The sequence below is a fragment of the Aethalodelphis obliquidens genome, unplaced genomic scaffold (assembly GCF_003676395.1).
Source record: "Aethalodelphis obliquidens isolate GAN/ISIS:26980383/991018 unplaced genomic scaffold, ASM367639v1 scaffold43, whole genome shotgun sequence".
NCBI classification, from domain to species: domain Eukaryota; kingdom Metazoa; phylum Chordata; class Mammalia; order Artiodactyla; family Delphinidae; genus Aethalodelphis; species Aethalodelphis obliquidens.
Genome location: NW_020837987.1, coordinates 11,517,832 through 11,655,137, shown reverse-complemented (window position 1 = coordinate 11,655,137; position 137,306 = coordinate 11,517,832). Strand labels below are relative to the sequence as shown.

At 51.8% G+C, this 137,306-nt stretch overlaps 9 protein-coding genes and 1 long non-coding RNA gene across 23 annotated transcripts in view; 5 read left to right on the top strand and 5 right to left on the bottom strand.

Moving 5' to 3' along the window:
• LOC113606028 (optic atrophy 3 protein) overlaps window positions 1-13,117 on the top strand; it is a 37,711-nt gene extending 24,594 nt beyond the window's left edge. For both annotated transcript variants that reach the window (XM_027079879.1, XM_027079880.1), the window contains exon 2: window positions 9,627-13,117. In XM_027079879.1, coding sequence (XP_026935680.1) covers window positions 9,627-10,063 — 437 coding nt within the window. In that variant the 3' untranslated portion in view covers window positions 10,064-13,117. The remainder of the gene's footprint in view (window positions 1-9,626) is intronic.
• A 6,128-nt stretch (window positions 13,118-19,245) lies between these two features.
• Window positions 19,246-41,292, top strand: LOC113606030 (optic atrophy 3 protein homolog). 2 transcript variants are annotated; one of them, XM_027079881.1, is made up of 2 exons: window positions 19,246-19,626; window positions 40,197-41,292. In XM_027079881.1, the coding sequence occupies exon 2, from the start codon at window positions 40,214-40,216 to the stop codon at window positions 40,595-40,597; it is 384 nt and encodes a 127-aa protein (XP_026935682.1). In that variant the 5' UTR covers window positions 19,246-19,626; window positions 40,197-40,213; the 3' UTR covers window positions 40,598-41,292. The 2 variants fall into 2 exon arrangements, with proteins under 2 accessions (XP_026935682.1, XP_026935683.1); XM_027079882.1 differs by lacking the exon at window positions 19,246-19,626 and adding an exon at window positions 39,695-39,831.
• Window positions 41,293-42,018: 726 nt separating this feature from the next.
• VASP (vasodilator stimulated phosphoprotein) lies at window positions 42,019-55,286 on the bottom strand. 5 transcript variants are annotated; one of them, XM_027079874.1, is made up of 14 exons: window positions 54,972-55,284; window positions 51,378-51,464; window positions 47,761-47,932; window positions 47,522-47,687; window positions 46,406-46,502; window positions 45,860-45,909; window positions 45,499-45,740; window positions 45,253-45,353; window positions 44,676-44,727; window positions 44,092-44,128; window positions 43,830-43,875; window positions 43,586-43,676; window positions 42,993-43,050; window positions 42,019-42,868 (listed from the first exon to the last, which is right to left on the bottom strand). In XM_027079874.1, the coding sequence occupies exons 3-14, from the start codon at window positions 47,896-47,898 to the stop codon at window positions 42,831-42,833; spliced, it is 1,116 nt and encodes a 371-aa protein (XP_026935675.1). In that variant the 5' UTR covers window positions 47,899-47,932; window positions 51,378-51,464; window positions 54,972-55,284; the 3' UTR covers window positions 42,019-42,830. The 5 variants fall into 5 exon arrangements, with proteins under 5 accessions (XP_026935675.1, XP_026935674.1, XP_026935672.1 ...); XM_027079873.1 differs by lacking the exon at window positions 51,378-51,464 and having other exon boundaries at window positions 42,019-42,879; window positions 54,972-55,286; XM_027079871.1 differs by lacking the exon at window positions 51,378-51,464 and having other exon boundaries at window positions 45,253-45,350.
• A 1,912-nt stretch (window positions 55,287-57,198) lies between these two features.
• On the bottom strand, window positions 57,199-61,431 carry PPM1N (protein phosphatase, Mg2+/Mn2+ dependent 1N (putative)). Of its 3 annotated transcripts, XM_027079868.1 has the most exons (5): window positions 60,698-61,431; window positions 59,979-60,096; window positions 59,795-59,900; window positions 59,650-59,710; window positions 57,985-58,474 (listed from the first exon to the last, which is right to left on the bottom strand). In XM_027079868.1, exons 1-5 carry the CDS (start codon window positions 61,400-61,402, stop codon window positions 58,406-58,408), a joined length of 1,059 nt encoding a protein of 352 aa, XP_026935669.1. In that variant the 5' UTR covers window positions 61,403-61,431; the 3' UTR covers window positions 57,985-58,405. The 3 variants fall into 3 exon arrangements, with proteins under 3 accessions (XP_026935667.1, XP_026935669.1, XP_026935668.1); XM_027079866.1 differs by lacking the exon at window positions 59,650-59,710 and having other exon boundaries at window positions 57,199-58,474; window positions 60,698-61,426; XM_027079867.1 differs by lacking the exon at window positions 59,650-59,710 and having other exon boundaries at window positions 58,174-58,388; window positions 60,698-61,426.
• Window positions 61,432-62,712: 1,281 nt separating this feature from the next.
• Window positions 62,713-79,924, top strand: RTN2 (reticulon 2). 2 transcript variants are annotated; one of them, XM_027079869.1, is made up of 10 exons: window positions 62,713-62,980; window positions 64,646-64,690; window positions 64,814-65,284; window positions 65,390-65,650; window positions 67,856-68,063; window positions 68,435-68,573; window positions 68,720-68,789; window positions 68,916-68,962; window positions 70,118-70,176; window positions 70,449-70,947. In XM_027079869.1, exons 1-10 carry the CDS (start codon window positions 62,947-62,949, stop codon window positions 70,528-70,530), a joined length of 1,416 nt encoding a protein of 471 aa, XP_026935670.1. In that variant the 5' UTR covers window positions 62,713-62,946; the 3' UTR covers window positions 70,531-70,947. The 2 variants fall into 2 exon arrangements, 1 of the variants encoding a protein (XP_026935670.1); XR_003427430.1 differs by lacking the exons at window positions 62,713-62,980; window positions 64,646-64,690; window positions 64,814-65,284; window positions 65,390-65,650 and adding exons at window positions 65,776-66,353; window positions 79,838-79,924 and having other exon boundaries at window positions 70,449-71,007.
• On the bottom strand, window positions 77,233-84,682 carry FOSB (FosB proto-oncogene, AP-1 transcription factor subunit). 2 transcript variants are annotated; one of them, XM_027079878.1, is made up of 5 exons: window positions 83,480-84,682; window positions 81,229-81,558; window positions 80,850-80,957; window positions 79,694-79,849; window positions 77,233-79,553 (listed from the first exon to the last, which is right to left on the bottom strand). In XM_027079878.1, exons 1-5 carry the CDS (start codon window positions 83,603-83,605, stop codon window positions 79,551-79,553), a joined length of 723 nt encoding a protein of 240 aa, XP_026935679.1. In that variant the 5' UTR covers window positions 83,606-84,682; the 3' UTR covers window positions 77,233-79,550. The 2 variants fall into 2 exon arrangements, with proteins under 2 accessions (XP_026935679.1, XP_026935678.1); XM_027079877.1 differs by having other exon boundaries at window positions 77,233-79,849; window positions 83,480-84,680.
• A 10,417-nt stretch (window positions 84,683-95,099) lies between these two features.
• LOC113606033 (uncharacterized) lies at window positions 95,100-99,638 on the bottom strand. Its single transcript, XR_003427432.1, has 3 exons — window positions 96,267-99,638; window positions 95,831-95,901; window positions 95,100-95,254 (listed from the first exon to the last, which is right to left on the bottom strand). It is a non-coding gene; the product is annotated as an uncharacterized LOC113606033 (long non-coding RNA).
• A 12,878-nt stretch (window positions 99,639-112,516) lies between these two features.
• On the top strand, window positions 112,517-128,830 carry ERCC1 (ERCC excision repair 1, endonuclease non-catalytic subunit). Its single transcript, XM_027079876.1, has 10 exons — window positions 112,517-113,572; window positions 114,065-114,177; window positions 115,182-115,397; window positions 118,801-118,904; window positions 119,887-119,986; window positions 120,975-121,051; window positions 126,547-126,646; window positions 128,031-128,102; window positions 128,330-128,398; window positions 128,721-128,830. The coding sequence occupies exons 1-10, from the start codon at window positions 113,425-113,427 to the stop codon at window positions 128,772-128,774; spliced, it is 1,053 nt and encodes a 350-aa protein (XP_026935677.1). The 5' UTR covers window positions 112,517-113,424; the 3' UTR covers window positions 128,775-128,830.
• POLR1G (RNA polymerase I subunit G) lies at window positions 128,664-131,435 on the bottom strand. Of its 2 annotated transcripts, XM_027079864.1 has the most exons (4): window positions 131,326-131,435; window positions 131,038-131,201; window positions 130,510-130,651; window positions 128,664-130,339 (listed from the first exon to the last, which is right to left on the bottom strand). In XM_027079864.1, the coding sequence occupies exons 2-4, from the start codon at window positions 131,069-131,071 to the stop codon at window positions 128,953-128,955; spliced, it is 1,563 nt and encodes a 520-aa protein (XP_026935665.1). In that variant the 5' UTR covers window positions 131,072-131,201; window positions 131,326-131,435; the 3' UTR covers window positions 128,664-128,952. The 2 variants fall into 2 exon arrangements, with proteins under 2 accessions (XP_026935665.1, XP_026935666.1); XM_027079865.1 differs by lacking the exon at window positions 130,510-130,651.
• PPP1R13L (protein phosphatase 1 regulatory subunit 13 like) overlaps window positions 131,417-137,306 on the top strand; it is a 16,386-nt gene continuing 10,496 nt past the window's right edge. Inside the window, exons 1-2 of one of the 3 annotated variants that reach the window (XM_027079862.1) lie at window positions 131,417-131,455; window positions 137,157-137,237. In XM_027079862.1, coding sequence (XP_026935663.1) covers window positions 137,183-137,237 — 55 coding nt within the window. In that variant the 5' untranslated portion in view covers window positions 131,417-131,455; window positions 137,157-137,182. The other 2 variants (XM_027079861.1, XM_027079863.1) reach the window with 2 other exon arrangements.

Below are 137,306 nucleotides of genomic sequence, written 5' to 3'. Positions count from 1 at the left end.
GCTATCATTTTTTTATATATAAATTTATTTTATTTATTTATTTTTGGCTGCATTGGTCTTTCGTTGCTGTGCACGGGCTTTCTCTAGTTGCTGCGAGCAAGGGCTGCTCTTTGTTGCAGTGCACGTGCTTCTCATTGCTGTGGCTTCTCTTGTTGCAAAGCACGAGCTCTAGGTGCGCGGGCTTCCGTAGTTGTAGCACACGGGCTCAGGAGTTGTGGCTCTTGGGCTCTAGAGCGCAGGCTCAGTAGTTGTGCCGCACAGGCTTAGTTGCTCCACAGCATGTGAGATCTTCACAGACCAGGGATCGAACCCATGTCCCCTGCATTGGCAGGCGGGTTCTTAACCACTGCGCCACCAGGGAAGTCCCCAGAATGGCTATCATTAAAAAATCTATAAACAACAAGTATTGGAGATGATGTGGAGAAAAGGGAACCCTTTTACACTGTTGTGGGAATAAAATAGTATGAAAGTTTCTTAAAAAATTAAAAATAGAGCTATAAATGATCCAGCAATTCTACTCCTAGGCACATATCTGGAAAAAACGAAAACAACGAAAACACTAATTTGGAAAGATACATGCACTCCAGTGTTCATAGCAACACTATTTACAATAGCCAAGACAAGTGGAAGCAACCCAAGTGCCCATCAACAGACGGTTGTGATTCTTCTGGGAAGAAGAGGGACCTCAGTCCTTGTCTTCTTTGAAGAAGGAATTCAGCAAAGAGACCAAGATTATGAAACAGATAAAGCATTTAATACAAGCAAAGTACGTGTGGAAGAACACACGGGCGAACTTGGAGTGAGTTGCGTGCCAATAGGAAGGATTTAAGTTGCTTAAGTATCGGGGCAGTCTTCCGGGTTGCCTCTGGCCAATCATCTCGCCTGTGTCCATATTTGGTCTGACTCAGGGTCCTTCCCGGTGTGCATGCGCATCTCTCAGTGAAGGTAGATTCCAGTGTGAAGGTTTCTGGGAGGTTGGCAGGACAAATCCTGAGCTGGTGCCTCCTCCCTCCCTTTTTCCCTCCCCTAGACTGAGGACCTTCTCTGTGCACGTGTCAGGCCGGGAAATCCCCTTCACCACAAGCATGAGAAGAATGTAGTTGCTTTGGCGGTTACCCAGGCAAGGCCCAATACTCATGATGGTATCTTATCTCGAAGTATCAGCAGGAGATGCTTGGAACTGTTCAGCCTGGGGCCTCATCTATCTCCTACCTCAGCTGGATTAAAAAGATGTGAGATATATATGTATGTGTGTGTATGTATATATAATGGAATATTACCTGGCCATAAAAAATAATGAAGTAGTGCCATTTGCAGCTCCATGGATGAACCTAGAGAATATTATCCTTACTGAAATAAGTCAGAAAGATAAATACAATATGATATCACCTATATGCAGAATCTAAAAAATAATACAAATGAATGTATATGCAAAGCAGAAACAGACACACAGATATAGAAAACAAACCGTGGTTACCAAAGGGGAGAGGGAAGTGGGAAGGGACAAATTAGGGGTATGGAATTAACAGATACAAACTATATATAAAATAGGTAAGCAACAAGGATGTACTGTATAGCACAGGGAATTATACACATTATCATGTAATAAACTATAATGGAGTATAATCTATCACTATGCTGTTCACCTGAAACTAACACAAAATTGTAAATCAACGTACTTCAAAAAAAAGTAGAAGTGAAGGTAGCAGTACGCCACGTGGTATGATGTTAGAGTTTCAGCAGGGTGGCTCAGGGCAGATAAACAGGTTAGGTGAGCCCTGCCTTTTCCTTGGCTAAAGCAACCTGTTAAATTCTCTCCCCCTTGGGAGGAGCAGCATTCTCCACTCCTCAGAGATAGAGTAAACATCAAACTTAAGATGTAAACTTCGAAACAGACGACGTTTTGACAAAATGTGGGCACTTATCGTGACTAAATACAGTAAATTTGAGGAAACCTGAAGGAAAGATGAGCCGTTCGTCCACTCATTAAACATTCCCTGAGTGCCTTCTCGATGCCAGGTGCTGGGCTGGGCATTTCTGGGAACCTGCCCTTAAGGAGCTACAGTCTAGCCTCCAGGCAATGATGAAAGAGTTCCCTTGAAGCAGGGAGAGGCCAGAGGCCTCAGGATATTAAAAACAGTGAAACCAGCCTTTTTGGTGAAAGGTCAAACAAGGCTGGGCGAAACATATTTCTATATCCATTTTAGAAGCAAGGAGTTCTGCCTCCATATTCTTTTTTTTTAAATTCAACCTAGAATAAACAGCATCATGATGAGGGAAGCCCAGGGAGCTTTGGGAACCTAGAGGACATGTCTGATGCAGCCTAGGTATCAGAGAGGGCTTCCTAGAGGAAGGGACACTCCAGGTGAGACCTAAAAGATGAATTGGGGCACAGTGGGAAAAGAGGAGTGGGGGAATGGTATCCCAGGCAGAGGTGGATTTAGGTGTGAGATGGAAGGGAGAGCAGAACGGGCCTGGGCCCAACCCTTGCAGAGCGCATGATCCAGTGGGGGAGACAGATCTGTCACCAGTGACACCCAAGATTGATCAGAGTTGGGATGTCAGAGCCCAGGGAGCTGAGGATGCCCAGAGTGGTCGTCTGACCTAGTCCTGAAGAAGGAAATCTCTGAGACGCACCTTGAAGAACAACTAGGAGTTAGCAGGCATTTAGTAGAGGAAATCAACAAAGTCAAAAGATGGTTCTTTGAAAAGATTAATACTACTCAAGGGGAAAAACACAAATTTCCATTAAAAGGGATGAGAACTGACACATTAATTCATTAATTCGTCCTAATTCTAGGATGACAAGAGGCTATTATGATCAATTTCAGCCAAAAAATTTGGCAATGTAGAGGAAATGGACAATTTCCTTGAAAAACACAATTAACAATATTGACACAAGAAAAAATAGAGAATCTGAATAGCCCTATATCTGTTAGAGACATTGAATCTATAATTTAAAACCTTCCCATAAAGAAAACCACAAGCTCAGACGGCTTCACTGGTAAATTCTTCCAAACATTTAAGAAAGAAATAATGTCATTACCCAAATTCTTCTAAATAATAGAGGAAGTGGAACACTTCCTTATTCATTTTATGAGTCCAGTAGAACACTGATACAACAACCTAACAAAGTCATTACAAGAAAGGAAAATTTTAGGCCAAGATCTCTTCTGAACATGGATTCAGATATCCTAAACAAAAATATTAGCAAATAGAATCCAACATTACATAAGAAAGATAATAAATTATGACCTAGTGGGATTTATTCCAAGACTACAAGGTTGGTCTAGCATTTGAAAAGCAATCAGATATGTGTGGGTCTAGTTTTGGACCGTCTGTTCTTTCCCAGTCTTCTATTTGTCCATCCTCGTACCAATACGATCTTAATTACTTTAGCTTTGCAGTTAGTCTTGAAATCTGATAGTGTAAATCTTCAAACTTTGTTCTTCTTTAAATTTTTCTATTCTTAGGACCTCTGCATTTCCTGTGAATTTTAGGATCAACTTGTTCCCAACAACAGAAAAACTCGTTAAGATGTTTATTGCGATTGTCTGGGTGATGCAATGCCCTGTGATTCAGCAGTTTCACTCCTGGGAAACCTTTCTACTCTAGGTTCCCTAAATGTCCCTCAGTGGGGTATGGATGAATGAACTGGTCCATCTTGTACAGTGGATGAACTGAAACACATGGCAACACAGTGGATCTCACAGACATATTGCTGAACAAAAGAAGTCAGACCAGAAAGAGAACGAATGATCTATCACGAAGAAGCAGAATAGGATTTAAAGAGAACATATCATCTATCATAAGAGGTCAGAATAGTGACATTAGGGGTACTGACTGGAAGAGAGCTTGAAAGTGGGAGGCATTTGGAGTGTGGGAATGTTCTAGATCTTGATCTAGGTGATGCCTACATATTAAAAAATTATCCAGCTCTACAATTAACATTTGTGTACTTTGTATACGTTATATTTCACTAAAAAGGAGAAAAAAGAATGGATTTAGGGAGGTCACTGGAAAGAAAGTCATTTACATAACTCAATTGTATTTCTATATACCAGCCCCAACTAAATTGAAAATGAAATTTAAAATACCATGACAGGGAATTCCCTGGCGGTCCAGTGGTTAGGACTCTGCACTTTGCAGGAGGCACGGGTTCAATCCCTGGTGGGGGAACTAAGATCCTGCAAGCTGGCGGCACAGCCAAAAATATATATATATACCATGAAGAATAACGGCAAAAAATATCATTACCTAGTAATAAGTAAAACCAAAGAGGTGTAAGACTTGCAGAGAAAATGAGAGGCTAAGTGGGGAGAGATACCACATTCGTGGATTGAAAGACTCAATGTTGGGAAGATGTCGCTGTCCTGAAAATGATCTGTAGACTCAGCGGAATTCCAACCAAAACTTAGGACAGTGGCTTTCAACCTTTTGACTATGTTCCAGTCACACACACGTATTCGTACAGTCACATAAAAAACAAGACCAAAAGTTTTGTGAAACGGTACTTTCCTTGAGTGCTTAAGATTGGCTTTGATGTTTTATTTGTTGTTGTTGTTGTTGTATCTGTGAGCTTGGCTTGTTGTTGTTGTTTTTATAAATTTATTTATTTACTTATTTATTTTTGGCTGCGTTGGGTCTTCGTTGCTGCGTGCGGGCTTTCTCTAGTTGTGGCGAGCAGGGGCTACTCTTTGTTGCAGTGCGCGGGCTTCTCATTGCGGTGGCTTCTCTTGTTGCGGAGCACGGGCTCTAGACACGGGAGCTTCAGTAGTTGTGGCTCACGGGCTCAGTAGTTGTGGCGCACGGGCTTAGTTGCTCCGCGGCATGTGGGATCTTCCTGGATCAGGGCTCGAGCCCTGCATTGGCAGGCGGATTCTTAACCACAGAGCCACCAGGGAAGTCCCTGTTGTTTTTTTAATTCCACATATAAGTGAGATCATATGGTAATTGTCTTTCTCTGACTTACTTCACTTAGTGTAATGCCCTCAAAGTCCATCGAATATTTTCTGTTAGGTTGCAGGAAGGGGGACCCCTTCCAGGGCCTGAGAGTGGGCTCTTGTCTAACATTTGGAAATGAATTGTCCGAGGAGACACACGTGCTGACAAAGCAAAAGGCTTTAGTGGGAAGGGGCGCCTGGGCGGAGAGCAGCAGGGTAAGGGAACCCCGGAGAAACCGCTCCGCCACATGGCTCGCAGTCGCAGGTTATATGGTGATGGGGTTAGTTTCCGGGTTGTCTCTGGCTAATCACTCGGAGTCCTTCCTGGTGGCACGCATCTCTCAGCCAAGATGGATTTCAGTGAGGAGGATTCTGGGAGGTTGGCGGGACATATTGTGTCCTCCCTCTTCCTTTTGACCCCTCCTGGGCTAGTGTAGAAGACATACTGTGGGCTGGCGTGTCCTCCCTCCTTTCAGCCCCTCCTGAATTCTCCCAGTTAGTTTCCGGTGGCAGCACCTCATTCTTTTTTTTTTTTTGCGGTACGCGGGCCTCTCACTGCTGTGGCCTCTCCCGTTGCGGAGCACAGGCTCCGGACGCGCAGGCTCAGCGGCCACGGCTCTCGGGCCCAGCCGCCCCGCGGCATGTGGGATCTTCCCGGACCGGGGCACGAACCCGCGTCCCCTGCATCGGCAGGCGGACTCTCAACCATCGCGCCACCAGGGAAGCCCAGCACCTCATTCTTTATCAGAACCTCCTGTTGCGAGACAGCTCATGCAAGTGGTTATCATCGTGCCTGGCCGGGGCTGGCGGTTTCAGTCAGCGGTTCCCTAACAATTATATACTTGATTATATTTTTAACGCTGGTTTGTGCCACCACGTTGATCTCATTAGATAGGGACTCACGGGACAGGATCTGCAGTTTGAGAACTGTCATGCGAGGGAAGATCACATCATCCTAGAAAATCACCGTCCAGCTGAGAGCAAACCGTCGTGTGCTCTGTGGGGTAAGGGTAGAGAAGCTGTCTGACCTTGATCCTGAGGACGCCTCGAGGCGTCCAGGTGCTTCCTCCAGGCGGCGCCGCCCTAACACAGCCCATCACAGGGGCTCCTTTCTAGCTTAGTCACACCCCACTGAACAGTGTTTCCACGACTGTCACCGTGTATGTGCCATTGATTTTCATTTTTCTGACTTCGCTGACGCACAGAGGACAAGGGGCCGTATTATAGCCACCGAACAGCCTGTATGTTAAATCCTGATCATGTGAAAGGACGGTCTGGCCTAGGGAGATGTGGAGGGTGGGGAGGGGAAAAGGGGCTGCTCGTTTCCTCCCTGACCATGTTGGGAGCTGAGGGAGATGGTGAAAAGAGTGTAAATACAAGAATAAGAAATATACAAACCACTTGTAGGAATGGTGGGCGGAGGGTCCAGGGAAAGACAGGCTGCATGGGGAAGAAGTGCTCATCTTTTATGGTGGGGCCGGGGGACCAACAGGAAATAGTTGTATAAATACAAGCAAATTTCCAACTGGAAAACTCAGAAATAGAGATGAGCAACGTATGCTTATTATCAGATGTCAAGGAGAGGACGCTAGGAGACAAAGAGGCCTATTAGGGCAAGATTTAGTGGTATGTTTGAGGGATCAGGACCAGGTGGCATGTGGGATCTTAGCTCCCCGACCAGGGATTGAACCCACGCCCTCAGCACTGAAAGTGCGGAGTCCTAACCACTGGACCGCCAGGGAATTCCTGGCTTTTAATTTTATAGTTTGAGTACTTGATTTTCATGCAGTGCGTTACTTTTGTTAGTGAAAAGAATGGTAGTTTTTTTGGGTTTTGTTGTCTTTTAACCAGCTCCTGATTACTCCATGGAGAACAGTTGCAGGGGGTGAGGCCGGGGCTGGCAGATGGGGAGGAAGCTGGCGCGGGGACCCATTGACGCAGTCAACGAGATGTACTGAGCATCATCTGTGTGCCTGGCCTGGTTCTGGACAGTGCTAGGGACACAGCCATGACTGTGACAGCCCTGGGCTCACCGTCGTGGGGCTCACAGCCCAGTGCGGAGATGGAGTGCCAATAACTGGCTGGATGACAGGATCATTCCCAGTTGTGATAGGCGCTTTGAAAGGAATACACAGACTGATGGGAGGGATGGAGGGTCCCTGAACAGGGAGGTCAAGAAGGGGACATTGGTCAGAGCTGGGACAGAGCCTGGACCAGAACAGTGGAAGGGAGTGTGGTGTTAAGAGGCAGCAGGGCTGGTGTATGGTCATCATCTCCCCTTTACAGAGGAGCCTCAAAATGAACTGTCATTACCCACACAGTAGGTGGCAGAGCCCCACGTGGACCTCAGGATGACCTGATGCTGGGACCTCAGTGTGGGAGGGTTCTTTGCAGCCTGGACTCCAGGAACCGCACAGCACCAGGGCCTATGTAACAATTAGTAGTAATGGTGACCGCAGCAGCTGGCATACTGAGAGGGCCCTGGGTACACTCCTCGGATCTTACCGCCGGCTCCAGGCAGAGCTTCTCAAACATTTTTCTACTTAAAAAAAAAATTTTTTTCATGAAAACAAACAAAAAAGTTTTTTTAAGTTTACTCCTTTAAAAAATTGAAAAGTTATATACCCTCTAGTGCATTTTCAACTTGACAGCTAAAACTTCTGTTCATAAGTTCAAGTACCTGCAAAGGATATATTGGATTGGCCAAAAAGTTCTGTAACATCTTATGGAAGGGCTTCCCTGGTGGCTCAGTGGTTAAGAATCCGCCTGCCAGTGTAGAGGACACGGGTTTGAGCCCTGGTCCAGGAAGATCCCACATGCTGCGGAGCAACTAAGCCCGTGCGCCACAACTACTGAGCCTGAGCTCTAGAGCCTGCAAGCTACAACTACTGAGCCCACGTGCCACAACTACTGAAGCCCGCGCACCCAGAGCCCGTGCTCCGCAACAAGAGAAGCCACCGCAGTGAGAAGCCTGCGCACCACAACTTAGAGTAGCCCCCGCTCGCCGCAACTAGAGACAGCCCACGCACAGCAATGCAGACCCAACGCAGCCAAAAATTAATTACTTAAAAACAAAAAACATTTTATGGAAAAACCCAAACGAACTTTTTGGCCAGCCCAGTAATTTCTGGTGTGTTAGGAATACTGAAATTTTTAAGCACCTGGAGCATCCTTTCTTTGAAGTATCTAATGCAATCCACATACTCTTGTGATGTGGTACCTGCCGATGTCCAGTTTATAAGAAAAAAAAATGAGCAAAGCTCTTCTTTTACAGTCGGAAATTTTACATTGTTCCTTTTCGTCCTTGAACTTATATTTACAGTTCCGTTTCCCACCGAATTCTATCTAATAAATGATGTGTCCGCAATGAAGACATGTACAGAAATTCAGTTTTTAATTTGTTTAATTTCCTGAGACCATAAGATTCTAAATGTTAAAATATTTTCTCCTGGATTGAATTACCTTTAAGATTATTAGTCCACAATTAATTGAAAACATTTTCTATTTTGTGCATTTTCACGGATAATTATTAAACGTTCAAAGTAAAATGATACGTAGGAAATGAATCTCCAAATGAGCTAGAAAACAGGGCCTCCCCAATAATCCCATGTGTCCTTAGATGAATGTTAACTATTACAGGAGTGAGTCATGATTCAGCATCAATTCGGCCTTGGTTTCTAAGACTCAAATGCTGAGAATCTTCCTTCATAAAGGAACAGCTGGGCAAGCAGGTTTTTGTTCCAGCAGCATCAGTCGCCTCTGAGCTTCCTCCGAGGCATGTGCCCAAAACCTCACCGGGAAGAGCTCACAGCTCTTATCAGCTCCATCTTCAGGGCCGGTGAAGATCTCGGATGGGAGGCACCAGACTTGCGAAGAGGGTTGGTCACCCTGTGCTCACAGTCGCCTAGCATCGATTCCTACATTTCTGCTGCCCTTTCTTTGGATCCAGGAGGTCCCTCTCCGTTGCAGCCCTGATTTTGCATTTGGGGAAGATCTGGAAAGAAAGGGGGTCTGCCTTCTTGGCAGTGGGTGGGGCGACGGTGCCAGGGGCGGTGGCTCGAGGGGCAAGCAGAAGGAGCTAAGCTTCCAGCAGTTGACCCTTTCTTTACACCTTCCTGGGAGTTTGCAGCCTGGCAGCTCCTAGTGACCTTCCAGGGGCTTGGTCCCCAGTCTCAGACTGGTCCCCAGTCTCTGTGGCAGAGTTTCTCATTCCTGGCTCCTTGCCATAATTTTCTGGGAGACAAAAAGATGCTCTGAAGTTCACCCCAGGTGGGGTGACTGGCATTCCTGGGACCAGGCCAGGTGCAGGGTTTTATTTAAAGTGCCCCCTGGGGCTTCCCTGGTGGCGCAGTGGTTGAGAGTCCGCCTGCTGATGCAGGGGACACGGGTTCGTGCCCTGGTCCGGGAGGATCCCACATACCGCGGAGCGGCTGAGCCCGTGAGCCATGGCCGCTGAGCCTGCGCGTCCGGAGCCTGTGCTCCGCAACGGGAGAGGCCACAACAGTGAGAGGCCCGTGTACCGCAAAAAAAATAATAATAATAAATAAATAAAATAAAATAAAGTGCCCCCTGGTGATTTTGGCTGCTGTGTCCCCATTTCTCCCACCTGGACACCAAGGCGTGGAGGGGCGGGGTTGGCAGGGGGCTCCCAGTGCATGACCTGACCCCTCTCTTCCCCCGCAGTGTACCACTGGGTGGAGATGCGGACCAAGATGCGCATCATGGGCTTCCGGGGCACGGTCATCAAGCCGCTGAACGAGGAGGCGGCCGCCGAGCTGGGCGCCGAGCTGCTGGGCGAGGCCACCATCTTCATCGTGGGCGGCGGCTGCCTGGTGCTGGAGTACTGGCGCCACCAGGCGCACCAGCGTCACAAGGAAGAGGAGCAGAGCGCCGCCTGGGACGCGATGCGGGACGAGGTGGGCCGCGTGGCGCTGGCGCTGGAGGCCCTGCAGGCGCAGGTGCAGGCGGCGCCACCGCCGGGCGCCCTGGAGGAGCTGCAGGCGCAGATGCAAGAGGTGCGCGCCCAGCTCTGCGCCGCAGGCCCGCCGCCCGCGCCCCAGGCAACATCCACGTCCCAGAAAGTGTCCTCATCCGAGGAAAAGGAGCCTGCCGAAGCCTGAACTTAGACGTGGCCCTGTGTGTCCTGATGTGGCCTGCCTGCGTTACCCCTACCTGTGCTGGCCCAGTGGAAACCACCGGGATGTGGATGGAACTTGGATTAGGTCACCCCATACCGACCCGTGGTACCTTCCCCTGCGGCCAGCCCCCAGCAGGTGAAGCGTTCCAACATAGCCCCCTCCAACCTCCAGCTCATTTGGTACAGTCTGCAGTGCTGTCTCTCCAGCCCACTCCAAACCACAAAGACCTATGGGGTCCCAGCCAGCAGGACAACGTGCTCACTCCTCCGGCAGAAGAAAAAATGGAACCGGACTTGAGCCAGATCAATCTATCAGCCCTCCATCTACTTGATCAGTGTTAACTTTTCCCGGGGACTCTTACATCGGAATACCTCCGTCCCTTTGTCAGTTGGTACAGGCTGTCGTAAGGAAGCGCAGTGTCTTTCAGTGAGCGTCTGCCTCTCCCACCTTCTAAGGTGGGCTTTCTCTGGGCATCACTCCTCTTATGAGGGAAAAAAAAGGGGGATCTTGGCTTGCAGTTGATCCATCAAATATTACACCTTTCACCTTAACCTGATCCGTGGTACCTTCCCCTGAGACACTCAAATGGAATATTCCAACAGAACCCCCCTCATCCTTCAGTCTGCGGCACAACCCACTGGAATGGCTATGCAGGGTCTTCTGGTAATGCCCTACCAACCCTGCTTCTGGTGGAAAATTTGATCCTGTCTGTGGCTAGTCCGACCCGTCTTTCAGCCTCAGCCCCCTGTCAACCTGTCCTCAGAGTCCCTGGGCCTTTCCTGACGTGTCCTTTCCTACCCTCCCCACTGTTTCTTCAGTGGCCTCTCTCAGGGGACTGCCGGCCATGATCACAGCCCCCATGTTCCGTCCGATCTCTAGATCTCTGTGCTGTTGCCTTCCTTCCCTGCAGCTCTGGACTGGTCCAGCTGTCCCCCTCCTGCCTCCGTAACCCCCTCTATCCCACCGGGCTAGGCCACCAGTTGGTCTTAGCTTTGTTACTTAGTTTCCAGGGCTGCCATAACAAATGACCACAAACTCGGTGGCTTAACACAACAGGAGTTTATTCTTTCACAGTTCTGGAGGCCAGAGATCTGAAATCAAGGTGTTCGCAGGGTCACGCTCCCTCCACAGGCTCTAGGGGAGGATCCTTCCTTACCTCTTCAGCTTCTCTTGGCCTCAGGCATTCCTTGGCTTGGGGCCCCCTATCTCCAGTCTCTGCTTCCATCTTCACCTGGCCTTCTTTTGCTCTCTGTCTCTTGGAAAGACTCCTGTCGTTGGATTCAGGGCTTACCCTACATCTAGGATGATTTCACTTCGAAATCCTTAACTGAATTACATCTACAAAGACCCTTTTTCCACAGAAGCTCCCATAACTTTCCCTGGGTTAGGATGTGGACACATCTTTTGGTGGGCCGCCATTCAACCCACTACACCTCCCCACCCCAGGAGTACGCTGGGACTCCTGCCAACCCCATGGGGCATTCAGGGAACCACAAGGGTGAGAGGAACAGTCCAGGAACCACCATTCATTACCTGGAGTCTCTTCCAGGACTCACCTCTGAAGCGGGAGGGGTCTGGGCCCCACCAGTCTGCATCCTGTCTTTCAGACTGTAGATGTTTTCCAATTAAAAGAGCCCTGGAGAGAGGAAGTCATCTGAAGGGTGTGTCAGAGAATCATGATCTGATCTCCAAAATGAGTACAAGCCTCATTAAAATTAGGAGAGAAGCTGGGAGAGTTCTGATGGGGGTGAATGGTAGAGCATCGTCCAAGATGGGGAAACTGAGGCCCAGCGGAAGCAAAGGGACTTGCCTGAGGCCAGCAAGCCAGTGAGGTGATGAAGCAGTAAGAGCAGAGGCAGGGAGGGAGATGGAGAAGGGATGCAGGGTGCTTGAGGGTGCTGGTACAGGGCAAGGAGGAAGATGAGAGGGAGGTGGATTGCTGGGAGAGGGGCAGAGATCTCTACACAGAGGCCAAAGGCACCCGAGGGGCAGCATTGAGAGTGTCAGAACAGCCCCAGATTACACCCAAGATCTTAGCATTTAATGAATGAGGTTAGATCCATTCCACCTGGGCCCGTTTCCCAGCAGCTCTAGGTGAAGTGGGAGGGGCCAGCTTTCTCTCCCTCCCTCCCTCCCTCACCTCACTTCCCCAGAGGAGTGAAAATACTCTGGACACAAGACCTCCCCAGAGAGAAAACCAAGAAACCAGGGTTCTGAAACAGCATCTTAATTCCTTCTAGAAGAGCCCCCTCTGATGTAGAGGGAGCTGAGGGAGGTGGACCCCAGGTAGGGGTGTCTTTAAAATTGGAAATGACTTGAGTGGGTTAAATGACGAGGGGAAGAAGGCAAGAGACAGAGCTACCACTGGATGATGGGGTGATTGATGGAGCCAGGTGAGCAGGCTTAGTGCCTGTTGCCATGGTTACCCCAGGGAAGTCCACTCTGGCACTGACACATCCCTGGAGCACGGGTTGCCACAGGCCAGGGACTGTTTTACTGCCCTCCCCACATCATGTCAATGTCAGTGACCCATCTTGTCAGTAAGGTGTGGTCATCATCAAAATAGGTGGAGTTTATTGAGCTCTGGTTAGGTGCGGGGCACTGTTCTAGGTGCTTTACATAGTCCCCATAACATTTTCTTTGTTGCCTTGATGAGGAAACCGAGGCGCAGTGAGGGAAAATCACCTACCCAAGGTCACACAGGCAGGGAAGAAGCAGAGGTGGGGTGTGAAGACGGGCAGTCTGAGTCAGAACCCGTAACCCCTGCGCCATCCTGACCCTGACGTAGTGCTGCGCTCACATCTCCGAGACTCAAAACTCAGCCCTGACGTGTACTTACGTGTGGCGATACCTCGTGGGATGCATCCGCTTCACCCACTGGGTGGGGGTGGGATCAGCATGTGTGGAAGTGGAAAGAGTCCCCTCTCAAAATGCACAAGGCCAGAGGATGCTTCATCGCTCTGGTTTCCTGCTAGCTAAAATTTTGTATACATTTGTGACTTGGGGAGAGGGGTTAGAATAAATTTGTAATCCAAATTGGTTGTCTTCAAGTTGATGCATTTTTTCCCCATATTTAAAAAAAAGCCCCGTTAACCTGAGAAAAAATATCCTTCGTTTATTCTTTCATTCAAGAAACTGTCACCGATGGGACTTCCCTGGTGGCGCGGTGGTTAGGACTCCACGCTCCCAATGCAGGGGGCCCGGGTTTGATCCCTGGTTGGGGAACTAGATCCCCCATGCATGCCACAGCTATAGAGCTGACGAGCCTCAACTAAGGAGCCCACCTGCTGCAACTAAGACCCGGCGCAACCGAATAAATAAATATTTTAAAAAAAAAAAAAACTGTCTGAGGTGCCCACCATGTTCCTCACCATGTTCTGTGCAGTGCTGGGGTCCCAGCCGTGACCGAGATAGCCCCAACCCTGCCCTCATGGGGGCTCACAGTCCAGTGGGGGGACGGATGCACATACAGACATTTCTTTTCCAATGTTACCTGCCCTGTGGTTATTTGGGAAGAAGGGACCAAGCTGAATCCCAGCTCCTCCCCTCCTGAGGGACTCAGTGCTTTAGGGCATTAAAAAACAGAAACGCTTATTTAAACACTGGCTCTCAAAAGCCTCATAGGATGTCCCAAGGGCTCTGCTTCTCCTGTCCCTTGTCAGGCCCCATTGTCCCCTGTGCTGGTTTCCCTGTTGGGAAGGCCCTTGCCTGGGGAGAGCCACCCCAGGAGAAGATGGATTTTGTAAAGCCCCGTCTGATCCATTGGCCCATATGGTCATCTCTGAGCTGGCCACTGGTGCTGTGACTGCAGGCCGGGGTCCCCCAGCCCCAGTAGACAGAGGGAGAGGAGAAGCATGTCCAGAGGAGAATCCACCCGCTCGCTAGACAAATGTTGACTGAGCATCTGCTGTGTGCCTGGCCCCATTCTGGTAGCTGGGGGTCAGCCAGGAACGAGGCAAGGTCACCGCCACCACGAGCCAACATCTAGTGCAGGGAAGCAGACAATAAAGAAAAATGATCCAGCGTCGGGGTGATGAGGGCTGAGAAGAAAGAGTTCGGGAGTAATAGGGGTGGCTGATTTCGATCAGATGCTCAAGGAGGAGGTGACATGAGAGGAGCTGCCAGAGAGTGTTGTTAGTATCTACAGAGGCCCTGAGGCAGGTGTGGGGATCAGCCTTTCCCTGGAACAGCGGGAGGACCTGCTATCAGAATTGAGCCCGGGCTAGCGGACCAAGGGCCTGGCGCTGCCTGTCTTTGGGAACAAAGATTTATTGGGACGTAGCCACACCCATGTGTTTATGTATATTTTTTATGGTTGCTTTTGCACGGCAATGACAGATTTGAGTCATTTGCGATAAATACCACATGGCCTTCGAAGATGCAAATATTTACTGTCAAGGCCTTTCCGTAAAGAGCTTACGGGCCAGAGAACAGAGTAAGCAAGGGGAGGAGGATGGGCGAGGGGCTCAGGAGCACAAAGGCTGGCCCCCTTTTGCCTCAGTTGGCACAGCTCTGGAGGGTCTTACCAGCTCCGATGCCCCATCGGGTGTCCTCTTGGGCCTCCCTGTCCGCTCCCGCTTCCGTCACTCCCCACCCACAGGAGCTACTCCCTGGAGACGCCGCGATAACCCCGCTGTTCGAAGATCTCAGAGTCTCCCCCTCAGTCTACGGCAGCAAGGCACAATGAGACGTGTAGTTTATATAGTCCACCATGTTCATATTTATATAATAATTCACAATTCACCCTATATACGTAGGATAAACGCTGTGTAATTCATGCATTATGTGACATAATGGAATATAATGCCACATAGAATGGAATATAAAAATCTTTTTTGTGTAATATGTCACATGACGTTATATATTCCATGTTGTGTGTGTTGTGCGTGTATATATTTACCATTGGAAGGAAAATTTCGCTAAAAACTACCTTTAATATGTGCCGTGCAGTTTGATATTTCCTGTTGTATTGCATTTCATGAAGAAAAACTACAGCTGTATATAGATATGATCATATATACCTAATATGTATCCTAACCATATAAAATCTATTGTATTATATAACACAGAATAATATATATTATATATCACATATTACATATCTTGTTAGAACAAAAGTTTCGCTAAACAATAATCGCCCTTACCGTGTGCAACGCACTCTGTTACTTTCTATTCACTTTTATTCTCTTTCATAAAGAAAAGCATACACACATGTATGGATTATACAAACCTACGTAAAGCGGGCTGCCTTGGGCTACGGCGAAGACTTTGGCGTTTCCTGTGGGGTAAGCAGGAGCCACGGGAGGTGCTCTGAGCAGAAGAGGGATGTGAGCTGGCTTAGTTTTAACAGGATCCCCAGACGCACTATTGTGGGCAAAGGTGGAAGCCGCCAGCCCAGCGAAGAGGCAGCTGTGATTGTCCAGGCGGGAGGCGATGGTGGCTGGACCAGGCGGAGACAGTGGAGGTAGACAGAAGTGGGATTCTGGGCATATTAATACATCAGAGATGGAGCAGACAGGATTTACTGAGTGATGGGAGGTGGGGAGTCATTGATGGCTTCAAGGTTTTTGCTCTGTGTATGGACAAGGGACATACTGGTGCTGAGATGGTGAGGCTGCAGCAGAAGCAGTGTGAGGAGATATGGATAGCCTTGCCCTTCCCTTGCCCCTGGTCGCCTCAGATCTGGGAGCCCTCTGGCAGGCTTTGGTTATTTGTTCTGAATGGCAGCCGGCGGGGGCTGGAAAGACAGTCCTGGTCTCTCTCCTCGCGCTGTGAAACTGACATTCTTTATCTCACAGGCGCCTCCAGCAGGGCATGCTACTGGAGTCCATTTGGGACGTCCTGGAGGAAGGAGGCAACTGGAGGTGGTGGGCTGGGGCTTGGGACTCCGGTCTTAGGGCTCCCCTCACCCCTGGAATGGCAGCACCCAGACCAGGCTTCCCAGAGGCACCTCCACCAAGTAAGGGCTGATATGGACCTGGGGGCAGGGGTACCGCGGGGTCCGTCACGTCCAAGATGCCTGCCTCACTCGGAGGCCACATCCTTGTGCCTTGATATTTACTATATTTTGATAGTCTCTTCCTAGAGTTCAGCCATTCCAGGGAAACCAAAGTCCCCTCCCTGAAAGGAATCCTGTCTCTGGTTTGGGGGCAATGTTGGCAGAACCCTTTTGGGAGTGATCTGGCCATGCCACCTTTGTGGGCATGGACGCTGTCCCCCTCTTCCCTCTCGTGAGCGACCTGCACACACCTCTCTGGCCAGCATGAGCGTTTCCTCAGGGAGATGCCAAGTGCTAAAGAACTGCATAGGTTACAAACATTTATAGTTAATATAAAAACGCCCCCTAAAAGCTCTGCGAAGTGTCAGAGGAACTGTCAACACTTGCAGTTATCACACTTAAAAATTCTTCAACCCAAACAGTGCACAGTAGAATTTCATTATTCTTTTAATTTGTATTTTCTTGTTTTACCTGTAGGCTGAGCGTCTTTTCGGCCATTTATCGGATGTTTGTTCTGCTTTTGAAAAATGCCCGTTTTCATTGTCTGAAATTAATGTTCGTTTCTGGTGTGTTTTGTCCTACTGAAAGTTTTTTCATTGTTAAGTAACTGAATCTATGAGTCTTTTTTCTTTCAGGCACTTGTTTTTTCTGTCTTTATTTGAGAAGGGCTTCTCAACCCCAAGAATTTGTATCTCCCACTCTCCCTTCTTCTAATATTTGTATCGACGTTCTCTTTGTGCTTGTCATTCACTGAGCTTGTGTTGCATTGTGTTTTGGTTCCTAATGTGTACAACGTTGGGATCTGCGTTCTTCAGTTTCTAAATGTATGGCTGGCTGACATCTCGAAGTGCATGGAATGGCCCATCCTTTCCCTCCTCACCTGGGACTGGACAGCCGCGTTCGCTGTGTTCCCCGGTCACAAGTACCTTTTTCTCAATCCTGTTCTGTCAACCGTTTGTCCATCCTGCATCAACACCAGGTCTTTTGAATGCCAAGAGCTTGAAAATAGTTTTTGGTCTCTTCAAGGCAACCTGCCAGTCTCGTTCTTATTTTCAAACTTATCTGAGTTATTCCTGTGCCTTTGCTCCTTGATATGCATTTTTGAAGGTTAATGGACTTTACTTTTTGAGCAGTTTTAGGCTTAGAGAAAAATGGAGCAGAACGTACAGAGAATTCCCACATATCCCCTCCCCACAGAGGCACACGTAGTTGCCCCTATTACTAACATCTTGCGTTAGTGTGTACATTTGTTACAATTGAGAAGCAAATATATGTATATTTTTAACATCTTTATTGGGGTATAATTGCTTTACAATGGTGTGTTAGTGTCTGCTTTATAACAAAGTGAATCAGTTATACAGAGAAGCAAATATTGATATATTACTAAAGTCAGTAGTTTACATTAAGGTTCACTCTTGGTGTTGTATATTCCGTGGGTTTGGACAAATGTATACTGACGTGTATCCACCATTATAATGTCACACAGAATGGTTTTGCTGCCCTAAAAATCCACCTGTTCATTGCTCCCTCCCCGACCCTGAGTCCCTGGCAACACTGATCTCTTTACTCTCTCCATAGTTTGGCATGGTATGAACCCTCTGCACCTCTGTCTGTCACTTACTGACACTCCTGCATTTGCTGAGTCACTGAATCCATGAGTGTCAAAAGATACCTGGCCAAATCCCAGCCAGATAGCCTCCAGGCCCTCCCATCCTATAGTGTGAACTGAATGGTGGCCCCCTAAGGAGCCTAGGTCCCAATCCCTGGAACCTGTGAATGTGACCTTATCAGATAAAAATTTTTGCAGATGTGATTGAGTTAAAGATATTGAGGGGCTTCCCTGGTGGCGCAGTGGTGGAGAGTCCACCTGCCGATGCAGGGGACGGGGGTTCGTGCTCCGGTCCGGGAAGATCCCACATGCCGCGGAGCGGCTGCGCCCGTGAGCTATGGCCGCTGAGCCTGCGTGTCCGGAGCCTGTGCTCCGCAACGGGAGAGGCCACAACAGTGAGAGGCCCGCGTACCGCAAAAAAAAAAGAAAAGCAGATGGGCTCTGAATCTCTAGGGAGAAGATATTTAGGATTGCTGTCACTTTTTGGGGAACAGAAGATCCCCCCTGCAAAATATCCCTCTCAAGAAACTTTTGAAATATTTAGAAGCTTATTTTTACTTATTTTGAGGCATTGGCTAAAAGGCATTAAGTTACAACCCAATTTTCAGCCAGTAAATTAGTATCTGCGAATTAACCAACAAGCTTTGTGACTTAGTCTGTTTTCTTCACTGCTGTACTACTCAGATATTTTGGGCAGCCGAGTCTACAAGTCTGCTGAAAACTTACCCTCATCTAGCTGAGTATTCTCCTATACATGTCACAAAATATGTATTATATAAACCCTTTCTACTTAAATTCAGCATCTCTCTAATGTAGAATAAAAATTTGATTATAGGGAATTCCCTGGTGGCCCAGCGGTTAGGACTCCGCGCTTCCACTGCAGGGGGCACGGGTTCGATCCCTGGTCGGGCAACTAAGATCCTGCAAGCTGCGGGGCGTGGCCAATAAAAATAAATAAATAAAATTAAAAGGCTCTTACTGAACCAGTTAAAAAACTTAATTATCATAATTTTCATAAGGTCGACAATGCACCTGAAAAACCTTTTTGTATTTATCAAGTATCATACAGAAGAACGTTTTTGGTTTGATCTTCCGTGAACAGGTGTCGTGGTCTTTGAGCTGAAAATACATAAAGGCGATATATTCAACAAAGTTTTGAAAAACAGTCGGGGTTTTACTATTTATTAACACTGGGCTATTTTAATATTTATTTATTTGGCTGCGCCAAGTCTTAGTTGTGGCACGTGGGATCTTTAGGTTGCGGCATTCATGCGGGATCTAGTTCCCTGACCAGGGATCGAACCGGGGCACCCCGCATTGGGAGCGTGAAGTCTTAACCACTGGACCACCAGGGAAGTCTCAACACTGGGATGTTTTATAATTAACATCTGCAGGGCTGATCTCAAAGCATGGTGTGGGGGCTTCCCTGGTGGCGCAGTGGTTGAGAGTCCGCCTGCCGATGCAGGGGCACAGGTTCGTGCCCCGGTCCGGGAAGATCCCACATGCCTAGGAGCGGCTGGGCCCGTGAACCATGGCCGCTGAGCCTGCGCATCCGGAGCCTGTGCTCCGCAACGGGAGAGGCCACAACAGTGAGAGGCCCGTGAAACGCCCCCCCGAAAAAAAAAAAGCATAGTGTGGCAGTAGTAACATGAACATTGCTCTATAAGGCAAGAGAAAACAGTCCCGGCCCTTTTCCTGTGTGGCCCAGAGATAGTTATTCTCTGAACCCCAGTTTCCTCATTTACTTAAATAGAGATGCAAAGACTTGATGAACAGGTGATAGGTCACGAGGACGTTGAACAAGCATGACTCAGAGTATGATCAGAACAAACAAAAAAGGAAGAGATTCTCCCCTCAGGCTTTGGGAGGGAGCGCAGCCCGGCTGACACCTGATTTTGCCTCAGTGATGCTGATTTTGAACTTCTGTCCCTCGGAACTGTGAGAGAATAAATTTCTGTTGTTTTAAGCCGTCCAGTTCATAGTAATGTGTCATAGTAGCCACAGGAAACTAATCTGCTCCCACGATCTGATGGCTCATCCCGAGTAGCTCTGGCCTTTCAGTTAAAGAAAGGACAAGCCTAGGAGTTCCCTGGTGGTCTAGTGGTTAGGATCCGGCGCTTTCACTGCTGTGACCTGGGTTCAATCCCTGGTCAGGGAACTGGGGTCCTGCATACCGAGCGGTGTGGCCGAAAGAAAGAAAGAAAGAAGGAAAGAACAAGCCTACTCCACTTTGCTGGAGGTGTGGAGGACCTGGATTTTCCAGAGACTTCTCATGGCTTTCCCCTATGTTGCCTGGGAGAGAAAATTATTCCTCAACTCTGGACATGGGTATTTTGACAGCACGTTTAGTAGTCTATGTCAGAAGACTAGTCAGACCTTTATTTACTAGCTCACATTTTTTTTAATGTTTTTTATTCTTTCATATATATTTTTTTAATTTTTACTTCTGGCTGCATTGGGTCTTTGTTGCTGCACACAGGCTTTCTCTAGTTGCGGCGAGTGGGGGCTGCTCTTCGTTGCGGTGCGTGGGCTTCTCATTGCAGTGGCTTCTCTTGTTGCGGAGCACGGGCTCTAGGCGCACAGGCTTCAGTAGTTGTGGCACACGGGCTCAGTAGTTGTGGCTCGCAGACTCTAGAGCGCAGCCTCAGTAGTTGTGGCGCACGCACTTAGTTGCTCCGTGGCGTGTGGGATCTTCCCGGACCAGAGCTCGAACCCATGTCCCCTGCGTTGGCAGGCGGATTCTTAACCACTGCGCCACCAGGGAAGTCCCAACTAGCCCACACTTTATTGAGCAGTTTATTTTTTCCAGGTTGTAGAAGCTCTGTTTCTATCCTTGGGTCAATTTTCTCATTGCATGTTTCCCTTTTCGTCTGATTTTTTTTTTTTAGTTGGAATAAAACAAACACACAGTAACGTGTGCACTGGTATAGGGAGGGCTCAATGAATGCTTATAAATGGGGATCCATTGGGAACCAGCACCCAGATGGAGACAGAGGACATTCCAGGACCCCAGAAGGCCCCCTCCTGCTACTTCCCAGGCAGCACCCCCTCCCCCTCCCAGCTGTAACCACTGTGCTGAAATCTGTCACTGTAGATTAGATTTGCCTGTTCCTGAACTTCATATCCATGGACTCATAGGGAATGTTCTTCTCTGGATCTGGCTTCTTCAACATAGTATCTGGGAGATGCATCTGTGTTGTTCTGTGTAGCAATCGTTTGTCCTTTTTTGGTGCTGTGTAGTATTCCACTGTCAACTAGAACACACTTCGTTTACCAGCCAACTGACTGACGAGCACGCAAATTGTCTCCAGGCTCCTGCTTGTTCTGAGTGAGGCCGCTAGGGCCACTTTGACACCAGGCTTTGGTGGGCATCACGCTCGTTTCCCTAGGGAATATCTAGGAGGGGGATCGCTGGGTCATAGGGCGAGCCTATGTTTACCCTTAGGAGAAAATGCCAATTAAAAAAAAAAAAAGTGGGACTTCCCTGGTGGCGCAGTGGTTAAGACTCTGTGCTCCCAATGCAGGGGGGGCCCAGATTCAATCCCTGGTCAGGGAACTAGATCCCACACACATGACGCAACTAAGAGTTCACATGCCACAACTAAGGAGCCCACGTGCCACAACTAAGACCCGGCACAAACAGATAAATAAAATAAAATAAAATATTTAAATAAGTGACTGTAGGGGAGTTCCCTGGTGGTCCAGTCGTTAAGACTCGGTGCTTTCACTGCTGTGGCACTGGGCTCCATCCCTGGTTGGGGAACTAAGATTCCCACAACCCATGCAGTGCAGCCAAAAAAAAAGAGTGACTTTACCATAATAAATTCTCCTGCTCTTCACAATGTTCCATATCGACAGTCTTTGTTTTCTCTCTCTTTTTAATTTTAACCATCCTGTTAAGTATGTAGTGGTATCTGATTGTGGTTTTAATTTGTCTTTCTCTGATGAGTAATGATGTTGAGCATCTTTATCTGCTCTTATTGGCCATTCTCATCATCTTCTTTGGAGAAGATAATAATTGCATCTGTTAATACAATTATTCGATAATAATTAGATCTGTTCAAGTCTTTTGTCCATCGTATTAGCTTCCTGTGACTGCTGTAACAAATTACCCCAAACCTGGTGGCTTAAAACGATACACATTTATTCTCTTACAGTTCCTGAGGCCAGAAAACTGAAATCAGTATCCCTGGGCTGAAATCAAGATGTTGGCAGGGCTGTGCTGCCTCCAAAGGTTTGAGGGGAGAATCTGTTCCCTGCCTCTTCCAGCTCCTGGTGGCTCCAGGCTTTCCTTGGCTTGTGGCTGCATCAATCCAGTCTCTCCCTCCATCTTCCCGTGGCCTTCTCCTCTATATGCCTGTATCTTTTCCTCTTCTCTCTCATATAAGGACACTTGTCACTGGATTTAGGGCCCAGCGGGGTAATCCAGGATGATCTCATCTCACTATCCTTAACATTAATCACATCTGCAAAGACCCTTTTGCCAAATAAGGCAACATTCACCTGTTTTAGAGATTTGGGTGTGTTCATCCCTTCAACCTGTTACAGTGAGCAGATCTCCCCCTGCCGCCCTTTCATCAGGACACTTTGGGTTGCATTTAGGGCCCACCTAGATACTCCAGGAACATTCCGCATCTCAAGGTCCTTAACTCCATCACATCTGTAAAGTCCTTTTTGCCACATAAAGTAAGATTCACGAGATCCGGGGATTGGGAACCACCATTTAATATACCGCATCCACTTTTTCTAGGCTATTCCGTCGTCCTTCTCTAGTGATTTGTTGGTGCACTTCACAGAATTTGCATACTACCCCTTCTGTTGAGATGGGGATACTCTTGGTAAACCTCTCGTTAGAGCCTTGGGGTGAGAAGGCTGGCATGGAGGGTGTGGTCTGTGCTTCCCAGATGATCCCTAGTGGGCTCAGCACATTTTCAGCTGTTTATTGGACCTTTGAATTCTGTGAGAGATGCCTGCTTTGGGGAATTCCCTCGTGGTCCAGTGCTTAGGACTCCGTGCTCTCACTGCTGAGGGACTGGGTTCGATCCCTGGTCAGGGAACTAAAATCCCATAAACCGGGTTTCCCTGGTGGTGCAGTGGTTAAGAATCCACCTGTCAATGCAGGGGACACGGGTTCGAGCCCTGGTCCAGGAAGATCCCACATGCCGCGGAGCAACTAAGCCTGTGCGCCACAACTACTGAGTCTTCACTCTAGAGCCCGCGAGCCACAACTACTGAGCCCACGTGCCACAACTACTGAAACCTGCACGCCTAGAGCCTGTGCTCTGCAACAAGAGAAGCCACCGCAATGAGAAGCCTGTGCGCCACAACAAAGAGCAGCCCCCGCTCGCCACAACTAGAGAAAGCCTGCGTGCAGCAATGAAGACCAAATGCAGCTAAAAATAAATTTAAAAAAAATCCCATAAGCCACGTGGCATGGCCAAAAAAAAAAAAAAGAAATGCCTACTTTGCTTATCCTTAATGCTTTTTTGTGAGGTCTTCTGTACTTTTACAAAAGTTTTTCAATTTTTAAAATTTATTTTATTTATTCTTTTATTTTTGGCTGCGTCGGGTCTTAGTTGTGGCATGTGGGATCTTTAGTGGCAATGCACGGGCTTCTCTCTACTTGCGGTGTGTGGGTTCTATAGTTTGCGGCACTCAGCCTCTCTAGTTGAGGTGCGCAGGCCCAGTAGTTGGGGCGCGCGGGTTTAGTTGCCCCGCGGCGTGTGGGACCTTAGTTCCCCGACCAAGGATCAAACCCGCATCCCCAACATTGGAAGGTGGACTCCCAACCACTGGACCACCAGGGAAAGTCCCCAAGTTTTTCAATTTAATAAGCCAGATTTCCATCTTTTACTTTATGGCTTTTACTTTTCCTCCCTTGTCTGGGAAGACCTTCTTTGCCTCAAGTTATAAGCATCCCCACCCTAAGAGTGCAGGATGATGATAACCGTCATTTTACAGAGGAGGAAACTGAGGCCCAGAGGAAACTAATCTCTTTTAGTTCACATTTCTTAGGCTCCAGGCACTGTGAGAAGGATTTTACGAGAGTCATATCTTTGAATCCTTGAATCTCCTTGTGCTGGGGTTCCTCCAAACCACCCTCAGACCCGATGATTTGCTAAGTAGGACTCAGAAAAGCTGATATATAATTTATTGCAGTGGAAGGATACAGATTACATTCAACAAAGGAAAGGATACATGGGGTGAAGTCCAGGTGCAGAGGGGACAGCTTGTGCAAAGGCCCAGAGATGTGAGTGAGGAGGGATGTGCAAAAAAAAAAAAAAAGATTTCATGGCTTAGTCCTACAGCTAGTGGGCAGGACGAGGGGCTGGTGACCAGATCATACAGGGCCTGGGGCCATGGAAAGGAAGGTATGGCTCCAGGCCTTTCTTGACTTGGGAGCTGAGGGCACTGGATGGCCTGGAGTTCAAGGAGTCAGTGTCAAAAGGAATCCCATTCCGATCACTTCGTTTCCCAATCATATTTTCTACAGAGTTCAAGAGACAGCAGGCTCACTATAGAAACCGCAGCAAACACTGAGAAACAAAAACACTGAGAAATGAAAAAAATCATCTGTAATTCCACTACCCAGAGATGATCGTTGTTAACTTTTAGCTCTGTTTCATGATCCTAATGGCACACGCGTGTGTATAGAGAAAAAAGTGAGGCATCGTATATATATTGGTAGATACACACATACGTACAAAGTGGGCATCATTCTATAAAATGCTCTAGATCTGTATTTCAAGTGACCGATAAGGAGTCTTGGAGGAGAAGGTGTCAGACCCCCTTGGCCAGGTGAGGGTGGATTTAGGAGCCCTTCTCATTTATGAGCAGCAGTTTCCGAGGGAAGGGTGTTCTCGTAAAGGGCACGGCATGTGCAAAGACCCGGTGGCCACAGGGAACGGTCGGAATGGCTGGAGCAGGGCAGGGGTGGGGCAAGATGAGCTGGCGATGGCAGATTTGTGCAGGACCTCAGGACCCCTGAGAGCCCTGAGCAGCTGTGTGAGTTTTTCCCGTGTGTTTGCTTTGTTCGTTTTGTTTACTGAAGCGCGTGCAGGACAGCAGTGTGGGCAGGAGTGGTGAAGGATCCAGGGAGGAGCTAAGGCTCCCAGGGACTGGACACCACCCAGAGATGGTCAGAAAGGCACCAGGACCAGCACCAGGATGGGCAGATGTAAGAGCTGCAGCCCAGCCACGGAGGGGACAGGGGAGACATGCCCACCTCCACCTTCTCCTTTCCCCCCCGCCTTTTTTTTTTTTTAATTTATTTTATTTATTTATTTTTGGCTATGCTGGATCTTTGTTGCTGCGAGCGGGCTTTCTTTCGTTGCGGCGAGCGGGGGCTACTCTTCGTTGCGGTGCGCGGGTTTCTCATTGCAGTGGCTTCTCTTTTTGTGGAGCACGGGCTCTAGGTGCGTGGGCTTCAGTAGCTGTGGCTCGCGGGCTTCAGTAGTTGTGGCTCGCAGGCTCTAGAGCACAGGCTTAGTAGTTGTGGCGCACAGGCTTAGTTGCTCCGCGGCACGTGGGATCTTCCCGGACCAGGGCTCGAACCCGTGTTCCTTGCATTGGCAGGCGGATTCTTAACCACTGCGCCACCAGGGAAGTCCACCTGTCCCCTCCTCTCTTGAGGGCACTGCCCAAAGTCGTGCCCACCAGAAACAGAGGATAGGCACTCAGCTTCCTGGGAGCAGAGAAGGGCAGGCAAGAGTAGAGAGGGGGTCTGGGAGCAGAGGGAAGTATCACAGCCCCAGCGTTCCCCAGCTTTCCAGGGGAGCATGAGACCAGGACACCCAACACCAACCAGTCACGTGCAGTTACCTCGTGTGATCTTGCAGTTCGGGAGCTAAGGTCCTGGGCTTGGTGAGTCACACTCAAAGCATCGGGTTGGTTCCAAGGCTTCTCTCTCCCTTCCCAAGTGTGACTCAGATAGCAACAACCCCCGGGACGGCAGGTGGATGGGCTTCCCTGCAACGTGGAATACTGCACATGACTGCGAGTTAGTGCATGCTTCCCACGGGGTGGGGGGGACGCATGCTCCTGGGAGAAGTTTGGATCCATAGAGGTTCCAATTCCTAGAAAGGAGATTGCTCTTGTTCTTTCCTGTTCTGTAACATCTGTTCATAAAATGTAATCAGCCAGTAGGAAAAGAGGAAAGTCCCACATTTCTAACCAGTTAATAGTACGATTTGCTTTTCATCAAAACCAGATGAGAGTGTGTGCCCATCAATACCAGGCTTGTTCCATCAGGGACGTCTTCGCATGAGAACATACACAAATCTCATCACCAGTCTTCACTTTATTCTGTAAAATACAGAGAAGAGAAAACTAAACACCCGGGTCACCACCAGCCCAGCTTCAGAGACAGGGCTTCCCCTGATCTTGGAAGTGTCTGTGGGACCCTTGAGGGGGGCAGCAGGCCTCAGTGCGGTGCAGTGGCCCTCCAGTGATTTCCACCTGGTTGTGACTTCCAACAACCAGGAGCTGAGCCTCTTTTCCACCCCCGTGCCTGCCTACGTTTGGAGTCGGCCACTCTTGTGAGACACCCAGGAGATTTCCCATTACACACATGTGGGCATCTGGGACGTGGAGCGGGGGAGGGGCTCAGAGGAGGGCAGAACACAGGAGGGGCTGCCCCCGATGTCACTTCTGGAACTGTGGGAAGGGACTTTGAAAGCCCCAGCCCCCCTCTGTGTGGATGAGAAGTTCTTGTGCATACCTTAACCTGGTGACAGGGAGACTGGGCCCAGAGAGGGCAGGACCCTTGTTTGAGGTCACACAGTGGGAAGCTGGAACGCAGCTAAGTTAATGGCACAGACGCCCTGTCCAGTAGCAGACAAGCCCCTCCGCGGAGGGCAGAGCTCCCGGGAAGGAAGGAGAGAGAAAAGGGTCTCTGTGACCCCCAGAGCAGAAAGGGAAGACGCTGGCGGGGCCAGGACCTACCTAGAGTTTTCTGGGGTGTATGTCCTGCAGTCTTCAGCCTCTAACTTTTCCGGGTTCATGGGGATGACCATGAACTTCCCCAGGTTGGCAGCACCTCTGCGTGAGGTGGTGGAAACGGTAGACGTCTCTGCAGCAGCTCCACTTCCAGTGCTTGGGGTCCAGCGTCACACTGCCACAGAGCCGCCACGGCTCCTTTCTCACCACCAGCTCTTCACCTGGGGCCAGACACGGCTCAGAGGGAGGGCCTGGGCGGAGGGCCTCTGCCTGCGCCCTGCTCCCATCCCTTATCCCCCTCGCATCCGTTCATTTTGTTTCTTTTCGACTTGCGGGATGTTAGTTCCCCGACCAGGGACTGAACCCGGGACCTTGGCAGTGAAAGCATGGAGTCCTAACCACCGGACCGCCAAGGAATTCCCTTTTCCCTTGTTTTTGTTTTTGTTTTTTTTCTTAAATACCTTTATTAAGGTAGAATTCACATATCATACAATTCACCCATTTAAAGCCTACAATTCAGTGGGTTTTAGTATATTTGCGGGGTTGTGCAGTCAGCACCACAATCAATTTTAGAACATGTCCATCACCCTAAAAGGAAACCCTGTGTCCATTAGCACTCGCTCCCCATTCCCTCCGACCTCCCCAGCCCCCTCAGCCCTGGGCAGCCACCAGTCTACTTACTGTCTCTATAGATTTGCCTATTCTGGACATTGACCTCCCCATTTTCCATTTCCACCAGCAGTGTATAAGAGTTCTCATTTCCCCACATCCTTACCAACCCATGTTATCTGACTCTCTGATTATCCCATCCCCTAGTGAGTGGGAAGTCGTATCTCCTTGTGGTTCTGATTTGCATTTCCCTGCATCCGTTCATCCTTTACCCAGCACTGATGTCCAACGTCCCATCCGCCTCTGTCCCCAGAGCAGTCGTGACCCCTCTCCTCTGGCTGCCTCCTCCTCATCTGCCTTCTGCCTGGCCCAGGGGCGTGGGTTCTGTGCTGAGCTCTCCAGCCCTCAGTGGGCTCCTGCCCTTGTGCGCAGGGTTACCAACCGCTCACCTTGGGCGCCCCGGTCACAACCAAAGAAGTACACTTACCTGGTTCTAGGGCTGCAACTAATGTCACTGAAGTTGCTTAGGCAAGTAGCGCCCGGTCAGGGTTTAAGCTCCGTTCTCCCCCTCAGGCAGTTAAGTCACCCCTCTGAGCCACACTTTTCCCATCTCTAAAATGGGGTTGTCTGCTTCACGGGGGTGTCGCCCAGAGTGAAAGTGGCTGTCAGGTAGTGGGGTTGAAATAAGGGATAATAGAAATGCTTCGCCAGCTGGGCCTGTGGTAAGATGGGACTCTTTATTTATTTATTTATTTTTGGCCGCGCCGCCTGGCTTGCGGGATCTTAATTCCCCAACCAGGGATCGAACCCCGACCCTCAGCAGTGAAAGCACCGAGTCCTAACCTCCAGGGACCTCCAGGGAATTGCTGGGACCGGACTCTCGACTTTGGCTCTTGTCTCGGCCGATCACGCCCCTTCTCCCTCCCAGCCCAGCAGATGCCCCATTTCTCCTCCCTCCCGGGAAGCACTCCCTACCCCCCTGCACCCATATTCAGCGCAAGGCGCTGGCATGGGAGATCCACACAGACGACCCCAGGACCCGGGGGTGGGAAGTGGGTCAGAATTCCACACTCAGGTTGGCATTTCAGCTGGTGCGGAGCACGGAGGTGGAGGTTGAGCCCCTCGCTGCTGCCCAGCCACCCCAGAGGGGTCAGACTTCCCTGTTCCCCGCACCCATGGTCACCTTTAGAGAGATGGGGCCATCCGTGCAGGAATGGGAACAGCGCGAGGAAGAGAGCTGCAGGGGAGAGAGACGTGAGGGTCGGGGAGCTGGGCCGGAGGAGGAGGGTGGTGGGGACAGGCCTGTACCTGAGAAGATAAGGAGTCCGGATCCGCCGCTGACACTGGTCCTGGGCCCTGGCCTGCGTCTGGAGGCCCCTGGTTGGCACATGTTACGGAGGCCAGCAGCACCTGGGGAAGACAGCTTCTGTCTTCTGCCCTCTGTCCTGCAAAGTCAATCACCAATGAGCTCCAGATGCAAGTAACTCACTTGGTAATAAAGAATATATGTAAGCGTTACCACAATTCCTAACACAACCCTTCAAAGTCATTCATAAATTCCTAAAGGATGGGTGTATCTTTGTTATGCTAATGGCATGACTCAGACCGAGCCAGTCACCAGAAAGATCTAGACATAAGGTATAGATATAAGATATAGAGGGTTGTGATTTTGTTTTTATTTTATTGAAGTATTGTTAATTTACAATGTTGCGTTAGTTTCAGGTGTACAGCAAAGTGATTCAGTTATATATATATATATTTTTTTCAGATTCTTTTCCATTATAGGTTATTACAAGATATTGAGTAGAGTTCCCTGTGCTATACAGTAGGTCCTTGTTGCTTACCTATTTTATATATATTAGTGTGTATGTGTGAATCCCAAACTCCTAATTTATCTCTGCCCCCTGCCCCCAGAGGGTTGTGATTTGATTTGATTTGATTTAAATAAATAAATGTATTAGTTGCGGTGTGTGGGGTTTTTAGTTGCAGCATGTGGACTTCTTAGTTGCAGCAGACATGCGGGATCTAGTTCCCCGACCAGGGATCGAACCCGGGCCCCCCTGTATTGGGAGTGCAGAGCCCTAGCCACTGGACCACCAGGGAAGTCCCAGGTTGTGATTTTAAACTAGCTATATTGGGAGCTCTGGAGATTGTGTTCAGTCACTTGGCCGAAGATTTCATCACTCTTGATGAAACTGAGTGCTTCCTGGGTGGCAGCCTGAGTCCTGTTCTGATTGCTGTTCTGATACAGGGAGAGAGCAAAGGAAGCTCTGTGTTCCCTCCTAGACCTCACCCTCTGTACCTCTTTTATAATAAAACTGTAATTGTAAGTATAACATTTTCAGGGGGTTCTGTGAGCCATTCTAGCCAGTTATTGCATCTGAGAGAATTGTGGGAGCCCTGAATCTGCAGCCAGTGAGTCAGGAGTGAACATGGCCTGGGAAGCCCACTTGTGGCTGACGTCTGGAGTGTGGGCAGTCTCGTGGGACTGAGCCCTTACCTTGTGGGGTGTGCGCTAACTCTGGACCGCATTGCAGTACACCCAGTAGGTGTTGACCAGTTGGAGGTGAAATAGGCCAGTACCTAAACCAATTTCTCATTACCAAGTTACCTTTTCTTTGTAAACTGTGGCAAGATATACATAACATAAAATTCATCATTTTAACCATTTTTAAGTGTACAGTTCAGTGGCATTAAGTACATTAAGTGTATTCACAGTGCTATTCAACCATCACCATCTATTTCCAGAACTCTTTCATCATTCCAGACGGAAACTCTTTGACTCTTAAATAACCAAGTTAGCTGCCAATAGGGGCCCTTATTCCCCTCTTCAGAAAGTAATTACAGGGATAATAAATTACTGCTATTCTTTGACTCTTTGAAGGGGAGGAACAAGGGGCTCTTCCGGAGGGAAGTGAGACAGAAAAGGAAGGAAGTCTTTACAGGGTATGTTAGTAAGCAGATTACTTCTGTGAGTACCTGGGGCTCAGTCTTGCAGGGACCCTCCAAGAGACAGTGAATAAGGTACCCCAGAGTTTGCCCCCTCACCCCTCCAGGTTTCCTATGAGTTTTGAGTTTTAAGCTTAGAAGATGGACATATCACACCAAACAGCGGCCCCACTTCTACTTGACTTGAAAGGCAACATTAGGATGCCTTGGTGATTGGAAGGAAAGGACCTTCCCAAACAGCCATGCTAGGCAGAGGGGTGTCCTCAGGGACCATGGGCTAAATCTTTGTGCATTCCATCCTTAGCTTCTTAAGAATAATTCCTGGAAATGACGCCGCTGGATCTGATCATGCATAGGTTTTGAATTTTCCTCTTTGATTTAACAAACAAGTCATCAGTGTTCATAGGAGAAAATTTAAAAATCATAGACCACCACCAAACCCATCTCGCAGAAATAATCAGCTCCTACATTTTGGAGTATTTTCCATAAATACTATTTATTTGTTTGTTATTTATATTTCAGTTTTCTCCAATATTTTATTTGGAAAATTTTTCAAACCTACAGAGCAATGGAAGGAAATACACAATCAACACCCAAGTGCCCTTACTGGATCCATCCCTTGTTCACACTGTGTCCTGTTTATGTCCTTCAAATACCTAGGTCTCCATCTATACCCATGTTTGTGTCTTCTATCATGCTGCTATAACCAAATACCATAGGCTGGGTGGCTTAGACGACAGATATATATTTTCTTACATTCTGGAGACTGGGAAGTCCAAGATCAAGGCGCTGGCAGATTCAGTTCCTGACGAGGACCCTTTTCCTGGCTTGCAGACGGCCGCCTTCTCACTGTGTCCTCACAAGGCAAAGAGAGAGAGCGAGCCCTGGTGTCTCTTCCTCTTCTTATAAGGACTCTAATCCCATCATGGAGTCCCTGTCCCCAAGACCTCATCTAAACCTAATTACCTCCCAAAGACCCCACTTTCAAACACCATCACATTGGGGGTAAGGCCTTCAACATACGGATTTGGGGGCACACAAACATTTTAGTCCATAACAGTTTACATCTATATCTTTGTCTCTATATATACACAGATTTTCTTGCTGAATCATTTGAAAGTAATTTGCAGATGCCACGGCACTTTGTCCTTAAAGTTTTTTTTTTTTTTTTTGGCCATGCTGTGCGGCTTGCGGGATCTTAGTTCCCCGACCAGGGATCGAACCTGAGCCCTCGGCAGTGAAAACGCCAAGTCCTAACCACTGGAATGCCAGGGAAGTCCCCATCCTTAAAAACTGAAGCAAGTGTCTTCTAAGAATAAGGACCTTCTCCCACATAATCCACAAACCACTATACACTAAGAAAATGATTAATAATTTCATAATGTCATTTAAGAAACTGCTTCTTTTCAAATTTCTCCAACAATGTCAAAATGTCTTTTGTAGAGTTTTCTTCCACCTCCAATCCAGGATCCAATCATGATCCACAAATTATATTTCATAGTCACATCTCTTTAATCTTGAAAAAGCTAAGACAGTTCCTTAGCTCTTTTGGATTTTTATAACTTTGGGTTTTTGGAACTTCCAGCTCAGTTGCCCTGTAGCAACTGACCCACACTCTGGACCATAATTAGATTCAGAGTGAACATTTTCAGCGGGAAAACGATGTGTGTGGTGCTGCATCTTTCCCTTGGCAACTCCATCAGGACACGATGTCGGTGTGTCCCGTTTCTGATGATGGTGAGTTTGATCACTTGGTTCAGGTGATGACCACCAGGTCTGCCTCTGGAAAAGTGCCCTTTGCCCTTTTGTAATTGGTCAGTAGTTTATTTATTCATTGATTGATTCATTCATTCATTCGTTTATGTTTTTAGCAAATATTCCATGAATATCATCTCTGTGCCCAGTCCTGTGCTAGGCAGGGCTGTGCTGGGAACACAGTGGTGACCAAGACACTCTGGATCCTGCCTTCTCGGGACTCCCAGGTCACGAGGGAGACAGTCCAGCCACAGATAGTGATGACCCACAGTGCGTGGACCTGGGATGGGGGAACCCGCATGACTCGTGATGGACCCAGCCTGGGGGGTCACGAAGGACTCCCAACAGGAGGAGGCATCTGAAAATTCAGGGTGGGTGTGGAGAGGAGTGAGTGTTGCAGGCAGAGGGAATAGCATATGCAAAGGCCCAGGGGTGGGAGAGAGCAGAGGGGTCTGGGCACTGAATGAACAGTTGGAAACTCCCCATCAACCGTGGGGTAGATCCCATTGGGCCTTGTGGCCATTTTAAGGAGTCAGGACGTTTTCTGTGAGCTAGTAGAGGCCACTGCAGTAGGGTTTTCGTCAGGAGGGCTGTGGCTTCGGTGCATTTTTATTTTCTGGGACCATCACTCCGTGGGGAGCGTGGATTGAGAGGACGGGGCTGAACTAGTGCCGGCTGGGGAGCTGCAGGGGGCGCTGAGGGGCAGAGACTGGGATTCATCAGATCCGGTGACTAATCAGGTGAGGGGGCAAGGCTCCAAGATAACAGTGCTCAGGTCCCACGAGTATTGTGTCTGTGCGTGTGCACGTGTGTAATTACACTAAATGTTTATTTTTATTCTCAGTTTAAAGCACAAAACATTCTCTAAGGCTTATGAAAAGCAGCAATTCCCAGCCCCACGCTACCCACTCTGTACCCTTTCTCCTGCCACAAACTCTTTCAGTCCTTTTCTCTGTTTCTCTGCCTTATCTCGAATTTTTTTGTCAAAGCAGCTTTAAGTGAGGTCTAAGCTTTACGTGAGAGGTATAAGTGACACACAATACAATGCATGTATATAAAGTGTATCATTTGATGGTTTAAATTTTTTTTAAATTTTATTCAAGTGCAGTTGATTTACAATATTTAAATATCTCTTTTTTCTACCTATAAAATACCTCTTTTATGTAAAGTAGTGTGTATTAATTGATGTTTTGACATACGTATGCACCCGTGAAACCACCACCACATTGAAGGTAGTAGACACATCTCATCGCTCCCCAGTCTCCTCAAGCCCCTCCCCCTGCCCCCTCCCCTCTCCCCTCCCCCAAGGAACCCCTGAGCAGCCTCGTCTGGCTGCAGATCACAAACGTCAGGTTGCACTCACAGAAAACAAACTGTGGTTACCAAAGGGGAAAGGGGGAGAGGGATACATTTGGAGTTTGGGATTAACAGATACACACTACTGTATATAAAATAGATAAACAGCAAGGTCCCACTGTATAGCACAGGGAACTGCATTCAATATCTTGTAATAAACTATAATGGAAAAGAATCTGAAAAAGATACACATGTATGACTGAATCCCTTTGCTGGACACCTGAAACTATCACAACATTGTAAATCAACTATACTTCAATTAAAAAAATTAAAACATGTCAAGTTACAGGGCCCATGGAGGAAGCAGGATCCTTCCTCCACAGCTGCTTTTCTTTGGCTTCTTGCAGTGAGGGTAGCTCAGGCAGTGGTAGGAGCCGAAACTGTGGCCGAGGGTGCCCCTTGTGTGGTGTTTTGCAGTTTTGTTTTTTTGTTTTTTAATTGGTGTAAAATTCACATAACATAGAATTAACCATTTTATAGTGAATAAGTGGCATGTGTACATTCACCACACTGTACCACCATCACCTCTATCTAATTCCAAAACATTTTCACGACCCCCCAAATAAGAGTTGGTACCCATTAAGTGGCTACTCTCCACCCCCTCCCCCTCCAACTCCTGGCCACCAGCAATCTGATTTCTATCTCTAGGGATTTGCCTGTTCTGGACATTTCTTATCAGTGGAATCATACAATCAGAACTTTTGTGTCTGGCTTCTTTCAACTTAGCATCATGTTTTCAAGGTTCATCCATGTTGCAGCAGGTATTAGTACTCCATTTCTTTTTATGGCTGGATAATATCCATTGTACAGATAGACCACAGTTTATCTGTACATCTGTCAATGAACATTTGGGTTGTTTCTCCTTTTGGCTGTTGTGAATAGTGCTGTGTGAAAATGGATGTAACTGGCAGTCATTTCTAGGCTTAGAGCATCTGTCTGGAGGGCAGTGGAGCATCGTGGAGGAGAGTGTGAGCTCTTACACTGAAATTCCTGGACTCAAGCCCTAGATCCACCTCATACTATTTGGATGAGCTGGCGTTCACCGGATGTCTTTGTGCTTGACAACAGAACTTCCTCTGTGGGATTATTACAACATGGAAACAGTTAATACATGTAAAACACTTAGGGAGGTGCCTAGCTCAGAGGAAATACTAGCAAAGCATTGAATTTTTGTCATCATCAGTGAACACTCTGCATTGCCAGCAACAGAAACCATCCTGGGCCAACGGAAGCAGAAAAAGAATATATTGGAAGGATATATTGGAGACCAAGGCTAGGAAAATCAGCAGGAATCTTGGAGGTCTATAGTTCAGGACACCAGTGTTGTCACCAAGAGACCCAAAATGTGTAATGGCACCTAGAACAGGGGTTTATTCCTTGCTTGTATAGCAGTTCTTGCAGGGGAGTCATGTGGCAGGACAGCCCTCTTCCTCTGCTCAGTCATTCAAGGACCCAGGCTGATGCAGTCCCACCATCTTCAGCTTGCGCCTTTCAAGGTCACCCTGGGGGTCATGTCCACTCCAGCCAGAGGTCAGTAAAGAGCATGAAGGAAGAGAGCACAGGTTTTATGGACCAGGACTGGAAGTGGCACTCTATTCACTTCACCTCAATTCCCCTTGCCGGGACTTAATGCCCTGGCCACACCTAACCCCCAGGGGCACTGGGAAATGTAGTCCCTGGCTGGACCAACACCTGGCAGCAAGGCATCTACCCCAGGTTGCCATGAGCACGAGACACTGGTGGACTCCTGAGGTCAGAGGACTGACAGCGCCGTGGGTACCACCCCACATCCGCCCTTCACCTGCCATCCTCCCTCCTGCATGACTCCTAGGCACTTCTGGCATCCTTGATACCTTGCTCAAGATTTCAGGTCCAGGGACTTCCCTGGTGGTTAAGAAGCCGCCTGCCAATTCAGGAGACACGGGTTCGAGCCCTGGTCTGGGAAGATCCCGCAGGCCGTGGAGCAACTAAGCCCTTGCGCCACAGCTACTGAGCAGGTGCTCTAGGGCCCATGTGCCACAACTACTGAAGCCCACATGCCTAGAGCCTGTGCTCTGCAACAAGAGAAGCCACCGCAATGAGAAGCCCGCGCATCTGCACGGCAGCATTTGCTAATTTCAGCGGGAGAGACTCTACTTTTTGCTTGTTTGTTTGTTTAAACAGCTTTATTGAGGTATAATCTACATGCCATAAAATTCACCTGTCTTGAGTGGACAGTTTATTTTTAGTAAATTTACATAGTCGTGCAATTGTTACCACAGTCACTTTAGAACATTTCCATCACTGAAAAGATCCCTCAAGTCCATTAGCAGTTCTCTCCCCATCCTCCCCTCCCCCAGCCCCTGGCAAACACTAACCTGCTTTCTGTCTCTGTGAATTTACCTATTCTGGACATTTCATAGAAAAGAATCATACACTACGTGGCCTTCTGTGTCTGGCTTCCTTCACTGCGCATAACGTTTTCAAGATTCGTCCCTGTCGTAACATGTATCAGTACTTGATTCCTTTTTATGTATTAATAATACTCCACTGTATAAATATACCAGATTTTGTTATCCATTCACAAATTGATGGACTTTGGGGTTGTTTCCCCTTTTTGGCTGTTGTGTGCTACTGGCCGTTGTTTTTTTTTTTTTTTTTTTTTGGCCGTTGTTTTGAATACAATTATTCTAGTGGGTGTGAAATGGAATCTCATTGTGGTTTTGATCGGTATTTCTCTGCTGACTTTTTTTTTTTTTTTTGGCTACGCCATGTGGCTTGTGGGAATCTTAGTTCCCCGACCAAGGATTGAACCGGGTCCCCCTGCAGTGGAAGCACCGAGTCCTAACTACTGGACTGCCAGGGAATTCCCAGCTATTGTTGAGGGTTTTTTTGTTGTTGTTTGTTTTTGCGATACGCTGGCCTCTCACTGTTGTGGCCTCTCCCGTTGCAGAGCACAGCCTCCGGACGCACAGGCTCAGCGGCCATGGCTCACGGACCCAGCCGCTCCGCGGCATGTGGGATCTTCCCAGACCGGGGCACAAACCCGTGTCCCCTGCATCGGCAGGCGGACTCTCAACCACTGCACCACGAGGGAAGCCCCTATTGTTGAGTTTTAAGAGCTCTTTATATGTTCTGCAACAAGTCCTTTATCAGATATATGATTTGCAAATATTTTCTCCTAGTCTGTGGCTTCTCACTTTCTTAATCTTATAAAATTCCTTTTTATTTAACAACTTTTTTTGAGGTATGACTTACATGCAATAAACTGTACTTATTTTAAGGGTTCACTTTGATGGGTTTTATCACAGGTATTTGCCATGAAACCACCACCATAGTTAAAAATATTTCCTTCACCCCCCAAATTTCCTTGTGTTCCCTTGCAGTCCATCTCTCCCGCCATACCTGACCTCAGGGAAGCACTGACCTGATTTCTATCACTGTGCATTCATCAAAATCCTTTTTTCTCCAAATGACCAAAAAATATAATTGTTATTCTTTTTGAACTAATTTTTTCCTTTTAATTGTGAAATATTGCAGACATAGAGGAAATACTATAACAAACACCCATGGACCTACCCCTTAGAATTAATAGATATTAACACTTTGCCCTATTTGCTTTGAGTTTTATTCCCTTGTTTAGGGACTAAAGCTAAAAAGCCTCACCCCGTTCTCACTCCTTCCTCCTTCATCTGTCCTGAAGTTGCTGAGTATTAGTCCCTGTGAGACTTTATACTTTTCCTGAATATATATGTGTGTCCATAGCGCACGTTCTTGTTTTTATCACGCTGTTTGTATCTTTTGGACCTAGTATTCCTTCTCGTTATGTTTGGGAGATTTTTCTGTGTTGAAGTATATAAAACTCATTCGTTCTTTTAATTTTTTCCTTTGCAAATCGTGAGATTGATTAGTAGCGAAATATTTCAGAAGTGTTGGTAAGCTGGCAAAAGCATGCCTGGGGATGTAAGACACTGCTAGGGAAGCAAACGAGTAATTTCACCATTTTTGCTTTGTTTTGTTTTAACCACTGTGCTCGGCAAGCATAGCTTCATTTCTAGGTTGTGACATAAAATCCTCCTCAATTTCAGGCTGAGCTTCCCTTTTGAGCCTTTACCTTTAAGACACTGTCTAGATTTACGGAGGTCATTGACAGATGGATTCAAATTTTGGTTTTTAAACAAAAAGGAATGTGAGGAATTCCCTGACCGTCCATTGGTTTAGACTCCACGCTTCCACTGCAGGTGGCGTGGGTTCAATCCCTGGTTGGGGAACCAAGATCTCGCAGGCCCCCCAGCGCAGCCAAAAAATATATATACATTTTTAAAAAATTAAAAAAAGAAAGGAATGGGCTGTCATCATGTCTTTGAGTCCCTTTAACACAGGCCATAATCGTGCCCGTCCCCCTCCCATTTTGAGTGGGGGCCTGGACTTTCTCAGTCCTGGATTCTGAATCCATTTTGCCTTTTAACAGACCCTCAGGGAGAATAGAGAGTTCAAGGTTCCATCACGACCCTGCTTCCTGCACCCAGGCAGGAGCCTGGGGAACATCATAAGACTGGGGCTCCTTTTGGGAGGGGCCAGTGTACTTTCCCAACAGGAAGAGTGTTAAATAGGCAGTCAGGACACCTTGAAGTTAGATGTCTCAGGCTCATCTGACAGGTGGCCAAGGCCAAGTCTGGCTGCCCATGGGCAACAGGGAGGAAACAGACTGACCAAGGGCGTGGCACCAGACAGTGGCATTTCTCTGGGCCTCACCAGAGGCTGCAAGTGAAAGTCACTTGGAAGAGATCAGGAAGGTGGCTGGACAACTCTCGTTCATTTGGGTCATGAAAACTTTTTTTTTTTGGCTGTGTTGGGTCTTTGTTGCTGCGTGCGGGCTTTCTCTAGTTGCGGCGAGCAGGGGGTATTCTTCGTTGCGGTGCGCGGGCTTCTCATTGTGGTGGCTTCTTTTGTTGCAGAGCATGTGCTCTAGGGCACAGGCTCAGTAGTTGTGACGCTCGGGCTTAGTTGCTGCGCGGCATGTGGGATCTTCCCGGACCAGGGCTCGAACCCGTGTCCACTGCGTTGGCAGGCGGATGCTTAACCACTGCACCACCAGGGAAGCCCTGGGTTATGAAAACTTTTAACTGCATTACAGTATACCTAAAGCAAAGTGTACAAATCCTAAGTGTATAGTTTGATAAACTCATATAGTTTGATAAACTCACAGAAAGAACAGGAAACAGAATATAACCAGCCCCCCAGAAACCCTACCATGCCCCCCTTCTAGTCACTATGCCTCCCAAGGGTAACCACCATCCTGACTTGTAACCCTGTGGATTGAATTTGCCTCTTTGGGGACTTTATATAAATGGAATCACACAGCATGTATGCTTGTGTGGCCTCTTTCACTCAACATTGTCTGTGAGATTTATTCAGCTTTTTGTATGTCGCTGTGGTTCATTTGTTCTCATTGCTGTTGAGTGTTTCACTGTGTGCATCCTTTTTTACCAATCCTTCTATGGTGGGCATTTGGGTGGTCTAGAGTCTTTTTTTTCATAGCACTGAGGTGAACATGCAGGGACATGTCTTTCAGAGAACATGTGACAGGTTTCTGTGGGTGTCCACCCAGGAGCGGAATTGCTGGCTCATAGAGCACTGAATGCTAAATTTAGGAGTCACTGCCAACCAGCTGCCAGAGTGGGTGTCCTCAATTACCTCCTCCGAGTCTGAGTGTGATACATCTTTGGCAGCACTTAGGATGTGTGGGTGTTTCATTTCAGCCATTCTGGTGTGTGTAGAGTGCTTTCTCTTTGTGATTTTAATTAATATTTTCCTGACATGTAATGAAAAGACCGCATCTTTTCACATGTCTAGTGGCCATTTAGATTTTATCCTCTTAGGTGATTCAAGTCCTTCTCTATTGGCTGGTCTGCCAATAGAAGTGGTTAACCTCTTAGTGGTTAGGATTCCAGGCTTTCCATGCTGTGGCCGGGGTTCAATCCCTGGTGTGGGAATTGAGATCCCACAAGCCACGCTGTGCAGCCCCCAAAAAATAGTCCTCCTATTCCTTTGAGGAATAGGAGAACTAAAGCTGGAGGTGGAAAGATGGACTTCTGTCTTGCAATTTACCCCCTTCTATGTAGTCTAAATGATTCCCCCCATGTGCATGTTATTCTTCTAACTTAAAGGAAGAAAACCTAATTAGGTCAGCCTGGTTGCTGTGGAGGATGGTTGGAAGGGGTCAAGTATAAATGTTTTCAGAAATTCATCCCTTAATGAGCCCAAGGAACCTTATTTTTCCCATCAATTCATGTATCAGTGGATGAATATTAATGATTACTGCAGTGAATCAGGTTTCAACATCAACTCTAGGCTTATGTTGCATTTACAAGTGACCACAACGCTGATAATCCTTGTTCACACGAGTAAGTGATTAGAGAAGGAAGGAGTTGGCGTTGGAGCAGGCGCTGCAGCCCTGAGCTCCGTCCAAAGCCCCACACCCCACAGTGAACACACGTCAGGACGGAGCGCAGCACCGTCGGCCCCACCTTTGGGGAGAGGGAAGGAGCCTGGCAGGTGGGCTGTGGGAGGGGCAGAAGGAGCAAGCTTTACACCCGCCCTGGACTTCTGACCGCTCCCACCCCCTCCTAGAGATTGCGGCCTCCACTCTGGACCTCCCCTCCAGGGCAGCAATTCTCAGCCGATCACCAGAATCTTCTGGACGTTTCCAAAAGATGCCGTCAGGGCCACCCCTGGCCAGATAACTAACTGGGCATTCCGCGTGCGAGGCCCGGCGCGGGTCTTGGTTAAGGGGCCCATTCCCCGCTGGCGCCCGCGATTCTGGCTGCCGTGTCGCCATTGCTCCGACCCGGACACCGAGGCGTCGAGGGGCGGGGCTTGCATTCCCAGCAAAGATCCCTGACCCCTGTCTTCCCCCGCAGTGTACCACTGGGCCGAGATGCGAGCCAAGATGAGCCTCATGGGCTTCAATGCTGAAGCCGTCAAGCCGCTGAACGAGGCGGCGGCCGCCGAGCTGGGCGCCGAGCTGCTGGGCGAGGCCACCGTCTTCATCGTGGGCGGCGGCTGCCTGGTGCTGGAGTACTGGCGCCACCAGGCGTATCAGCGTCGCAAGGAGGGGGAGCAGCGCGCCGCCTGGGACGCGATGCGGGACGAGGGGGGCCGCCTGGCGCTGGCGTTGGAGGCCCTGCAGGCGCAGGTACAGGCGGCGCCGCCGCGGGGCGCCCTGGAGGAGCTGCAGGCACAGATGCAAGAGTTGCGCGCCCAGCTCTGCGCCCTGGACCCGCCGCCCGCGCCCCAGGCAGAGCCCACGCCCGAGGAGTAGGGGGCCGCAGGGCCCTGGTCTCAGACGTGACTGATGCCTGGGCTGCCATGTCTGTCCCCACTGTCCCTTCCTGAACCGGCCCAGCTAATAGCACCAGGTCCCTTTAGAGTCAGAAGGGATCTTGGACTGGGGCTGATCCAACCAGGCTTCTGGTCACCTCCCTACTAACCTGCCCAGTGAGGAGTACCTTCCACTGGGACACCCCCATCCACCGGTGGAACGTTCCAGCCCGACCCCCATCGCCCCACCGCATCCACTGGTTTAGCACTTTGGAATGGAAAAGCAGTGTCTTCCACTGGACCCCACCCACGCACCAACAGGAGGGCCAGCAGGGCACATGGACCATTTAATTTTGTCACTCATACCTCCAACTTACCTGAGGAGTGGTCCTTTCCCTGGGACCCTCATCCATTACACCAGGACACCTCATCCCACTTCTTCACTGGTACCGACCATTGTAGTGAAAATATAGAAACCTCTGATGGACTTCCCTACCCCTTGACCTTCCATCTACCTCACTCTTCCGGGGGGGCAGGGAGTAGGATGGATCTTGGTGGGCATTAGCTCCAGTGGGTCTCCCTGTGGCTCTTCTAGTCCACCACTGGTGCCTTGACTGGGGTCCTCCCCTCTTTAAGTGGATCATTCCAACAGATCCCTCCACCCTTTCCTCCATCCAAATCTCCTCTTCAGAGTACTCAGGGATTCCCCCTTACTTCTTGCCTTTGAACTGGACACCCAGTGTCCACCCCCGTCCTTCATGCAAAGGCTTCCTCCACCTGCCCCCTCAGCCCTGAAGTTCACCACCTCCAACCAAATGGAATAATTCCACCAGGTAGTGTTAAGTGTTACCTACCTCACCTATCCCCTGCCAACCCATTGAACCATTAAAGGGGATGTGTTATGAGCTCTGTTATTTCTGAATTCTATTTTTTTTTAGACTGTAAATGTTGTATAATTTAAGGAGCTCTGGGGGAAAGTCATCTTGAGAATGTGTCTGAGAACCACGATGTACCTCTGCAAAATGGGTGGCAGGCTCACTAAAATTAGAGGCTGGGAGGGATCTGGTGGGAAGGGGCCAGTGTCATCCTTTGAGCCCTTTCCCAGATGGGGAAACTGAGGCCCAGGGGAAGCAAAGGGTCTTGTCCAAGGGCACGCGGTCAATGAGGGACTGCCCCTGGCTTTCTCTAGGGTGGTGAAGCGGTTGGGGCAGGGTGGGAAGGAGTGAGGAAGCTGCCTGGTGAGGGGCACAGAGAGGAAGGGAGGCAGGAAGGCCGAGAGGGGCCAGAGGCCACCCTAGCTGCAGGAGTCTGAGGGCAGGTTCGGGTGGGAAGAAGGAAGGTGAGGGGAAGGCAGATTACTGGGGGAGGAAGGGACACGCCCCCATCCTCATGAGAGCAGCCCTTCAAATCACTCCAGAAATCTTAGCATTTATAAAAACTGGCAGATTTATTCCACAGGGGCCCATTTTCAAGAAGCTAAAGGTGAAGGTGGGAGAGGGGAGGTTTCCTCCCCTTTTCCTTTCCCCCTCATCTTTTTTTCCCCAGGGGGTAAAAATGGCCTGGACCCCAAAACCTACCGAAATAAAAAACCAAAAAACTGAGGTTCTAAAAAGTTACAGCATCTTAATTCCTCATAGAAAAGGGGAAGGAGCCAGAGGGAAGGGAGGTCCCTGGGGTGGGGGGAGCTGCCCCCAGCCTGATGGGACAACCCCCCTTAAATAGCTGTCCCAAGTGGGACAAGCCAGGGGCACAGCATTTAAAAACTCCCCACATCCCATTTTATCAAAACCAAAGAGAAAAAACATTTCCTCCCCCCCAAACCTAAATATATATATATACTTTTTTTTCTTAAAAAACAAAACTTCAAAGGCATTAAGCGTTAAAGTGAATCTAGAACAAGGGAATGTGAGATTCCCTCCTTCCTTCCCCCTTACTGTGGGGTTAATTGGTACATCCCCAGCAGAGGAACCAGCCCCAAGAGGATGGCAGAGGGGAAGGACCAAAGGGAGCAAAGGGTGGGGGCCTCCCCAGCCAATCAGCAGCCAGTATGGGTGTGGGCATGGTGCCAGGGAAGCCACACCCCCTTGGAATTTTCCAAGTGAGATAGGGAGTAGGGAAGACGCATTCCTGTGTAGTCTTCAGCCAATTCCAAGTCAAGTTGAGGCAGGGAAAGCAGGGTGACAGGCGGAGGGCGTGTGCGGAAAGGAGAAACTGGATCTTCTGGGGCCCTGTGGTCAGGGAGAGCCCCGCTTCCTCAGCTCCTGGACAAAGGCTGGAAGGAAACTGGGCAGAGGTCAGGGGCACAGCTTCTTCCCCCTTCCCTTCCAAAACAGGGCTTTCCAAGGGACATGATGCCTCCAAAATAAATAAATGTTTAAAATAAAAAACCACCTCACCTTCAATTATTTCCTCTTTCATTTTCTGCAGTTCCTTCCTCACCTCTTCCAGAAGCTCCTGAAAATGATGGGGTACCAATCAGGAAGGGTACTTGGACTTGCAAAAGTGAATCCCCCCTTTCTTAATGACTGAGGGGCCAGAAGGAGGAGGTTCAAGACCCCTATTACACACACACCACGACATCACTGGCAAGGCCACAAAGTGAGAATTCTAGGGGAGAATTCTGGATCCTTGGAGCCAGAAGGAAAGTACTGGAGAACATCCAGTACCAAGGCTGGCAAATACATTGCAGTCTCCTGCCACCTCCAATTGGTGATAAATGTCTGGGGCCAGTGTACTGAAAAGGATTCTGGGTACTCAACAGAAGTGAGTCCAGTGATAAGATTAGTAAGGTTTGTCATGGGCACTGGGTAAGGTGGTTATGGTGTCTGTGTCATCCCTGACATGATCCAATCTCTCTCCATTTCTCAGACTGGAAAACTGAGGTTCCCAAGGCCTTTTCTAGAATCACATGGCAGGTCAGTGGCAGAGTCTGGACCCAGATCTCCTTTCTATCCCCCGGACCTCACTCCCAGTCCTTTCCCCAAGCTACCTGTTTCACCCTTTCCAGGTCTGACTCATCACTGGAGCTGGGCGTAGAGGGTTGGGCCTCGGAAGTGGTCACTGAAGAAGATGACTTCATCCTGGGAGAGTTGGTGTGGTTTGGGGTGGAAATGAGGTTAGAGAGAGGGTCTGCCTCCCCTGCCTCCCATTCCAGGGGTCACACAGTGTTCCTCCCTACAAATTTGGCAAATTCAACTATTTTGCGGGGTGGGGCCCCAGTATTGATGGCCCACCTTGGCAAGGTTGTGCTGTTCTTCTCCCAGGGTCTCCGCACAGATTCTAGGGGACAGGCAATAAATCAAAAAGATCAGGGACAAGGAATGCCCTGCCTCAATCTTTCTCCCCAGCCTCATCAGCCCCTGTTCAAAGAACCATCTCAGGAGACTACAATCCCCAGCACTGTTTGTACAGACTCTCCCATCGACGTGTGTTATATGTGAGAAGCGGGCATCCTGGGACTTGTAGTTCCTGTGACTAGACTGGGCTCTCACTCACCACTGTGGGCTGGGACTCTGGCCTCTGGCTCCTCCTGCTGGTGGGAAATAAAACTGTCATGAGCCAAGGGCTTCCCTGGTGGCGCAGTGGTTAAGAATCCACCTGCCAATGCAGGGGACACGGGTTTGAGCCCTGGTCCGGGAAGATCCCACGTGCCACGGAGCAACTAGGCCAGTGTGCCCCAACTACTGAGCCTGCACTCTAGAGCCCGCGAGCCACAGCTACTGAGCCCATGACCCACAACTACTGAAGCCCGCGCGCCTAGAGCCCGTTCTCCACAACAAGAGAAGCCACGGCAATGAGAAGCCTGCACACCGCAACCAAGAGTAGCCCCCGCTCAGCACAACTAGAGAAAGCCCGCGCGCAGCAACGAAGACCCAATGCAGCCAAACATAAATAAATTTAATAAATTAAAAAAAAAAAGAAACTGTCATGAGCCAGCCCCCCACCCCGACGCCGCACCTCTGCTCATTTTCCTCCTCCACCTTCAAACCTAGCCCATTCCTGTCACAGCCCCCTCCCCGATATTCCTACACAAACGGTACATCCTAAGGGGTATATGGCAGGAAGAGCCCCTGACCCACATTGGCAGATTCATCCTTGGCGGTTTTCTCCCCAACTTGTGTGGCTTTCCTTCTGTAAGAGAGAAGGGCAAAAACAGATGGCTTCAGCCCTCCCTCAGCCACTCAACAATTCCCTTCCCCGGAGCTCTAGGAAGGTGGATTCTAGCGTGCAGACTTCTGGAATTTGTCAGGGCTAAGAAAATTTTAGTTTTAGAAGTTAAAGAGAGTACTGCTCTCGAACTGGGGTGGGGCTCTCCGATTCCCAGGTTTGGGAGTAACACAATTCTAAGGGCGGAGTTCCCAGGTTCTGAGGCAGGATCTCCTAAGGTCCTGGAATTCTGGGGTTTAGAACATTCCAGAGGCTACCTGGGTGGTTGCAAACCTCAGCCATCTCAGGAGAATGCAATCCCCATCATTATATCCCAAACCTGGCTATCAAAGGGCGAACTTTCACCCAAAGAAACCAACTAACTGAGAATCTGAGCCCTCCCCCGCACCCGGCCCTACTGAACAGGAATCTCCAGGTGATAACTGCTGGTCTGAGGGGTGTGTTCCAAGGGCTTTCTGCGGCTATTAAGGGCTCCAGGCTCAGGCTCACCTCCGGGCCAGCATGGCATTCATCTCTTCCATGAGCCCCCCGCCCGTGCTTCGACTGCTCTCAACTTTGGGGGCCAAGGGCCCCCCTGAGGCCTCCTCCTGCTGGAGAAATTACAAAGGGGTGGGGGTTTATAGGCGGGCCTCCTGGCCTTCCAGCCCTCCTGTGAGGCTCCCAGGAAACTCTGGCCTCATCCCATTATAATATCAGGCCCCGTCAACCCACACCCGCTTTGCCTGCCCCCCTCACCTTGCTGACTTTCCTGAGTTTGGCTCCGGCAATGGCTGCGGCCAGGCCGGGGGCCCCAGTCCCTCCACCACTGGGGCCTTGTGCTGTGGGGAGAGGGGGCGCAGGGGGTGGGCCTCCCCCTGCTCCATGCCCCCCAGCCGAGATCCCCGAGGAGGAGAGACCAGGGGGTGGGGGGGGACCCGGAGGAGGGGGAGGTCCTGGAGGCGGGGGTGGTCCCCCAGCTGTGGGAGCAGCTGGGCCTCCTGTAAGAAACACAAAAAAGGAGAGGTGCTGAGAGAGAAGCCTTATTCTCTGTTGTCCGGCTGGCCCACCCCCTCCTCTGGGGTGGTCACCCGAGCCCCAAGGCCATTCGAGCAATCACCTGCGTTGGAGACCCTGCGTTCCCGCTCCATGAGCTCCGACTGCTGCTGCCTGCGGAGGGAAGGCGAGCTGCCATCACTCAGAGCCCCAGGCTGGCCAGCAACTTCCCGGATCGCCCCTCAGAGGTCTCCAGCAAGGCTGGCTCCTAAGCCCCACTCATGTCCTCCATTCCCCAGGGGCCAGGAAAGGGTTGCAGGGGGAGGACAGGGACAGAGCGAGAGCAAGAGGCGAGCAATCTAGTCATCAGACTGTCAAGAACACCAGAATACAGAACACCCAGGATCCTCTAGACAACCAAATTCTGGACTCTGGGAATCTGGGGGACCAGGATTTGAAGGGTCAGAAGGTTCTGCAACTCTGGGTGTCAGGAGTTTTTCAAACTCCAGGAGGTGGGGGGTTTCTGAAAGAGGTCCGTTTCTAGTCCCCTGGGAGTTGGAACATTCTGAAAACTGCAAGTTGGAGAGGTCTGAACTCTAGGAGTCAGGGGTTCTGGAACAATCTACAACTCGGGCAGCAGTAGGGTTCCCCACCCAGGGACTGGCCCCACCTTTTCTGTTGCTCCATCTCCTCTGGGGAGGGGCCGTTCTGGACAGACCAAGTGGGCGGTGCCGTAGGCGGTGTCGGCGGGGGCGGAGGCCCACCTCCTGGAAGGTGAGAGTAAAGGCTGCTGAGTCACCCAGGAAGCGGGCGCCACCCCTCAGCACGTTCCCTCGGCTCTCCCGGGCCTCCCAGGGACTCTGCGATGAGGGGTCGGCACGAGCTTCCCCTGACTGAGCTGATGTCAGGTGGGTGCTGGGAGGATGCCCAGGTCACAGGCGGAACAGCAAAGGCCCAGAGAGGGGAGCCGCTTGCCCCAAGTCCTGCAGACCCGAATTTGCAGGAACAAGGCTTGAAATCAGGCCCACTCCGGCATCCAGGCTCTTAGGGCACCTGTCACAGCCACTCAGACTGCCCCACCTGAAGACCCAGGAAAGGCTGAGAGCCTCGTCCTCACCCCCCTTCAGGCCTCTGGCTCCCATGTATTTTTCTGTGCCTCGGACAAGCAGGCCCCTCCCCACTAGCCCTGAAGCCGCTCCAGGAAGCAAACACCTCCGCCATTTGGTGATTTGTGACCCCACATGCACAGCCGTCACTTTGCTCCTCAAAGTGTACTGTTTATGGACCGGTAGCCTTGGCGTCACCAGGGAGCTTGTTAGAAGTACAGAGGCTCAGGCCCCGGCCAACCCAACTGAATCGGAATCTGCGTTTCTCCTAGATGATTCGTGGGCACATTCCAGTTTAAGAAATACCAACTGAAGGTTTTTTCTTAATACTGTTGCCTGAAAACTAACCGATGATGACATAAGTCAGTATAATGGTTACCTGGGGAAAGGGCACAAGGAACTTTCTGGAGGCTGGAAATATCTATATCTTGATCTGGGAGGTCACACAGGAGTGTGCATGTGTAAAAATTCCTGGAGCAAAATGTACTCTTAGGAACCATGCGTTTTATACGTGGGTGCACTCGGGGCACACAGGAACCCACAAAACCCTCATAATAATTCTCCACAGAAGTTGTCAATTGGCCTCATTTTCAGATGAGTAAACTGAGGCCAAGTGGTGAAGTGGCGGCCCCAGGCCACACGGCAGGGCTCGGTGGTCCCCTCTGCCCGCTCTCTCTAACCTTCCAATGCCTCTAGGGCGCTGGCCATGCCGGCGGCAAACTGTGTTGCATCCTCCTTGCTGCCGAAGTTGAGGCCCCAGACCTGGCGGGCGTCACGCCACTGGTGGAAGTTGGGGGTGGCCTGGTTATACTTGACACCCCGGACGATGGCGCAGTTGATGACCACCTGGCAGGGGGGGGAAAGTGGGTGAGGAGTGGTGGGGCGCAGCGGGTAGAGGGGGCGGGGAGGGAAGCCTCACCTGCTGGTCTGGCTGCATCTTCCGGCCGACCACCCGGAAGGAGTTGGCAGTGGGGTTATGATAGATCTGGACGCGGCTGAAGGCCTGGGGGCCCGTGCCAGCAGGCAGCCATCGCTTGTTGCTGTCATCATAGAGCATCACAGTGGCCCGGCTGGAGCAGACAACCGTCTCACTGCCCGGAGGGAGGAAAGGGGAGAGAGGCCAGTTAGCTGAGGGGAGCCTGGCACCTTCCCTCCAGGGGCCGGTCACCTTCTCCATCTGGGGCCCCCTGGGAGAGTAGGAGACACAAAGACAGTGTGAGAGGAAGAGGGACCCATGGAAAGGCAGAGGAAGACAGGCAGACGGGGAGAGAGGGCTGGGGACAGACCCTTGAAGAGACCCAGACAGGGAGACTGGGAGAGAAAAGACAGACGGGATAGAGAGACAGACAGACTGGGAGAGTCAGACAAAGAGACAAACAGGGGATGGGAGACAGACAAGGAAAGAGACAGACAGTCAGATGGGGGGAAAGAAGACAGAAAGAGGAAGAGTCAGACAGACTGGAAGAGACAAACATACAGACTGATGCAGAGAGAGAGCTGAGAAAGGAATCAGACTGACGTAGCGGAGACAGACTGAAAGACAGACAGACAGAGGAGTAGTGGGGGAAAACAGATGGAAAGGCAGGGAGCAGAGAAAGATACAGAAATGGAGAGACAGGCAGATGGAGAAAGACAGAGAGATGGACAGAGAGACTGAGGCAGTCTGAGAGATGCAGAGTGAGCTGGAGGAGGGGGCCCGGGAGAAGCGGATGGAAGGGGCGGGGCAGGAGCTCTGGGCAGTGCTGGGAACCAGCCCCTGCCTGGTGCCCTTGGAGCCTCAGTTTCCCCATCTCTGCTGGGGTGCTCGGAGCCCCCCCTTCCCCCAACCACCTCTCCCCACTCAGGAGGAGGAAGCTGAGGCTCAGGGAGGGGAAGGGTGAGGCTTGCAGCAAGTTGGGGACCAAGGCTAGATCCCAGGCTCTTCCACTTCCTGCTGCCAACCCCGTCCCTCCGGCCCCCCTGGTGCCAACGGCCATCAGTGGACACTCACTGCTCCGTGTCAGGCAGGGACCCAGACAGCCCCGGCCCCACCCTCCAGGGCAGGAGAGCCTCACAGTGGTCTGTCCTGTCTGCAGACAGTGATAATCCAAGACCAGGCCTGGGGTGCCCAGAAGGAGTGCCTGCCCCAGCCTGGGGATCAGAGACTTCCTGGAGGAGGTGACATCTGACTTAGCCTTGTGGGGAGGGGGTCAGTAAACTGGTTCAGGGTTCAGGATCTGATATCCACAGATGTAGGTTCAAATCCCCGTTGGGCCACCTACTCCGTATGACTCAGGCAAGCAGCCTTCCCACATGAGAGAAGGCATCTTCCTTGCCTGCAGACTGGGGAAATGACAGACCCCACCTCCCCCAGGGCAGTGGGAGAAGTAGATGAGTCTGGACATGTAAAGTGCTTGGCACAGTGCCTGGCATGTACTGAGTGCTGAGTAACTGTCAGCATCCTTTCCACGGGCACCCTGAACAGGTACCACTGGGTCCCTGGACAGCCACATCCCTCCCACCCCCTACCAGTCCTTCTGGGGAGGTTCAATGCCCTCCTCCCCCAGTGGGGAAACTCAGGCTCCCAGACAGGAAGTGACTTGCCCAAGGTCACACACAAACCAGGGGGAAGCAATGGTCCCCACCCCCACCGGACTTTTTCCTGAAAAGAAGAAGTTGGTGGTCAGAGGTTTCCGGGGAGAGAAATTATACCCCACAATGGCTCTGTCTCTACCAGGGCTGGGGGCTGGTGCATAACACTGACGCTGTAAAAGACAAGGCAGGGAAAGCCCCTCAGCAGACCCAGATCCGGGTTCCTAGGCCAGGAAGCTGAGGCCCCAGACCCTCCCCCCAGGTTTACATAATTGGGGCACCTCCCTCTTATCAGGCACTTCAGCTGCTCAGATGCCCTAAGCCCTTTCCTCAGAGTCTCTCATTTTATGCTCACTGCAGCCCTTCTAGATGGGCTATTTCATCCTCATTCTGCAAGGACTACAAACAGAGGCCCAGAAAGGTTGCGTGACTCGCCTGTGGTCACACAGCTAGTAAGTAGCACAGCAAGGGTTTGAACCCAAGCCACCTGGCTCCCAAGTCCACAATCTTAACCACCGGGGACCGTGTGGGCCCTACCCAAACACCAGGTGCTGTTTCCAGACAAGTGCAGCCTCAGGGGCTCTTTCTGGCTTCCACTGCCCCTGGCAGGGCAGGGTTAAGGCCTCGCCCACACCTGCCACCCACACCCAGGGCAGACTCTGCCCAGGTGCCCAGGGCCTTCGTTGCTACCCAACCCTGGCTGCACTTTGCTCTCCCAAGCGACCCTGCCCTGCTGAGTCTCTGGACTGGCCAGAGAGCTGGATGTCTGCAGAATGACCCCAGACTGGTCTTGTCCCTCTCCAGGCTGTGGTGTCCCCATTACAGCAAAAGGATCCTGTTAAAACACAAGTCAGATCGTGCCCCTCCTCTTCTTGGAAGCTCCCGTGGCAGCTCCCACAGAATTTTTATTCTGGCCAAGTTCTCTCCAGGGCCTTCGTGATCTGTGTGATCTCTGATCTCATCCCTTCTTTCCCCCCAGCTTGCTGTTCCAGCCCCACTGGCCTCTGCGCTGCTCCTTCAACGTGCCAGACACATTCCTACCGCAGGCTGGTGCTCTTGTTCTCCCTCATCCTGGATTTTCACCTCCTTCAGGTCGCCACTTAGCCGACACCTCTTCCAAGAAGCCCTCCCTGACTACACTATCTGGAAAAGCTCCTCTCCCTCTCATTGCACGTCCCACGTTTCATAGCACCTGATCCCTGCCTGACAGATCCCTGTCTCCCCTACCAAAAGGTCAGGACCATGAGGGCAGGGATTTTTGTCCTTTCTGTTTTGTCCTTTCTGCTGTGTCCTCGGAACCTAGAATCACGCCTAGGACATAGTAGGTACCCAAGAGTTGTTAAATTAGCCATCTATAAAAAAGGAAAAGCTTTTAACAATGGCAGCTGGTATTTATTGGTTAGCCTGTGTACCAGACATTGTTCTAGGTACTGAGCTGCAAGTTCCACAGTGAACCTTGCAATGACCTCATGAGATGGACTCTGGTGCTCACCCTTTTTACAGATGAGGAACTGTGGCCACAGAGAGGTGAAGACAGTTATCCCAAGTCGCGCAGCAAACAAGCAGAGGGGCTCATATCTGAACCCAAGTTCCCCACCACCACCACCCCCCCCCGCAATGTTCTTAACCTCATTTAAAGATGAGAAAACAGCTAAGCTGATTTTTTTTTTTTAAGGCAAGGTATAAAGTGGTGTGTATCAGAAGTATTTTTTTTTTTTTTTTTTTGCGGTACTCGGGCCTCTCACTGTTGTGGCCTCTCCCGTTGCGGAGCACAGGCTCCGGACGCGCAGCCTCAGTGGCCACGGCTCACGGGCCCAGCCGCTCCGCGGCATGTGGGATCTTCCCGGACCGGGGCACGAACCCACGTCCCCTGCATCGGCAGGCGGACTCCCAACCACTGCGCCACCAGGGAAGCCCAGAAGTATTTTTTTTTAAAAAAAGAAAAGGTGGGGAGGATATAAATACCTCTGCACACAGAGTGGTGATATATGCAGAAGCTGCTTCTCAGGTGACTAACCGTGGCTGCCTCTGAGGCACTGGGGACCCGGGGGCCTGAGGAGGCAGGAAGTGGACATTTTGTACCGTTTACCTTCTTGAATTGCTTGATTATGACTTTTCTTTTCACTTTGTTTTAACATGGGCTGGTATTACCTATAAAAAATGAATTCATTACTTAAGTTCAAAAAATAAAACTATAAACTAGGCAAAAAGCTAGAATGGAAAAATCCCACAGCCAGGAAGCAGGGAGTGAGATGGAAATGGGGTCTGCCTAATTCCAGTGGTCTCTGGGGTCTCATACCCTCAATTTGACATGAGAGCCTTAATCCCCAACCAGCCCAGAACTCTCCCACAAGTCCTCCCATTCTGGTAAACTCTAGCATGTGGTAGATAAAAGAAGGTTCAAGTCACCCCCTCGCTGTGTGGCTTCCCGTCTCTGAACCTCAGTTTCCAGCCCTGGAAACCATAACTCACTGGGGTTTGGTAAGGATTGAAAGAGATTTAAAAAAGCCCTAAGCACAGGACTTGGAATTTGGCAAGGATTCATATGAGGGAGCTGAGAGGCAATATAGGAGGGAGAGAGCTTCTCATCACGGGAGGCAATCAAACATAGTCACTCTAGTTTACTCAAACCTTCCATATTAGAGGCTTGCCCTTCCTTTCACCCCTTCATCCTATAGCCCCTTAAACCGCAAAACTTGTGATCTACCCCCCAAAGCCCCAGGCACACACAACCTTTCCAAACTACAAATCTTTGAAGAAACCCTGGATAGAAACTCAGATGTAGGGTCTGCAGGGCTTGTATGGGTTCACTCTAGTCCTTCCTCCCTGACAGGCCTCAGTTCCCCATAAGTGATTAGGAAGGTAACTGGGTTCCTTTTTGTTTATCAGCATTATCTTAAGTGTTGGTACAGTGAAAGCACGTTACTTGTATTATTATTATTTTTTTAAAGGCCACTAAAGGTTTGATTTTCCTTTTTCTCTAATAGTATAATACTCTGGAAAGAGGCCTGGGTTCAAATTCAAGCTTGCCCACTTCCAATCTGACTTTAATAGGCAATTTGCTTAATTTCTCTGTGCCTCAGTTTTCCCATCTGGGGAAGGGGGACGGTCCTAATAGTATCAATCTCTTAGAATTGTTGTGAGGATTAAATTGAATCAGGCACCTAGTACAGTGCCTGGCACAAAGTAGATGCTTGATCAGATGGTCTCTCATTATTTAAAAAAATAATAATAATAATAATAATTACTATTATTGGAAGAGGAAAGAAATGAACCAAACACTTCTTGAGTCCCTTCTGCCCTGAGATTCTCAGACCTCTGCCCCACTTCCCAGAATTCCAGCTCAGAGTCCCGGACACAGCAGACACTCAACAAATATTTGTCAAACTGGGAGAAAAGGAACTGTATCTTGTAATTTTCCATCTTAACATCCTCTCTTCCAACTGCCCCCAAGACTGTCCCCAGCCAAATCAGCCAGAAATCTGAGGATCCCAGCCCCCTCCCCTCCCTCAATACTGCTTAGGAATTTCTGAGGGATCCTGGGCCAGGCCTTTCTCTCTTTGAGCCTCAGTTTCCCCAGCTGCCCCCAGACAAGGCCATGGGTCTTTCTGAATCCTTCCTAGCTGTCCTGGGAGAAGGGGCACAGCCCAGTAAGTCGGGTGTGGCCATCAGGAGGGAAGACCCCTCAGGAGGTGGGAGTAACTCTCTGGTGAGACAGGCATCAGCTCGACTTCTGCCCACCTCCCAGGAGGTGGGAGGTTTGGTCGTGGCCAGCAGTAGGGGGGCCTTGTGGGAGGGCCAGGGCCTCGGGGACTGGGGGCGGGGAGGCTGGCCCAGACATTGCTCCTGCCCTTTTACGGTCTCAGTGAGTGAGGCAGCACTAACTCGGACATCCGCCATCCGCCTTCCACCGTGCCTGGGACCGGAAACGCGGCGGGGTGGGGGGCTGGGGGGGAGGCAAGGGGCGGGGCTGGGGGGCAGCGGGAGAGGAGAGCCCCCCCAGGAAGAAGGTGAAGGAAGAGAGCCTGACTCCCGAAAACCGCCCCCTCTCCCGGGCCAGACCTTGAAGGGATGTTGCTATAATGGGGGAAAGGGTAGGCAGGAAGTCTTGTGGGTGTCTGTGGGTGCCCCCTTGCTCCAAATTTTCCAGCAATCCCTTTACAGCAGAAGGAACAAATGTACGAGGGGGATTCTCTACTGACCGTAAAAACGAATGCCACCCTATGTCAGAGGGCAGGGGTATGGGGAATGTGGGAGGATGTGGGCGCCAGGGGGTTAATCCCCAGCCGCCCCCAGGGGCCTCCCCCTCGAGCTGGGGGCTTTGGGGCAGGAAGTCCCTGACAGCGTAGAGGAAGGGAGATAGTATTGTCAGGCTCAGGCCTCAAGGGAGAGATTATGGGGGGCCAAGAGAAAGGAAGAATAAGGGGGGGCTAGTCGGGTCCCCCAGCCGCACGGGCCCCGCCCTCAGGTGAGCCCAGGAGTTTTGAGGGAGGCCCGGGAAAGACAAAATCCCTGGGTCCCTTCGGCCCCCAGCCCCCAGGATTAAATTCCTGGGAAGATTGCTGGAACTCTCTGGGAAGCCTGGGTCCCTTGGGGAGAGGGCTATGACCTTGACGCTTTGCAACGCCCCCTCCTCCAACCGCACAACTCGGGACTGCTGGGGAAGGGGGGGCGGTGTTGAGAGAAGGGGGAGGCGCCGTGGTGGGGAAAGCAGCCGGCCCACGGCGCTCTTTGCCGGCCCCTCCCCACACCAGCTGTCTCGACAGGTGAGTCAGGAAGACAAAGGCCCCCCTTCCCCCAGCTCCCGCGCCCCCTCCCTCCCCAGGGCCGTGCAGGTTGGGGAGAGGGGCCGCCCTTCTGGCCCGGGGCCGGGGAGCCGCCCTCGGCCCAGAGCGCTCGCTCGGTCCTAGGCACAGCCTGTTTTAAGCAAATTGTGGGTGGGGAGCAGCGGGGGAGGGGAGTCCCAGCCAGACCCTGGAGGCTGCGTCTGGGTCCGTGGATCCGTCCACACCAACCTCCTCCACAGGAGGATGAGCCCCCCAAATTTAGGGGGTTAAGTACCCCCGAAGTTAAGGAGCAAGGTCGCTCTTGAGAAGACTTTTCCAGCGCCACGTAAAAGGGGACCCCCGAAAACCAGTCTACGTCTCAATCTCTCTTCCAGGTCCCAGGGACCCCCAAACCGGCCCCCCACAATCCCTCTAGGGGCCGGGTTGAGATTTGGGGGGAGTCTGAGCCCTGCCTAAATCCTAGCCTCCCTGCGGGGAGTATTTGCCAACTTCAAGGTCCTCTGAAAAAGTCTTTTAAAAATTCGGGAGTCCTTGGAGCGCCCCCAAATCTAAGGGCTCCCGGGAGAACCTCACCGGCACCACGCGGAGCCTTGAGAGTCAAGGGGAAGTGGTCAGTATTTGGAGCTCGTCAAAGGGGGCTCGGCCTCAAATCCGAGGTTCCCAGTGCCCGGTCCCCAAATACCAGCCCGGAGCAAGCTGGGGGGAGGGGGACAAAGGCGGGGCGGGAGCTCGCGCCGGGCGGGGAAGGGTCTGAAGGCAGTTCGAGGCTCACCTCATGGCTGCGCGGCGGGCGGGCGGAGCGCCCACGGGGTAGGTGCTCCCGGGGCGCCCCTGGCTTGAGGTTCAGGGGTTCAGGGCTGGCTCCAGGTTCTGCTCAGTCTCCCCCAGGGTCCCGCCCCATAGAGTCCGGCTTCCTGGGGGGAACGTGGACAGGGCCGGGGCGGGTCCTCGGGCGCCTCCTCTCTCGGGGGCTCTGATCGGGGGTCCCGGCAGCAGAAAGGGGGTGCGGCGTCCCCTCCCCGGCGCGCCCCCTCGTCCGGCAGCGGCTACAATGTTACTCTTACTACTGTACTTCTCTTCGCTACATTTCGTTCCAAAATTCCACTCCCCGCACCCATAATGCCCTGCGCCTTAAAGGGGCCGCGGACATCTCAAGGCGGTGAGGTTGAGGGGGGTGGAGGGCGCTTAAAAGGGCAACGCGGAACCTTAGACTTCCGCTATTTCCCTCTTCCCCAACGTTACTGCATAGCGATACACTCTGGGGGTCCCCCCTCCAAATCAGAGGGGAAGTTTGATGGAGAGGAAGGGATCCTTCCTTGATCCTTCGTTCTCTCCCACGATGGAAATTCTTAGGGGAATATCAATGGGGGCACAATTTCTTCTCACCCTTCCCATCGACTTCTCCATTTCTTTACATTCTACTCAGTTTGGGGGGCGAAGAGGACCTTCTGGTCAAGCATAGATTCTCTCAAATTTTGTCCCTTAAATCCTGCCTTCGGAGCCCTCAACGGTCTCTCTCCACCAATTTATGAGGGATTACTAAGGGGCGAACCCCCTCCCCCGCCGAAGAGCGGAATGGGTGGGGAGGGGGCCCACCCCTCTCACTGCCCCCCCGCTCCGCCCGCCCTGGGAAGGTGAGGAGGAAGTGGGCCGAGGGGGCGCGGCTGGCCGCTGACTCACAGCCGCAGGGTGTGTGTGGGGCGAGGCGGGGGTGGGGGTGGGGGTTATGGGGTGTGTGTGTGCGGCGCTGGACCTCGGTGGGAATGGGACTCCCAGTCCCTGTGTGAATAAGGCCCCTTGTCCCCTCTCCACGCACGCCCCGCCGTGACTCAGTTTCGTCTGCGGAGGATGGTGGGATCATCCAGCAATCCGAGGGAACGGAGGTGGGGGACCCTCCCTAAGCCGGCTCCCGGGAGCCCCCTCCCCCGACGCGCCAGATTCGGGCTGAGTCCCAACACCCTCCCAGGCTTCCGCCACTGGTCCTGCAGACTCCGCCTTACGTGACGTCACCAATATGTTCACGCCCCTCTCGTAGAGCGCCACCTGGCCTGGGTAAGGTGCCTTAGGCTGGGGCAGGAAACTGGGGAATCAGTTCGACATTTAGAAATGGATAAATTGAGGCCTGGAGGCAGGAAGTAAATCTGGGGTATAGCCCTCTTGCCTGAGCCACCAGGACTCCAGTGGTGCAAGGTATGAGTGTAAAACAACTCTTGGGGCCCAGCTGACTAGGTGAAGGAATCAAGATTCCCAGGCTTTTTTTTTCCAAGAGGAATCTGCTGCTGGGTGCCGTTCCTTATCTCCTTCACCTCATTCTTCTAGGCCATGCTCTGACATTAATTCTTCTCTAAAGAATGGAGTAATCCTCTCCCCTTATCCACCCCACTCTGGGAAACCTTGAACCCTGATCTATGGTAGGTTATAATTGTTTCTCTGTGTGTCTCCTCAGACTGAGTTCTTTGGGGACAGAGGTAGACTTAATCAATTTCTGAGCCTTACTAACCCAGCCAGGCCCAGAACAGCAGCTCAACACACATTTACATTTATCCAACTGCATGAAAACCCCAGTTCTGTGTGACCATGGGCAAGTCCTTTCTCCTCTCTGGGTCTCAGCTTTCCCATCTGTGAAATGGGAGGGGTGGTGCTTCTGTGTGCCACCTACACTATAGTCAGCAAACTTTTTCTATAAATGTCCAAATAGTAAATACTTTAGGCATATTAAACATAGGGCCTCTTTTGCATATTTTTTTACAGCCCTTTAAAAATGTAAAAACCATTCTTAGCTCAAGTGCTGTACAAAACAGGTAGCAAGACCCCCGCACTAGAGAAACTCCTGCATATGTACACAGGAGCCTGATCAAGGATCTTTACGGCAGCAGTGACGTAAGGGCAAGAAATTGGAAACAACCTAAATACCCATCAAGAGGATGACGGATGGTGAAACTATTGCACGTCTCTTGTCTGAAGTGCTGAGTAGCAGCTAAAAAGAGTGAGGTGTGTGAGTGGCATGAAAGAAGTTTCCAACACAGTATTGAGTAAAAGGAAACAAATTGCCAAATGATACATAGGGTATGAAAAAAATCAAGGAGACACCTAAGGTACCATGTACATGTGTGTACATGCCCAATAAAAGGTCTTGAAAAATCCACTCCAAACTCACTGCAGGGGTTACCAGTAGGACACAGAATGGGATCGTGGAGAGTCTGATGGTCATAATCTCAAGCCTCATCTTGAAAATGCTGAGTTCAATCCTGCCTCTAGGCTTTCACACTGGCCGTTCCTTCTGCCTTGGGACCCTCTTCCCTGGGGTTTTTGCATGGCTGGCGAGTTCTCTGTTAGGTTCCTGCTCAGTTGTCCCCTCCTCAGAGGTCTTCACTGACCCCCGTCTAAAGCAACCATCCCCAGGTGGAAAATGGAGTGGCAGTGGGTGAGGGATGGAGAGAGACTTCATTGTATACCGTTTCGTGCCCTTTGAATTTCAAACCAAGTGAACTTACCACCCATTCAAAAAATAACAATGTAAAAAACCCAGCATAGCTCCCCTAAGACATTTTCTTATCACGGTCTCCCAGTTTCATTTTCCTTGAGACACTTGTCAGTGTCTGAGATGACCTTATTTATGGGTTCCCTTGTTTGCTGTCCCTCCCCCACTCCACCCCACACACTAGGTGGTTCCAGGGGCTGAAACCTCAGTGGGTCTGCCAGGTTGATGGCCTGAGCAGGGCCTTGCACATAGCAGATGCCCCATACGTATTTGCCAAATGACTGGGCAAATCGTGTGTGCGGGGTTTTTTCCACAAGAAAAATGTATTTTGAATTATGTAATTAAAATTTAATTGTAAAAAGTTTCCCCTACCTCCCCTCCAAACAGATGAAAAATAGGAAGGGAAGAGAAGGTTATTGAACTGGGTGATTTTCAGGGTCCATTCAGCTCGAAATATTTCAAAGACATTTAGTTTTGGGGTTTTGAGGTTTGGGGTTTTTTTGGTTTTTTTTTTTTTGGGTCTAGCTGGTCGGCGGAATTTCCCCTCTCTCATAAGACTTTCTGTCTTATGAGAGGGAAGTAGGAGAAAGGGAAATAAACATTCTGGGGTTCCTCCATTGGTTTCTCTTCCTTCCGCTAGTCTGCATAGCTGGGGAAGGGGAGTTTTCTTCCTTAATTCCATTGAGGCCCCAGCTGGGCAGAGGGTCCCTAAAGGATGACAGCTGTCAGGCCTCCAAGTCCAAGGCAGAGCTTGAATGGGTGCCAGTGGGCTTCTCAGCCCCATTCTGCCCCATCTGTAACACAAAATGTGGAAGATGGTGAATAGGAACCCCTTCTTGCCCCTCAGCATTTACTCCCCTGTATTCTGGAAGCACCATTCCTATTTTTCCTTTGAGGAACCAGCATTCCCTATCTCTCATTTCCTCAGTTTTGGGTGGAGTGGACCCCAAGGCCAAGCGCTAGAGAATGGGCCTGTGACCCCAGCCCGGCCAATCAGAGACACAGAGACTGGTCAGGCACATGACCCAGTGTGGCCAATGAGAACCAGCTCTGGAAGCAGGGCTGCAACTACTGGGAAACTGGCGTGCTCTCCCCACTGGGGATGGAGCAGCAACTCTCTGCTACCTCATGTGGAGACGCTGCCTGGGAATGAAGCCAACTCAGAGAAAGGAAAACTAAGACAGTTCCTGATGACATCATCTGACAACCGGATGCAGTCATGCCTCAAGTCCCTGTACTCTTCAATTACATGGCCCAGTAAACTCCCTGGTTTGTCTTCCCAGGTTGAATGGGGTTTCTGTCACTCACAACTCAAAAGAATCCTGACAAAGACCTCCTTTCTGCTGCTGAGAAACCATCACCAAACACCCCCACCCCCACCCCCACCCCCACCCCCCGCCCCGATTGGTAATAACCCAACTCCCTTCTCTGCCCTGCAAAGGCCTTCTGGTTTCCTCCCTCACATTTCCTCCCAGTCCCCCACCCCATACCTTAGTTTATGTGGCTCCACTCACCACCTCCTTGGACATCTCTAAATAGGCTATCTGGGCCTAATTCACAACCTCTCTCCTCTAAGACCTGGGCCACCCGCAGAGATGTCCTGGTGGTCTCTGCAGTGCAGTTAGCCCTTGGTATCGGTCATCAACATCCCTTGAGTTTTTCTGCCTTATTTCTGGATGGAAGGGGTGGTGCTTGGGATGGTGGGGCTTCACAAAGCAATGTAGGGGGCACACTTCTTGGAGGAGATGCACAATCCCTTCTCCTCTGCTTCTGCATCACCACCGCCCGCTCCCTCCGCCGCACCAACCATCATGCCTAGCACAGGACCAGGTGTGAGAATTTATTACTATATCGGGTAAATTCCTGTCCCCTCTGGCCTCAATTTCCCCATCACTTAAAGAGGTGGCATGAGGGGGGGCGCTGAATTACATGCTTCTAAGAGAAACATTCAAGAACACAGGGTCCTTACCACCCAGCGCTCTCCTGAGGCCTGGCAGAACTGAGAGTAAGCGTCAGCGATGACTGTGGCCCTGGAGAGCAAAGGAAGTCCCTCAGGAGGGGACCCTCCTCCTACCACCCACCCTCCCATTCCACCCCACCCCACCCCAACTCACTTGCAGTGGAGCCCTCCCCCAGGAGGTAAATCCGGGATGTCCTCAGAGGCCAAAGTCCTGAAAACTGTGTTCAAGCTGGGGGGCTCCTGGCCAAAGGCACACAGCTCTGAAAAGGAGGCAAGGACTGTGAGAGTTACCCTGCTTGCTGACCACCCCTTCCGCCGGGCTCCTGGCACCTGCTCACCTGCAACCCTGCGTCCCAGGGCTGCGTCCAGCACTAGCTCCTTCCTGATGGCCTCCTCACAAGGCCTGGGGGCCCCCGGGAAGCAGACCAGGATGCAAGTCATGTTGTCCAGGCTTCCCTGGAGAAGGCAGAGAAAAGAGAGCCTGGTGGAACACGGTTGAATGCCCAGCACAGGGCTCCATGCCCTAGGAAACAGAGTTTCCCAACACTCCCCTTGCTCTAGTGCCCCCTTCCCAATCTGGTTATGCCCATATCTCTAAAATCCCACCCTTCTGTCAGTCTAAACCAGGCCTCTCACGAGGACCAATTCCTTAGACCACGCCCTCTCACTGTCCTAGCACCACCCTATTAAACAGAGCCACTTCCCTTTTCCAAAGCTCCTCCCACTCTGCTGTTGAGCTGTTCTTCCTTCTGCCACTAGTCACACCTCAGGACCCATCTTTAGGTCTAAGGGCTGTCCCATTCCAAAAGACCACGCCCTTCCTCGTAAATCCCTCCCACTTATCTATCGAGAACTACAACTCTTCGTCTTGTCTCAAGGCTTCCCTCAGTCTCCGTTCCCTGCACGTTTTGGCCCTGCCCCGTTCCAGCAGGCCCCGTCCCCTATTTGGAGTCCCACCTCTCCTTTTCTAGTTTTACTCTTGCCTCTGCATCAAAGCTCCTCCCCACTAAATCCCTTAGGTTCTTCCCTCTAAGATCTCAAGCCCCGCCCCCAGGACCTTGCAAAGACACGTGTCCAACAGCTGCGCGCAGAGAAGCTGTGGGGCCAAGCCCAAGCAGAGGCGAGACGCCACCAGTCCCGCCAGGGCAGAGCCAGACATGGCGTCCCACACACCATCAGAGGCCAGGAGCATGAATTCGTCCTCTGCTCGGCGTGCCAGGGCGGTCACTTCAGGCTCCGCGGAAACGAGCTGCAGTTCAGGGGGCCTTCCCGGAGCCTCTTTGTAGGCAAAGTCTCCCAGTGCTCGGGACACTGCCAGAGAGCCCTCGAGGCGCCGGCGGCTGATGGTGCCGCCCGCGTCATGGATGCGCTCGCGTTCCCGGGGATGGAGGGGCCGATGGTCTTCGGTGATGAAGGCCACGGCGCCGGCGCGACTCAGCACCGCGCGGGAGTCACCGCAGTGCGCCAGGTACAGAAAGTGCGGGGAAACCAGCAACGCCAAGGCGGTGGAGCCTCCCGGCTCGCCGCGGGGCCAGAGCGCGCGCAGGCGTGCGTCTGCGCTCAGAAAGGCGCGGCGCAGTGCTTCGCACACGCCCTCGGGCTCGCCGGGCGCTGGGCCCAGCGCCTCGAGCACGTAGCCCGGCAGGTGGCGCGCACCGAAGAGGGCGGCTCTCGTCCCACCGTGGCCGTCGAGGATCGCGAAGAAAGCCCAGCCCGGGCCCAGCCCGGGTAGCTCAAGCCAAGCGCAATGCGCGTCCTCCATGTGTGCGCGCCACCCTTGCACTGCGCTCGCCCCGAAGCTCAAGCCCCAAGACGCCGCCGCACCCCCGTGCGGCCGCTGGGCGCATCGCGGCGCGTCCAGGAGGGACTGAGGCCCGTCGGGAGAGCTGCGCCTCTCCTCTGCCTCCTCCACCCTCTCTTGCTTGCGAGCTGGCCAGAGGAGACGTTCCAGCAGGCGGGCAAGGGCCGCCATCCTTCAGCCTGGGGATCAGGAAAGCTCCACCCTCTGCACCTGCTAACAGCCCCGCAACCCCGCAACCCCGCCCCCGTCACCTCCACTAATCCTCTGCACTGTGAAATTTTAAACCACCTAAATCTCCTTCCTATGCCCTTGACTTGCACTCAAGTCGAATCACTAGAAGAGATTGAACTCTTCGTTCTCCTCTCTTCCGCACTTTCAAAGTGAGGATTGGGGTTTGGGTCAGGGAAAAAAGATAATAGTACCAAACTAGCATTTACCATGAGCTACACACTGTTATACATCATCATCTCCAATTTACCGAAGAGGAAACTGAGTCACAGAAGTAAACAGTGTTACAAGGAAACAATCTCTAGAATCCGTTTTCTCAACACAACACTCGGCTTCGGCTGCCCAGCCCGACTCTGTTCAATCTCTGCCCACATCAGTGGTCCCATCCGGGTTCCAAAAGCTTTACATGCTTAATTTTGTTATTTCGACCCCTCCCCTCTCCTCCCCTCACTCCAGGTTCAGCTCACCTTCTGGGCAGCACCACCACCCTTGATTGTTCTGCCCTATTCCCTCCAGGCCACGCCTCTAGCTCCTCAGTCTCGGACTGACCCCACCCAATTTAGAACAATTCTAAATTGGCTTAAACCTCCCCAAGTCTGAGTTCCTCCCCTTGTCTCAAAACTTTCCGAGTAGTTTCTCCCCGCCCCCTTTCCCACTCCCATTGAGAATCTAGGCTATACCTGTACCTCTCAGCGGTAAAATCTTTATATCCTCCCCTCAATGCCACCTCTAGCTCCACCCCAACCCACTCTGAGATCCACGCCCCCATCCTCTCCGCCTAGGCTCCTTCATCATCATTTCCCGGAGCCCCTCACGCTACCCTCGGTCCCGCTTCTCTCCCCCTAAAGGCCCCGCCCTCTTCTGCCTAGACCCCGCCCTTCAGACCGCCTTCCAGGCCTTCTCGACAGGTAGCCTACGGTCCTAGCTCCGCCCCTCTCTTAGGAAGGCCACGCCCACCTCCATCCTCCCGGGTGTTTCCCCTCCCCCTCGCCCTCCCTCATGTTCCGCCCCCCGTTCTCTGGCCCCGCCCCCGGGCCCCGCGCTGCAGTCGCCCCACAGCGGCCCCGCCCGCCACCGCTGAGCCGAACCGAGGGCGGCGGCGGCGGCGGCGGTGGTGGCGGCGGCTGTGGCGGCTGCTGGAGCGGTCCGGGAGGAGAAGGCAGCGAGGATGGCGGCGGCGGCGTCCTGGGCGCGGCGGAGATGAGCGCTCGCGGCCCCAGGCCCAGGGCGGCGTGGCCGGAGTGGGCGGGGGTCCCGATGCAGGCCCGAAGGGGGCCATGGGGCAGGTCCTGCCGGTCTTCGCCCACTGCAGTGAGTAGGGGGAGGCTCAGGCCTGGTGTGGGGCCCAGAGGCCCGGGTGGGCTCCTCCCCGGTTTCCCCTCCGACCTGGGCCGCGGGAGAGCCGAGATGGGGAGGAAGCGAAGGAGACAAAGGAAGCTCTCCCTCCCCACCGTGTTCTAGCGGCGATGGGGGCGACTTGACCCGGACAACCTGAGTGAGACTGGGCAGAGGCTGGGGGCACTGAGATAGCCGACGGGGGGCGCTCTGGGCCCTTGAATGTGCCCCGGGGCTCCGCCCGGGGATGAGGAAGCTCTCCGGGAGCTGTCCCCTCGCCCTGGTGCTGGCCACAGCCAGCGGTGAGGGGATTTGAATAGAGGCGTAGAGCCACGATGGAGAAGAGGGTCTGACTCCCCCCTTCCCCCGCATCACCCATCTTCGCATCCCACCTCCGTTTTCTCCCCAGACTCAGAGGCAGCCCCGACCTCGCCCGAATTGTACAATCCCCTGTCCCCGGGATACAGCCATCCCTGGGTTGGGACTAGGACTCCTGGGTCCTTAGGTTTTACCACTCCAGGTCTCTGACTCCTGGCCTCCTATTCCCTAGCTGAAGAAACGAGGTGGGGGCGGGGGGGCATCTGATTTCAATCTCCAAACGGTACTGAGCATCTCCTGTAGGCAAAGCCCCAAGCTAACTCTGAGAGGCTGAATTCCATAATTGAAAACGCCTTGCCTGAGCCTTATGATTTCTGAGCCCAGGGCTCTAACAGTCCTTGTCTAACATGCTCTGTCTCACACCCCTATGGTTCTGACAGCTGGGGATTGCAACGCCGACCTAGCCACTTGCATGTCTTGGGAGTCAACATGCCAAAATTCTGAGAATTTGTTATTTCAACATTTTAGAGTATCATCCCAACATTCTAATATCTTGTCCTTACCTGGGCTTACAAAGGAAAGCCCTACGTGATCTCCCCACCCCCACCCCACCCCACCTTTCCTCTCTGCCCTCATCTCCCTTCCATCTCCCCATCAGTCACCCTGTTCCAGTCCCATCTGCACACTTCTCAGTTCCTCAGATATGCAAAGCTTAGTGCTTGCCTCAGGGCCTTTGCACTGGCTTTTCCCTCTGCCTGGAAGACGCTTCCCTAGATATCCGCATGGTTTCCTCACATCATTCAGGTTTCTGTTCAAATGGCATCCGGGAAGTCTTCCTCACCAACCTGTCTGAAATAGCACCCCCTTACTTTCTCTTCCCTTACCTTAATTTTTCTCCACACACTTAGCACCCAACATCATAAGTTTAATTGTTACTGTCTATCTCCCCTATAGAGTGTAAGCTCTATGAGACTAGACATTTTGTCTGTTTTGTTCACAGTTGTATCCTCAGGATCTAAAACAGTGCCTGGCATGTATTAAACACTCAATTAATGGTTGTTGAAAGAATTAATTAATTGAAGCCTCCTAAAATCCCTAATTTAAAGACACTAAGATTGAGATTCCTGGATTTGAACTTCTAAGACTGAGCTTCAGACAGCAGGGATACTAAGGTTTTACAGTCTGTATACAGAATGTTCTAGAGGTCCTGTAATTAAAACTCTAAGATTCCTTAATTCAGACAGGTTTCCAGGACTAGCACACTACTTCTGTAACTCGGGCAATCTAAGCTTCTAAGAGTCTTTGATTCTTTCCCTCTTGCAGAAGAAGCTCCGTCTACAGCTTCCTCTACTCCTGACTCCACAGAAGGTAAGCAGAGAGGGAGGGTGTGAGAGTGGGACTTGAAGGGGGCTCACAGCTGGGTAAAGGGGTTAAGGGGAGTGGGCTAGGGTCTTGGTCAGAGGAGTTCATGCCCTCCTTTGCTCATGGCAGGAGGGAACGACGACTCGGATTTTCGGGAGCTGCATACAGCCCGGGAATTCTCAGAGGAAGACGAGGAGGAGACCACATCGCAGGACTGGGGCACTCCCCGGGAGCTGACCTTCTCCTACATCGCCTTCGATGGCGTGCTGGGCTCTGGGGCCCGCAGGGATTCAGCTGCTCGCCGCCCACGGCCCCAGGGCCGCTCAGTCTCGGAGCCGCGAGAGCCGCCCCCGCAACCTGGCCTGGGCGACAGCTTGGAGAGCATCCCCAGCCTGAGCCAATCCCCGGAGCCTGGGCGCCGTGGTCACCCCGATTCTGCCCCTCCAGCTGAGCGCCCCCTGGAGGACCTGGGGCTCCAACTGGACCAAGTGGGCTGGGCGGCCCGGGGAGCAGGGTCCGGGGAAGACTCTGCCACCAGTAGCTCCACCCCGCTGGATGACGAAGAGCCCGACGGATCAGAGGTTGGAGAGGCTGGGAAAGGTGAGATGTCCCAGGTGCTGGGACAAAAGCCACCAGGGGTGGGTGGTCTCTCCTTAGGGCACCTCCATGGTGAAAGCTCACAGCCTTCTCTCTCTAACGCACCAGAACTGGACCTACAACTCGGACTCGTTCAGTCCTCGCCGCCCGAAGTCTTGACTCCACAGCCCAGCCCTCGCTCTGGAATCCCTCAGGCCCGTACCCCATCTCCACATCGATCTCGGGATTCGAACTCTTGGCCAGATGAGCCCTCGCTGGACAAGAAGGAGGAGGAAGAGCCGTGGGGAGGGCTGGAGCGGGAGCCAATCACGGGGCAGTGCCTCGATAGCACGGACCAATCAGAATTCACATTGGAACCACACTTTCTAGGTAAAGTGCATGAGGGAACGTGCTCCTTTGGACTACAGCGAGGGTGGAGGATTGATTTTTAAAGGGACCATCCTCTGGAAGGAACGGAGGAGAATGGAGAAGCGAGGAGGTATTGCTACTGGCAAGACATTGTAAACTCCACCCTTTAAAAAAATTTTCCCGTTACCTGAGATTGCTATTGGCTCTTTTTAAATGGTTCCCCCGCCCACTTGAGAAGTTAGCCCTCCCACCTGAGAAGTTGGAAGAAGCATTAGGATTGGCTAATTGCTAAAAAATAATCCCTCTTTTGGAGTGCTCCCCCTAGAGGCTGATTTTGGACAGGCCAAATCCCTGAAAAAATAATGCTCTTTTCTGAATGTGGCCACCGGGCAAGTAAAAGTAAACTCCGTGCGTTTTAAAAACTCTCCTCTTCCCTGACCACATGAATTGGCCAATTGTAAATAGACCCCGCCTTACGTTAGAGTATGCTCAGCCTCCACGAACGGTTCCTATAGGTAGGTTATAGACATCACTGCTTTGGGCTGTTTACAAAGAGAGCCACCCCGTTTTGGAATTGTTCCCACCGCAATGGAGAGTCATTGGCTGGGTACAAAGGGGCCCCGCCCCCTTACTCCCTCCCTCCGGGTTCCACTGAAGTGGGCAAAATCCCTGAGAAGCAGCAGTGTCTGTAGCCTCTCACTCGGAGCCGAGATGGGGAGTAAAGGTGGGCTTTCGGGGCGGGTTGGGACGCGGGCGCTGGGGGACCGTGGAAAGGGACCCAGATTCACTTTTATCGCCCTCAAATCTGGGGGATGTTTCCTCTTGGTCCCAGATTCCCCAGAGCGGCAGACTGGGGCTGAGGGGCTGCGGGGGTGTCTAGGGAGGGCGTGGAGGGAGTATGGGGTCCCCTCTCTCTCGAGCCGGAGCTTTGGGGCCCAAGAGCAGCGAGGCCCCCTCCGCCAGCCTCAGGCCCAGGCGGTGCCGTCACTCAGTAGCTGGACAGGCCAGCACAGCTGCCTGAGAGGCACCCTCCCCCCATCGTACCTAAACTTAGCCCCCGCCTCAGGCGACCCGGCCCCTCCCCCACCACTGGCTCAGGCTTTGGGGAGCCTGCAGGGGAGGGGTTGAGGGGAGGTGTACCCTAGTTAGAGGTAGATGGGAGGATGTGCATAGGGAAGATACAGAAGTGAGGAGAGTCAGACTCTGAGGGGGACTGGTTGGGATGGGTCAGTTTGATTGGACTTCAGGGTGGGAGGATGGAGACTGTCTGGAAATAGATGGCAGGGTACTGGGCTCTCAGTTCAGGGCTCAAAGCAGAGCCGATTTTAGGGACGGCTGTTAAAAGTTAAGATGAGTGAGATGAAACGTTGAGGTCCAAAGGTCACTGATCAGGACAGAGGCTGGGCTTGGGAGGTGAGTTTAGGATCTCTGAAAGGGGTCAGAAGTTTGAGTTAGGGCCTAAGAAGGAGGATGATGTTATTAATACATTTAGGACTTCGATGTATGTGTTGGTAGGGGTATCAAGGAGACGTGACTTTACACCTGTCAGGGTGCAAAAAATAAAAAGAACAATAACACCCATTGCTGGGCAGGATGCTGGGAAAAGATCGCTTGCGTGTTGCTCATAGAAATAAGGATTGTTACAGTCTTGCTAGTAAGCAATCTGATAATATTTATGACATTCAAAAATACATACTTAGTCCACCCAGCGATTCGACCCCTGGCACTCTATCTCAGAAATAGAACCTCCCGGAGGTAAGAATATCTGCAGGAGGCTGGTCCTTGTAGTACTGTCAGGGAAGAGGATGGGGGGGGGGGTAAACGACCCAGCAATAGCTGCATGGTTGAATAAAATGAATGATGGTGTAGCCACACCATGGAATATCGTGTAGCCCTTAAAATGAATGAATTAATAGCCATTCCCGTTGACTAGGAGGGAATTCTAGGAGGAAAATAGAGTGAGATATGCATGATGCAGAAGATTGATTTTTCACCCAAAATTGTGTTCACACATTATCTATGGGCAGGAGTAAGCTTGAGGGGACTTGCTAGACAGTTAACTTGGGTTTTCCAGGAGGCAAGCAATTTCCTGGAGGAAATTGGGTTAAGGCTCTGACAGGTGTGTCGAGAGGTGATGTTTCAGCCCCGAGACAGGAAATAGGAGGTCAGGAGGTCAGCCAGGCCAGCTCCAAACCCCAGCCTGATTGCCGCCCCCTCCCTCCGCAGTGGCAGACCTGCTGTACTGGAAGGACACAAGGACGTCAGGAGTGGTCTTCACAGGCCTCATGGTCTCCCTGCTCAGCCTCCTGCGTTTTAGCATCGTGTCCGTGGCGGCCCACGTGGCCCTGTTGCTGCTCTGCGGCACCATCTCTCTCAGGGTTTACCGAAAAGTGCTGCAGGCCGTGCACCGGGGAGACGGCGCCAACCCCTTCCAGTGAGAGCCTGCAGCCTGGCCCCCAAACCTGACCTCTGTCCAGACCTCAGCGCTGACCCTAAGTCATGACCCATGACCTCAGATCAGGCACTGACTTCTCACCCTGGCCCTGACCCATCCTGTTCCTGTTCCTGACTCCAGCCTGACCCTGACATTAAACCAGACTCTGACCCTTGACTTCCAGCCGTAACCTCAGACCCTAACCTCTTACCCTTAATCCTTGATCCCGTCTCCTGACCCTGACCTCCACCCTAGCATGCTACACCTGGCCTTACTCCCCAACCCTCACTTCTTGCCCTTGACTCAGCCACGCCCCTCAGCCTGGGTCCCATCCACCCATTGAGTGGCCTCACACACCTCTGTTCTCTCAGGGCCTACCTGGATGTGGACCTGACCCTGACTCGGGAGCAGACAGAACGTATGTCCCAACAGATTGCCTCCTGTGTGGTCTCTGCGGCCATGCAGCTGCGGCATTTCTTTCTGGTAGAAGACTTCGTGGATTCCCTCAAGGTGCCCCGAAGCCCCACACTCCCTCCTGGGTCCCAACATTCAACTCCCTGCCCCTGGGGGGAGGAGGGGAGAAGGGCCATTGCTGGGGAAGTTCCCAGCCCAGGGTGTACCCCATAGACTCTGCTGACCCCGACCCTCACCTTCAGCTGGCCCTTCTCTTCTACATCTTGACCTTCGTGGGTGCCGTCTTCAATGGTTTGACTCTTCTCATTCTGGGTGAGCTGGGAAGGCTGTGAGGGGCGGCGCGGGGAGGTGGGTTGCTGGGGTCTGCTGGAGGACAGGGCTCTGAATGGAGCTGTTAATCTCCCTGGAGAGCCCTGACCCCCATCTCTGTGCCCGCAGGAGTGATCGGTTTATTCACAGTCCCTCTGCTGTACCGGCAGCACCAGGTAAGTGCGACAGGCCCTCAGTTGGCAGTACCCCGGCCAAACCACCCCCCACACACACACACAGCTGGGGTCCATGACAGATGTCCCAGCCAGAGACAGGAGGACAAGCTGGTGTTCCCACCCCTGACAGAATCAGGCTCTGACTGACACACGCTAGGCACAGGTGGTCTGCCTGCTGCCCCTCCTCCATGCAGCTAGAGTCTACCTAATATGTTTCCACAGCCAGAGACAGGCATTTCGATAGGTGGTCCGTGACAGAGCCAGGATCTGACACATTCCAACCCAAGGCAGGTAGACTAACTGATGCTTCTCCCCAACAATGATCCAAGGTCTGCCTTGACACGTCCTACCTCCAGAGAGGCAGCCTGACTGGTGTCTTCTCTCCCTGACATAGCACGAGGCTGAACAACACTCTTTCTAGCCAGAAACAGGCAGACAGATGAATGCCTTCTCCTGATACCCCGATACCCTGTCTCCCCTGATACCACCAGAGACTGACAAACACATATTCCATTTGCAGACAGACAGACTGACGCCATCTATCCCTACACATAGTCTGGGTCTGACTGACACCCATCCCAGCCCAGAACACTGACAGAACCAGGGCCAACTGACATATATCCTATCCAGAGACAGGCAGATGGACCAACATTCCATTTTTAACATTCTCTGGCACAGCTGAGAGCCAAACGATACATGTTCCTGCCAGGGAGATAGCCCTAACTCCCTCACATGCCGGAATCACCGAGGCTCACAAAGTCAGTTAACACTGAATTAAACTAATATTTAAATCAATCCACTCAGGGACGCGACAACCAACACTAACACCCTCTATTCTTACGCTGCCCCTAAACACACACACACACAAAACTCACTCAAAGATTAACAGTAGTTCCCAGGACGCAAAGCCACTGGCAGATTCTTGTGTGCCTACCTGACATCACTTCCCACACAGAGTGTGGTCCAATTGACTTGACACTTCACCTTGGACTTCTGATTTCCAAGGGTATTTTATCAGGTTTAGAGTTGATGGTGGAGTGGTGGGCCACTCCTCCCAACTCCTGATCTGGGGGTGGGGGAGGAAGAAGCTTTCTTAATGAATTAGGGAGAAGAACCCCCTCCAATCTCTCCTTTCACCCCTTCTTGTCTCCCCAGGCCCAGATTGACCAGTATGTGGGATTGGTGACCAATCAGTTGAGCCACATCAAAGCTAAGTAAGGGCATGTGGTAGAGACGGATGGGCTGGGGAATGAGAAAACTTGGGAATGCTCCTCCGCGCCCCCACCCCCAATATTCCCTGTCCCTAAATCTCCTGGGGCTGAGTGCCTGCTTTTCTTAAAAGGTGAGAGACAGTTCCATCGCAGGCCAGTAGGTGGAGGGCAGGGGCTGGCTTGGGCACTCAGTTCCTCCATCGAGTTTTTAGTTCCTAGATACTACTTATCCTGTCGCTTGCCCCACCCCTTGACTCCACCTGTTTCTCCATCAGGATCCGAGCTAAGTTCCCAGGGACCGGAGCCCTTGCCTCGGCAGCAGCCGCAGTCTCCGGATCCAAAGCCAAAGCCGAATGAAAGGGGTGCCTCTGCCTGCGGGACGCCTGCCCCCACCCCCTGTAGCCCTCTGCCCTCCTCCATTTCCCTTCCATCCCCACCCTCTCCCTGCCTCATCCCGAGCCATTTCCCAGTGGGTGTCAGGATCGCTCACACCAGGGAGTTTGCGCAAATTGCCTGAGTGGCCAGGACTACATTTCCCAAGAGGCTCTGCTCTAGGAGTCTTGGAAAGGCGAGGCACCTTGGCCACGGGGCCTGCTGGGACTTGTAGTTGCCTAGATAGGGCACACGCCCTGCACTTCCGGGACCCCACCGCTGGAGGCGCCGTGAGGGGGTGGTGTCTCCTGGATGCCACTGGCCCCAACGCTGGGGCTTTGCATGGGGCCCAGGGGAGGCCTGAGCTTGGATTTACACTGTAATAAAGACTTCTGTGGAAAACCCAAGGCCTCCTGTGCTTCCAGCCCCGTCCAGTTTTCACCTTCCTGTACTGAAAAGCAGGTAAGTGATATTCAAGGAGGAACCTTCCCCATCTCTGCGGAGGAAGAAACTTCCCCTCTGCCATCTCAGAGTTGGCTGATCCCAGGGCTAGCCAAACCTTGACAGCCACTTTCCATGCCTGTGCTCAAGGCAGACATCGCGAGTCGATCCCCACACTCTCCCTGCTGGGCAACCATTTCACCTGAGTCCGAGAACCATGTATCCAACTGCCTGATGGAAGACTCCCCCCTCAAACACATCTAAACCTCTTCCTTGTCCTATCTGATTTCCCACTCAGGGACATCCCCTCCTGCCCAGCCAGAGACCCAGGTATGGCCCTGGACTCCTAATCCCTCACCCCCCACATCTAGTCAGTCAGCAAGCCATGTCTTTTCTCTCTCTCCAACCTCTCCACCCGTTTCTCTCCATTCCAACTGCCTTGGGAATAAGCACAGGGCCTCGTGGCCTCTTTGGGCCTCAGTTTCCAAAACTAAACTGGGGGAGGAGGAGGCAGGAGACTGGAGTCTAAAGACCCACAGACCTGGATTGAATCATCTTCACTTTTTGGCTGCGTAACCTGAGCAAGTGAACTCACCTCTTGAAGGCTCATTTCCTCAAATAGAAAATTGTCGCCATAAACTACCTACATGTAAAGCCCTTGTTACAGGGCCTGGCATAGAATAAATGTCCAGTAAACAGAAGATGCATTGTTAGCCATGACATTGTTTCCCAAACCTCAGTCAGCCCTCAGGACCTTGATGATCTTTATATCACCTGTTCTGCTATTTGCCTAATTTTTTCTTTAAATTGGTTTATTAAAAAAAAAAAAACAAATGTCTTTTAAAAGGAAATGTTACTCCACCACCAAGGAAGTCAGTATCGCTTGCCAGAAATAGAAGATAACAGTTAAACACGAAACTACTACCATTTAAAATGTTTGGGGGCTTCCCTGGTGGCGCAGATGGTTGAGAGTTCGCCTGCTGATGCAGGGGACACGGGTTCGTACCCCGGTCTGGGAAGATCCCACATGCCGCAGAGTGGCTGGGCCTGTGAGCCATGGCCGCTGAGCCTGCGCGTCCAGAGCCTGTGCTCCGCAACGGGAGAGGCCACAACAGTGAGAGGCCCGCGTACAGCAAAAAAAAATAAAAAAAAATAAAAATTATATATAAAAAAAAAAAGTTTGTGCATCACCTAAAATCTTGCCTCCTGTGATGCATGTCACATTTTAGGAGATAGATAATGATGTTACAGGAGTAGTAGTTACAGCCTCGGGTTTTGTATACAGGGGTTGCCTAGCAGCAGCTAGCTAACTGAAAGAAACAGGACTTAGGGGGGCTTCTCTTAAATCTGAATTTGCCAAGCAGGGGTAGTGTTTTAAACTTCCAGATAAAAGAGCAACCTTTCCTAAAGATACTTTTATTCATACTTTCCATAAGACAAAGTGTCCGTTTGTCCATCTCAAAGAAAGGAGGAAGATGGACTGGTTGCGATTATGGGTTCAGGAATGGCTAAAGCCCCAAGCCCATCCTTGGTACCCCCACTGGAGGCAAGAAACAGGTTGGAGATGGAAACAGCCTTTATTGAGTGACTGCCAGTTGCCTGGTGCCATGTCAGGCTTCTATAGCCAGCTGCTCGTTATGATTCCCCCGAGTTGCACTAGTCTTGTTTTCCAGATGGGGAAACTGAGGCTCAGAAAAGGATAGTGATAATATTCTTGCGTTCATCCTACAAACATTTAGTGAGCATCCGGCAAGTGCTCAAGCACGCTTTGGGTACCAGGGACATAGAAATGAACCAAAGTGGTTAGGACTCCGTGCTCTCACTGCCTAGGGCCTGGGTTCAGTTCCTGGCTAGGGAACTAGGATCACATCAGCTTCGCGGCCTGGCCAAATAAACAAACAAAATCCACCGAAACAAAGTCCACGGTTTCATGGAGCTGATATTCTAGCGGGAGCAGCCAGACAATAAGCAAACAGAAGTAGAATATGGCAGGTGGTGATCAGGGTGATGGAGAAAAGTCCAGAAGCGGAAGGGGATAGAGTGACAGGGCTTGCTATTTTAGATTGGGTGCTCAGGGAAGGCTTCATTAAGTAGTGATATTTAAGCAGAGGCCAGAGTGAAGAGAGGCAGTGAGTCATGGGAACATGCGGAGGAAAGGAGATTCAGTCAGGGGGATCAACAAACGCGATGGCCCTGAGAAGGAGCATGCCTGATGTGTGCAGCAAGAGATCTGTGAGCCAGAAACCAAGTATATGAGGAGAGAGGAGTAGGAGATCGGGTCCGAGGAGTGCAAATGTCTAATCATCGGGTTTGTAAGGCTGTGATGAGAACTTTGACTTTTACTCTGAGACGGGAGCCATTGGGAAGGTTTCATGTCGGGGAATGATATTGTCAAAGGATCACTGACTTGGATTTTAAAAGGATCACTTTTTTTGTAATAATATAATTACAATGGCACAAGTTCTGTTCTCCCAAGTGGTTGGGCTGTGTGGATAGGGTAGGGTACTATCCGTTTCTACGCCTCACTTTCCTCGTCCATAAAATGCAGATGCAAAAACTGATGATCTCTAGTGCCTAAGCTCAATGGGGACAGAAATTCTATCATCCCCAGAACCTAGGACTGCGTCTGGGACTCTAGGTGCTCACTGAACATGTGAAAAAACGTAGGGCTCTGTAGATCGCTGAAGTTCCACAAAAGAACAGCAGGTGTCGCCCCAGCCCTATAGCCGCCAGTTCGGAGCCTCCGGGGCTGGGCTAAATCAGACTCTAGCAGGAACCCACCCACTCGAATTCGGATTTTTCAGGAAAGGGGCCTCTGAATGCCGAATTATGAATCTTTTCTCTTAAAAAATGGACTTCTTACTTGGAAAAAAGGGGCTTCTGGCCCTTTAACAGCAAGAAGGGAGGGCTCCAGGTCCCCTGGCGCCGTTTCCCAGAATGCACGGCGCAATGCAAATGCGACAGTTTCTAAAGCGACAATGATTCAACTCACGAGGCAAACTCAACATTTTGGAAGGATATGCGCCGTAATAAATAGCTTGGGAGAATTTATGTATATTGAAGTCAACAGTATCACACTCTCCGAAACTACATCACCATAGGTTAAAAAAGTGGAAATTTATGGGTTTTATATAGCTGTGTGGGGAGAAAAGTTATTCGCCCGGATGATCCTCAGTGGTCTGGGGTGCAGGCTTCAAACCTGTAGCTGTCTAGCGACAGAGTGGTTCAATTCCACCTTTCGGGCGTCGTATTCAGTTCCCTTCTCTAAGTTCTCCGTTATAGAGTGCCAATTGGCCCGAAGAACGTTGATTTCACTTATGCACTCGACAATGCGTTTCTTTTTTTCCGCGAATAACAAAGAACTCCAAAAGATTAAGAAAAATTCGTCTACACTCTCTGTTCTAGGATGTTTACAGTTTGAGAGTGATCCTGGATTCCTCCCCTTCACTTGCTTACTCACTTATTCATTTACTCACTCATGTACTTAATCACGCATGCACTTACTAAGCAAATATTTATTCATTTGATCATTCATTCATTCATTCACTCATTCAACAAGTATCTGCGGGGTGGTTGCTCTATGCCCGGCCCTGCACTGAGCGGTCCTGGGGACACACTGGTGACGACAAAACCCTGACCCTGACTTCATGGTGCTCCCAGTCAAGTGGAGGAGACAAACTTTAAACACTAATCAATTACCCATTTAATTAACAACTACAAAAGTGATAAGTACGGGGAAGGCAGGCACAGAACCTATGAGGACATCTTACAAGGAGACCTGAGTTCAGGTAGGGTGTCAGGGTAATAGCTGAATATACGCCTGAAGGATGAGAGAGTGGATTAGCCAGCAGAGAGGGGGAATATTCCAGGCGGGGAGACAGGGTGGCCCCAATAACAGCGATGAAGATGGTGATAACTGCATTTTACTCTGCGCTCAGCGCTGGTGTGTACTAGCTCACTGATTCCCCTCAGCCCCATTCTGCAGCTGAGGAAACTGAGGTTCAGAAAGATGAAGTCTCTTATCCAAGGTCACCCAGCTAGCTTTGGGAAGCCTCCAGCCCCAGGGCTCTCAGACCTCTGGCCGGTGCTATTTACCACTGCCCTGTGCTGTCTTTCCCAAATCAGCTACTCACCACGTCCTGTCTGTTCTGCCTCCTCAAAGTCTTTTGAATCCTTCCCCTCCTCTCTCTCCCACAGCCCTGGTCCTATTCCAGGCTCCCCCTCACATCTCAGTGTCCTCGCCCTAGCCTCATCTCTGATCTTCTGCCTTATCCTTGCCCCCTTCCTCTCCCAGCTACCCTCAACCTGGCAGCTAGAGGAGTCTTCCTAAAGCACAAACCTGTCCCTGACCTTCTTATGCTCAAAACCTGCCAGAGCTCCCCAGTACCCTCAAGAGAAGATCTAAACTCTTAGACTGGAATTTCAGCCTGCAGAATCTGCTCCCTGGTAACCTTTCTCTTCACACCTTTTGTTCTAGCGCCTGTGAACCTCTAGCTCCCTCAATGTATCAAGCCCTCTCCCCACTCACAGCTGTTTGCACTCACTATTTCATTAGACTCAGCCTTTTTCTATTCCCTTCTATGCTGTCTATTTATCCTCTAAGGCTCGGCTTAGCTATCCTCTCCTCCAGGAAGTCTTTCCTGACTCCCAGGTCAGGTTAGGTGCCTCCACTGGGCCCCTCAAGTCCCATGGACTCCCCCAACCCTGTCCAATTTAGATCATCCCTGACTATGAACAGGTCTGTGTCCCCCACTGGACTGTGAACCTTAGGAGGGGGGAGCCTGGGGCTGTCTCAGTCTCTGCAGTATCCCCAACCCTGCCCAGCACAGGGCTGGGCACACGATAAATGCTTAGCAAATTTTGTGAATTAACTAAGAAATTAAGTAATTCCATCCTGACAAATACCCCTGCTTAGTCATTTACTAAGACATCTGACCTCTGGACCAGTACTTCCATTCCCAGAGTGCTTGCTGCTATGCAAATGAGAGCAGGTTTGGATCTTGCAATGGGGATGGCTCAGCTGTATCTTTGGACAAAGTGGCAATGGTTTTGGTTTAGTCAATCTTGGTTTGTCCCCAATATGTTCCAAACCCAGAAGAAGTGATCATGTGAAAAAGCAAAAGGCAACTGATCTTCACTGTAAAAGTGATCCAAGTTTTGTGAGTCATATAACCCTGAGGAGTTGCCATATGCCTGAGTGGTCTTCAGCAGCATAAACTTCTTCTAACTCTAAATTTTGCTCAGACAATTCCCAGAACATTACAGGGTCAAGTACAATAAGTTCCCTATATATGAACCTTCAAGTTGTGAGTTTTCAAAGATGTCAACATTCATTTGCATGCCTAATCATGTAAGTTAGTTCACGTGCAATGATACACGAAGGTTGCAGCAGCCGTTCAGAATGCAATCCAGTGCTACCATGTCATCTATGACGAGAAAAACAGAGAGACTACCTAGACATCACTGGATGACTAGCAAAAAAAGAGGTACTACCCAGACATCACTGGATCGTTTTTTCAAGAGGGTAGATAGAATTGAAGCCAGCAAGAAACCAGAACCTCTGCCATCAACTTCAGGCATGAGTGAAATTGCAGCTTGCCCTCCGTCTCTTATTGTTGACTATCCTTCAGCTCTACCATCTCCCACCTCCTCTCCCTCCTCCAGTCAGTAACTCTTCTTCCCTCTTCACTCCATGCCGGCCCCTGTATGCCAGCTGTTGTACTGTACTACTGTACTTTTCAAGGTACTGTACTGTAAAATTTAAAATGTTTTATTTTTTGTGTTTATGTATTATTTGTGTGAAAAGTATTATAAACCTATTACAGTGCAGTACTATGTAGCCGATTGTGTTAGCTGGGTACCTAGGCTAACACTGTTGGGCTTATGAACAAATTGGACTTAACGAACGCCACCTCGGAACAGAAATTGTTTGTATGTAGGGGGCTCACTGTATAAATTCTTCCCTCACCAGGAAACCTCCCTGACCTTTAGCATTCTGGTATCAGACACCTCATGGCTTACATTCTGCCTCATTACTTCTTCAAGGAGGAGGTACAGCCTGTGTGTGTGGGAAGTCCTCCTGACTGTCTAGCCTCCCTCCATCCTGCTGTTGGCTGATTCACTAGTAAGAGTTCCAGCGTGTGTGTGTGCGCGTGCAGTCCCATAGCAATCTAACCTCACTCCTTCATGCTGAAAGGAAGGGAGGCGATGGGTGTCAGGAGCAAACAGACCCTGAAGCTTGGTGGATGCACTTTTAAGAGCTTTTTATTGGCGACAGTGCAGAACCACGAAGGGGAGGGTAGCGGCCCAGTGCCAGCCAGCCCCAGCCCCCCAGGGGTCAGGTGCAAAATACAAAAAGAGAATCACAAATACAGCATGGGGTGGGGGTAGTTGGATATTCAATAAATTGTGGTCTGCAGCGGCAGGCCCTGCTCACAGCTTCACACTCACACCCAGAATCCTCAAAGATACAGATTACAAACATCTATAATCCCACAGGCTTACTCACAAAAATAAAATCTCAGGTCCCCAACGAACCCGGAGTCGGAAGACCGCTGGAGGATCAGGGACAGTCAGATGGAAACGGTCAAGTAAAAACAGGCAGAGAAAAGACAGAGGGGAAGGGACACTCGGGAAAGAGACAGGCAGAGACGGCCAGAAAACAACCAGAGGGGCCGAGACAATCAGAAAAGAGACAGCTAGAGACGGAGGCAGCCCAAGACAGGCCGCCTCGAAGTTTCCAGAAGCAGTGTTTCCAATTCAACGGCATGGCTTTGAGGGCCAACATGACCTACAACAAGGTTGCGGAAGCTCTCACATACTCACGCGCACACACACACCCACATATAATATATTTATTTATACATAATAGATATAAGTGCCTTTCGGAAATCAGGAAAGGGATAAATAGCCAGGGGGGGGTCTGGGTTCAGGGCGGGAGCTGCGGGACGGGGCAGTGGAATGTTCTCCATGCAGCACGGAGGGCGGCGTGACCCACCCGATATTAAAAAATATCAATTGGCCTCATGATAAAATTCTCATGAGGTGAAACACAGGGAAAGGCGGGGGGAGGGGGGAGGGAGCCGAAACCAAGAATTGGGGCTGGGGCAGGGGGAGGGGAAGCTGGGACGGCGGGAGCCCAGCCCCTTCGGGTTCAAAGCCTCAGCCTTTAAATCTTCTCCGGAAAAACGTCGGGCCCCCTGGCAATCTCCCCTTGCTCCCTTTCTAGAAAGGATGTGGGGTGCCGAGGGGAGGGAGAAATTGGCGTCCTAGGCTGGGTTAGGGTGACAGGCCTTAAAGGAAAAGGCCAGGGCTTGGTCTGGGGGGAGGGGCGGGGGTCCTGAGGAGAGAGGCCACGCGAATGGGTAAGTGTCAGCCCCTCTCGATTCTGTCACCCCCTTGAGTCAAACTCATTTTGAGGGGAGGAGGGAGGCGGGTGGGGGAGGGGAGACCACGGAAGGGCTTTGGGGAGTGGGCGGCACAGTCCCTCCGGAGGGGTTCTGTCCCACCGGGCTCCTCCCCCCGCCCAATCCGGCCAACTCATTTCACAGTATAAAACACTCCCGCGGGACAGGCATCACAGCACCCACTGCTGCCTGAATCAGAGAGGCCCAACAAGGAAGGCCCGGAGGGGAGGCTGACGGGCGGTGGGGGAGGGTAGACTAACACTGGAATCCCAAAAGAGGGCTGGGGGCTGAATGTGCGGGGGATCCTTAGGGTTCAGGAAATTTAAATCAGAGCCAGTCTCGCTGGGAGGGAGCAGCTGGACGGTCAGGGAGGGAGGTTCACATTTCAGACTAAATCTGGGTCGGGGGGGGGAAGGGGATCATCCTAGGGGGGGCATCAACTTCCCTTGAAAGGGGGGCTCAATTCAGGGGAGGACCTACCCACATGGAAATGTTAGATAAATAAGCTAAGGTCGTGGTGGGGGGCGAGCAGGGAGAACCAGCCTGGTCACCCCTTGAAGGGTGGGCGTGGGAGACTCTTTGGGGGTCCTGTGGCATTTCCTTGTTGGGCCTCTCTGCAGAGGACTACAGCTCACCCCAAAGCCCACCGCCAGCACCCCTCTCCCTCCAGCCCAAAGGTGGGCGTCACCCCCGCCCCCACTCCCCCATCCCCAGAGGTTGGGTTGAAGCCAGACAGCCGACAGGCAGCCGGGGGGCGGTGTCCATCCCCTCCCCACCCCCTGTCCCCAAAGTCACCAGCTCTCTGGTCTCGCCGGGCCACAGAAACAAGAGGCGGCACAAAACACAAGGAAGTCCTCCTGTCCGACGGCAGTGGCAGCGGAGGGTCAGACAGGAGAGGCAGGGAGGCCACTCGCCCGCTTTGTCTCTTCCCCTCTCTCCTCCTCATCCAAATCTCTCTCTCCCTTGTGTGTTTGTTTGTTTTGTGTCTAAAGAGTTCACAGAGCGAGAAGGGAGGGCGAGTTCAGGGGGTCGGAAGGCTGGTCGCTGCCGCTGGTGCGTTGGGCGCCGGCGAACGCGGAGACCTCCGGGCAGGTGAGGACAAACGAGGAAGTGTACGAAGGGTTAACAACGGGGAAGGGGTCGCCGAGGACTTGAACTTCACTGTGTGTAAAGAGAGAAGCTGTCAGGTTGGGGGGTGCGTCTTGGCTGGTCTGGAAGGGCAGGGGCGGTGGTGGCGGGGGCGGAAGCAGCCAGCTGAAACCATCTTCCTTAGTGGATGCTGACCCCGGCAAATCTCTCACCTCCGCCAGCGGGCCCGGCCCGGGCCCCTCTTCGTAGGGGATCTTGCAGCCCGGTTTGTGGGCCACCAGCACAAACTCCAGACGTTCCTTCTCCTTTTGGAGCTCGGCGATCTCCGACTCCAGCTCCGCCTTTTCTTCCTCCAGTTGGTCTGTCTCCTGAGGCCCGGGCGGCCAGGTCGCAGAGAAGAGCGAGGAAGGAGAAAAAGGCCGTGAGCGACTAGAGAAGGTGAGTCATGGCTGAAGCCATCTCTCCTAGACTGACTGCGGAGGCCCAGGGTTGGAAGGCAGCTCTGGACTGAAAGACCCCCTGAGATGGAGGCCTGGTGTGCTATGGGACTTGGGGCAAGGGTCTTGCTTTCTAGGAGCCTCAGTTTCCCCATCTGTCCAGTGGATGGTTGGGAAAGGGCCAGGTACACATAGGAAGCCTCTGGTTGCAAGAGGCACTCAGAGGTTTGTTGAGTGAGTGAACGATCGTCATATGTTTCTAAGGCCACCTATTCCCCTCTGTTACTTTTCCCCCTCTGCCTCCCAGGGAAGAGACCAGGTAGCTCAGACAAGTAAAGAATTTCCCTGATTTAGCAGGGAAACCCCTGCAAGTATAAAGTAGAAAACTCTCAGACTGAGGTAGGGCATGAAAATAGAGGGGCATCGTGGCAGAGGCCACCAGTCCAAGCTCTGAGAACTACGGGTGGCTGGGGCAGGTGGTGGGGGAATTGATATAGAATCAAAGAATTTCGTTTCACAGACTCTCCAGAATGTTAAATCTAGCAGGAACCTGGGAGATTCACTGAGGAGTTGACGAGATGGAGAAACTGAGGCAAAAATGGGTTATCACTTGCCCAAGACCAAAAAGGGGAAATGACTGGAGCGCCCCTCTATTAAAGTTCGCTCATATGTCCCCTCAGGATGAAGTGAAGGCCAGGCAAGTGGTGTGTGTGGTGGGGGAGATCCGGGGTCATAAACCAGGACAGGAAGCAGCCAGGAGTAGGTGAGAGCCTGCGTGTATGAGCTGGGTGACCCCGTCTGTATCTCTTTCCACATGTGGAACCTCTGGTTCTCAGTCCAGGATAAGGGCACAGGTGGTGGTGGGTAACAGAAGATGGGGAGAGAGCCCCCCTTCAGCATACCCTCATCCCACCCCAGGGACCATCCTCACCGCCTGGAGTCGGTCAGTCAGCTCCCTTCGCCGGTTCCTACACTTTGCTGCTGCCAGTTTGTTTCGTTCTCGGCGAACCCTTCTCTTCTCCTCCTCCTCTGGAGTGAGCTGAGTAGGGGAGATAAGAGATAGTGAGATTTGGGGGACATGTGTTCCTCCCCATCCACCCCAAACCTCCTCTTCTTCAAGAATCCCCAGGAGTCAGAAAAGAACCTTCTAGACCTCACTGACTGTGGGGAGGATGATAGGGTTTCTGCAGCATTGAGGCTACAGATGGTCCCTCACCTCAACAGTGGGAAAGTTCCTGCCTCTCTTGCTTCTTCCCCTGCCCCCACCCCTGCCCCTGCACCCAGAGCAAGCTCTGATGCCCTTTACTCACCGTCTCCTCTCGGGGTCTCCTAGGCCGGGCTCGGGCTGGGCGGGGCCCAGGTCCAGTCCCAGGTCCACTGGTGGTTCCGCTGGTGGAAGGCCCACCACTGCCACTAGCTCCGCCACTGCTGTAGCCACTTATGCCCGGCGTGGAGTAACTGGTTCCTGGCATGTCATAGGGGTCAACGGCTGTGGGCTGGGAGGCCAGTGGCTGCCCCTGGGACTGGGCCATGGAAGAGATGAGGGTAGGTTGCACGAGCCACTGGAGGTCCTGGCTGGTTGTGATCGCGGTGACCGTGGGCACGAAGGAACCGGGCATTTCCCCAAGACCGGCGCACTCCTACAGGGTGACACATACACACACAGGCGTAGACACACAAACAGAGACACCGACACACACACACCCAACACACATACACACACCGACCCTGTGAGTGAGCACAGGGCCAGCGGGTGTGGATGTGTGTGTCACAGGCAAAAAGCCACAACACCCACCCTTCCACTACACCGTGACGCAGTGGTTAATGAGAGGATTTCTGTGCAACTGGCTTCTACCTCCTCCTTCTTCCTCGGGGAAAGGTTGCACGGTTCCAGCGGGTGGTGAATCACACCCCGGGTTGGTGACTCTTAGGTGTGGGGGGTGGGGAGGAGGCTGGACACAGCCGGGTGACAGAACCCCCGGGATGGAGTCACAGCCACACACACAGCCACAACACCCCACCCCCACCCCAGAGGCAAGGGGAGGGAGAGGGAGAGGCCTTAGGCTAAGCCTCCCTCTACACTCACACACATATACACACCCCTCTGAGCGAGGGGATGAGAGACTGGAGGGTCCATGAGACCCCCGTGCAGGGGCGGGGGTCCCAGTTAAAAGGGTGTTGGGGGACGGGCCTAGGAGTTTAGAACAACGTTTCAAGTAATTGTCTCTCCCCAGAGTAAGACTGACAAGCGACAGGTTACGGTGGGCAGACAAGGAGAGAAAGTGAGCAGCCAGGCTCCCTCAGACTGTCGCGGAGGTGGAGTGGTGTAGGTCCCGAGACCCCAAGCCCAAGCACCGTTCATCTCCCCCACCCCCAAAATGTAATCCTAGAACTGCTCGGAAGGCTTAACTACTCTCCCAGGGGGCGTGGTGAGGGACAGGCTGGCTCGCTGGCCAATCAGCATCCTGGAAACCCAGAGGGGGCGGGGCTCCTGGAGACCACCTGGCTGGTTCCCTTAGGGCTAGCGGTTCTAGTCCTGTCTTCGGACAAACCGGAGACACCCGGCGTCGGGAGCATTAGGAGTGGGAATGTATCTGTGTGTGCCTGGAGAAGTGGGTGACGGTCACTATGTCTCCCAAAGAAATTCCGGCACACAGGCACCCTCTGACCCTGAGAGCGGAGGGACAGGATCCCGGCAAGGTCCTTGCGGACTCATTAGATCGCAGAAGATCGCTCCTGTGGCGACAGGAATCCCCTCGCTCTTCCTCTAGAGGCCCGTAAAAGAGACCCTAGTGCCGAAGAACCACGGGTTCCGGGGACGAACTGGGGGAAGGAAACTGCACCCTACAAATAGGAAGGGAAAGTTGATTGGCCAAAGCTTGCGCCGCGGCGGCCAATCGGAACGCCGGGCTGCCCCCTCCCTTAGCAACGTGGCCCCGGCGTTCCAAAATAGAACGCTCCCGGGACGTCAGGGGCGGGGCGGACGAAGGGGGCGCCACGCGCCGTGCGTGCCCCGCGTCAGACGGAGGATTCCAGCGCGTCAGCCGTTACGCACGGGTTCCCCGTTACGTCTCCGCGCAGGAGGCGGAGGCAGCGCCACTGAGGGTTCGAGGCCCGCCTTCCCACTGGGTCGAGGGTGACCCGGCGCCGGAGTAGGCGCTCGGATGGAGGAGGAAAAAGGGAGGAGGCTACTGGAAGCTTCCCCGGGATTTCCCCCACCTGCCTAACGGCGCTAGCTTCAGGTTGGTGACCTGAGTGGGGGGCAGTCCCCGAGCCGGCTAAAAGTTCTCAGCCCTGCTACCTCATACACGTTGCACTGAACGGCGTACTCACCCCACCCCCAAAGCTCACCCCTATGTGCTCCCTCCCTGCATTCCACGCACACAACCAATTGCAAGCACGTCCGGACTCTGCAGTTTGCAGAGTGCGCCGTGAGCCTATCCCCTCTCAGATCCTGGATTTTGACGCGTCTTTATTTGGGGTGGGGGGACTGCTCGCTCCACCCTTGACTTTAAAAAAATTATAAACCACAAAGCATCACCCCAACCCTCTAGAACTTACCTGGGAGGCGGCGGCGGTGGGTGGACTGCCGAAGGAGTCCACCGAAGACAGATATTGAGACTCGGCGGAGGGTGAGGAGCTGCACCGGGAGCCGGAGTCGTAGTCTCCGGGGAAAGCTTGAAACATTTCCCTGGGCACAGGGGGGCCCCTGTGACCACGCTGAGGTCGCCGGGAAGCCAAGGCTATGGCCGGGTGGGGGAAAGAAAGGTGAGAGTCCGGGGAAACTCGGGATGGGGGCAGCGTCCCGCTCCAACAAAGGCAAAGTTTCTGTGTAATTCTTTTGCGGTGCCCAGGCCCCCACAAGATGCCGCTGTGCTTCCTGAAAGTCCAGGCTCCGTAGGACCCGGGGGCGAGGGGGGATCGCTCCCCCAGAGGCGGAAAGCTCTGTCCTGCTGTACAGAATCTGCTTCGGGTGCGGTCCCCTCCACGCGTCCGGCGGGTCCCACGGGGGGAGGGGAGTAATAAGGAAGACGAAAAGAAGTAAGTCGATCCTCCAAAATAAAATGTAGAATTATCTAGAAGAATCCTTCCAAAAACTTTCCGGAAAAATAATAAACTGAATTTCACAGCCCCCAAGACGAAGAACCACTACAATCAAGTCCCAGCTCCGCGTATCCCAGCCTTGGCCGTAGCTCTGAGTCTTATGAATGAAGCCCAGAGCCGCTGTATTTATATGCCCGGGGCCCGGCCCCCCTGCTTACGTCACCCTTCCCGCGCTCCGCGAACTTCTCAATATCTCCGGCCCTGGTGAACCCAGCCACGCACCGTCCGGCAACAGGCCTGCCCTAGCCTCGATCTGATCACCTGCATCACCCTCGCGGCCCTGAGGGTCTTGGGGGCTGCGTTCTGAAGCACTCGGCGGGAGGGGATCCCGGCCTGGTCTCCCCGGAGTTCCTGTGACGCAATTAGCCATATAAGGAGCTTGGCCGGCGCCGCTGAGTGTTTGTTTGGTATCCTAGCAATTACGTCAGAGGGAATCCCTCGCTCGCTCGTGCGCTCGCCCCGCGCGCCTGCGGAACCCGCCCGCGCCTGCGCAGTGCAGCGCCGCCCCGGGGGCTGATATTAATAGGCTATTAGACTGACCCAGCGGAGGATCCCCGCAGGGAAGACCCCAGATGGGGGTCCCCCTCACCTCTGGCCGCCCCTCCCATGTCCCCTGGTGGTGCAGCGCTCTCTCTCAAGAATAAGGTCAATCTCCAAAAGCAGCCCTGGCTCTGTGGTGTAGTCACTCAGTTTCGGGGAAACTGAGTCCCGAACCGGGTGGGAGGGGCTGTGGTGCTCCAGGTGAAAGTGGAAGTGGGGGTGGAGTCCCGAGGCTCATACCAGCTTCTGCCCTGACTGGCTGTGCGACCTTGAAAAATGTCTTTTCTCTCTGAGCTTCAGCTTCACTCTTCCCGGATGGACAAAGGATGTGTGTCTTGGACCCTGCTGCCCCCAGAGATCCGGCGGCGTTTGGGAGGTACGCGGGTTTGGTGGGGATGGGGAATAAAACAGGGTGAAGTGTCCCTCCTGCTGATGGTGTTGTTAACCTCTCCTTTCTACTTTATCATTCTATCCGTGGTCAGAAATAATGTATGTGTGTGGGGGCATAATAAATAATAATAGTAATAATAATGATGATGATGAAATAATAATAATAAATGCCATGTATTTAGCACTTACCAAATACCGGCTCTTGTACTAAGCCTTTCAATACAAGATTTACAATCGTTAAAACAGCTTTGGAAGGTTAAGGGAGGAAAAAATCTTCATTTTATAAAAGAGGAAAATGATAGAGAGTTTGTGACTTGCCCAAGATCCCATCTCATCCCATCCCATCAAGAAATTCAAACCCAGGATTCCTATTCTCTTCCTGACTTCTGAGAGCTGCCTGGTTCAGTGAAACTCCCTGAAAAACCTGGGTGTTGGGATTGTTTAATGACAGTTCCATTGGTGGGGAGTTATAAGCCTTGCAGACCTATCCTGTCTGCTCACAGCGTACACTGTTGTGACCCAGGCTCAGAGGGGAAAGCTGCTTACCTAGCCACCCAGTTAGGAAATGTAGTTCAAGAGTCTAATTAGGGTATTTCAGACACCATGGCCTCCAACTCTTAGGCATCCACTGGTAAGGATCTCACTAGCTGCTTCAGAAACCTGACTTCCTGGCCCTTGCCTCCCAGTGCAGAGCCTGGCCCAGCCAGGGCACAGAGGGTGAAGCACTTTAAAATTGTTGAATTCCACAGGCCCAGAGAGGGGGACGGCCTGGCTCATGGTCACACAGCAGGTATGAAGCCAAGCTGGAGGGGTTGGGTGGTTCCTAATTCCCAGGAGAGTCTTGATTCTCTGTCCCAATAGTGGGGAAGGGGTAGGGAGACCTGGAAGGCTGAGGGGACAGGGGGACAATACAGGGAGACTGAGGTTTCCAGACAAAAGCCCAGCCTCAAACACCTCTTCCCCCACGCCCCCTCTGTCTGCAACCAGTCTGGGAGGAGGGATAGGGACTAGGAGATGACACGGCAACCACCAGCAGGCAGTGACTCGGCCCCAGCATCAGACAGGGAGTGACCCCTCATTCCTGTCCTGTCCAAGCCCCTCATCTCCTCTCCCACGGAATAAAGGAGACACACAAATACCTACCCTAGCTGCCCAAAGACCTTCACACCCCGCCCCAGGTGGCCCATACATCCACACATATTCTCACAGGGGCACACAGGCATTCAGACATCCACCCACAAGCAGCAACACACACCGCCACACAGAGAAACAGCTTCACGCGCACACACACCTGCAGATAGAAACACACACCTTCACACGGTTACCAACACACATGACACACACATCCTCACTATAGATGCACGTGGCGTTCCTCACACACAATAACAAGAGTAATTCTTCTGAGCACTCATATTAACTTATTTAATTCTCACAACACTCCTATGAGGTAGGAACTATCATGTTACAGGCAAGGAAATGGAGGCCCAGAGAGGTGAAGTCACTTGCCTAGAGTCACACAGCAAATTAGTGGCAGAGCTGGGATAAGAATGTAGCCTGCGGGGCTTCAGAGTCTTTGCTTTTAATTATTATTAAATGAGTTATATATGTCGATATATCCACACACAGATGGTCACACTCATGCAGACATTGGACATTCAACCCCCGACAGGCAGACCCAGAATCTAGGTGGCCTGGGCTTACATTCTGGCCCCACCACTTAGTAGTTGGGTGAACTTGAGCTAGTGATGTCTGGAGCCTCAGTTTCCTCACTGGGGAAAGGAGGGCAGGAATAGTGCCCAGCTCATGGGGCTGGTGAGGGGATTATGTGAAATGAATATCAGTAAAGCTTCGGGAACATGCCTGGCACATTGTAGGCACTTGTTTTGTTTTGTTTTTTAATTTAAAAAAAAGTTATTTATTTTGTTTTTGGCTGCACTGGGTCTTCGTTGCTGCGCGTGGGCTTTCTCTAGTTGCGGCGAGCGGGGGCTACTCTTCCTTGCATTGCGCAGGCTTCGCATTGTGGTGGCTTCTCTTGTTGCAGAGCACGGGCTCTAAGTGAGCCGGCTTCAGTAGTTGTGGCTTAAGGGCTTTGTTGCTCTGCCGCATGTGGGATCTTCTGGGACGAGGGCTTAAACCTGTGTCCCCTGCATTGGCAGGCGGATTCTTAACCACTGCGCCACCAGGGAAGGCCTTATTTTGTTTTTGAAACAAAGCTATGCAGACCTTTGCGGACCCTCATAGAACCGTGACCTTTGCAGACTCTCATAGAGACGTGACCAGAAGCAGAGACACACAAGATCCCATCATAGCTTTCATGGGTCCAGGCACTTTTGCCTTTGTGGGCCTCTTTCTCCATAAAGACATCTTTAAAATTATTTATCATGACTACATTGGTATAAAGACAAATATTAAATATTAAAGCATTTCATTTGACCTAGAAGTTTAGTTCTTCCTTGATTTTAAAAGAAATTAAACACTTTCATGGGCCTCTAAAATTATCATGGGCCCTAGGGCCTAAGGTAAAAATTGGCCCTGGAGACACACACACACACACACACACACACACACACACACACACACACACACACTCACACTCTCACACACACACAGAGTCTTACTCAAACATACACATGGACGTGAACACCTTGCGCCCAGAGCATGGCATGGGCAAGGCAAGTCTCTTGCCATGAGGCTGAATCCCAGGGAACTTCCAGGAGGAGGAGGACTTGAGTGTAGGGGAGAGGGCAGGACCCCCGCTCTGGCTCCCGAGGGCTTGTATCTGTGTGTGTGGGAGCAGGCAGAGCCCTCAGCCTTCTGCCCCTGTTGGGGGTGGGGTGGCAGTGCCAGCTCTGTTTGCTCAGAGCATCCTGTAAATAGCCCCGGGGACCCAACTCTGCCAAAGGGAGCCCTCAGCATTCTTCCATTCTTCTTTTGGCAAAACCCTTGCTACTCTGTTCCTCAGTTTCCCCATCCATAAAGCAAGAAGGTTGGATGACCATGGGCTCTGAAAGTCCTTTCCAGTTCTGAAATTTCATAATAAAAATGAGGAGGAAGATACGGAAAGTAAACACTTAGCTCTGCTCACATGCATTATCTCGGTTAATCCTCATAGCACATCAGCCCCATAAGTAAGTTATTGTCCCCATTGTACAGAGAAGCAAACCGAGGCACGGGGAGGTTAAACCTGAGAACAGTGCTTCTCAGCTGTTATGTGAAATCAAGTAAGCTGGGGAATCTGGTTACGACTCACATCTGGTATAGTCTTTTGTGTTTCCATGCAGCCCCTGGGTGATGCCAAGGCTCTGGCTCCAAAAGAAATGTCTGTGAGAATTTCTGAAGCACGAGAGGAGTGGGGTGTGCATGTTTGGGTGTGTGTCCTGCTGTGACCTCCGTGAGGGTAGAGCCCAGGTGGTTAGTAACTGCTGGCTTCTCCATGTCCAGCATTGAGTAGTGAGTGTTACTGGCTGGCTGGGCCCACTCCCCACTGAGCAATCCTGGTTGCCTCCTGGAGGGGGTGTCTGTGGTGTTTCAGGGAAGCAGAGTGGTCCAGATTGGAAACTCTTAGCTTGACCCTCCCAATACCCCTGCATCCTGCATTCAAACTCCTCACTCACCACAGCCCACAAGGTCCGGCATGACCTGGCCTAGGCCGACCGCTGCAGCCTCACCTCCCCCTCCTCTTCGCCATGTTCTACATGCCGTGGTCTCTCTCCCTAGTCTTCAGGGACTTTGTATGTGCTCTTCCCTCTGCCTGGAGCATGCCCCTTTTTCCTCCCTCTAGCTCATACTCTCTTCCTCCAGTTCTCAGCTCCTGTATCCCCTCCTCCAGGAGGCCCTCCCTGGGTCAGTACCCCTCCCCCTGAGAGCCCCCCTCTCCTCTCTGCCTCTCTGGGTTCATTTCTGTCTGGGGACAGTCTGGTCTTCTTCACTGGTCTATATTATTATTCAGGCCCAGGCCAAGGCTGTCCAGGTCACGGCCAAGTCCCCAGCAGGTGCTCAGTAAATATTTGTTGATTAAATGAATCTTCACCATCCACTCATTTATTCATTCATACACTCTGACAGACTGCCTTGGACAGAAACATATCTGTCTTGCTCAGATCTGCATAAATGCCTACAGGACAAGGCACACAGATACAGCATCACACACTCAGATCCCATTATTGTGTACACTCTTTCCCATGTATGCTCACAATTATACACACGCACAGTTTCACATGTGCGGGCATGCAGACACAGCTAAGTAGAGGCCACCCTCAGATGCTGCCTTGTCTCAGGCCCTGGTCCAGGTGCGCTGTGGACCCCCTCACTGTAGGGGCCAACCTCTCACCCACCCCAACCCAGACCCTCACAGTGTGGTGGTGTATCACTGACTATAACCACTCCAGGCATTGGGTGGCAGGAGTGCTCAGGGAGGCCTGAGCAAACCAGGAGGACTTCCTGGTGGAGGCGTTTGGACTACTGTCAAGTTCTGAAAAGATTCAGATAAGGAGGGAGTCCCGGAAAGTCCCTCTCTCCCTACTGTAGACATGTAAGAACAAAGGAGGGGAAGCAGGAGACTGTGGGAAGCTAAAAGGAAGGACTGGACCAAGGTGGTGCGGATAACAGTTTTGGAGACCTTTCCAGCTGCACTCTGAGTGAAAATAATATGAGTAGAATTAATAATATAGCTGGCAGTCACTTAAGAAAACTAAACAGGTGCCAGGTGCTACATACAGATCCACTGTATTTTCCTGTTTAACTCTTCCAATACCATTATAAGGAGGGCACTAGCTGTGTGACAGCAGGCAAGTAACTTAAGTTCTCTGGACCTCAATTTCCTCATCTGTAAAGCGGGGTTAATAATAGCACCTCCCTCCCAGCATTTTGAGGAGTAAATGAGGTTGTATGTAAAAATGCCTAGAACAGTGCCTGGCAGAAAGTATATTCCCTGTAAGTATAAGCTACAATGGCAATTATTATTATCCCCACTCAACAGATGAGTAAACTGAGGCCAGGAGCCCTTAGGGAACTTGCCTGACCTGTGGGTTTCTGCGGAGTGAGGGCCGGTTACAACCCAGGTGGTGAGGCTTCACAGTTGTGGGTGGACGGAGGCAGGGCCTCCCCGCTCTGGGGTGTTTGCATGCGTGAGCGCACGTATGGTGATTCCATTGTTCTCTGCGCAAACACCCAGACCCCATCCCACCCCCAGCAGGTCAACCAGCTGCTGGCCACAACCCACAGCCTCCCAGTCATACCCGAGCGGGCTTCCTCTTCACGGCCCAGGGGCCTCCCCACCGGCTCTCCCCCGCCTCCCCTTCCTGCACCTTGAGGACGCCTGCGGCTGGACTGGGTGGTCTCAGGCTGGAGCTGCCCCGTCCCTGACTCAGGCCCCACGCCCCCTCACTGACCCGAATGCGGCCTGCCCGGCCCCCGCAGCCAGACGGACACGGGGGGGGGGTGTCATGGGGGGGTTCACAGCGGGCCACGTGCCCGCGCCGCCCCGGGTGGCTGAATTCCACCTGTGATTCAGTCGGCTTGTCTGGGCCACTGGGGGGTGCCCTGGCCGGTGATGTCAGCGGCCAGGTATGCGGCCGGGGTTTCTCCGAGGTGACTCAGGCGCCTGAGCTACCCTCTCCCTCCTGCAGACACTCTGGGCAGCTCTCCAGGGCCGGCAGCCAGCAGCCTGACCCTCCCTTCCCGGCCTCCTCCACGCCCTCCACACCCTCCACACCCGTGAGCTGTGGGAACAGCGGGCTTGGGGACAGGCACCAGGCAGATCTCAGAGACTAGGGGCCCACCTGGTGGCAGCCCACCAGGACCTCCTCACCTCCTCTGGAGACCAGAACTCACAGGTTATTGTAGGATGAAATTCATTCATTCATTCGTTCATTCATTCAATCAGCCATTCAAACACATGTTCTCAGCACCTCCCCTGTGTCAGGCTCTCTAGGCAACAGAGACAGAGCTGAGAACAAGACAGAAATTCCTCACAAAGGCCCATCAGAGCCTGAACACTGTACAACATTATTATTGCTATCGTTACCCCCTCCCGAAATTCCACCAGCCTGCAAGACTCAGGCTGGTTTCTGTTCCTCCAGGCAGCTCTCCAAACAGTTCCAGTTACTTTTAATCCTTAGCCCCCAAACCGTCCCTTGAGGGAAGTCCTTTCAGGATTCTGACCTTCAGCCAGCCTGCTGCAGCCTTTTCTTCCCTCATGGACTTTACTCATTCCCAGTCCCATTGAATGATTTGAACCTCTACTTTCCCCATCCCCAAACTCTGCCCCTCCACTGCCTTCCCCAGAACCTGAGCTTCACAGTGATGATCATGATTGGCCTTGCAGACACTGAGCGCTCCCTAGGTCCTTACACCAGGGTCAAGACTTAGAGACACAGCTTCATTTGGTCACAGCCACCCCTGGAGGAGGCCTGTTGCCATTTTGTAGGAAGGAAACTGACACACAGAGGTATTTTGGTACCCACTAGCTCAGAACCACGCCTGAGTCTGTAGCTCGGATTCTGGACACATGCATACAGGGGCACACAGAGAGGAAGTAGTAATACTGCTGACAGTCAAGTGTGGTATTTTGTAAACATTTATTCTGTGCCGAGCACTTTCCAAATGTTCTCTACATGAACTCATTTACTCCCCACAGCAGTCCCATGAGTGAGTACAATTATTCCCATTTTACAGATGAGAAACCTGAGGTACACAGAGGTCCTAATGCTAATACAGTTCAAGTCCACAAATATTGACTGAAGCTCTGCTATATTTCACAGTGTGGTGGGTGCTGAAAATTAGAGCTACACAGCCAGATGCAGCTACAAAGCTGGAAGGCACACAGAGGAGACTGCCACCCAGAAGCACAGAACCATTCACACAGTTACACAAATGTGTGCACTTGACATGGACACACATGAGTCACTGATTCATTTGCTCAACAAATAATTACTGAGCACCTACTGTGTGCAGGGCAGTGCTGGGGACCCAGTGGTGACCACAACAGCCCTGGGCCCTGCCCTCATGGGGCACGCAGCCCAGTTGGGGAGACAGTAAACAAACAAATATATAATGAAAAATTGTGATAAACACTGTGGAAAGAACTGTGAGAGACAACTGGCTGACAAACAGTTACCTGCATAGTTACACACAGATGACCGTACGTTGAGATCCAGAACTACACACATACACACACAGCCAGAAATGCAAGCCAGAGGCAAAACCGTACACATCCATAGGTACCCACACACACATTGTTTCATGTATGACCACACAAGAAGACTCTCACAAGTACACACACGCGAACACATACATGAACACAAGTCAGCAGGGCTCAAATACCCATACATCCAGATACACAAATGCAAACTGGGGAAACCACTCACTCAGTCCAGCAGTTGCTCTCACACACGAAGGAAGCCTTCCTGAGCATGCTCTCACACAGGAAATCCCAGGTAGACACATTGTCACTGACAGAATCACTCACCAACAGTCACAGACATTCACAGTCACACACCCAATTTCTTCTCTCTCCTTGGACATTCGCCCCAGCCCTGGTCACATGAAGCTACTGAATGGGGGGTGTCGGGGGTGTGTGTTGGGGATGAGCTATTAAAGCCTTCCAGCTGTGGACAGCTTCCTGGACACAGGATGGAAGGACCTCGGGCTGCTTGTCTGATGAAAGAGCCTCCAGAAAGACACGCAAGAAAAGAAAACCCGAGGGGAGCGGGGAAAGGAACGGGAGGGAGCTCTCGCGCTGTGGCTCTGAGTATGTATGGGCACGCACAGGTTGTTCACTGTGCCTGTCTCCACTGGTTGGGACCCCAAACGGAACAGTGCACCCAGAAACCCAGGAGTCGGAGGCAAAAGCAGCAGGCCAGAGAAGAGTGCTTGGATCTATTTCAGTTGTTATTGTTTGGGGGAATATGAGACAGCCACGGCGCAGGAGATGCTGGACAGACAGACATGCCTGGGACGAGGGGGCGCAGACGGACAGATACCCAGCGGAGGCGGTCCCAGGTCAGACAGGAGGAGCGGGTGACAAGCAGACGGCGGCTGTCTAAAGGGAAACCGGCAATTTGGGGACCTGGTTCTCCCCCGCTCCCATCACCGCAGCGCCCCCCCACCCCCCACCACCAGGCTCCCGGCCGGCCAGTCTGTCCGCCCTGGCTGGTCCTGGTTGCGCCCTGTGCGGCCGCGCGGCCAGGCCCGGGACAAACAGCCTTCACGTTGCTAAGCGACGGCGTTCCACAGCCCGTCGCGTCACCGCGTCGGCGCGGGCGGGGGGAGGGGGGTGTGCGGAGACAGTGGCCGTGTCGTTTGTTGACGTTGCCTGGCAACCGCCGTGGCGCTGCCGGGCAACGCCGGCCGACTGTTCCTTCTCTTAAAGGGCCAGGAACACTTTACTGGCTCCAGCTCGGACCGCGTCGCGGGACTGAGGCGCTGCTGGGAGAGGAGAGGGTTGCTCCCCGGGTGTCGGGGAGGTTTAGGGGATTGGAGACCGGGTTATGCCCTCTTGGAGTAGAGGAAGAATACGAGGCAGGAGCTGTTGATATTTGGACTAAAGTTTTTGAGATGTTAGTGTAAGATGTTAGGTTGATTGCACATGTGCATAGGCGCACTTGTGGGCACGCACGTCCACGGGGCAGTAGGTGGCAGAAATAAACGGAGAGAGAGACCTGGGTTCAAATACCCACTCTGTGACCTTGACCTGTAACTTCCTTTTTCTGAGCCTCTTTCCTTCCTGAATTGGGAGTGAAAACATCACCCGCCTCCAGAATTGTGACTGTATGAAATCCTGTTAAGCACTTAGTAAATAGTAAGTGCTCCGTACATAACAAGTATAATTATGTTATTTAACAACTGGGTTCTGTCCCTTCTTCACTGGGATTTGGAATAAATGATATGGTGTTTGTAAAGTACTTATTGCAGCACAGCGTTCTTAATACACGGGGGCTGTCATATTATCACTGATATTTTTATTATTTCCTCCAGTCTGTAAAGGAGCACATCACAGGGCATTGGCAGTCATTGCCTTTCTTGGTGTCTTGGGGTGCAAAGGCAATGGAATCAGGCAGATGAGGTTGGAATTCTTGCCCTACTGGACCCTGGCTGTGTGACCCCAGAGCAAGTGCCTTGCCCTCTCTGACCCTCTACGTCCTCCTCAGTGAAACCTATGATCTCTCACTTCTCACAGAGTCACTTCCAGGTAACAGTCCTGGGTGAGGGGTCCCCTCTCATTGGGCGTGTCAGGTCACTGCCCCACGTCTGCAGCATGACTCATGGGGCTATGTTATGTAAAGCTCCTAGATTCTGCACAGAGGGCAGGTTATATAAACGTGTTTAACGTGCATCCTACATGTAGGGCCTAGGGAGGGAACCTGGCTTGGTAAGCCTGCAATTGTCAAACTACGGCACTGGTGGCTTCTAGGAAGTAGAGCCTATAAAATGTGGGCCACATGTATACTGTTGAAAACGTGCCCCTCTTGGGGTCTCCCTATCCCCCGAAATGACTGTCTCTCAGTCTCTGTCTCTTAATATGCCTCCAATTTCTCTCTGCATCTTTCTGACCCCTGTCTCTCTGTCTCTGTTGCACCATCTCTGTGCATTTCTGTCACTCTGTGTCTCTGTTCCCCTGAGCCCCTTTCTGGATTTCTGCCCCCCCTCCCACTCCCCTTTCTCTGAGTCTTCTGGGTCTGCCTCTGTGTCTTTGTGATTCTCTTTTATTATTTAATTTAACTCCCAAACTTGTTCCCATCGATTCTGGACAGCTCCAAGCCCCTCACAGCTGAGTGCTGTGGGGTGCTGGGATGGCTTCTCTGCTCTCTGGACCTCTGCTCTTCCCTTTGTGCAAAATTAGATGGAGTAGCTAGTGCAAGTCCCCATCACCTGGGGAGCTTGATAAAAGTGGATTGCCCCAGTCCCACACCCAAAAGCTGTGGGTCGGAATCTCAGAGAAAGAAGTGGCAGGGATTATGACGTGTGAGATCCTGCCTGAGTAATTCTGAGCAGCTGACCTGAGGCCTCCACACATGTGTCCCAATGCCAGTTTTTTTTTTAAATTTTTTTTTAATTGAAGTATAGTTGATTTACAAGGTTGTGTTAGTTTCAGGTGTACAGCAAAGTGATTCAGTTTATATATATATATATTTTTCAGATTCTTTTCTCTTATAGATTATCACAAAATATTGAGTATAGTTTTCTCTGCTATACTGTAGGTCCTTGTTGGCTGATGCCAGGTTCTGATGTCACATAATAGGTGAGGTTCTGCGGAGACACGTGGCCAGGGAGAAGAGTGATTTCCCCTGCAGGTAGAGGGTCCTGAGTGTGAGGAGTCAGAGAGACAGATCTGGGGGTCAGGGTGGGGACAGAGAGAGACAAAGATAGCAAGACAGAAAGAGAGAGAGAGAGAGAGAGAGAGAGAGAGAGAAAGAGACCGAGAGATATGGAAACACAAAGAGATAAAGCCAGAAATTGCGTTTGCTGCACATCACCTGAAAAGGTACCTCCACGGGGGAGGGCCACGTACCTATCTGCCTGTGAGTGTGTGACTGTATTAAACAGGTCACTGCAGGCAGCACTGGGGTGTGCCTGGGTCCAGTGCTGGGACTGAGTGCGGGAAGCGGATGCTGGGCTGGGAGGTTCTGGGTGTACCCTCTCTACATGTACATGCCTGCCTTTAAGCAAGTGTTCCGGGCCAGCATGGGTGACTACCTGACAACCGGAACAGCAGTCAGGCAGCATTCTCCATCAGGCCACCACTTTCTACGCCCACTGGGTGTGGTTGATGAGGATATAGCTCCAGGGGTCCTGGGGCCCACATGGATAAGTTTAGGTATAGTTCCAGACTCTGAGGGTGTTTTGGATTTGGGAATAGCCAACCTAATAGAGGGGTACCATCTTTGGAGCCAGACTGAGCTGAGTCCTTGGGCAAGTTGAGTGACCTCCTGGGGCCTCAGTTTCTGCATCTGTAAAATGGGGATGATAAGGACTTCTATGAAGATTTTGTGAGCACCCCCTAACATCATGGTAACTAATGCCATCTACTGAGGGCTTGCCATGAATGTGCCTGTCAGCAAATTCTACAGCTCTATGTTCAAACACCTCCAGAATCTGATCCCTGCTGCACCTTCCAAGTCACCATCACCTCTTGCCTGGACGATTGCCTGGGGATCCTCACTGGTCTCCCTGCCTCCACTCTGGCCTCCCAAAGTCTATTCCCCACATGCAGCCAGAGGGAGGTTATTTAAATCAAAATCAGTCCATGTCCCTCTTTTGCTCAAAACCTTCCCATGGCTCCTAACTCACTCAGAATAAAAACCAAAGCGCTCACCATGGCCCACAGGCCCCGTGTCTCTGACACTCCCTCTCTCCTTGCTTTCTCTGCTCCAACCACATGGGCCTCCGGCTGTGAATCCAACACACCAGGCATGTTCCCACCTTAAGGCCTTTGCACCCGCTTCTCCCTCTGACGGGCATGTTCTTGGCCGGGATATCTGCAGGCTCCTCTCTCACCAACTTCCAGTCTTTGCTCAAGCATCACCTTCTCAGGTCGGCCTTCTCTGACCACCCTATTTAAAACGGCTGCCCCAACCCTCCCTCCCTCTCCACCTCCCCGGCAATGACCACTTTCCAGCGTGTTACATAATGTGCTAATTTGTGCTTCTATATCGTCCATCACCTCCTTCCCCACTCCCAAAGTGGAAGCTCCCACGAAGACAGGGATCTTTGTTTTGCTCTCTGTTGAATTCCCAGCACTTACCACAGTGCAGGGCACATAATGGGTGCTCGATAAATATCTGTTGAACGAATGAATGACGGATGGGATGTGCCAAGAGTGTGCCACGAGCTCCAGGTCGGTGAATTCCCTGAATCCTTACGACAGCCCTATTGTCACGACAGCCCTCTGTGCTGGGCGCTACCCATTTTACAAATACGGAAACTGAGGGTCAGAGAGGGAGGCCCCTGAGACAGAAGCGCAATGGCCCAGACGAGCTGAGGCAGATTATCCTGCCTTCAGGGGCGTCCCTGCGGACCCGTGGGGTGTCTGTGTTTAGCCTCGCCATCCCCGAGTTTATTTCGGGGCCCGGTCCTTGTTTGCTTTGTCGCGCGGTCTCTTTATCACTGCGCCCCAGACAGCTCCCTGTGGCTTCAGCCTCCACGAATTTCTCGAGGTTTTCTGGCTCCGGGGCCCTGAATCGCTACTTCCGCGTTGCCGTCTCCCCGGGTTTCTGCGCCCTGCGGGCCTCCGGAGGCGAAGGCCCCTGCCCTGTGAGCCCGCCCCGCCTCCGCGCGCAGTCTCGGCCTCGGCGCTGCTGGGCTCGCAGCGGGCCGCCCTGGGGCGGGCGGGGCCTGTTGCCCGGAGACCAATGTTTTGCCGCTGCAAACTGGGTCTCTAGGCCACCGCGGGAGGGCGGCCTGGGAACCGGAGCCGGGCCTGGGAGCGGGCCGGCGAAGGGCGCGGGCGGCCGGGGGCCTGGGGCCGGGGGACCCGGCGGCTGTCTGGAGCCGGGAGGGTATGGGGGACCCGATTTGGCGGGAACGAGGTAGAGATACTGGGGCAGTTTCGGGGAAACAAGAGAGGGCTGGCATTAGGGACGAGAAAGAGTATTCGGGGTCAGTTTGAGGGAGGTGGGAAGGGGTTTGGGGGAGACAGATGATGGGGGAAGTTTGGGGGAGCCAAGGGAGGAGATTGGGAAGGCGGGGGCGGGGTAGGAAGTGGGGGCTAGTTTGAGGGACCCGGGAGAGGGGCCCGCGGATGGGTGAGTGAAGGAGGGCGTGGGAAACTGGACGTTTAGGGGATTCAGAAATCACAGGGGACTGGTGTGAGGGCAGGGAGTTTGGGTAGAGGACATATTTCCAGGCTCGGGGAAAGAGGTGAAATTTAGGGAGGACAAGATGTGAGGGTAGAGAGTTTGGGGGAGATAGGGATTCTTGAGGAGAAGGAGGAGGCTTAAACGGGCCGGAAACAAGGGTGAATCAGAGGAGAGGGTGCCCTTGCCACTTCCAGGCTCCTGGCGGGAGGGCCTCTCCCCGCCCATTGTCCCCAGCCTGGCCAGGACGTCCGGCGACATCCCTGGGGACGCGACGTCGGGGGTTATGTAACAGTGCCAGGCCCCGGCGAGCGGCGGAAGTTAGGACTCCCGGGTTCCTCTCCACGCCCCATCCCAAGGGAGCGACACGGGTCGGGATCCCAGAGCGGCTTGTGACATCACACTTGGGCGGAGTCCATCAGAGGCACTAACTCCTTTTTTTGCTCACCCCCACCCCACTCGGGAGCGAGGACTGAGATCTGAGACCCTAGGTGGGGAGGGGTATCCCTAGCAACGCCATTGGCTGAGGTGGCCTGATGGCCAGGGCTGTTAGGCAAAAAGGTAAACTGAGGCCCAGAGAGTGCTGACCCCTTTCATTTGATTCAGTCATTCAACAAAGATGTATTGAGCCCCTACTGTGTGCCAGTTATGTCCTAGGTGATGGGGACCCAGCAGCAAACAAAACAGATGTCCCTGATCTCAGCAGCCTCTGGGCTGACCCCTGATTCTGAGCCCAGACCTACTCCATCCCAGCCAAACGTTGTTGAAACTAGTAGACCTTCTTCACTAAACAGAACACCAAAACGTGGATCCTCTCACCCAACTTTCCCTAGTGCAGGGGGCAGAACACATCTCTCAGCTGCTGAGTCCCTGGTCTCTAAATGACTGCATCCCTGTCACCCCCACCCCCTGTGGCCTGTCACTTCCTCCCATCCTCATCCCCCCCATGCGGCATGACTAGAGATGCTGGTCATAACAGGCAGGTGGCGAATCACTCAGACGTCATAACAGCCGGCTGTGCTATCACCGTGTCCCTGAGATGTCATCAAGCAGCCTCAGTCTCTTCCTATGAACACCTCTGGGGCCTGAGGAGAGGGTTCTGCCCTGCTGCCAGGGGTACCTCAGCCTCCCAAACAGAGTGACTTACTTCCACCTAAGCCCTTCATCAGAAGGCTCTGGAAGGTACCTTCCTAGCTTTCCTCACTCCTCCTCCAGGCAGCCCCCTTGAACTCCCTGCCACTCCCCTCCAGTCCCCTGGGCTCTGGCCCTTTGGACTTTTTCCTCTCTGATCTCACCTGCTCCCATACCTTCAATTTTGAAAAACCTTCAAAGCCAGGCCCTTGATAGGACACATCCCTGCATTTCTCTAAGCCTCAGGCTTCACTTCTCTAAAATGGGTATAGCAATGGTGCCTGGCCAACACACTGGGTGGTGAGTGATTTGAGCAAGGTCATTTCTGTGACAGGCTTAGCACAGGCTGGGGACATCGTGAGAGCTCAATGAATCCTACTGGCCAAGGTACACAAGAAATAGTTAACAGTGAGAAGTGGGGATCAGAGGAAGGAAGAGAATTTACTTTGTCAAGGTATACTCTTGTATTTGCCAATACATGTTCCCCCAATTTTTAAAGCATTTAATTAATTAATTTTTGGCTGCCTTGGGTCTTCATTGCTGCACACCAGCTCTCTCTACTTGAGATGAGCAGGGGCTACTCCCCGTTCCAGTGCACGGGCTTCTCATTGCACTGGCTTCTCTTGTTGGGGAGCACAGGTTCTAGGTGCACAGGCTTCAGTAGTTGTAGCACAAGAGATTACTTGCTCTGCAAAGCGTGGGATCTTCCCAGATCAGGGCTCGAACCCCTGTCCCCTGCATTGGCAGGCGGATTCTTAACCATTGCACCACCAGGGGAGCCCTTCACTGACTTTCAAATCTGTTCTCTCCTCCTCTTTCCCCTCCTCCCACTCCTACCTAGGTCCAGGCCCCTCCTTTCCCCCTCCCTTCCTCAGTCTACCTCAAGGAAGCAGTCAGAAAGGTCTTTAAACCTTCCTCTGTCCCTCCCCTGCTCAGAACCTGCCATGGCTCCCCAGTGCCCTTGGGGGAGCTCCTCACTGTGTGTCCAGGCTCCTCACCATGGCCCAGGCTCCTCACCATGGCCCATGGGGCCCATTTCTGTCTGGTCCTTGTTGACTTTTCCAGCCTCCTAATTCCTTCATCCAACTACATGATTCCTCTTGCCTTAAAGGATCCTCCAGCTCAGTCCCTTTGCCTGGCAGTCGAGTCCCATCCAGACAACATAACAGTTGGACACCTGGCTAAAGCTTGGTGTCCACTAGGGACAGGGACACCACTTGAGGCTGCCTTCCATCCACAGCCAAAGAGTTCTGCCTGAATTTTCACCGAAGCAACATCTGTCTACTACACTGTGCTCCCTGGGTTCACACAGGTCAGGGCAGTTTCTGTCCTGTGATATTTCAGAGACTAGAAGGATGCAGACTTTGAATCTCAGGTAAATGCGATATAAGACCCTTGAGGCTGATACTTGGAGTGGGCACTGAAAGAGTCACAGGATATCAGAGTGGGAAGGTGCCCAGAAGATCCAAGTGCAAGAGGGAGACCTAGGCCCAGAGGGAGCAGGGTTCCTGGCTGTTCCCACTGCCTGGAGCTGTCGTGTCCCATCACTGACTTGCAAGAGAGGGAAGAATCATAGTAGAATTGGGTTTGTTGAACTAAACAGTGGGTGCCAGGCTGAGCCCTGACTCTGGTGACCCCAACCTTGGTGATAGACCTGTGTGACCCCAGTCTGAGCCCCAACCCTGGCCCAGGCCTGAATCCCTGATCCTGGGCACAGTATGAGCCCTGAAACTGGCTAAGACCCAGAACTAAGCCCACTCAATCCACTGTAGAAACTAAGCAAGAAGTCAGAGCCTCATCCCCAGCCCTCTGCTTGCTGGTCTGGTGTGACTTCCTGTGACCTCCCCATCCTCCCCCCCCATAGAAGTGGAGCTAAGAACTGGAAGGGGGGCGGCGGATTCAGAGAGGCGCAAGATTCGTGCTGTGGCTGGGGAGGGAGAATAGGGACAGGACTTCGGGGAGAGTAGGTTGAGGACTCGGGGAGGGGGCGTCAGGGCTAGGAGTGAAGATTAGGATAGGGAAGGGGGAGGTAGATAATGGTCAGGGATGAAGAATGGAGGGGAAGCAGAGGATGCGGGGTACCAGGAGACAGGGGATCGGGAGGATGGAGGATTGGGGGTGCTGATTCGAGGCTGGTGACAGGTTGGGGTCAATGCGGCGACGGCGGGGGCCGATCGTCCGGCCGGGGCTGCGCGGCGAGGCCCAGTCGAGCCCAGGCCCACCCCCAGCCCCCCCGCCCCACGTTGCCTCCCCCTTCCGCTCCCCGGAAGCGCTGAGTCGCACTGCCTTATCTGGAGGCCGCTATTTCGGGCTCAGCTCCTAGCGCGAGGACTATTTTTAGCGGCGCTCGGGTAAAAATGGACGCGGCGCCGCGCGAGTTCCAGAGGCCGTGCGCGCTCCCTCGCGAGAACTGGGGGCCGAGGCCGCGCGCCTGAGTCACCTCCCGCCCAACCGCCCCACTTCGAGGAGCGCGGACACCCCCCCGCCCCCATCCGCACGAACTCTTGGGTTCCTGGACGCCTGGAAGCCAGCGCGGCTCAGAATATTCCAGGACTATCGGGACGCATCCAACCGGGCTGCATCCAACCGGGCTGCATCCAACCGGACTCAAGCGGCTGAGCGCCGACTTTTGGGCAGAGGCGCTGCGCCCTCTGGTGGCTCCTGCGGGGATAGCAGGCAGGGGCTGGGCCAAGACTTCACACACCCCCAGACCCCCAACCTCCGCCACACACCCATTTTATAAATGAGGAAACTGAGGCCTGGAGAGGAACTGGATTGCATCATGAATTGCAAGGTACGCTCTTTCAGTTTCAGCTTGGACACTTCCCTTAATGGAGAACCCAGTACCTATCAGGAAACTAGGCACTCTGTTTTTATAAGCAGTATTTATCTAGTCATTCAACAAGTATTTATCAAGGGCTTGCTGGGTGCTGGGAACACAGCAGTGAACAAGGCAGAAGAGAGATCCTTGCCCTCGTGGGCTGACGTTCTAATGGGGGAGACAAACAGTAAATAAATAAGGTGATTTCAGATTGTGGGTAAGCACTGTAAGGGAAATTAAATGGGAGGATAGATTATAATAAAGGGGATACTTTGGTAAGAGTAGTCAGGGAAGGCCTTTTTCTGAGGAGGTGACATTCTAAAATGACCTTCTGGTTTCATGCAGTCCCCTCACTCATCCCATTTCATAGACCTGGAGACAGAAGCCTGGAGAAGAACCAGTTGGGGACTGAGCTTGTACAGTGTAGATTACATGAGCTTTCACTGCTTAAATTGTTCAGTTCCAGTTTGGTCTCCTCCTGAGGCTGGGAGCTCACTTCTCCCAGCATAGCCACTCATCATCAGTAGTAGTAATACTGATTACTAGTTTTTAAATAATAGCTACCTTTTATCCAGCACCTGCTGTTTACCTAGCAGTCTACTAAAATGTCTCACCTGCGTTAATTCATGGAATCCTCACCCTAATCCTTAGAGGTGAGGTACTATTCCCACGCCCCATTAACGTATGAGAAAATCTGTTTTCCAACCTTCCTTTCCTCCCAGCCACATGGGCATCTACAGTTTTGCCGGCCTTCTTCTTTGGGAAACCACCGCTTTCTCAATTTCAGTTCACCTGGCTGTCTTGGGGCTCACCCCATCCTCCGTTTCCAGGGAATGGCATGTGTCCTAGGCCCAGCCAATCACAGTATTCCAGTTGGGCTGTCCGTTGACGACAGTGATTGGTTCAGAGGTGAGCATGTGACCCATTTAGGACAACGAATGATGGGACCATTGGCTAGGAGCACTTTCTTCCCTTTGGGGTGGCTAAGAGGATGAGATGTGAGCCTAAAGCTGCTAGGGCTATCTTTGCTACCTCAAGGAAAGTCTTGCTGAGGAAAAAAATCAGAGAAATATGAAACCCAGAGATGGGATAGTGACTTCATATCATCATTTGAGCTCCTGGATCAAGCTGTAACTGAAGCTGGTGTACTCAACCTTCTGATCATGTGAACCAATACATTTCCTTAAACTAGTTTGCATTTGAAACTGAGAGACTCCCAGTTAATTCGCTTTCCCTCTCTGTGCCCCCCCCCCACCAGGAACTGGTCCTGACACTTTCCACTGCCCCTAGTCCTTGGGAATGGATCACTGTACCCCCTGAAGTACCCATTCATTACACACTGCCCCCAGGGAGGCATGTACTGCTTGTATACATCTGTGCCCTCTACCCCCCACTGGGCAGGCACTCCTGTGGGGATTTTGGGTCTGCTCATCTTCCTGTCCCCAGGTACGGACCAGGATGAGAACCTGATACCAAGGCTACTGTCCCGGGCAGGACCACTTTCTGCTGTCATCACTGGCTGATGGTGAAGTTACCCTACTGCGCCTTCCACTTTCTCCCACTGTCAGGATTTCAGCCCTGTCTGAGCTCTGTCGGCCTCCCAGCCTCTGCTTCACCGTCTCTCCTGTGCTCCAGACCCATGTGTCTAGAAGCCTCTTGAATGCCTTCCTCCGGTTGTCCCACAGACTTTCACCCTGACCTCAACAGCTTCCTCCTACACCTGTGCCTCCTTCTCCCAGGTCCCCAGCTCAGCCGTAGTCCCACATAGACCCTGTCTCCTGGGCCAGAGTTCTAGGCCTCCTCCTGGTACCTTCCTCCCCTTACCTCCCATAACCCATCACTCATCTCCATTCTATCTTTTAAAGATTTTATATATTCTCCTTCCTCCCCCTCCTTACGCTGGTCCAATTGTCTATTTGGTCCCTTTTCCCCACTTCATCCTTCATGTCTATACTCATCCCTGGTTTCCTGCCCCAGTTCTGCCCCTTCCCATCTAGAAGGATTTTGCTAAACCACAAACCTACTCCTGTCAGGTCTCTCCCCTGCTCAGAGCCTGCTACGGTTCCCCAGTGCTCTAGTCCTGTGACCTACGAGGCCTTCCGTGGCCTGTTGCTTTCTTCAACCCCATCTCTTGCCCCCCACCCCTTTCCCCAGCACACATTCACTCTGCCCTCTAACAATACTCAAACAGCTTGCCTTTCCCCAAATGCATTGTTCATGCCTCCCGACATGAACATTCGGCTCCCTCTGTGCAAATACCTTTCCCATCCTTCTCCACCTAGTGACTGTTTTTCCATGCTTTGAGGTACAACATAGCTATCCCCTCCGCTGAGAAACCTGGCGTGACTCCCTCCGACCTAAGCAGGGCCCCCGCCTCTCAAGAAACCTGGTCACTGTTGTAGCTCATTCTCTGCCTGACCACATGTCGGGCCCTTTGCACGCAGCGTCTCACTGAGTTCCCCCAACAGCCCTCAGGGCACAGGGACAAACACTTCCAGTTTCTGGATGAAGAAACTGGGACTCCTGGAAGGAATCACAGCTAGGGAGGGGACAGAGTCAGGATTTGAACTTGTGATCTCACGCAGCCTGGCTCACCCATGAGTACTTTATCTCTGTTTTGGAAGTTTTTATTTTATAACACTCTCAGTAGAGGCACACATGTATATCATTTATGAATAAAAAATATACTCCATATACCAAGTGGCCACAAAGTACTGCCTGGCACTGTGGTCTCTCTCGGTTAAGTAGCTTCTTCACCTGGGTCTGGTGGAGGCAGGGATTTGAGAGCGTTCTTTAAGGCCAGATTTTTGACATGAGCGTCAGTTGCTCTGTTTGAATATGCTTCTGACATGGATTGTTCCAGAACATCCCAAGAAATCCCGAGGCTCAGCGGTCCCGGCACACATGGCGCTCCAGCATCTGATGTCCTCCCAGATGGAGAGACAGCAAATTCCATGGGCCAGCACTGTCCATAAGAAATAGGACACTAGCCACATATTCAAGCTTAAATGCCCTAGTAGCCACACTAAAAAAAAAAAGCCAAAAGAAACAGGTGAAAATAATTTGTTCCTGTATTTTATTTAATCAGATAGATGCAAAATATTATTTCATACATACTCAATGTCAGCAGTTTTTTTCTTTATAAATTTATTTATTTATAGATGCAAGATATTATTTCATACGTACTCAATGTCAGCCTTTTTTTTCTTTATAAATTTATTTATTTATGGCTGCGTTGGGTCTTCGTTGTGGTGCGCGGGCTTCTTATTGCGGTGGCTTCTCTTGTTGCGGAGCACGGGCTCTCGGCACGTGGGCTTCAGTAGTTGTGGCTCGTGGGCTGTAGAGTGCAGGCTCAGTAGTTGTGGCGCACGGGCTTAGTTACTCCGCGGCATGTGGGATCTTCCCGGACCAGGGCTCGAACCCATGTCCCCTGCGTTGGCAGGCAGATTCTTAACCACTGCTCCACCAGGGAAGTCCCTCAGCAGTTTTTTAAATGAGATAGTTACATTCTTTTTAATCACGCTAAGTCTATGAAATCTGGTGTGGAGTTTACACTCATGACACATCTCATTTTGGACCAGCCATGTTTCAAGTGCTTAAAAGCCACGTGTAGCCAAGTGGCTGCCATATTGGACATCACGGCAGTAGACGGTGCCTGACCACGGATCTGGGAGTATGGCTTCCTCAAAGTCCAGCTTTAACATGGGACAGTGTACCTCCAGGTGACAGCATGGCTTAAGGTTAAGATCCTAGACTCTGAAGCCAGACTGTGGGGTTCAAGCTCTGGAACTTCCAAACTGCCACTCCAGCCTCTCTGCACCTCAGTTTATTCTGCTATGAAAGGAGAATCACCAGCAAGACATCAGAGGGTTTTTTGTGAGGATTAAAGGAGTTAATAGATTTTTTTTTTTTTTTTTTTTTTTTTTTGCGGTACGCGGGCCTCTCACTGTTGTGGCCTCTCCCATTGCGGAGCACAGGCTCCGGACGCGCAGGCTCAGCGGCCATGGCTCAGGGGCCATGGCTCAGGGGCCCAGCTGCTCCGCGGCATGTGGAATCTTCCCGGACCGGGGCACGAACCCGTGTCGCCTGCATCGGCAAGCGGACTCTCAACCACTGCGCCACCAGGGAAGCCCGAGTTAATAGATATTTAAACACTTAGAACAGGGCACATATTAAGTGCTGTATGGGTGTTGATTTTTATTATTATTTGGTATTTTGTGAAAGAGAAAATCTCTCGACTCCACATTAACAGTTGAAGAATGAAAAACTCCCTTAAAGACCTCCCATCCTGGGCTTCCCTGGTGGCGCAGTGGTTGAGAGTCCGCCTGACGATGCAGGGGACACGGGTTCGTGCCACGGTCCGGGAAGATCCCACGTGCCGCGGAGCGGCTGGGCCCCTGAGCCATGGCCGCTGAGCCTGCGCGTCCGGAGCCTGTGCTCCGCAACGGGAGAGGCCACAGTGGTGAGAGGCTCGCGTACCGGAAAAAAAAAAAAAAAAAAGCCTTCCCATCCTTGTGGAAGATGTCCAGAACGTGGGGGACACACGGGACTTCTAACCGCCACAGGTAGGACGCACAGACCACTCTGGGCTCTCAAGGGCAAATGCTTCAACATTCTCCACTGGAACGGGTGTGTGCAATCACAAAGCTTTGGACACCTCCCAGTCTAAACTCTGCCACGTATTGTCCTGTTCTCATTTTTCTGTTTTGATCTGTGTAGTGGGTTGAATGGTGTGCCCTTCCCCCCACCCAAGATAAGTCCACCTGAGACCTGTCAGTGGGAACTTATTTGGAAACAGAGTCTCTGCGGATATAATTAAGGTTAGGATCTCGAGATGATATCACCCTGGATTATCCAAGTGGGCCCTAAACCCAATGGCAAGTGTCCTTACAAGAGAAAGGCAGAGGGAGATTGGACACAGATAGGAGAAGAGACGGCCACGTGAAGTTGGAGGGAGAGATGAGAGTGATGGGGCCACCCAGGAACACCTGGGGCCACCAGAGGCTGGAAAAGGCAAGGAAGAATCTTCCCCGAGAAAATTCAGAGGGAGTGTGGCCCTGCTGATACCTTGCTTTAGGATTTCTGGCCTCCAGAGCTGTGAGGGAATAAATTTCTCTTTTTTTTTAAACCACGAAGTTTGTGGTAATTTGTTAGGCAGCCACAGGAAACAAATACAGTCTGTTTAGGGGCCTGTCTCCTTCCACCCTGAAGACAGAGTTTCTGTGGCTTTCAGCTTCTGTCTCACAGCAGGAAACAGGCTCAGAAAGAAGGCAGAGCCAGAACCAGAACTCAGGTCTCCAGAACCTCATTCCAGATCCAGGGGTCACTGTGGAAACTCACAGGGTATTTTGCCTGTTAAAGAAATACAGGGTGACTATTGAATTTTCTCTTAAGGCAGTGGTTGAAAACACAAGCTTTTGTTGGAGTCCTGGTTTCTTTGCTTCCTTGCTTTGTGGCCTTGGTCAAGAGACTAACCTTGTTTAGTTTCTCCTTCTATAAAATAGAAACTAACCAGTTTCTCCTTCTATAAAATAGGGATAACAAAATAAGATCTCAGAAGGCTGTGATATGGAGTATGTGAGAATTGATCAACTTTGCCATTTGACGTTGTCCTGAAAGTCTTTGCAAATGCTATAAGACAAGAAAAACGAGATGTAAAGATGGGAAGGCAAGACATAAAACTAACATTTGGATCATTTCAAAGGAAAACTAAGAGAATCGACAAACTTTTTGTATGTTTTTGGCCACGCTGCCCGGCATGTGGGATCTTAGTTCCCTGACCAGGGATCGAACCCATGCCCCCTGCAGTGGAAGTGCAGAGTCCTAACCACTGGACTGCCAGGAAAGTCCCTCAACAGAATATTTTATTTTATTTTTATTATTTACTTTTAGAAAAGATTTTATTTAATTAATTTTTTTAAACTTTAGCCATCCTAATGGATGTGAAGTAGTATCTCATTATAGGTTTTTTTTAAAATTAATTTATTTTTTGCCTGCGTTGGGTCTTTGTTGCTGTGCGCAAGCTTTCTCTAGTTGCAGTGAGTGGAGGCTACTCTTTGTTGTGGTGCGCGGGCTTCTCATTGCAGTGGCTTCTCTTGTGCGGAGCACAGGCTCTAGGTGCGCGGGCTTCAGTAGTTGTGGCACGTGGGCTCAGTAGTTGTGCTACATGGGCTTAGTTGCTGCCTGGCATGTGGGATCTTCCCGGACCAGGGCTCGAACGAACCCATGTCCCCTGCATTGGCAAGCGGATTCTTAACCACTGTGCCACCAGGGAAGTCCCCCACTTTAATGTTTGGTTCAACAGAAGATAACTGGGTCTTCACCTCTGCTTGGGTGCTCAGTCTGTTGTGATATTTTGCAGGTTGCATTGAACACTCAGGAGAGAGTGAGAGTGAAAAAAGGGAGGTGTCTTAGTATTATTATGATAATCATTTTGACCTTGGGGACCTCTTGAAAGAGTGCTGGGGAACCCCCCAAGGTTCTGTGGACTGCACTTTAAGAATCACTCCTTACCTTTGGGTTCTATAGGGCCTAGAGACAGTATCTGGGGAACTGAACACCTCTGGGGCCATGGGACCTGGTTCGAGAGACAGCTCTGACTACAAGCAAGGTATTCTCTGAGTCTCAGTTTCGTCATCTCTAACATGGGGTTGGTGATGATGAAAATAATAAAAGTACCTCCCTCCTAAGGTTGTAGTGAGACCCATAGGAAATAACTCCCTGACTCACACCTGGCATGTAGCATACAATAAACATTTGCTATTATAGTTTGGGAAACGTCATTTTATTTTATTACCAACACTTCTTATTCATGCAGTTAACTTCTCCAGAGCCCTATCTTGTGCTGGGCAGTGCTGGGGACATGGTGATGGATGAGAAGGGCCTGGCCCTGCCCTCATGGGGTACCCAGTCCAATGGGTCACAGAGTTTTCATTTGTGAGGCATTGCCTTTAGCACCAGGTCCCTGAGGAGCATGAGTTCTTAAGACTGGGGAGGCAGGGAAAGGCATTCTAGGGAGTGGGAACAGCATGCAAGGAGCCATGGCCAGTGGAGAGGGGGACAGCTGTGGCCTGATGGTTGGCCGGTTGTGTCCATTTCTCTGCCCCCAAGATGCCTCAGTCCTGTTGCTGGTGAGAAATACGTGTGTATATCTGGTTCATCTTTTTAATATTGGTTTATTTGGCTGCACCGGGTCTTAGTTGCGACACGCTGGAATCTTCTTTGCAGCATGAGAACTCTTAGTTGCGGCATGTGGGATCTAGTTCCCTGACCAGGGATCAAACCCGGGACCCCTGCATTGGGAGCGCAGAGTCTTAGCCACTGGACCACCAGGGAAGTCCCCCAAGCCCTCTTCTTGTGTAAAGTTAGTTCCTCAATTCTGGGCTCTTTTTAGGGACGTCCCACCTCTTATCTAACCTCAATCTCTCCTTTTGCTGCATATCCATCCACAGTGCCCCGTGGAAACTTGGGACGTCCCAGCATAAGAGGTGCCCGGGATGGGGCGGGGTCGGGTCCAGCGCCTCCACTGTCCCCCATCCGGGGGCCGCTGCTTGGGGCCGGGTGAGTCAGCCCCCTGCGGCTCCCGCGTCATCCCGGCCGCTAGGCTTCGCGCTATTTCGGGCTCCAGGCGCTATAAATAGAGGCTCGCGGAGCAGAGCCGTTCCCCCTCCGCTCGGGCGCCCCTGCGTCCCCTGGACCCGCCGCGATCTCCGGGCCGCGCGTCACCGCGGCTAAGTTTAGAGGCGGGTGCGGACGTCGGCCGGGTCACTGCGCCCCTCGGCCGCGCCCCCGCTAACAGAGCCTTCGGTCCGGCGGCAATATGCCCCCCGCCCAGAGTCACTCGGGTGGAATTAGGGGCGAAGTGTGCCCATATTCTCCATCCCCACCCCAATCCTTCGGAGGCGCAGAGGAAACTCGAAGTTGGGATTAGGGGAAGGTTTGGGAGTGGAGCAAGGTCTGAACTCGAGGAGTCGCCCGGGAGCTTCGGTTGGGACTGGAATTTGAACTTGGAGCGTTTGGAAGAAGGACGGGGAAATAAGAGTACGGACAGCTGTTAGACTCGAACTCGCAACTCTGGGAGCCGGAAAGATGCGAATCCGGAATCTGAAAGTTAAATTTGGGAAGAGTATAGGAATCAAACTTGGAAATATAATATATTACAGAACCGAGGACAACTTTTCTCCCCCTTAACTAACGTAAATAGACTCAGAGTTACCTGAACCGCGCTCAGCGGGCCCTTTGCCGCATTTCTGCGATAGTGAAACGAGTCGGGAGAAACGAAAGGGCAGCCCGCCGCCTTCTCACGGGTCTTGCCCCGGGGTGGGTTCTGGCGCAGCGGTCCCCGGCGCCTCTACACCCCAAATCCTCTTGTGGGGCGCCATCGCCCCCTGGCGGAAAAGGCACGCTTTGCAGGTTTATTTGGTAATTCCCATTCCCCAACGGGAGAAACTGAGTCCCACCCAGACTGGCTTCCTTCTAGAAGCTCTCTCTGCCCTTGGATTCAGAGACACATTTTCATAGTCCTTCTCTATGTCACTGGGGCCTCAGTTCCTTCATCTGTCAAATGAACTATTGATACCTAAGGGGAGGGTTACTGTGAGGATTTAGCTCATAGTAAGCTATCTATCTGCTTTGATGGGTATATTGTTGATGGTAATATATGTATTTTTTATTTATAGAGCCCCTCTTCCTGTGACCGTGTGGCCCCCTCCCCCATAATCTACTTCACGTCACTGTTTTTTATCGTCTCCAGAGCGTGTATGACTGTCTGGAACTCTTATTTGTGGGTTTCTTTCTTATGGTCTGCCTCCCATGAGACTATCAGCACCACAGGGCAGGGACCTGGTCCAATTTGCCGCCAGCTGTGTCCCCAGTGCCTGCCACACCGTGGGTGCTCAATATGTAGTTATTCAAGGAATGAGTGAACCATGGATTTCAAGACGGGGCTCCATGGTCTTATGGAATTCTCACAAGCTCAGCAGTTACAGATGGGAAAACTGAGGCTCCCAGTGGTGAAGTCGCTTGCTGCCGGATTCTGCTTCTGTTCTTTGTTCATTCATGCAACATATGGTTCCGTAGCCCCTTCTTGTTTCTGGGCACTGTGCTACAGCGGTGGCCACAACGGCTTCAGCCTCTGCTTGCCCAGGACTTAGTCAAGGACTATTTTATTTTTATGACAAACCTGAATATTTCACCTACTGCATGCCAAGTAAAGATGTAGGGACTTGACACGTAACTCATTTCATCTTCCTAATAGTGATGCTATTGTTATCCCCATTTTAGAGATGAGCAAACTGACGCACGCAGAGAAACTGAGTTGCTGGTACCAGGTCACACTGCTAGTAAGTGATCCTGGGGAAAAATTACACCCAGCGATGAGACTGCTTATGAAGGAAGGAGAATCAGGGAGATGGTAGACTTCCCATTAGTGACCCAAATGGAGCACCAGTGTCTTCTAACTTTGCAAGAAAGATAACTAGGAACCCAGAATTTGAGATTCCATTTGTGAGGGTCAAATAAAGACATTTTCAGATGAGCAAGACTCAGAAATGTTCTATCCAGAATGTTCTCTGAAAAAGTTGAAGAGAATGTACTCTAGCAAGAAGTAAAAATGAATTCAGAAGGAAGAAGTTTATAAGAAGTAACAGAAAATTGTTAAGGGTTGACTCGTGTCCCCCCAAAAGATATGTTGAGTCCTAACCCCCATTACTTCAGAATGTGACTTTATTTTGAAATAAGGTCTTTACAGAGACAAGTTAAAATGAGGTCATTATGGTGATCCCTAATCCAGTATGACTGGCGTCCTTGTAAAATGGGGAAATTTGGACACAGAGACGGACATGCACAGAGGAAAGACAGTGTGAAGACACACAGGGAGAAGATGGCCATCCACAAGCCACGGAATGCCTGAGGCTACCAGAAGCTAAGAGAGGGGGCTGGAACAGATCCTTCCCTAGTGCGTTCAGAGGGCGCATTGCTCTGTCAATACCTTGAATTTGGACTTCTAGCCTCCAGAACTGTGAGAATAACTTTCTGTGGTTTAAGCCACTCAATTTTTGGTACTTCTTTACAGCAGCCCTAGGAAACTAATACCATGAACCAATTATATAAATAAAAATTAATTAGAAAAAAATCTTTTACAGTAGGTCCCTAACAAAAGGCAAAATCAATGGAGAGACAGAGACAATATGTTCATGGGTATGAAAAAGATGTCAATCTTCTTGTAATTAATCCATCAATTCAGTGCAATTCCAATCTCAATCGCAATAGGATTTTTCAGGGAACTAGAAAAGCAGCTGCTAACATCCATCTAGAAGAGAAAATGGACAAGAATGGTAAAGACAGATTTGAAACTGAACAGAGGTGGGGGACTTGCCTCATGTGATATCAAAACATATCTAAATGAAATAATTAAACTGGCATGGAGGCAAGGGACAGATACAGAGATCAATGAAACATAATAGAAATGTCAGAGATAGACCTGTGTATACATGGGAATTTGGCACATGATAAGGGTGGAATATCAAAACCAGGGAAAGGACTGGCTTCTTTTTTTTTTTTTCCCAGCTGCATGACTTGAGGGGTCTTATTTCCCTGATCAGGGATGGAACCCCGGCCCCAGCAGTGAAAACACTGAGTTCTAACCACTGGACATCCAGGGAGTTCCCAGGACTGGCTTTTAAAATAAATGGTATCTGGACAATTAGGTATATCTACCGTAAATTCCTACCTTAGTACATTTTCAAAAATAAGTCTCATATGGATGAAAGAAACAAAATCAAAACTAGGAAAAGTATTAAAAGAAATGATAAACTATATGACCTTGGGGTATGGCAAGCCTCTTAAACACACCAAAAGTCAGGATAGATTGATAAATAGGTGTGAATAAACACTAAGAACTTCTGTGTGAGAAAAATAAATAAATAAAGTTAAAATATAAAGTGCAAACTAGCAGGAAATATTTGGAATATGTGTAACTGACTAACAATTAGAATTGGAATCCATAAAGTACTCTGACACATTAACAGTAATAAAAAAAGGCATACAACCATTGAAAAAATGGTCAAAGGATATGCGCAAGCAACCCACAGAAAACAAACTATTAAAGACCAATAAACTCACAGAAAGATGTTCTCTCCTTAGTAATCAGAGAGTTGCAAGTTAGAACAGTGTGATACTATCCTTTCAGGAAATGACTAATATTTACTCATCAACCAGGTCTCTGCTCAGATGTCCCTTTCTCTAAGAAGCTCTATCCTCGCCCTCGGGCTGGATTAGGTGTTCCCTGCCCCACCCCCCTCCCGGGCCCTCTGGGGTCTCCTAGCCAGCCCTGTCCACTCTGGATCGTCACTGTTTGGGAAAGGGTTTGTCTCTCCCAATGCGTTGTGAGCTCCAGAAGGGCGGAGCGGGGCTATCGTTATCTGGGGCAATGTATGTGGAATAAGAGAATGAGTGAATGGGGAAACTGAGGCTAAGTCAATGACAGAGCTGGAATTCAAACCCAAGTCTGTACTGAGAGAAGGAACCTAGTTTGATTACCCGCCATCCCTTCTCCACTAAGCCCTGCCCAGAGCCCAGGCACACAAGAGGAGCTCAATAAGAGCACTGAAATCAAACTGCTCGGCAACGGGAGACGCTGAGGGCCAGAGGCGGACAGCTCTCTCGAAACCCAAACCTCCGCAGTCCTCCAGAACCATAGAGAGCTGCGCGAGGAACCGCCTCTCTCGATGCTCTACGCCTTTGGGGAACGTCAGGAGCGGGCTGGAGGGCTAGAGAGGCCGGAAGTGCGACCAGCCTGGGGCTACGCTGGCCGCGCCGGCGGTGGGACGCCTCGATCTCTCTCCTGTCTTTCTTTCGCGGCCCGGGGGCGAGGAGGTGAGTTCTCGGGACGCTGAGACCGCGGGGCTGGGTTGAGAGGGGCGTGGGGTTGAGACCGCCGGTGGCGATTGGCAGATGCAGAAGCCAATCAATCGTTACAATGTCTGAGAGTTTGAGAAGGTGGAGCGAGGGAAGGTTTGAGCGGGGGAAAGGCATCCTGGTGCGAGCCTTGGGGGCGGGGTGGACGGAGGGTTGGGGACAGTGGTCTGGCCTGGCAAACGGAAGGCGGGGAACAGTGAAGGCGGGGAGAATAGAAAGGTGGGACCCTGAAGGGTGTGGCGAAAGGAAAGTGTGTCCCGGTAAGGGGCGGGGCGAGCCGTAGGTGGAGGCTCGATGGGGCGGGGCCTTATAGAACCTGGGGCCCTGGATGTCTGGACCTGGACGCGATGGAGCCCCTGGAATTTTTTTGGGGGTACGGCTGTGTCTGGGGGTTCCTTCTGGGGACTGTCGATGCTTCGCTGGCGCCCGACGCCACGGCTTTATTTTCAGGCCCCCAGAAGTACCTTGCGATGGACGAAGAGAGAGTGGAGAAGCCCGCTGGCCCACCCACAAGGAAGAAATTCCTCATTCCAGTGGACGAGGATGAGGTCCCTCCTCCCGGGGTAGGACTAGGAGATGGGGGGACTGCTGGGAGGCTTGGGGGGTGGTTGGGAGGAAGGGGGACAGGAAGGGGCCTGTGGGACCACAGTGTGGGTTAGGAAATGTTGGGGCCTGGGTCACTTTGAGAAGACAGTCTTTTTGCCTTCTGCAAGTATCAGTTTCCTGTAAAAAGTAAAATGTCATGGTCAGGAGGGCTAAGGCAGCGGCTGCAAACTGGCAGCCAGGAAGTAGTCCTGAGATACGTTTTACATGGCCAGAACCCTGGTTCTGCAAGGAGTGAATTTATTGCTGATAGTTGAGAATTGGAAGGTTTGGCAATTTTAAAGAAATCTGCACTTTTGACATCTTTTGGTAAATAAAGCATCTGGCAACACAGAGATCTCAATCCTACAGGAACACAATTGCCTGGTGATAAGTAGTGGCTGCCACCTGTGTGCTAGGAAGAAAAAGAAAGTAGGCTAAGGATAGAGGGTGTGATGGGGGAGAAGAGCTACCTTAGATAGAACAGTCAAGGGAGGGCCTCTTGGAGGAGATGATGCCTTTGCCAAAATGTGAAAGAAGTGAGTGAGTGAGCTATGCAACATCGGGGGGAAGGGAACAGCCAGTGCAAAGGCCCTGAGGTCAGAGAGAATCTGATAAGTTTTAGGGCAGCAGGAAGGCCAGTGGGGCTGGGGTAGAGAAAGCCAGGGGAAGGCGTAGAAGGTGAGGTCCTTGAGGCAAGGGGGCAGGGGCAGATCTCTACGAGGCTTGAGGACTGAAGTGACAGCTTTGGCTTTTACTCTGAGTAGGAACCACCTAAGGGCTCTGAGCAGAAGAGGAACATGATATGACTCAGTGTGGGGAGCAGACTGTGGGAGGTGAGGGCAGAGGCAGGTAACTGGTGAGGAGGTGACTGCAGTGGCCCAAGGGAGAGAAGATGGTGGCTGGGACCAGGGTAGAGGCCGAGGAGGTGGGGAGAAGTGGCTAGATTCAGATTTTGTATGCCCTCTCACACCTCTCCCCACAGGCCAAGCCCTTATTCAAATCCACACGGAGCCTGCCCACTGTGGAGACCTCCCCCCAGCCGGCTCCTCAGACCTACGCCGAGTACGCCATCTCAGGACCTCCAGGAGGGCCTGGAGCCACACGCCCCATAGGGCCAGAACCCCTGGCAGGAGAGACCCCCAACCAGGCCCCCAAACCAGGAGCAAAATCCAACAGCATCATTGTGAGCCCCCGGCAGGTGAGGAGGGGGCTGGAGAAGTGGGGCTTTGGGGTTTCTGGTGGGAAACGTGGTTATAGGGAGGGCTTTCTAGTGGACAAGGAAGGAGTTCTGAGTTCTAGCCATTATGCTGTCAACAGCACCATTCATCCATTCAACTAGCGTGTGTGGGTTGAGTATGCCCCATGTCTTAGTCTGTTCAGGCTTCTGTAACAAAAATACCATAGACTGGCGGTCTGAACACCGAACATTTATTTCTCACAGTTCTGGAGGCTGAGAAGTCCAAGATCAAGGCGCTGGCAGATTCGGTGTCTAGTGAGGACCCGCTTCCTGGTTCATAGACAGCCATCTTCTCACTGTGTCCTCATAGCGTAGGAAAGGGTGAGGGAGCTCTCTGGGGTCTCTTTTATAAGAGTGCTAGTCCCATTCATGAGGGCTGCACCTTCATGACCTAATCACCTCCCTTCACCTCCTAATATCATCACATTGGGGGGGTAGTATTTCAACCTATGAATTTTGGGGAGACACAGACATTCAGTCCATAGCACCCCAACTCTTACGGTTGGGGGCATGATGGTGTTCCTGAAGCTACATTTCCTGTCCCCAGGTTTGTCCATTTATTCAAAAACAGTTGAACACAGGCCCAAGTTTGAATCCCACTCTGCCACACAGTAGCTGTGTCATCTTGGGCATCATCTTGGGTGACTTAACCCCTCTGAGCCTTTAAAATGGGGGTTCACCCACTTACAATCCGTAAATATCTTCAGAGGTTACCTGGTGCAGTTCTAAGCTCTGGAGATTGCAGATAAAGTCTCTGCCATTGACGGGACTGGCATTCTGGAAGGAGAGAGCAGCAGTGTACAGAGATAATAATGGGACTCAAGAACATGAAATATGCTCAAAATTTTTAGCCATCAGGGAAACGCAAACCAAAACCACAATGAGATACCACGTCATACCCTAGAATCAAAAGGATAGACAATAACAAGGGTGGGGAGAGTGTTGGAGGAGTTGGAGCCCTCATACACTGCTGGTGGGGATGTAAAATGGTGCAGTCACTTTGGAAAACCGCCTGGCAGTTCCTCAGACATTTAAACATAGAGTTATCCTATGACCGTGCAGTTCTACCTCTAGGTATATATGCAAGAGAAATGAAAATACGGTCAACCTTCTGCAACCATGGATACAAAACCCGCAGACACGGAGGGCCAACTGTACTACGTCATCTGTGGATTTTGATATCCAGGGGGTCCTGGGACCAATCCCCTGTGGATACTGAGGGACCACTGTCTTACGTCCACACAAAATCTAGTACACACATGTTCACAACAGCATTATTCACAATAGCCAAAAAGTGGAAACAACCCAAATGTCTAGCAAATGATGACTAGTTGTTTTCCCTTAGCATAATGCTCTCAAGGTTCACCCATGTTGTAGCACGAATTAGTACTTCATTCCTTTTTGTTGCTAAATAGTATTCCATTGCATGGACGTGCCACTTTGTCCATTCAGCCATTGACGGGCGTTCGGGTTGTTCATATCTCTCAATTATTATGAAAATGCTGCTGTGAACATATGTTTCCAGTTCTGTTGGGTATTTATCTAGGAGTGGATTTGCTGGGTCGCATGGTAACTGTATGTGTAACTTTCTCAGGTACCCCCAACTGTCTTCTAAAAGGCTGCATCGTTTGACATTCCCACCAGCAGTGGATGAAGGTTCCATTCTCACCATATCGTCACCACTTGTCATTGTCTGTCTTTTGGATTTCAGTCATTCTAATGGGTGTGAAGTGGACAAAATACTTCTTTAAAAATTAAAATTGGGATAAACAACAAGGTCCTACTGTATAGCACAGAAAATTATATACAATATCCTGTGATAAACCGTGATGGAAAAGAATATTTTAAAATGTATATATATATATATATGTATAACTGAATCACTTTGCTGTACAGCAGAGATTAACACGACATTGTAAATCAACTGTGCTTCAATTTAAAAAAATAAATAAAATTGGATTCCGCCCCTCCCTTGCCCAAAGCCCTTCCATGGCTCCGAGTGGCTCAGGTTCAGATGGCCCAGAGCCTGTGGGACTTGGGAGCCCTGCAGACCCTTCCCACCCCAGCTGCTCTGACCACTCCACAGTCCACCCCGAGAGCAGATACCACACCCTTATTAGAGCTGAATTCCACCTCACTTGGTAATTACATGTTCGTCCCTGAGATGCTTTTGTTTAATGTCTGTGTCCCCCACGAGGGCAGGGATCTATGTCCTCTTGGTCACGGCTGTATCCCCAGCACTTAGACACACAGTAGGCACTCAGATACCTGAATAGATTAGAGCTTGACCTGCTCACAGTATTTTGGTCTTGGGCTACAGGGTAGAGCATGAGGCGGGGGTTTATTTATTTCTTTTGGCCGCGTCGGGTCTTCATTGCTGCACGTGGGCTTTCTCTAGTTGCGGCGAGCGGGGGCTACTCTTTGTCACGGTGCGCGGGCTTCTCATTGCAGTGACATCTCTTGTTGCAGAGCACGGGCTCTAGGCGCGTGGGCTTCAGTAGTTGTGGCACATGGGCTCCGTAGTTGTGGCTCGCGGGCTTAGTTGCACCGTGGCTTGTGGGATCTTCCCGGACCAGGGATCCAGCGCGTGTCCCCTGTATTGGTAGGCGGATTCTTAACCACCGTGCCACCAGGAAAGTCTGTGAGGGGTGTTTAGAGAGAGGAGTCTGCTGGGCAGATACCAGGCTTTCGGGGCTCTGACTCTGTGGAGGGTCGCAGGCCACGGTGAGGAGCTTCCTCCTGAGGGCACTGGGAAGCCATGGCAGGGCTTAGAGCTGGAGAGGGGCAGCTTTGTGCTTTAGGAAGAGCTGTCTGGCTCCTGTTTGGAGGGTGGCCAGGAGGGGACACCACTGGGGCAGGAGACCAGGAGGAGGTGGGGTGGAGGCCATGGCAGTGGAGGGGGAGGAATTCATGGGGGATGCTTAGAAGGCAGATGTCCCACCTGGTGGATGAGGGGGAGAGGGAAGCTTGTAGGACAAGGCCTGGGTCTCTGGATGGTGGGGCCGGCCCTGAGTTGGGGCTGGGAGGGGGAGCAGGTGTGGAGGCCAGTGCCGAGTGCAGTGAGGTAGATCCCTGGGGACAGGTGTCCAGTGGACCAAGGACACACGAGCTGGGGCTGGGGACAGGGCTGAGCTGGAGAGAGACCCAGGGACCCTTTAGTTAAGGCCTAGGGCCAGGGAGGAGGGGCCTAGGTCAGAGCCCCAGTACTAAGAACATTCCAGGCTGCGGAGGAGGAGGAGTCTGGGGAGAGGAGGAGGGCGGAGCTGGAGAAGCCCCGGGTGCAAAGCAGGAGGTGGGGGAGGGGCCCTGGGGTGGCGGGGGCCCAGGGCCGCTCTGCTAATGGCTTCCGTTCCCCCTCCCCCAGAGGGGCAACCCCGTGCTGAGGTTTGTGCGCAACGTGCCCTGGGAGTTTGGCGATGTGCTTCCCGATTACGTGCTGGGCCAGAGCACCTGTGCCCTCTTCCTCAGGTGAGCTCTGGGGGCCACCCACCCTCAGATGGCCTGCGAGGGCTGTGCTCTGGGTGTTCTCGGCCATTGTGTGGGAGACCTCTGGGCACGGCCCGGGCCTAGGTGTGACCCTGTGTGGGAGGCAGAGATCTTGGTGTCGGAAGCAAGAGCTGGGCCCCGGACGCTGGGTCTGAGGGAGGAGGGGCCGGGGGCCTGGATCCTGGGTCTGAGGGGGGAGGGGCCGGGGGCCTGGATCCTGGGTCTGAGCGGGGAGGGGCCGGGGGCCTGGATCCTGGGTCTGAGGGGGGAGGGGCCGGGGGCCTGGATCCTGGGTCTGAGGGGGGAGGGGCCGGGGGCCTGGATCCTGGGTCTGAGGGAGGAGGGGCCGGGCGCCTGGACTCTGGGGCTGCGGGAGGAGGGGGACTGATGTCCTGGACACCAGGACTGGAGCCAGGATTTCTGTAACCATCGCCACAGTTAAATAAGTTTCCCTCCACTCCTGGCGACCCCTCTCCAGACAGGGGAAGTGAAACTTCTAAGTTCCTGTCCTCCCTGCAATGTATGAGAGCTGCTATAGCAGAGATGTCCCTTTGTTCCTGGGTGGCAAAGCCACCCCACCCCGTCCGTGCCAGCGCCCTCTTGGTCAAAGCAGGCAGTCCCGGGGATGGGCCCTGCTTCCCAAGACCAGCTGTGCAGCACCACCCCCTGACCCCAGTATACACTCTCTAGGGTTTCCTGGTCTCCACCTGAAACCTAAAGTCCTTCTCTTCCTAGGTGAAGAATCCGGGGGTCCACCCTTCCAGGGAGTCAGAGCCAGGCATCCCTCACTGCCAGTCCCCTCATGCCCCTTTCTTGAAGGGTGACCTTGGGCAAGTCACTTAACCTCTCTGAGCCTCAGATCTGCCTGTGCTCCCCAAGCCCTCTGCCTTCCAGCAAGAGGGGAGAAGGGCTTCTGGCGTCTCTTAGCTGGAGACCTACCAACCCTCCCTCTCCCGCCCCGCAGTCTCCGTTACCACAGCCTCCACCCAGACTACATCCATGGGCGGCTGCAGAGCCTGGGGAAGAGCTTCGCCCTGCGGGTCCTGCTCGTCCAGGTGGATGTGGTAAGCAGGGGTCACTCCTCCATTGGCCTCACTGCCCCCATCTGTGAAATGGGGAGCCTTGGGCCTCCCGGTTGCCTGGTAGACTGTTGAATCTCTTCTAAGGAGAAATGCAAGTTGGAACCCCAGTGGGGAATTTCTCACATCTGAGATGGACAGCTGTGTTGGCCAGGAGGTGGAGGGTCAGATTACCCGTCTCCTCCTTCCCCACTCCCCCTTCAACCAGGCCCTGCCCTCTGCCACTTCAATACTTCTTGAACCTGTTTCATTCTATCCTCACAGCCGGGCCCTGATCCAGGCCCTTTCCCCTCTTGCCTGGGTCCCTGCCCCAGCCTCTTTTCTTGTCTTGTGGCCTCCAGCTTCGACCCTGCAGTAGTCAGAGGGGTCTTCTGGCACACAGATCTGATGTCCCAACTCCTCCGTGATCCCCCAGTGCTCTCCATGGCCCGTGAGGCCCAGTGTCACCCGATCCCTGCCCAGCTCTCCTGGTTCATCTTTAAGCTTCCACGTGATCACCCTTTCATTTCACAGCCTCCATCCCATAGTGGTGAATTGTACTTCCTCAAGCCTTTCCCCTCCCTTCCTTTGCACACGCTGTTCCCTATGCCTGGAATTCCCTTTTCTGCTCTCTGTTGCCCTCACTCCTCATCCTTCTTCAGGTCCCAGCTCAGATATCCCCTCCTCTAGGAAGCTCTCCCTAATCCCCCAGGTAGGACAGATGCTCCTCTGGCTCTCCCACCCCAGTGCTGGCCACTCTTGAGTCATCACTGACTGGGGACTGTCTGTCCCCCTCATCACACTGTGAGTCCCGGGAAGGCACAGCCAGGGCTGTCCCGGTCACTGCTGGGTCCTGCACAGGCGGGGACCCAGGTGGAGATTAGGGAGTGTCAGTTGAGTGATAGGCTCTTGGCACCCTAAGCTGCTCTGCTTCCAAGACTATAATTCTTTGCTTTCTCCCAGATCCCTCATTCTAATTTTCTTCTCTGCTCAGAAAGACCCTCAGCAGGCCCTCAAGGAGCTGGCTAAGATGTGCATCCTGGCCGACTGCACCCTGATCCTCGCCTGGAGGTGAGATGGAGGCCCCCTCCCAGGTCAGGCTCTATCCTGAGAGTTACTGCCCCTTCTGCCCCCAAATCTTCCCAGCCCTTCTTCCTCCCATGAGCTCCCTGTGTGAGTCTGGTCCAGGCACTGCCTCTCTGGGCTTCAGTTTCTTTATCTGTAAAGTAGGGTCTTAATATCTTTGACGTACATCAAATCCCAGGACCATACTAGGCACTTATGAGTTAGACATAAAATCTGGCTGAATAATTAATTTCAAGTCTAGGTTTCTAAAGACTATTTTCATTGGCTCTCCAATAGGGAAAAGAAGACATCCCTTCCTCACACCATAATCAGAACAAAATCTTGATAATTATAGACACAAAAAGCAAAACTACAGTAAAAGTATTCAAAGAAATCTTATAAAATATATATATATTTATTATGATCCTGTGGTAGGGAAAGTCTTCCAAAACAAGACCCAAAACCTAGACACCATAAAGGAAAAGGTTACCCAATTTGAGTAAATTAAAAATTTAAAACTTCCAGATGGTAAGAGATACTGTAAACAAAGTTAAAAGACAAGTGACAAACTAAGAGAAAATACTTGTTATATATATATAAAACAAAGACTTATGATCCCTAATTTATATATGTATATATAAATTTTATATTTATACAGTTCAAATATATATAAATGTTTATATTCATAGGAGTGTATTTAAACATTTATTACATATTTACGTGTATATATACATATATTTGCATATATATGTGTGTATATATATATACACATATATATGCAAATATATGTATATATGTGTGTGTATATATATATATATATATAAAGAGCCTCTTACAATTCAGTAAGAAAAAAATAGCCCGGTTTTTAAACGTCTAACGCAGGTTGCCAAGAACACATGAAAAAACTATCAGCCACACAGCTTATCAGGAAAAGTAAATTTTCAAAGAATGAGGCGTTATTTTTCACCCATTAATTTGGTGAAAATGTCAGATGGATAATATGAAAGGGGCACCTGCATGTTTGGTTGGCAGGAGACTTCACTGGCTATTAAAACAGGAAGTAGACACACTCTTCAACGCAGAAATTCCCCCACTCGGAATGTCTCCCCTTCGATCATCCCTCCCTGGGTGTGCAGATCCGCAGTGGCGTGGGCCTTCCTGGCACCATCCGTGCAGTAAGCTGCAGGACCAAAGAGCGTGATAGTTTAATTTATGTATAAAAGGAAGGAAAGTGAGCCGTGTTTATGAACAGATACAGATGTGAACAAACTGCAGGGGCTCCAAGCTGTGAACAGTGTTGAACGTTGGGAATGGCACAAGGGGAGGTCCCGAGGGGAGGGAGACTTCTGTCCTCTGCCCTTCTCTTTTCTTCTGAATGTGAAATGGTTAGTTTCTTTTGTTAAAGAATAGGTAGCATATTCATGTAGTTAAAAAATCAGAGGTGATTATATATATACTGTATATATAAGTATGTATAAGTATTATAAAATGTAAGTATATAAATATTATAAGTGTATATAAGTATATATGAGTATACACATAAGTAATATATAAGTATAATACATTTATGTAAGTTATATAACATTTTATAAGTATATATAATATATACCTATATCACATAAGTATATATATTAAGATATATAATCACTTCTGAGTTTTGAACTACATGTATAATATATATATATATACCGTTTTTATATTGCTTTCAGATACTGTATATGTGTATACAGTATATATATAAATGGTAGTGTATGCCCTTAAAAGTCTCTCTCTCCTGCCCCTTCCCTCCCACTCTACTCCCCTCACCCTTACAGGTCACCATTATTGTTGGTTTCTTTATTTCCTTCCAACGTTTCTATAAAACGCAAACACGTGTGAAAACATGTTAATTTTCTTTCTTAGACAGAAGTAAGCCTAGTATATATACTGTTCTGTGCCTTGTGTGGTCGTGTCATTTCTATATCTATATCTATGTCTATATCAGTGTAGAGAGCAGCCTCATTATTTTTTATTTTTTATAGCTGTGTAGTATTCTAATATAGTGTCCACATAAAAAAACTAATAGACTTTTTTTTAGAGAAATTTTAAGTTTGTAGAAAAATTGATTGGAAAGTACAGAGAGTTCCCACATACCCCCTCTCCCCCTGCACAGTTTGTGCAGTTATTTATATCTTGTATTAATTAGTGCGGTACATTTGTTACAACTGATGAACTAATATTGAGATACCGTTATTATTAACTGAAGTCCACAGTTTACATTAGGGTTCTCTCTTTGTGTTTACATGCTATGGGTGTGATGTGTCCACAGTTACTATTTTACAGAATAATTTCACTGCCCTGAAAGGTCCTCTGTGCTTGCCCTTTTCATCCCTTTCTTCCCCCAACCCCTGGCAACCTCTGACCTTTTTACTGTCTCTGTAGCTTTGCCTTTTCTAGAATGTCATATAGTTGGAATCATACCGTATGTAGCTGAAAGAGAAAAATCCACAGTTCTCCTCGTGTTTGGAAAGCCCAGTTCTTCATCCTGTGCGTCTCCTTTACTCCTCACACAAAGCCCTTCACTGCTGGCCACCAAACATGTGGAGGATTTTCCCCACACCAAGCAGTTCTCTGGCAGCTGCGTGTCCTACAGTTTAGCTCAGTTCTGACACTGTCTACCTGGAGATACCGTCAGATCCCACAGGTTAAGGGCTCGCAGCGCTGCCCCGTCACACGCAGCGCAGGCGCCCGTCGCAAGCCCAGGTGATCCCCTGGGCTCTGGCCAGCCGGCTATAGGTCAGGACCTCCAATGACCCCTTCCTCAGGTGTGATTATTTTGCTAGAGCAGCTCACAGAACTCAGGGAAACACTTACTTCTGCTTACCAGTTCATTAAAGGATATGATAAAGGACATGGATGAAGAGGCACACAGGGCAAGGTCTGGGAGGGGCCTGAGCCCCTGTGGAGCTGGGGTGTGTCACTCTCCCGGTGCGGATGTGTTCGCCAGCCTGGAAGCTCCCCAAACCCCAGTACTAGTGTTGGGATTTTATGGAGGCTTCTCACGTAGGCATGATCACTTATTAACTCCATTTCCAGCCCCTCTCCCCTCTGGAGGATCGGGGGTGGGGCTGAAAATTCCAAGCTTCTAATCCTGGCTTGGACTTTCTGGCTACCAGCCCCCATCCAGGAGCCATCCAGAGTCACCTCAGAGGAACAAAAGATGCTCCTGGCGTTCTTATCACTTAGGAATTTACAAGGGTTCGGAGCTCTGTGCCTTTTTGGCTTCGTTGGGTCTTCGTTGCTGCGCACGGGCTTGCTCTAGTTGCGGTGAGCGGGGGCTACTCTTTGTTGTGGTGCGTGGGCTTCTCATTGCGGTGGCTTCTCTTGTTGCGGAGCACGGGCTTCGGTAGTTGTGGCTCGCGGGCTCTAGAGCGCAGGGTCAGTAGTCTGGCACACAGGCTCAGTAGTCTGGCACGTGGGCTCAGTTGCTCTGCGGCATGTGGGATCTTCCCGGACCAGGGCTCGAACCCATGTCCCCTGCATTGGCAGGCGGATTCTTTTTTTTTTTTTTGCGGTACGCGGGCCTCTCACTGTTGTGGCCTCTCCCGTTGCAGAGCACAGGCTCCGGACGTGCAGGCTCAGCGGCCACGGCTCACGGGCCCAGCCGCTCCGCGGCATGTGGAATCTTCTTGGACCGGGTTATGAACCCACGTCCCCTGTGTCGGCAGGCGGACTCTCAACCACTGCGCCACCAGGGAAGCCCTGGCAGGCGGATTCTTAACCACTGCGCCACCAGGGAAGTCCTAGCAATAGGCTTTTAAGGTTCCTCCTATCTTGGTAATTCATTTGCTATTTCAGCTATATAGTATTTTCATTTTCAGCTGTATAATATTCTACCGTGTAGATGGACCAGCTCTGTAGCCCCCTAATGGTGGACACTTGGGTGGATTTCCAAGGTTTTGCTGGTACCAGCAACACTCCCACTACTGCCCTGAACCCCAGGAATGGGTATTTAGGCCAAAGGGTAAATGTATTTGTAATTCTGTGCCCTCCCTGGGGGTGTGTTACCTCTACACTGTTCGACTATTTGGAAAAATGTATTTATGTATTAATTGTATATTAAAACAAAAGCAAGTATAAAAATTGCTCTTTTTGCTGTGGGAAGTAGCACAGTGGAGTATAGAGAGCCCAGCCAGGTGAGACAGACCCACTGAAGGAGCTGTCTCTCCTCCTCGCCGTGTGATCTTGGGCAATGCTGGTCTGTTTCCCCCTCCGCGTAATGGATTGAAAATAACTGCCTTATAGGATCTCTCAGGAGAGCTTCTGAACATAAAGGGCTTTGGACAGTGCCTGGAATGCAGCTGGGACCCCACACAGGGTATATTTCCCATGTCTTTACGTCCAAACTAGGGAATGTTTTGGACCCATTAAGTAAATGAGATTGACCTCCGTCTGTGGATGTGGAAGGACGTCCTGGTTGTACTGTGGAGCAAAAGTGGATACTGTGTTGTACTGTTGTACTGTGGATACAGCGCGCTAACTTGTGTGTCCTGAACAAATGATTAATAACAATAACAATAATAATCCCCGCTACAGTGAGAGGAAAGCAACAAAGCCCATGGAAAAAACACAGAATTAGAAAACTGAGTGTTTCTTTCAAAAATATAAATCAACGTTTAATCAACAAACATTGCTCACTAGCTAGACTCTGAAGGCTAAGAAAATGCCTCAAGACAAATACTTTATTTATTTCCACTCAACTCAATATCCTCGAGTTCCAAAGAGAAAAAAGACCAGCTTTTTCCTGTTCCTTTATTCCACACACAGACAGTCCCTTTTAATGATTTCGTTGTTTCAACTACCTTTGAAACAGTTAATTATGTGTCAAAAAAACCCCAGTGCCTCATGGGAAAATGAATGGCGGTTGTGAAGTTGGGTTAGTTGTGGTAAAAGATTCAGCAGTCAGGGTCCGGAGCTCTTTCCTTTTGAAGGTGCGCTACACGAAAGACCTTCAAAGCTCCATTTTTCTTGGTAGTGGGAGCTGACTGCTTCATGAGGTTGTCTTCCTGTGGTTGGGAAAAGAAATGGTACTTCTGGTTTTTCTCTCTCTCGAACCCGGCCAAACTCTGTGCACCGACCTCCCTCCCAGAAGAGCTAACATTTCTTAAATAGACTTCTAAGCGCCAGGCGTGGCACTTAGCGTGGACTCGCTTAATTGTCAATTGTCCCCCACTTTACAGATGAGGAAACCGAGGCCCAGAGAGATGAAAACCATTGGCCAGGGTAACTCAGGTGGGAAGTGGGGCCTGAACCTAACTGGTCAGGCTCCCATCCTCTGGCCCTTAGTCAGAAAAGATGAGTTAAGATGCACCAAGCAAGGGTTACCGCCAGGGGGCATCTTGGGGGAGGTTGAGAACATTCATTCCTCTGTACATTAGAGTCTGGAATTCTTGGAGTCAGCAAATGAAATTAATCTAAAACATGACCCCTCCTTCCCCTGACCCGAATGTCTCTCACCCCAGCCCTGAGGAGGCCGGGCGGTACCTGGAGACATACAAGGCTTACGAGCAGAAGCCGGCGGACCTCCTGATGGAAAAGCTGGAGCAGGACTTCGTCTCCCGGGTGAGGCCACCTCACCTCCCTGCCTGGGCCTCCCCCTAGCTCCTCCTTGGGGGTATGAGCTGCAGTTCTGATCTCGAGTCATACCTCTCCCTCCCCGACCCCACCCTCAGCTTCCAGTCCTTTCTCCTGCCCAAACAGCAGCGAGAGGGGTCTTCCTAAGCACAAACCTGATCCTGCCCTTTCCTGCTCAAAACCCTCCCATGGCTCCCCAGTGCCCTCACCACGCTCTCCAAGGCCTTGCCTGTTTGACCCGGCAGCCCCGTCTGCCCCCTGCCCCCGCATTCTGTCGCTTCTCTGTGCCTGTTCCCTCTGCCTTGATTAGATGCCTAATCCCATCTTTCCCCCATCTCAGCTCTAATGCTTCCTTCTCCAGGAAGTCCTCCCGGATACCCAGGCCAGGTCAAGGGCCCCCCGCTGGGCTCCCTCAGTCCCAGCCCTATCTGGGTCACCATGTCTGGAACTGATTTGTCTCCCGAACTGGACTGGGAGCCCCAGGAGGGCAGGGCTGGGGCTGTCTTGATCCCCGCTGTGTCCCCAGCACCACTGAACACTCAGTGAGTGCTCAGGGAATATTTGCTGAACGAACTGTTGAATCTGGGCTCCAATGATAGAGTAATGGAGGATGTCCACAGCCACCCCTGAGGTGGGTACTATGAGGACCCCCATTTGCCTGCAAACAGAGGCCCAGAGAGGTCAGTTCCCTTGCCCAGGGTGTCACAGGGAGTAAGCAGCGGGGCCTGGTTTTGAACTCGGGTCCAACTTCAGAGCCTATGGTCTGTGCCCAGGGCAGAACCAACTCAAGATAAATGGCGTTTATCTTCGAATCACATGACCAACACCCTCTCAGCTAGTTGGGGATCACTCTGAGATGACCTTTTTTTTAAAAAATTAATTATTATTTAGTTTTGGCTGTGTTGGGTCTTTGTTGCTACGCACGGGCTTTCTCTAGTTGTGGCGAGCGGGAGCTACTCTTCGTTGTGGTACGTAGGCTTCTCATTGCAGTGGCTTCTCTTATTGCAGAGCATGGGCTCTAGGTGAGCAGGCTTCAGTAGTTGTGGCTCGCAGGCTCTAGAGCACAGGCTTAGTAGTTGTGGTGCACGGGCTTAGTTGCTCCGTGGCATGTGGGATCTTCCCGGACCAGGGCTCGAACCCATGTCCCCTGCCTTGGCAGGTGGATTCTTAACCTCTGTGCCACCAGGGAAGTCCCTGAGATGACCTTTTAATCATCAGAACACAATCAAAAAACATGCCCCCAAAGCATTTACTGAGCTCCTCCCGCATGCAGGGCAGTCTGGGGATACAGCAGCGACCCAGTGCCGCCCTCACAGACTCAGTCTTGTTCTCCTTTCTTCCAATCCACCTCTGCCCCCTCCTTCCCTTCCAGGTGACTGAATGTCTGACCACCGTGAAGTCAGTCAACAAAACGGACAGTCAGACCCTCCTGACTACTTTTGGGGTAACGAACAATTCCCTTGTGCCGACTGGCATTTCTACCCCCTTTGCTTTTTGAGGAAGCCCCCTGCGTCCCTTCTACCTCCCTGTCCTCTCCCCCATCCTTCCTGCCTCCCCTGCCCTCCTGCAGGATATCAGTTCCTTCCAGGAATATTTTACACCCCTCATCAGCTGGGGCAGGGGAGAGTTTTGTGTTCACCTCCCCTGATCATTCGCTCCTACCTTCCTCAGTCTCTGGAACAGCTCATAGCTGCATCGCGGGAAGATCTGGCCTTGTGCCCAGGCCTGGGGCCCCAGAAGGTAAGAGCCCTGGGAATGGGCTTGAGGGGTTTGGGGGCAGGAGGGAGCCCCAAATAAATGGGACCTCAAACCCCAAAGTTCTGAGGTTTCAGAAGGCCCACAGTGCCTCTCCTACAGATGGGGAAAACGGAGGCCCAGAGAGGGTGTGGACCAGCCCAACCTCACACAGCCAGTCTGGGATAGAATCCAGATCAGGCTACTTCTCTCCTAGCCCCCCGAGTCCCCTCCAAGCTAGGAGGAAAAGAACCAAAAGCCCACTCTGATGTATCAAACAAATGGCTCATTTAATGACCGCTTCCTTTTCTTTCTCCCTCCCCTCCAGGCTCGAAGGTTGTTTGATGTCTTACACGAGCCCTTCTTGAAAGTGCCCCGATGACCTCTGCTGCCAAGGAGGCCCTTGGTGTAACAATAAAGCACTTTCCTGGTCCAGGCTCAGGCTGGTGTGCTGGTGTGGTCAGTGGGAGTGGGGGTCTTCTCTGCTCTCGCCTTCTGATGGCCCAGGTGGCCACTTTCAGCTTGTCTGAGTTGCAGTCATCAGTTTCGCTGGCGGAGACTTACACGGGATCCTGCTGCGGCTTCTTCTTCCTCTCCCTCTCCTGTCCCGTGGGAGCCACCTCCCCAGACTCGGGATTCAGCAGCGGCTCTGGCATCTCCTCCTGGGATGCTGTCTCTGGCACCCAGCTTTCCCGGCCCCGCTTTTTCTTCTTCTTGGTAGATGCCGGATCGGCCCCGGCCTCAGACTGCCCCTCATGTGGCAGCTCAGGCTCCATCATCTCACCTTGTGGGTTAGTCATCTCAGTCCCTGGCTCTGTCGCTTTGTGCCCTCTTTCTTTCTTCTTCTTTTTCTTGGTGGATGCTAGAGCTGCCTGAGGCTCGGGCTCCATCACCTCTTCCTGTGGCTCCACCACCTCCGTCCCTGGCTCCGTCATTGCATTCTGTCGTTTTTCTTTCTTCCTTCTCTTTCTGGGGGATGCCAGAACTGCCTCAGCCTGTGGCTCCACTTCATGTGGCAGCTCAGGCTCTATCATCTCCCCTGGGAGCTCCAGAGGTTTCATCTCTGGCTCTATAACCTCAGTCCCTGGCTCCCTCATCACTTTGTACCCCTTTTCTTTTTTCTTCTTCTTCGAGGACGGCAGTGGGATGGCTTCCTCCTGTGGCTCCATCTTCATCTGCAGCTGAGGCTCAACTATCATCCCCTCCACCGGCTCCATCCCTTCTGTCCCCGTCTGCTTCTTCCTCTTCTTGCTGGGGGATAGGACTGTCTCTTCCAGAGGCTCACTTTTAACCATGAGTTCCAGCTCCACTGTCTTTTCTTCTGACTCCAGCACCCCCATTTCTGGCTTGACCATTTCTACCTCTTTGGGCTTCTTCTTCCTCTTCTTGGTGGTGGCTGGGGACAGTGCTCCCAGAGGCTCCAACATCTCAGCAGCAGGCTCTGTTGCCAGTGGCTCTGTCACCTCCAGGTCTTTCAGCTGCTGCTTTTTTTTCTTCTTCCCCACGTCCACCTCCAGGGCCCCAGGCTCATTCACTGCCTCCTGAGGAACTGAGGCCTCTGGCACATGCCTCTTCTTTTTCCTCTTCCCGGAAGCCAGTGACTTCAACGCCAAGACTGACCCAGGCCCTGTGACTGGTGGGCTGCCTCCAAAGGCACAGAACCGAGGCTTCAGGCCCGGGGGGATCTGTGGTGGGGGATTTGCTGGAATGGGCTGCAGCAGGGTCCCTGTTAGGGATTCCTGGGGACCCTCAAAAATCCTCAGGCTGCCCTGTAGCGCCGGGGCAGAGGTGAGTCCCCCTCCCGCCTCTGCTGACGGGGCCAGCAGGGTTGCTCCTCCTCCAGCCTGAGGGCCACTGCTGCTGAGGACCCGGTAGCGGTGCCGCTTGCCTGCCAACTTGCCCTTCAAGATACAGGAGCCAGAGAGAGGCACGAGTCGCCCATTGAGGCTGAAGGGAGAAAGGGGGAGGGCAGAAACTTGGTCAGATTCTTTTGGTGAGACGGGGCAGCAGCTGAGAAGCAGCATTTGTGGGTTCCCCAGGAAAGCCCCTCTAAATTCCCCCCAGGTTCAGCCACTGGGGTGAGGAGTATTCCTGCTAAGTGGCATGGGACCACTCACCAGTCTGGGGCGAAGTCTACAGGGGCCTGGATAAGCCACAGTTCTGTATCTGGGCCGGTCAACGCCTCCAAAGAGAAATGAGTGTGCTCTGAGGCTGGGGGTGTCGCAGTAAAGTTGGGGGGACAAGAAAACCGAGCAGCACCTGCAGAAGGGTAAACGGGAGTCTGCTGACACTTAATTGCTGGTCCAATCCTCCAGGGCGCCTATTGGTCCATTGGTCCCAACTTCCGGAGGGTCCCAGTCCTCTAACCGCGACGTTCCTCTCTCCCGTCTGTCCACCAGAGGCGCACCTATATCCGCCGACCCAACCCTTGTTCTCTCCACTGCTGTTCCCGCCCCCCACCAAAATATCTTCTCTCTATTCTAATTCCCCGCCCCCCCTGCCCGCCATCCCCCGGGGGATACACTCTCCGCTGATCCTGCCTCCGAGGAGGTCCCTTTTTCCGTCCGAACGCTCCAGGGTACCCCTTTTTCTCCTCCCGCCAGACAACTCTCTGCACCCCGTCGGCCGGCCATGAAGCAACTCACCGCCGGACGTGGTCCCCGCCATCCCGGGACCCATGCCTCAGACCTAGCAGCCAGAGCCACTCAGGCCCCGCCGCCGACCACGTGGAACCAAAGGGGTGGGGCCTCATCTGGGAGCGTCCATGTGGCACCAGGGCGCGGGAGGTGTCGCTCGGAGCCCCCTCGCTCTGTGAGCACAAGTGGGGGAAATTTCCACTTGTACACAGCAGACTACCGAGAAAGCCATCTTTTACCCAAAGTCTGCTCCCAAAAGCAGCCGACTCGCCTGTTTGGCGGGGGTTAGAGCCTCACCAGGTCCCGGAGGGTATCCCCGCAGTCTCAGACATGATTTGCTCCAACGTTGTCTTAAAGGGGCAGCCACATTCACAGGACCTACTCTTAAAGAGACAGGAAGATCGATTGGACTGACTTAGAGAGGCAGGTAAGAGTCTAGGTCGGCAGGACTGTGCTTTCAGTGTTACAGTCCCTTCTAGGGAGGCCCAGATGCCTCAGAAATTCAGAACTTGAGTGAGAGAGGTGGGAAAATGGAGGAATGGGGGTAATTCCTCCCGAGGGCGTTAACTATCAGCCAGGGGCGGGGCTCTGGGCTCCAGGGGAGCGGGAAATATAGGGGGAGGAGCCTGTGGATCCCAGGGCGGAGCCTCTGGACTCCCGAGCTGGACACGCGTGGGGCGGTGCGACTAAGGGGCGGGGCTGTGGCCCAAAAGACGGGTAGATGCCCTCGAGGATTTAGTCTCGTGCGTGGGGGGACATTTCCAAAGGCCTTGAGGAAGGGAGAGAGAGTAGACGTCCTGACTAGCGCCCCTTCCCTGTCCTGGGGTGCGTGTAAGCAGCGGCACGTGAACGCAGATTTGGGGGACACGCCCACGCCCCTTCACACAGGGACTGCACAGCGCAGGGGGACGGGCGGAGCCGCGAGACGGTGGCTAGACTGGGTGATCCGACTGCATTCCTGACCGGTGTGTCAGCGCTGATTTCCGTCCCCTCTGCCGAGATTTCGGATCCTACTTTAGAACTGGGGCGCCCACCTTCTCAGCGAGCCAGCGGCTGCTCAGAGAGGAGGAGGGTCAGGGGAAGAGGACGTGTTGCCTCCTCCCGGGATCGCCAGACAGTTCCCGCGCGTGGGCGAGACACCCGGGCCCTGCCCCTGCGGGCCCCGGGACTACAATTCCCAGAGGACGCGAGGTTGGGAGGCGCCCGACGTCGGTCGTGGAAGCTGCTGGGAATCGTAGTCCCAGCCTCCAACTTTGGGAGCCGTTGGTGGGAAATTCTGTAAAGATCCCAACCACGCTTTTTACCGACGGAGAGATTGAGGCTCAGAGACCCGAGGGGATACTGATTTTAGCGAGGCCCTCTTCTCGTCTTGGGGGCGGGATTTGTGAGTCTCCCCCAGACTCTATAACCTTCTACCTCTTTGGTGGCGTCCAAATCTTCTTTCAAGAAGGGGGAAACTGAGCCTGGAGGAGTGGGGCAGGGACTCAGGAGTTCATCTCCTGCAGCCACAGCGAGGTAAGAGTCTGGATTCTATTTACGATTTACGTAGCCAGGTCACCCTTGGCCTTTCGACCTTCCTGTCTGTGAAATGGACTTTGGGTCAATCCAAATGGGAACGTACCCATCTACGTCCTGCCCCTCCGGGACTACAAGTCCCAAGGTGCTCGAGGCGACCCCGGCTCCCCCTCCCCTCCGGGACCCGCCTCCCTCCGGTCCGAGTCACGTTGTCTAACCTGTTCCCGGCGCCTGCCCCGCCCCGTCCTCCGCTCCCCGCAGCCGGAGCCGGAGCCGGAGGAGGACCCCTGGTGCCAAGATCTGCCCCGGATCCGTGAGTTACACCCCCCCACCAGGGGGTTCAACGGCCCCGGTGGAGCCCGACACTGGCGTCCCTGGGAGGGTCGGGAGGAGACTCGGACGCCAGGTCCCAGGGCGGAGCTGGGGGACTCCAAGAACGTTAAAAGCTAGAACTTGGATGCCAGATTTACTGGGCAGAAGGAAAAGGGGCTCGGATGCCTGAGTTCTTGGAATGGAGGGCTCAGACACTTTGGTCCCGGGGAGACGTTCGGAGACGTTCGGAGACCTCGGGACGTTTCAGTCCCTCGAAATGGGGGCTCTCGGACGCCTGAGTCCTTGCGTAGAACTGGGGTATTAGATCTCTTGGGGAGAAATGGGAGACTCGGACTGCTGGGGCTCTGGAATGGGCGGCCATCCCTCCCATCCTTCAGCTGCCTTCTCGACCGAGCCTTTAGGTCTCCGAGCAGAATTAGGGGTGGGGTGGGGATAGTGGAACCCGGGTTCCTGAAATGAAGCAGAACAAACACCCAGGGTCACTCTGGAGGCTGTGTCCCGCCATTCCCCCCACTTTCTGGCTCTGGGGCCGGGGCCAAGGTGGCAGGAGGGGAGTGGGACAGATCTCCAACCTCCCTTGTGCTGCTGCGCGATCCCCAACATGTCATTAACCGGGGCGTCAGACCTGCCTAAGCAGAGGAGTGACCTCCGTCCCAGGGCGCCCCCTGGCGGGGGCGGGGAACCTCCTATTGTCCCATAAAGGGGGGAGATATCTGGGATTTGCAAAGGGCGTTCTAGAATCCAGGGCAGAATTCCAGAAGGTGGAGTTGGGTTCTGGGGGGCTTGCATGGATGGCACAATACAGCCATTACACAGAGAGGACGGAGGTAAACTGAAGCTTAGGGGTCACACTGGCAGCAGAGTTGAGGGTCAGGATTTGCCCTCCCCCTTCCTCAGCCACTCTCTGGGCGTCGGGATACCATCCACTCCCACGGGATTTTCTGACTCACTTCTCTCCTAGGGCTCCTGGCCCTGACCCTGAGGTGAAAAATGTCACCTCCACTCCCATCTGTCTGACCTGAGGTAGTGTGGGAGATAAGGGAGGATAGAGGCTAATTCTGGAGGTGTGTGTCTGTCCTTGAAGCTGGGGGAGGGCAGGGCTTGGCACCTCCCTCCGCCCGACTCCCCCTTCTCTCCAACCCCATGAGTCATGTGAAGGGATTAAACAAGAGGTGGGGCAGGGGGTTCTGATGAGAGAGGGAAGAACTTCCTAATGTCTGGGCTTGAAGGGCATTTGGTGGTAGCCTGAGATGAAATAAAAAATAATAACTGTGGCTGCCAAGACAGAGCTCACAGCGTGCCAGGCTCAGGGCTGGCAGGTAATGGATGGTTCCCATTGTCTACAGAAGTCTCCGGCAACTGCCCAAAGGTCTCACTTCCATTGAGGTTTGCTGAGCCCAGCCCAGGGAATGACTTCTTTCTAGTCCAATGGGGAAACTGAGGCTGGAGTGCGGGCACAACGCACACCCTAGGCTTTTGCCACCTTCTGTCTGGAATCTTCCAAGGATTCCTATGCCCTGGAATGGGCCAGCACTGGGGATGGCTAGAACTCAGGAAAGCAGGGGAGAATTTAGCATTCTGAGATCCAAGGGCTGAAGTCAAGATTCCAGGGGTTAAAGCTCAGGGCTTTTAGAATCTCAGAAAGATTTGAAAGGGCTGTTTTGGAGGAAAAAAATTACTTTGGCTTTGAGCCCTCAGTCTGTTCCAGGCCTGGGAATTAGGAATCTTATACGTGTGAACTTTATTTTATACGCTTCCCTGTTCTAAACTCTATACATAAATTATGTCATTCAAACCTCACACTTCTTTGAGGTGAAGGTATTAATTCCCCCATTATACACACAAGGAAACTGAGGCACAGAGAAGCTGAATAGCCGAAGGTAGAGATTTAAAGAGGGGGAAGGCCCTAGCTCATTGCACAGACGTCCACAGAGAGGGGAAACCAAGTCCCAGACAGGGTGGAGCCTCTCCCAACGTCTGTCTATGTGGACAGAGCTGGGGGATTCCAATCTGGGTATTCCCAAACCAGCCTGGCGCTCTGACCCTGTTCCTACTCAGGATGATTCCTCCAGGAACCCCCCGCCCCTGATTTTTAACCCCAAAGAACCTGACTGGGGTGCAGAAGATGCCGGGGAGGGAGACCTAAGGGCGGAGGAGAGGGGAGCCCGGCGGAGAGGACGTGGGGGTGGAGGACAGGGGCCTGGAGCAGAGGCGCGGCCTGCGCCACCCTTGACCCCCCGCCGGGCCCCCGCTCCCCTGCCGCGGGAGGTGCGGCACCTGCCCGGGCCCGCCCCGCATTCCCCTGCTCTGAGCTCAGGAGCTGTCCGTCCGCCCCACTGCGGTCGGGCCGTGACCTGGAGCGTCCCCTGGCGGCCCTGACGCCCGTTTCGCCCGCCTCAGACCCGGGACGGGCCCACGCCTAGCCTTGGCATTTCCTTAGACCCAGAGGATGTCAGCGTCTTAGAATTTGGGGATCATGAAATCCCCAAAAGAACCATTCGCTACCAGAATGCTGGCCCTGGAGGTAGCATAGATTGTTCATTTTTATATTTTAACGAACACAGACGGTTTCCTGTGTATCTCTGAGATTCTAATGCGGGGTCTTACCTGGACCAGGGATCGAACTCTGTGCCCCCTGCAGTGAGAGCTCAGAGTCTTAACCACTGCACCGCCAGGGAAGTCCCCTATAGTCTCTACTTGTTGAGGCCTCAATTCTCAGAGCCTTGATTCCTCTTGCACCTTCTGGCCAGTTGGATCGTCACAACTGTCCTCTGAGGTAGACTGCTATTTATCCTCATTTTACAGATCAGGAAACTGAGGCAGTCTGGTCAGGTGGGACAATGGTGCCACCAGATTTGAACCCTCCTTAATTGTGCTTTCAGCAACTCCACTGTACCAGACATTCACCTAGACTTTTAGGACTTCGGAATCCTGGGATAGATAGAACTCAGTGCAGGAAGACAGAGAAATCTAGGCTAGCCAAAGGGGAGAATTCTAGAATGTTCCAAAGATAGAATCTGGGACTGAGAACTTTGAAACAATAGACTCTCAAGTCGAGGGTTTTAGCCTCTCTCGAAATTTAATTACAACCTCAAGGCCCTTATAATTTCAGAATCTAGGCCTCTTAGAGATTGAGGAGGCCTCTCAGAATAGCTGATTTGCCTCCTCCTTTCACAATTGGGGAAACTGAGGCCCGAGGAGTGGAGGGGACTCTTAGCCCAAGGTCACACAATCCTAACACACCCAAATGAGCCACCAGCCCCAACAGGTTCTGTTCCGAGGCTTCCCAGACTGAGGCCAGAATCAGCATGCCCCAGCCTGCCCTGCTGCCCACGCCTGCACCCCAAGTCAAAGCTAAGTGGTCGTTTGATGTAGTGGGGAGGTGGCAGAGCTGGCGGGTGTGGTGGCTACCATGGAGATGGGCGTGGTGCTGGCCTGACTAGTTCCTGGTGGCCTGGCTCCTTCCCACTGCGTTGGCGGCCACAGTGGCCCAGCCATCCCTGGCCAACTCCCTGTTCTTCCTGTTGACGCTGGGTCTGTGTGAACACGCTGAGTCTCCTCTGGGTGGGGACTCTGGGAAGAGAGAGCTGAGTGGTCCCCGTCCTCTGGAGCCCCTCCAGACTGACGGAGATGCCCCAGAATAACAAGTTAGGTACAGGTGTGAAACCTAGTATGCCGACTTCTTGCAGGGTGACCTGGAACAAATGTTTCTGAGCCCCACTTTCTTTTTCTGCCATGGAGATTTTGGTCATGGGATAAGGTATTAGCTGTAAAGCACTTGGCACAATTCTAGGGGGCAGTGTTCTCTCAATAAATGGTTGTTTTATTTCATTATACCCTCGGGTAACTAGCAAAGGTCCTGGCACATAGTAGGCAGCACCGTCATTATTTTTGAAAAGATCCCCAGCATCTAGCACAGTGTCTCTTGGTCCCTGGTAGGCATTCAGTAATTGATAGTTATTATTATTGCAGCCTCTGTTCACTATAATGTCTGTCACATAGTAGGTGGTCAATGGATAATTGTTGAAGGAATGATCACGTCTTATTAGGGCTGAGATAGAGAGATGGACTCGGAGCCATGTAAAGAGAGTAAATCGTCCTTAGCCTTCCTGGAGGGCTTCGCAGGAGTTGGCGTTTCCCAGCAGGGGAAGTGGTGGGTCGTAGCGCTTCCAGTGGAAGGAAGTAGGAGAGTAAAGGCCCCGTCCCGCTCCTCAAGGCCCCAGGTTCCCTGTGGGCGGGCTCTGAGCAGGCTCTCCCCCGCTCCCCCTCCCCAAACGCAGGCGCCCCGCTGCGGCCAGCCGGCACCATGGACAGCGAGGCGTTCCAGAGCTCGCGGAACCTTCTGGACCTGAACTTCCAGTGTGAGCTGGGGTAGGGGGCGGGGCTTGGCGGGGCGGGGCCCTCGGGGCGGGGCTGGGGGGGGAGCCTGG

Coding starts and splice junctions, on each gene's coding strand:
- ERCC1 (XM_027079876.1), top strand. CDS start 113,425: ATGCTCTACGCCTTTGGGGAACGTCAGGAGCGGGCTGGAGGGCTAGAG. Junction 126,647..128,030: donor AGCAGGACTTCGTCTCCCGG/GTGAGGCCACCT, acceptor CTTCCCTTCCAG/GTGACTGAATGTCTGACCAC. Junction 128,103..128,329: donor CCCTCCTGACTACTTTTGGG/GTAACGAACAAT, acceptor TACCTTCCTCAG/TCTCTGGAACAGCTCATAGC.
- VASP (XM_027079870.1), bottom strand. Junction 47,688..47,760: donor AGATGCAGCCAGACCAGCAG/GTGAGGCTTCCC, acceptor CCCCCCTGCCAG/GTGGTCATCAACTGCGCCAT. Junction 45,354..45,498: donor AACTCAGGAAAGTCAGCAAG/GTGAGGGGGGCA, acceptor TAATTTCTCCAG/CAGGAGGAGGCCTCAGGGGG.
- POLR1G (XM_027079864.1), bottom strand. CDS start 131,071: ATGGGTCCCGGGATGGCGGGGACCACGTCCGGCG. Junction 130,652..131,037: donor GGCGGGGACCACGTCCGGCG/GTGAGTTGCTTC, acceptor ACCCTTCTGCAG/GTGCTGCTCGGTTTTCTTGT. Junction 130,340..130,509: donor GTAGACTTCGCCCCAGACTG/GTGAGTGGTCCC, acceptor TTCTCCCTTCAG/CCTCAATGGGCGACTCGTGC.
- LOC113606030 (XM_027079881.1), top strand. CDS start 40,214: ATGCGAGCCAAGATGAGCCTCATGGGCTTCAATGCTGAAGCCGTCAAG.
- RTN2 (XM_027079869.1), top strand. CDS start 62,947: ATGGGGCAGGTCCTGCCGGTCTTCGCCCACTGCA. Junction 64,691..64,813: donor TACTCCTGACTCCACAGAAG/GTAAGCAGAGAG, acceptor TGCTCATGGCAG/GAGGGAACGACGACTCGGAT. Junction 70,177..70,448: donor TTGAGCCACATCAAAGCTAA/GTAAGGGCATGT, acceptor TTTCTCCATCAG/GATCCGAGCTAAGTTCCCAG.
- FOSB (XM_027079877.1), bottom strand. CDS start 83,605: ATGTTTCAAGCTTTCCCCGGAGACTACGACTCCGGCTCCCGGTGCAGC. Junction 81,559..83,479: donor CCACCGCCGCCGCCTCCCAG/GTAAGTTCTAGA, acceptor GTCACCCTGTAG/GAGTGCGCCGGTCTTGGGGA. Junction 80,958..81,228: donor GGAGACCCCGAGAGGAGACG/GTGAGTAAAGGG, acceptor TCCCCTACTCAG/CTCACTCCAGAGGAGGAGGA.
- PPM1N (XM_027079866.1), bottom strand. CDS start 61,402: ATGGAGGACGCGCATTGCGCTTGGCTTGAGCTACCCGGGCTGGGCCCG. Junction 60,097..60,697: donor TGGACACGTGTCTTTGCAAG/GTCCTGGGGGCG, acceptor TGCCTTCTCCAG/GGAAGCCTGGACAACATGAC. Junction 59,901..59,978: donor CCTGGGACGCAGGGTTGCAG/GTGAGCAGGTGC, acceptor CCTCCTTTTCAG/AGCTGTGTGCCTTTGGCCAG.